Source organism: Puccinia triticina, chromosome 8A, assembly GCF_026914185.1.
Source record: "Puccinia triticina chromosome 8A, complete sequence".
In the NCBI taxonomy this organism is placed as follows: domain Eukaryota; kingdom Fungi; phylum Basidiomycota; class Pucciniomycetes; order Pucciniales; family Pucciniaceae; genus Puccinia; species Puccinia triticina.
In genome coordinates, this window is record NC_070565.1 from 4,602,439 (window position 1) to 4,734,993 (window position 132,555).

At 46.2% G+C, this 132,555-nt stretch overlaps 22 protein-coding genes across 22 annotated transcripts; 13 read left to right on the forward strand and 9 right to left on the reverse strand.

Moving 5' to 3' along the window:
- Positions 1–17,051: 17,051 nt before the first annotated feature.
- Positions 17,052–19,565, reverse strand: PtA15_8A469 (uncharacterized protein; the record flags this gene model as incomplete). The annotated part of the gene is made up of 4 exons (XM_053171902.1): positions 17,052–17,401; positions 17,876–18,944; positions 19,140–19,277; positions 19,380–19,565. 4 exons carry the CDS (start codon positions 19,563–19,565, stop codon positions 17,052–17,054), a joined length of 1,743 nt encoding a protein of 580 aa, XP_053023120.1.
- Positions 19,566–21,442: 1,877 nt separating this feature from the next.
- On the forward strand, positions 21,443–22,805 carry PtA15_8A470 (uncharacterized protein; the record flags this gene model as incomplete). Its single annotated transcript, XM_053171904.1, has 7 exons — positions 21,443–21,466; positions 21,548–21,702; positions 21,806–22,077; positions 22,165–22,225; positions 22,300–22,412; positions 22,481–22,504; positions 22,615–22,805. 7 exons carry the CDS (start codon positions 21,443–21,445, stop codon positions 22,803–22,805), a joined length of 840 nt encoding a protein of 279 aa, XP_053023121.1.
- Positions 22,806–23,954: 1,149 nt separating this feature from the next.
- Positions 23,955–25,528, reverse strand: PtA15_8A471 (uncharacterized protein; the record flags this gene model as incomplete). Its single annotated transcript, XM_053171905.1, has 4 exons — positions 23,955–24,407; positions 24,507–25,138; positions 25,226–25,312; positions 25,495–25,528. 4 exons carry the CDS (start codon positions 25,526–25,528, stop codon positions 23,955–23,957), a joined length of 1,206 nt encoding a protein of 401 aa, XP_053023122.1.
- Positions 25,529–33,953: 8,425 nt separating this feature from the next.
- Positions 33,954–34,478, forward strand: PtA15_8A472 (uncharacterized protein; the record flags this gene model as incomplete). The annotated part of the gene is made up of 1 exon (XM_053171906.1): positions 33,954–34,478. The coding sequence occupies one exon, from the start codon at positions 33,954–33,956 to the stop codon at positions 34,476–34,478; it is 525 nt and encodes a 174-aa protein (XP_053023123.1).
- Positions 34,479–35,267: 789 nt separating this feature from the next.
- PtA15_8A473 (uncharacterized protein) lies at positions 35,268–35,585 on the forward strand (the record flags this gene model as incomplete). Its single annotated transcript, XM_053171907.1, has 1 exon — positions 35,268–35,585. The coding sequence occupies one exon, from the start codon at positions 35,268–35,270 to the stop codon at positions 35,583–35,585; it is 318 nt and encodes a 105-aa protein (XP_053023124.1).
- Positions 35,586–36,726: 1,141 nt separating this feature from the next.
- Positions 36,727–40,279, reverse strand: PtA15_8A474 (uncharacterized protein; the record flags this gene model as incomplete). The annotated part of the gene is made up of 9 exons (XM_053171908.1): positions 36,727–37,642; positions 37,761–38,189; positions 38,292–38,726; positions 38,829–39,172; positions 39,251–39,356; positions 39,458–39,511; positions 39,586–39,690; positions 39,795–40,015; positions 40,115–40,279. The coding sequence occupies 9 exons, from the start codon at positions 40,277–40,279 to the stop codon at positions 36,727–36,729; spliced, it is 2,775 nt and encodes a 924-aa protein (XP_053023125.1).
- A 376-nt stretch (positions 40,280–40,655) lies between these two features.
- PtA15_8A475 (uncharacterized protein) lies at positions 40,656–41,113 on the forward strand (the record flags this gene model as incomplete). Its single annotated transcript, XM_053171909.1, has 3 exons — positions 40,656–40,744; positions 40,817–40,883; positions 41,006–41,113. The coding sequence occupies 3 exons, from the start codon at positions 40,656–40,658 to the stop codon at positions 41,111–41,113; spliced, it is 264 nt and encodes an 87-aa protein (XP_053023126.1).
- Positions 41,114–42,701: 1,588 nt separating this feature from the next.
- On the reverse strand, positions 42,702–44,839 carry PtA15_8A476 (uncharacterized protein; the record flags this gene model as incomplete). Its single annotated transcript, XM_053171910.1, has 11 exons — positions 42,702–43,006; positions 43,083–43,156; positions 43,221–43,256; positions 43,320–43,447; positions 43,523–43,814; positions 43,887–43,897; positions 43,998–44,057; positions 44,127–44,275; positions 44,351–44,476; positions 44,557–44,702; positions 44,769–44,839. 11 exons carry the CDS (start codon positions 44,837–44,839, stop codon positions 42,702–42,704), a joined length of 1,398 nt encoding a protein of 465 aa, XP_053023127.1.
- A 17,967-nt stretch (positions 44,840–62,806) lies between these two features.
- Positions 62,807–63,655, reverse strand: PtA15_8A477 (uncharacterized protein; the record flags this gene model as incomplete). Its single annotated transcript, XM_053171911.1, has 4 exons — positions 62,807–62,943; positions 63,015–63,179; positions 63,244–63,395; positions 63,537–63,655. The coding sequence occupies 4 exons, from the start codon at positions 63,653–63,655 to the stop codon at positions 62,807–62,809; spliced, it is 573 nt and encodes a 190-aa protein (XP_053023128.1).
- Positions 63,656–64,711: 1,056 nt separating this feature from the next.
- Positions 64,712–65,427, reverse strand: PtA15_8A478 (uncharacterized protein; the record flags this gene model as incomplete). Its single annotated transcript, XM_053171912.1, has 2 exons — positions 64,712–65,079; positions 65,145–65,427. The coding sequence occupies 2 exons, from the start codon at positions 65,425–65,427 to the stop codon at positions 64,712–64,714; spliced, it is 651 nt and encodes a 216-aa protein (XP_053023129.1).
- Positions 65,428–66,747: 1,320 nt separating this feature from the next.
- On the reverse strand, positions 66,748–67,897 carry PtA15_8A479 (uncharacterized protein; the record flags this gene model as incomplete). The annotated part of the gene is made up of 5 exons (XM_053171913.1): positions 66,748–67,042; positions 67,129–67,307; positions 67,386–67,445; positions 67,535–67,784; positions 67,863–67,897. The coding sequence occupies 5 exons, from the start codon at positions 67,895–67,897 to the stop codon at positions 66,748–66,750; spliced, it is 819 nt and encodes a 272-aa protein (XP_053023130.1).
- A 92-nt stretch (positions 67,898–67,989) lies between these two features.
- PtA15_8A480 (uncharacterized protein) lies at positions 67,990–68,513 on the forward strand (the record flags this gene model as incomplete). The annotated part of the gene is made up of 2 exons (XM_053171915.1): positions 67,990–67,992; positions 68,082–68,513. The coding sequence occupies 2 exons, from the start codon at positions 67,990–67,992 to the stop codon at positions 68,511–68,513; spliced, it is 435 nt and encodes a 144-aa protein (XP_053023131.1).
- Positions 68,514–69,178: 665 nt separating this feature from the next.
- PtA15_8A481 (uncharacterized protein) lies at positions 69,179–74,401 on the forward strand (the record flags this gene model as incomplete). The annotated part of the gene is made up of 16 exons (XM_053171916.1): positions 69,179–69,222; positions 69,330–69,508; positions 69,628–69,803; positions 69,867–69,978; positions 70,053–70,135; positions 70,254–70,341; positions 70,456–71,561; positions 71,646–71,777; positions 71,880–71,995; positions 72,114–72,218; positions 72,291–72,653; positions 72,720–72,798; positions 72,878–72,972; positions 73,056–73,346; positions 73,414–73,710; positions 73,789–74,401. The coding sequence occupies 16 exons, from the start codon at positions 69,179–69,181 to the stop codon at positions 74,399–74,401; spliced, it is 3,879 nt and encodes a 1,292-aa protein (XP_053023132.1).
- A 1,512-nt stretch (positions 74,402–75,913) lies between these two features.
- Positions 75,914–77,393, forward strand: PtA15_8A482 (uncharacterized protein; the record flags this gene model as incomplete). Its single annotated transcript, XM_053171917.1, has 8 exons — positions 75,914–75,948; positions 76,029–76,114; positions 76,191–76,329; positions 76,429–76,686; positions 76,780–76,912; positions 76,994–77,089; positions 77,167–77,244; positions 77,307–77,393. 8 exons carry the CDS (start codon positions 75,914–75,916, stop codon positions 77,391–77,393), a joined length of 912 nt encoding a protein of 303 aa, XP_053023133.1.
- Positions 77,394–80,057: 2,664 nt separating this feature from the next.
- PtA15_8A483 (uncharacterized protein) lies at positions 80,058–82,799 on the forward strand (the record flags this gene model as incomplete). Its single annotated transcript, XM_053171918.1, has 1 exon — positions 80,058–82,799. One exon carries the CDS (start codon positions 80,058–80,060, stop codon positions 82,797–82,799), a length of 2,742 nt encoding a protein of 913 aa, XP_053023134.1.
- A 16,855-nt stretch (positions 82,800–99,654) lies between these two features.
- Positions 99,655–100,406, reverse strand: PtA15_8A484 (uncharacterized protein; the record flags this gene model as incomplete). The annotated part of the gene is made up of 4 exons (XM_053171919.1): positions 99,655–99,893; positions 99,996–100,143; positions 100,223–100,321; positions 100,395–100,406. The coding sequence occupies 4 exons, from the start codon at positions 100,404–100,406 to the stop codon at positions 99,655–99,657; spliced, it is 498 nt and encodes a 165-aa protein (XP_053023135.1).
- Positions 100,407–100,752: 346 nt separating this feature from the next.
- Positions 100,753–102,459, forward strand: PtA15_8A485 (uncharacterized protein; the record flags this gene model as incomplete). Its single annotated transcript, XM_053171920.1, has 8 exons — positions 100,753–100,835; positions 100,922–100,947; positions 101,131–101,168; positions 101,252–101,333; positions 101,401–101,528; positions 101,584–101,751; positions 101,974–102,090; positions 102,154–102,459. The coding sequence occupies 8 exons, from the start codon at positions 100,753–100,755 to the stop codon at positions 102,457–102,459; spliced, it is 948 nt and encodes a 315-aa protein (XP_053023136.1).
- A 2,913-nt stretch (positions 102,460–105,372) lies between these two features.
- Positions 105,373–106,014, forward strand: PtA15_8A486 (uncharacterized protein; the record flags this gene model as incomplete). The annotated part of the gene is made up of 1 exon (XM_053171921.1): positions 105,373–106,014. The coding sequence occupies one exon, from the start codon at positions 105,373–105,375 to the stop codon at positions 106,012–106,014; it is 642 nt and encodes a 213-aa protein (XP_053023137.1).
- Positions 106,015–109,519: 3,505 nt separating this feature from the next.
- PtA15_8A487 (uncharacterized protein) lies at positions 109,520–109,817 on the forward strand (the record flags this gene model as incomplete). The annotated part of the gene is made up of 2 exons (XM_053171922.1): positions 109,520–109,661; positions 109,741–109,817. The coding sequence occupies 2 exons, from the start codon at positions 109,520–109,522 to the stop codon at positions 109,815–109,817; spliced, it is 219 nt and encodes a 72-aa protein (XP_053023138.1).
- A 32-nt stretch (positions 109,818–109,849) lies between these two features.
- On the forward strand, positions 109,850–112,015 carry PtA15_8A488 (uncharacterized protein; the record flags this gene model as incomplete). Its single annotated transcript, XM_053171923.1, has 1 exon — positions 109,850–112,015. The coding sequence occupies one exon, from the start codon at positions 109,850–109,852 to the stop codon at positions 112,013–112,015; it is 2,166 nt and encodes a 721-aa protein (XP_053023139.1).
- A 6,988-nt stretch (positions 112,016–119,003) lies between these two features.
- PtA15_8A489 (uncharacterized protein) lies at positions 119,004–119,648 on the forward strand (the record flags this gene model as incomplete). The annotated part of the gene is made up of 2 exons (XM_053171924.1): positions 119,004–119,298; positions 119,374–119,648. The coding sequence occupies 2 exons, from the start codon at positions 119,004–119,006 to the stop codon at positions 119,646–119,648; spliced, it is 570 nt and encodes a 189-aa protein (XP_053023140.1).
- A 6,765-nt stretch (positions 119,649–126,413) lies between these two features.
- PtA15_8A490 (uncharacterized protein) lies at positions 126,414–128,337 on the reverse strand (the record flags this gene model as incomplete). Its single annotated transcript, XM_053171926.1, has 5 exons — positions 126,414–127,049; positions 127,168–127,275; positions 127,347–128,007; positions 128,102–128,159; positions 128,265–128,337. 5 exons carry the CDS (start codon positions 128,335–128,337, stop codon positions 126,414–126,416), a joined length of 1,536 nt encoding a protein of 511 aa, XP_053023141.1.
- Between the last annotated feature and the right edge of the window lie 4,218 nt (positions 128,338–132,555).

Consider the following 132,555-nt stretch of genomic DNA (forward strand, 5'->3'; position numbering starts at 1 on the left):
AGCTCAAAAATATCTGAAACACCACTTGAGAGTAGGTGTATTGGACCAGTAATTGGAGGACTTTCCTTCAATTTACACGCATTTGTAAACCATATCTGACACTTTTAAGGCCAGATGTTCACAATCCAGTTTTATAGGAATTTTTTAGCTTCTAGATCAAACTCTGATCAAACATACCCTCCATACCCCCCACCACCAATAGCATTCCTTCAACCCAAAAAATCAATCTCTTGAAGAATGCCCACCCCAATCACTCCACACTCCACCTCTCAACCATCTAGCACTCCTAATGTGGTCTCCCAAGCTTACAGCACTCAAAGTCCTCTATCAGAACCTTGTCCAAATTGTTCTGGCCGTGCCAAAGGCTCCCAAGGATGCAGTGCCAAAGTCACCACCAGACTTTTAAATCTGTAATTGCCCTGGGGGCAAAAAATTGGGCTTCCATCTTGGAAAAATACCACAAATATGCCCCAGCAAATGGCTGAGCTACATGTGAAATCAAACCACTTAAAATCAAGTTCCAAGTTTTGGTCAATTATACTAAACCAACTGGTTCTGTGCAATTTCCAACTCATTTCCATGAGTCTAAAGCTGTCAAACAGCTCATCAATAGCCATGCTTTGTTAATTGGCTTGGAAGACAAGAGTGAATCCAAGGAGTAAGTGGTTTTCTTTTCAATATATTTGATATTAGAGGCTAAGATTGACAGCTTTCCTTTTATCAATATATGGATGGTGTCAAAATAAAAGCATGACACCTGATAAGATAAGGCACTCCACCTCTTTTCTAGATACATTTTGGGTTTGAATGGTTACTGGCACTGGGCTTCTGCAACATACATATTCTCTTCAGCGCTCCGCAATGAGCCTTATATGATCCGCCTGGTCTATGTAAGGTCCAAACACTCTGCATCCACACAAGCAAGCAAGATTTTGGGTGGCAAAAACTTTCTGCAATGCAGCAATACACAAAAGTCAAGTAAGTATAGCAGTAAATGGAATATTCCTCAAAAGTGTGTAGTACGTAGAATGGTAGAATAATAATTGTAAGATGAGTGAGAGAAGAGCCACCCTAAAGTCCCTTGTCCTCCACTCCCTCCGCCCACATAACTCTGTTGCCATACAATGTCACCCGTGTCCTTCCTTGCCTGCACTTGCAATAACTCCGCATGCATTGCCTCCCAGCCTAGTACCTCTCCAATGCCTGTTCTCCCACACCCTCTGACTAGCCTCCAACCCAAGTCTCTACCTGGTGCTTCCGCCCCATTTTTTTCCGCTTCCACTGCCCCAGTTCACCTGGTGCCAATCTGCACTAGTCAGTCGGCCCAGAAGTCCCGGCCAAGTCCTACTACAACCAATCCTCCAAGTCCGCGCGTCCATAACATGGCTTGAACCCCAGTTCCCTTGCCCCCATTTCAAGTCCCTGGTCCTGCAGCTTGCCCTGTTTGCCGACTTTCCACATGCTTTTGTAAGTGATACATTCAAGCTTCCCTCATTCTACATATGGAACGCATAAGCACACCTGCTTATTGTTTTGTTTGGATATGTAGACTGAGCATTTGCTCAGCCACCCCACTGCATTTCCACCTGTGCTGCTGTGAGCGGACATTGTGCACCACTCACCTATATAAACCACCACAACAGTGTTGGTACACCAATTCCTCCCTTGCCAGTCATTCACAAGACAGAGAACAGCTTGTTGTCACCAAGAGATGCTCATGGTGACAACTGTAGGAATGTAGACCCAGATCACCTGCAGCAAGCCTTGAGGAAGCTAGCATGGTTATATCAAAACCAGACCCCAGCCACAATAAAAGATTTGCCCCTTTTCTGGTTTAGAGAAGAGCCCCTAACCCAGACAGCAGCTGACAAGTTATTCTGCAACGCTTGCAGATTCCAGAACCTTAATGGTCAGGGAAATAGAAAGGGAGTGAAAAAACAAAGAGACCTTGCACGTACAAGAGGTATGGCAAAGATCAAAGCTGACACGGCTAATAAATTTAACCAGCACCCTTGCAGAACAACTCAGATTCCCTTCTGGAAAGGATCTTGGAAAGCTTACGCAGTCATAAGTCATTCCTGATCAAAAGAAAAGAAACTAAAACAGATCAAAATGCTTGTTACAGGCATAGATCCCATAGAACCATACAGACAGGACAAAGCAAAGCTCATACGCTGAGGATCTAATCTCTATTGGCAAGCTACAGAGAAGAGCAAGAAAGAAGCAGAGGAGAGAAGGAGACTAACAAGAAGAAATGATGATTGGTAGCTTCACTCTTGATCACTTTTCTTACACACACTCTCTCTCAGTCATCATAACTGTTATGGTCTGTTCTGGGGAGAGGAAGATGGAGTCTGGAGTCTGGGGTTCTGGGGGTTCTGGACCCAACACTGTGAAAAAAACTTGAGAAATTGGTGTCAGTTGACATGCCAGATCCAGGCTGATACATTGCTGCATCCCTGAGTTTGTCCAGCTTTATTCCAGGTTTAGTCCATGTATTTTTATGGATTAGCTCAGGCTAAGCAAGTATGTTGATACTCTGCTTAGCCACACTAACTTTTTGTGCAGTTATGTACTTGTGAGATGCTCAGCTGGCACAGCAGTAGCACCTTATAAGTACATACCAGCACCCTTGTCAAGTGGCTGGCATCCCTCCAGCCGACAGACAAGGCCGCATAGACCCAACCACACGGACTAGGAGAAATCCCTCCCAGTCAACAACATGTGTAACACACCGGTCAACCAAAAGTCGTCCAGGAGGGAGGCCTCCCAGACGACGGCCCCATACAACAGTTGCCCGGGAGGGATCCTCCCGGATGACCGCTTCATACACCAGTTGTCCGGGAGGAATCCCTCCCAGACAACAGATAAATACAACAGTTGCCGCCTACATAACAGTTGTCCGGGAGGCAATTCCTCCCGGACAACTCCTTCATACACCAGTCGCCCGGGAGGGATCCCTCCCGGACGACTAGGATCCCTCCCGGACAACTACTTCATATATCAGTCGCCCGGGAGGGATACCTCCTGGACGACTGCTTCATACACCGGTTGTCCAAGAGGAATCCCTCCTGGACAAGGGCCCTACATACATTGAAAGTTGCCGGAATCGAGTGGAATTAGACCCATTCAATGACCGGTGTGTTCAGGTCATTGAATGGGTCTTATCCCTCTCGATGACCAGCAAACACCGGTGTGAGAACTCCTTTGGGATGGGTTGGCAGTCCTTTGAGGGGGAAATAACAATATGATATTCCAGCTAAGTAATACTACTGTTACGGGTGGTTTGAAAGACCTGCCCCTCTATTATGCTACACAGAATTCTGACAACAGATTTATTTATTGTTGTGGCATGACTTTATGATGGAGAAAACTTGTATGTAGTAGTCTCTATCAGACCTAGATCAGTTTTAACAAGTACAAGGTGCGTATACAACCTCTATATGGCAAGATGGGCAAAGAATATAATCAAGTGAGAATATGTTTTGTTGGGTTTTTAATGGTTTCAGCAGAGGGAAATGATGATGGAGTGTGGTATGGGATTTCTATGTTAATGTATGATGACTGTGTCTTCCGTGATGATGGCAAAATGATGACTGGTGACCACTGAGCTGGGGTGCCTGGGTGATGATGGAAAAATGGTGGGAGGAGGGCCTCCTTATATATTCTTTTCTGAGTTATTTTTTCTGGTGAGGGCTGCACTTTCCACCTAGGTTGGTTGCACTGCCAAAGTGGAGGCTTTCTGACCGCATGCATTGATGTAAGGTCCGTGCAAATCTGTTGAGTTGTTGAGTGGAGGCCTAGTCGATGCAGTTTCCAACGCGCAGGTTGCGTGAGGTGATCTGTAGCTAATAGTGGAGGCCTGCCTAACTAGTAAATCTAACTATACTCTTCTATATATGCATGCCTTTTATGATTTATATGAATTTCCACCTGGGTATGGCCTGTACTAAACCTATAATTGTAACTAACTTCTAAACTAAAAGAGCTAGCTGGGTAGTTGAAGTGAGTGACTAGGGTTAAGTTTTTATTTAGAATCTATTTCTCTAATAATATTCTATCATATGCTAGTATTGTAGGCCGTGAGTTGAGGTTTTGGCAGTTTTGTTGCGCGCAACAGATCTGGATCACCACACCGGTCATCAAGTGGGTCTGATCCCACTCAATGACCGGCACACGCCAGTCATCGGGAGGGTCTTATCCCCCTCAATGACCGGCAAACGCGAGTCATTGAGCGGGTACACATACCCGCTCAATGAACGGCACATGCCAGTCATTGAGCGGCACATACTCGCTTGATAACTGGCACACGCAAGTCATTGAGAGGGTCTTATCCCTCTCAATGACCGGCAAACATGTCTGCCGGTCATGGAGTGTACCATCTTGAAGAACGGTTGGTGTGTGCCGGTCATCGAGTGGGATCAGACCCACTCAATGACCGGTGTTTGCTGGTCATCGAGTGGGATTAGACCCACTCAATGACCGGCACACACCTGCTCGATGACTGGCGTGTGCCGGTCATTGAGCGGGTATGTGTATCCGCTCAATGATTGGCATGTGCCGGCCATGGAGTGGGTATGTTTACCCGCTTGGTGACCGGACTGTGCCGGTCATCGAGCGGGTTGTGTACCGGCTCAATGACTGGCGTGTGCTAGTCATTGAGTGAGTATGTGTACCCGCTTGATGACCGGACTGTGCCGGTCATCGAGCAGGGTGTGTACCCTTTCATCATGTTGACTGAGAGTGATCCCTCCCAGTCTACATAAAAGCTCTGTGGGCTTGTTGACCAGGAAGGTTTCTTCCTGGTATGTAATAAAGCTGAGCATTCAGCTCAGAGTAGGTTGTGTTATATATATATATATACATAGCTCAGACTCAGCTTGGTGTGCCTCAGTATTGTGCACTGCACCAGAGTTCAGTTGAGCAATGTGCAGGAATTCCAGGGTTTACCACCCTGGGATTCATTGGTATGAGCCTTGTATAACTGGGCATTTGAATCGAGTATGCTGCATGTCAACTGTGAGCCTGAGTCTCTATAGTGACAGCAGGACACAAAAAATGGGGGGGGGCAATAGTTGGATTTCTTTGGATAAAGAAAATTCAACTATAAGAGAAAGAGAGAAAGAGAGAGAAACAGATCAGGATCAGGATAAAGAGAAGTACTAGGTTAATCTAGTGGGAATGCACGTCCACTGGCAATGCTACTCTTCAGAAGAGTGCTGCTAATCTGTGCTAGAAAAAAGCTACAGCTTCCTCTCAGGAGGGTATCTGGATTAGATAAGTTTAATCCAGCCACAATTTTTTAGCTTCCTTCTGGATAGTCTAGGTTCACAAAGGGAAACCTGAGGGACAGCCCTGTAACCTGGATTTGAGGCAAAGGCCAACTGATAAGAAGGGACAGCCCTGTGATCAAGATTGAGGCAAAGGCCAGTAGATTTGGAGGGACAGCCCTGTGATCAAGAAGAAGATAAAAACCAACAGAAAAGAGCAGATCAAGCAAGACACAGAGTTGTACCTCTGAGATAAACAAGGTTCAGAGAAAGAGGTTACTTACTGTCAATATCCTAGGCGCCTGTGACGGTAGGTATACTGGGAGTGTTGTAAACTCTTTGGTGGTGATCCTGAGGTTATCTGGGTGGTGGTTCTGGTGTGCTGAAGTCTGTAGATCCGCCTCAGGCAAGGGGGATCCTGACTAAGAAAATTCTCACAGTTTGCTTATGTAATTTACATATGTACATGTGGTTTGGCGCGCCTAGTAGCGCTGACATGTCACAACTGCGCATGCGCGCCACAACTCAATAACTCAGGGAAGGAGCATAGTTACAAGGAATTGGTGAGTTGTAACTAGGGTTAAAATTGCATGATGAAACAGAATATGAAGTCTAATTAAGGTTATCTCTTAAGATGAAAAATATATGAATGAATTCATATGTAAAAGGTAGAAAAAGGCAGCTTTTAGGTCAGCTGAGTGGACTCTAAGGCTGACATTCCCTACCACCAAAAGGATTGGATTTCTGTAAGAAATTAAACCACAGGGGTAGAGCTTTTCTCACTCCTGAATTTCCTGAGAAGGATAGCAGAGTCTGGAATGTCTTTCTCAAGGAGCCATTCATCATGATCAGCACTCATGCCTTTGTATCTAGCTAAGTACATCATAACATCTCTGTTCTCCACTCTTAATCTTTTCTCCCTGAGAATCTTTTGTATTACTTTACTCTGAGGGGTCTGTTCCATGGGGGGAATGACAACTTTAACCTTCTGTCTTAGTGGGAACTTATCTGGATTGGGGTCTTTCCATGGTTTCACTAGGCTGACTGGGAATGTAGGATGTTTCCTGCTGAACTCTTCAGTCAGTACTACTTCTACAGCATTTTTTCCCATGTAAAGCTTTCACCAGGAATGGTCCAGCAAAGGAATCTCTCATCTTCTTGGGGCCAGATAAGTTATTGAAGTTTGCTGTTGATATCAGGACTTTGTCACCTACTTTGAAGGATGGTTCTTTATGGGTCTTGTCCCATCTCTCTTTGTTATAAGAGGTAGCTTCTGTTATGCATTGCTCAGCATGTTTCCTTGCTTTCTCAAAGATCTTTCCATAGGCAAGGGCAGTAGGATGAATGTCTACAGAGTCTTGCTTCAAGAAATTTCTAGGAAAGTTTGGGATCCAGCCTTTCTCCAGGATTGCAGGAGGTTTTCCAGTGGTTGAGTGTATACTGGTGCAGTAAGCTAGCTCAAGTATTGGTAGAAGTGACACCCAATCATGAGTGTATCCATCATTGTCTTTGAATTCTAGTCCATAGGCACAAAATCTCCTGATCATATCCTCAAGTGTTTGTATCATCCTTTCAGCTAGACCATCAGTCTGGGGGTGGTAAGCAGTAGAAAAGGAGAGTTTTGTTCCTAGCATACTATGCAAGCCAGTCCAGAATTCAGATGTGAATTTGGGATCTCTGTCAGATATGATGATTCTTGGGATGCCAGTTCTAGGCATCACTCTGTTCCAAAACAGTATGGCAGTGTCCATTGCAGAGTCATCCTTGAAGCAGGGCACAAATATTGGAGTCTTGGAGTATCTGTCTACTATTACCAGACAAGCATTGAAACTAGCAGCTCCTCCAGGGGATAAGGAAGTTACCCAATCCATGTTGATCACATCCCATGGTTTAGAAGGTTCTTCAATCTTCATGAGCAGTCCAAATCTCTTGCCTGTGGCTTTGTTTGCTTTCTGGAATCTATCACAAGAAGAGAAGTATTCACCAGTGTCTTGTCTCCAATTAGCCCACCAGGCAGTATCAGCTACTTTCTCCAAAGTCCTGTCTTCAGAAAAATGGCCAGAGTATACACTGTCATGGCATTCATGCAAGATGGTGTTAATGCTGTCTTTGTCAGCTAGAACTAGCACAGAATTGTGTTTTTCTCTGAAGTAGATGAGGCCATCAAATAGTGAGAATCTTCCTTCATCATATAACTTTCTCCAAGGTTCCTGTAGAGAGTTTTTCAGTTGGGAATCCTTGGAATCTTTCAGCAAAAGCTCAGACAAGATAGTAGTGTTTTTATCTTGCTGGTAACCTTTTCTTACTGAGTCAAAGAATTCATTCTTGAAGGTAGATACATGTATACCCATGATGGGGAATCTATCATCATCTTTGTCTTCTGGGTCATAAGCAGGGTTACTTGGATCATTTGGCAAAGCCCATCTACTGAGTCCATCAGCATTCTTGTGAATATTCCCATCTCTGTGGATTATGGTCATATTGCCTCTGTATTCCTGAATAGCTATCTGCCACCTGAGCATGTGTCTGTTGGGAGTCTTCATGTTCAGTAGTGATCTCAAAGCTGTGCAATCTGTTACAACATGAAATACACTGCCATCCAAGTAATAATGGAGTTTTTCTAGGGCCCAAACCAAGCATAAGCATTCAAGTTGGCTGGCACCATATCTTGTTTCACTGTCCTTCAGTTGTCTGGATATGAAAACAATAGGTCTCTCTTTTCTTACTCCATCAATGACTTGGACTTGATGTAAAGCAGCACCTAGACCAGTCATACTAGCATCTACATATAGTGTAAAAGGATGGGCCCATTCAGGAAACAGTAGCAATGGAGCTGTGGTCAGTTTCTCTTTTAACAAGTTGTAGGCTACTATCCTATGGTGAGTCATCTCATATATGACATCAATACTTGTAAGCTCAGTTAGAGGTTTTGCTATCTCTGCAAACTTCTCAATGTGCTGTCTGTAGTAACCAGCAAAACCAAGAAAGGATTGCATTTCTTTCCTACTACTAGGCACAGGCTTTTGGAGGACAGCAGCTACTTTGTTCTGGTCTATTCCTATGGCAATTCCAGAGACAAGATGGCCTAGAGCTTTGATCTGATCAAATCCAAAGTTACACTTCTTCAGGGAGATCTTCATGTTCATATTGATGACAACTTTCAGTATCCTGTCTATCCTATTAAGGTGTTCATCCCAATTGTTGGACATAATGATGATATCATCAATGTAGATAATGACCCACTTCTCATCAATTTCTTTTCTGAACTCAATGTCCATCATTCTCTGGAAATGAGAGGGGGCATTCTTGATCCCAAAGGGCATTCTCAGGTATTCATAGATTCCCTTGTGCATAATAATCCTGAGTAGGTGTCTGGAATCTTCTGCAATGACATTCTGGTGAAAACCTTTAAGTACATCCATACTAGTCAGATACTTAGCTCTTGCCAGGTTGTTCAGAGTCTCACTAATCTTGGGAATGGGATATCTGTCTGAAGCAGTATAGGAGTTCAAAGCTCTGAAGTCTCCTACCATTCTGGACTTTCCATTATGCCAGGCAATGATTACAGGAGTAGTGATCTCAACTACTTCATTATGGCCAACTTTCCTCAGAACATTCAGGTTTACTAGCTCTTCAATATGTTGCTCAAGAGCTTCTCTGCTTTTGGGGCTGGCAGGGTAAGGAGGTCTTCTGAGGAGAGGAGGATATGGTCTCTCAGTTGTCAGCTTGAGATGAACTTCATGACCCTGAATGGCACCAAGGGGCTGGTTGGTGTTAGAGAAAGCAAGGTTGTTTTTGTAGAGGACTTCAAACAACTTTTCCTTTTGCTCAATGGTTAGCTTATCACTGAACTTAGCTTCACACAGTTCTTCTGCAATAAATTGTTGCAGTTGGGGATTAGATTTCTTTACAGCAGAGATTTCATTTGAAGGACTCATCTTTTCCAGATGATGGGATTTGAAACTGAATTTCTTCCTCTTATTCTCATTCCCAATAGTGAAGAATCTCTCTTTACTGTTTGTGATATCAAAACCATACAGAGACATGTAATCATTTCCAAGTATGAGGTAGTTGATTCTGGCATTTTTCATCACCACAAATTCTGCTAGAATTCTTACTGAAACTTTAGTGTGAGGAAAAATCAAAGCCATTTCTATTATGCCCATTGGCTGTAATTGATCACTACAGCTGTGGAATTTAGCATGGTTAATCGGCATAAGTTTGTTTTCCCATTCTGGTATTATAGAATCTAGCAATCTGTTGCTGATGATTGAGCAAGAAGCTCCACTATCAAGAAGACATGAGTGTTCTCTGGATTCAATGAGGACAGTAGTGAGATTTGCTTTTCCAGTAAGATGAGCTTTTCCCCTATCAGGTTTACATTTCATCAGTCTAGCATCCTCTATATGTGAAGACTGGCAGGATTTGTCCCAGGTCTGAGGTTGATGAGTTTCAGCTTGAATTTCAGCTAAGGAGAAGTCTTGGCTTATTTCACACTCTACAGCATGTTCTCCAAAATCAAAGTCAACTAAAGGATCATAATTGGCACCATTTCCATTGTCCATGGCAAGGATCATGTGATTGGTTCTATGATTCTCTTCCTCTTCATCTAGTTCTGATTCAGATTTATGTGGTTCACCTTGATCTTCTCCCTTGTCACTCTTGGGATCATCATCATCATCCATTCCTACATTATTTATTCTGTTCTTCTTCTTAGGGCATTCCCTGGAGAAGTGGCCAGTTTTTTTGCAGAAATGGCATATAAGTTTTTCCTTTTCAGGGGCAGAGACAGGATTCCTTTTTGTAGAGGAGTCAGTTGGCTTATCAGTTTTCTCAGGGGCAGGATTGTTTCTCCACTGGGATCTGTTTGGAGTATTATAATTGTTTGTCACAGGCTTGTTCCTCTTCATGACTCTGTCTATGACTTCTTCAGCAATTATAACCATATCCTCAAAGCTCATCTCTGTAGCATCTCTTTTGTATCTGCTTTTAATAGCATGCTCAAGGTTTGGAGGGCATTGCTTTAAGATTTTCTCACAAATAAGATACTCACTGAGTTCAGGTTGATAAGCTTTCAGTCTTTCTCTCTGATTACCAAACCATTTATGGATTTTCCTCCCATCTATGGTCTTCAAAGTTGAATTTCATGCATGTATAAATGCATAAATCATAAATTCATAAAACTTTGTTTGCAGGGGATCTCACCAATCTGCTTAAGTAATCTTTGGCTTTCCCAGCCAAAGAATTTTTATGAATTTATGATTTACGCATTTATGCATGCATGAATTCCAACTTTGACAACCATAATCATAGGTAAAGTGATCATTCTCAAACTCCTGTTGCATTTTCCATTTCCAGTTCTCAGCGCCAAACTTATTTCTGATGGCATTCTTCCACCAGGCCCAAGATTTGTTTCCATACTGATCTCTGATGCCTAGGTACCAATTCCTTGCTGTGTCAGTCAACAGGATTGTTAATCTACTGATTATCATATTATATAGCATCAAGTAGTCTCTGACAAGGATATCAGTGTTTTTAATCCAAAGTTCATGATTGTAAGGCAATTCTCCAGAGAATTTCTCCCAGTCTCCATTCTTAGGGATACCTTTCCACAATTCCTTCCTCATTTCAAAGTCTACTGTTCCATGATCAATGTAGGGGAACTCTTCTTGAGCATTTGCATCAGGAGTATTGCTTGCAGGCTTGGGGGAGTTATCTCTTGATGGTCTCTGGGGTTCAGGAGTAGGAACAGGAGGAGGGGCTCTGTGTTCCTGTCGTTGCTCATGGTGGACATTCTGAAAGGGATTATTGTACAAGAGATGAGGGGGTTGGTCTCTGTCATCTGGTATTATCAAGGAATCCAGCTTTGAGCTCACAGAGTTTACTACAGAAGATATGTCACTGAATCTCCTCTTAGATTGTTCAAATCTGTTGTGCTCATTGGCATGAAGGTCATTGATCTGATTACCAATGGATGAAAGATTGTTGCTCACTTTCTCTTCAAAATCTTTCAGATTTTGACCAATTGTATCCATGTTAGAATGGCATTGGGATTCATTTACCAGAATTAAATCTTGAACTGTCTCAAACTTCTCATCTATGTGTTTCTTCAGTTGTTCTAACACATTGTTATTCACTGTGGACTTCTCTCTGGCACTTTCACCTATGTTGTTCAGGATTTGATCAAGCAAAAAGGGAATGAATTCATTTTTAAACAGATCAAGAATGGAATGATTCAGGACATCTTTAAAATTGCTGACACAAGATTCAAGAAGAGTACCAGGAATGGTTTCAACAGTACCAGATAATTCAGAGAGAAATTTAGAGAACAGGACTTGTAATTTTTCTTCTAGAAACAAAGGGCCATTTCTAGACATTTCAGTGTTAAGATTATTGAGGAAAAATTATCTATTTGAAGGATCAGAGAGATTGTCAATATCTAAACTAAGGCCTAGTGGGGAATCACTACTTAAAGAACTTTTAGGCAAAGATTCATCTAATAAGGGCCTCTCCCCCTGGCTCTCCCGCGTCCATAGCCTCTCCTCACTCCTTGTGTTGCTCTCATTAGGTATTCTCCTATTTCTAGAACTCTCTGAGTGTCGTCCTGGGGGCGTCTCCAGTTGTTTTGAGGATGGGGGGGTTGTGGCCTGCAAATTCTTGCGGCATTGGAGGATAAAGGTGTGGATTGTAGCCGCCAGTCTGATGATGCGGGCTGGGGCGGAATAACTGAACCACCTCTCGCGGTATAGAAGCTGGTGGTGGCCTCACTTGGAGTGTCTGCGGCGGTGGCGGCGGCGCCATTGGAGGTCCTTGGTAATGCTGGCTCTCTGGGCGCGGCTGAGATTGCGGCAGTGGTTGAAACTGGGGTTGATTGAGGGGGATAGTACCCTGGAACTCTTGCGCTATGGCCTGTAGTTGAGAACCCGTGGGTTCTGGCGTTGGCGTCGCTAGAATAGGTTGCTGACTGGTGTGTGGCACCATGGCTAGCTGTGAATGAGGCCGGGTTATTTGCGCTGTCGAGTTCTGCGGTCCTGGGCCGTTGTTCTGATTCATTAAGGACACTTCCAGGTTGTGTAGCTCGTCTCTGGGTATCCATTCTTGACAGAGACGGATACCATCTGTCCTCCCAACTAGTTCTATTATCATCTCCTGCGTCAGAGAAGCTTGGGAGAGGAGGCGCTTCATGGTTAACGTGTTCTGCGCCTCCCTGGCGCGGACAAAGAGGTCAAACTGCTCGTTGAACATGCTGATGAGGCTGGATAGTTCCTCCTCTTCCAGGATAAGATCCATAGGTCCGGAGGACGCCTCCCGTCAAGGGCTCTGAGTGTACGGAAGGAGGGCTAGATTGGACGGCGCCGTGGGTCTCAAGCCCTCTGGGTTGATAGGCTAGGAGGGCGGTTGACTCGTCTGAGGAGGGTTCACCGTTAAATCTATTTTTTCCCTGTCGATAGGCCGCGGGACCGGCGTGGATCTGCTTGACGCTAGAGCTATAGATGTCTCTCTTGGCTGGTATAGAGCCGGAGGGATCCCGGTGTCTGGGGGGAGCGGCTCCTCTTCCGGGAGCTTGAGGAAGTCCTCCTGTAGTTCTGGCAAGGCTGCTTCTAGCCCTTCAAAGCCGTTCTTTGGCGGCTGGGCTGGTCTCTGCCATTTCTGAGGTGGGGAGGCATTGCAATTACGCGTAAGAAATTGTGAGAAAAAGTAGGAGAAAAAGATTTAAAGATTGTTTAAAGTAAAATACCTGAGGATTTAGTTTTAGCGGAAATCCTCTTGCTTTTCCTAGTAGTAGAAGACGTTTTTTTCTTATTTTCCTTTGCGCTTGGCTTCGCTGAGGAGTTAGAAGTCCACTCGGCTATATTAACAGGAGCTACGGTCCTTTTTTGACGAGTTTTCGGCGCTTTTGCTGTAGCAATAGGAGTCCACGCGGTGCTACTGATCAAATTGCCGTTACACGGATTTGCTATTATTTTGTCGTCGTAATTTTCTTCGTCTGCGCTAGTCTACGCCGTCAAGAATTTTTTACAGTAAGCTGCGGTCATTGTAGATAAGAAGCAGCAGAATCTTTTGAGCTTACTCCGTTCTTCGCTATCTCTTCTTGATCCGAAGATATAGAGGGTTCTGGGGAGGATAAGTCCAACGAAGGGATAAATAGCGGCGCGGAGGAGTTGCAATTCTGCACTTTCACGAGTACACAGGACGTAAAAAAAAATTTCAAGGGTTCAGTTAGGAAATTTATCAATATAAAAGCAATTTCAGATAATTTTGGAAGAATTTTAGTGTTAGTAGGATATGTAGAAAAAATTTTAAAGTTATTTTTTTCGAATTTTAAGAGTTTTTTGTTAGATTTAGTCAGGATGATCAGTCCTTTGGCTTTATAGCAGTCTAGAATTATGGATAGGTGAGTAATTTTCCCAATGAGGCCCCCAATTGTGAGCCTGAGTCTCTATAGTGACAGCAGGGCACAAGAAATGGGGGGGGGCAATAGTTGGATTTCTTTGGATAAAGAAAATTCAACTATAAGAGAAAGAGAGAAAGAGAGAGAAACAGAGCAGGATCAGGATAAAGAGAAGTACTAGTTTAATCTAGTGGGAATGCACGTCCACTGGCAATGCTACTCTTCAGAAGAGTGCTGCTAATCTGTGCTAGAAAAAAGCTACAGCTTCCTCTCAGGAGGGTATCTGGATTAGATAAGTTTAATCCAGCCACAATTTTTTAGCTTCCTTCTGGATAGTCTAGGTTCACAAAGGGAAACCTGAGGGACAGCTCTGTAACCTAGATTTGAGGCAAAGGCCAACTGATAAGAAGGGACAGCCCTGTGATCAAGATTGAGGCAAAGGCCAGTAGATTTGGAGGGACAGCCCTGTGATCAAGAAGAAGATAAAAACCAACAGAAAAGAGCAGATCAAGCAAGACACAGAGTTGTACCTCTGAGATAAACAAGGTTCAGATAAAGAGGTTACTTACTGTCAATATCCTAGGCGCCTGTGACGGTAGGTATACTGGGAGTGTTGTAAACTCTTTGGTGGTGATCCTGAGGTTATCTGGGTGGTGGTTCTGGTGTGCTGAAGTCTGTAGATCCGCCTCAGGCAAGGGGGATCCTGACTAAGAAAATTTTCACAGTTTGCTTATGTAATTTACATATGTACATGTGGTTTGGCGCGCCTAGTAGCGCTGACACGTCACAACTGCGCATGCGCGCCACAACTCAATAACTCAGGGAAGGAGCATAGTTACAAGGAATTGGTAAGTTGTAACTAGGGTTAAAATTGCATGATGAAACAGAATATGAAGTCTAATTAAGGTTATCTCTTAAGATGAAAAAGATATGAAGTAATTCACCAGGGGAGATTTTGACGCACTCTCCAGAGAGTGCCATACTGTACCCTTTTTCCACAACTGTGCTGGATGCCTTTGATGAAAGTAGTGCAAGAATTAATGAAAAATTCTGGAACTAATCCACAAATGATTTGAAACTGATCCTGTATTCAGGCATAAACAATCCAAAAGTCATGAAGAAGTCAAATGGAAAAAAACTGGAATACGGTTGAAACCACTAAGACACAATGGCCACAATCAAAGCATAATTCCATTTGAAGTGTTTGGTAATTAAGATGAATGATTGGTTTTCAATTCATATTATTTATATGTGCATGAAGGTGGTAATTGTTTTCACTTTTCTAATCTAACTGTAATGTGCGTGTGTGCAAGTTTGTTACAAATTGCAGGTTGGGCCTCCCGCAGATCAACAACATGTACATCCCTGTGAGAATGATGTGAAAGGCCCATCTGAATTGGCATATTTTGCTAAAGAAGGCTGGTATCATCTGGAATTCAGCCAAAAAATGATGAAAGTAGGGTTAAAATATGAGTCAAGTCAAGCTTGGAGGTGTGTGGTCACAGATTTCAGATAGACATCCTGCCTTCTTAACATATATAAGCTTGTGAGTTGTTTTTGTATTTGTTTGTTTTCCAATGTCTCCATGCACATGCATGTGAGTTTTTTTCCACTTTGCCAATGTCACCTTCGTGTACGCGCGTACATTAGGGTGACAGATCACTGGAGGCGCCTTTCACAGCTCCATTACAAGTAAAAACTGGTCAGAAAGCCATTAAAGCCCCCGCAGGTAACATTTACGTTGTTTGGAACCCCTTTGACATAGAGAAATTGATTAGCAGAAATTCACCATAAATGAGTAATAGTTGGGCATTGATTAACTATGATTTCATGACAGATTGTAATTAAGTTATACTTAGAAAATCAAGTGGTTCTATACAACATTGAATAAGGTCCTGTGATAATTTGGCATCACTTCCAACACACTTCCCATTGACTTCTGAAGAATTTATCAATCATTTCCTAATCCACATCAGACTCACATCAGACCCAGAACAACATAAAATTATACTCTGGCACTCTCTGGAGAGTGTGTCAAATTCTCCCCTGGTGATTCATATGTAAAAGGTAGAAAAAGGCAGCTTTTAGGTCAGCTGAGTTGACTCTAAGGCTGACATCAACTGGCAGCAGTTTCTCAAGTTTTTTTCATAGTGCAAGATGGTAGATTGCAGGATGAGGAAGAGGCTTGGATCTCCAGCCTCTCGAACCTTGAGTATGGTCCGTGACATGTACATGTAGTCTATGTACATGTGAGTCTGTGCTGCAGAGCCCGCGCTACAGCTCATAACAATAACCCAGCTTCAGCTCTCAGACCAACACATGCTGTGAGAGTTGAGAGTGAGCTCAGCGGTTATTTACAAATATGAGGGCTGTGATGAGAGATGGTGGTAAGGGTAAGTCTGGGGTGGTATGTAAATAGCTAGGGAGTACTGAACTGAGGGAAAGACAACTGGGGGGAGAGAGATCCTTATATAGACAAATGTGAGGAAGTATATCCCCCTGAGGGCCCCATTATACATCATAAATCATCAGATTCACAATGTCTGAGGGCTGCACTGCCAGGGGCTCTAGAAATCTGGTGGAGGAGGGGGCAAATTCGGGTTTGCACATTATAAACCTGATAATGGAGGCCTTCCCAACAACCCGGGACCTCAGATTTTTCAAGATTTCACAGGGAAGTCTGGGCTTGGTTGTCCCAGCCCCTAGATCCATCTAGATTTCCCTACAAAATCTGAGAAAGTCTGTGCTTCCAGAAGTTTCCCAATTCATCACGTTTAACACGGCGTCCAAACGGGCGCCCTTGTCCACATAGACGGCTCCCAGTCCCGTCCAGCCGCCAACCGTGGCCAAAGCGCGCCGCTCGACAGCAGAAAAGGCCCCCTCTCCATAGACCATCAAGCCCCACTCCCCCCCTTTCTTTTCCCCTTTAAAAAAATGCGAATATCTGTGGGTCATGATGAGCAATACTAGTATTATATTAGGTGGCGGCAAGAGAATAAACACACGGCAAGGAGATAAGTTATACGGGGGTGGAAGAGGGCGCAGCATAAAGAAGAAAGAAAAGAGATCGATATATACACGTAACATCACACCCACATACAATTATATATTGACTATTACTTAAACAATACGTAGTAGATATATATATATATATATATATGTTGGTAGTAGGGCAATTGGGTGGTGAAGGAAGGCTGAGACAAAAGAGGAAGGAAAGGAGGAAGCAGGGCGGGCCGGGACAGAACAGAAGCAAGAGACGGCGATCGATTAATGGAAAGAAGCGCTAATGAGGGGGATCGGGCGAGTGAGGAGGCGGGGGGCAGATGACGAAGGAGCGGGATAGGCAAGAGACGCGAGCCAAGAAAGACGATCGGGGGGAGGGAGGAGGATCAGGGGTGGTGGGGATGGTCGGAAGAAGCGACGCGGATGAGGGACTCGAAGAGCGGGTTCCTGAACCTGGTGTTAGATTCGTGGTCCGTGAGCACCTGCTCGACCTCGTCGATCAGCGAGTTCCTCCAGATCTTGATGGAGAGGGCCTGTTTGGCCTTCAGCGCGGGCTGGTTGAGGCGCTGGGGCTGGTCGGCGTTCCCGGGCTGACTGGCGAGTGTAGAGGGACGAGGGTTGGCGGACTCGGAGGACTCGGAGGAGGAGGCGCGGTGGGGAAGGGAGGAGGGCGGGAGCGGGTCGTCGGAGGGCAGAAGGTTGAACGGGATGAACGGCAACGGCCCGGTCTGTCCCCCTAGCGAGCGGATAAGATACGAGGGCGGGGGCAGCGGAGCGGAAGTGGACGAGGAGGAGGGCGGGCGGGCGGGCGAGCAGGGCGGGTCGGGGGGGTCGAAGAGGGTGGGCGAGATGGGCCGATCGCGCTCCATGAGCAGCTTCTTCTGGATCCGGCTCAGCTGGTCCCCCGGTTTCTGTCTGCGCGACGAGGGCTGGGTTGAGGAGGAGGAGGGCGAGTCGGGGGAGCGGACGGTGGCGGGGGGCTCCGCCCCGCTGGGACTCGGCTGCGTGCTGGCCGATGCGCCGGCCGGCGGCCCCCCCGTCGTAGGAGGCGTCGGCCGGGGGCCCAGGAACTTGGAGACCACCGGCTGCGGGCCACAGGTGGTGATGAGGCCGGGCACGGCCGGCTTCGGAAGCGTCGGCCGGGGAAGGCCGAGCAGCTTCTGGGACTGGGCAAACGGGTATCGGACCCCGTTAAGGCTGATGCCCGAGCGGGCTTCCCGCTTGGCCGTCGTCCTGGGCCGAGCTGGCTCCGGCTCGCCGGACGAGCGCCGGAGGGGCCGGTCCAGGCCGGGCTCGGGCTTGTTGGAAGAAGGGCCTGCGGGCTCGTCAGGGTCGAGCAGGGTGCTCATGCCGACGAGGCTGCGGAAGCTGTCGAAGTACCCGGGTCCCTGCTGGCCGGTGCTCGTCTCGCCGGATCGCCGAGACTTTGCGAAGGTGAGGCCCGGGCTGAGGAGCGAGCTGAGGAGTCCGACGGAGGCGTCGTTGGCGGCCTTCATGTTGATCAGCTGGCTGGGCCGGTTGACGTGCGAGTACTTCTTGAGTCTCCGGGCACATTCCGACTGGTCGAGACGAGCGGGACTGGGTGAGCAGGAGGGAGCTCGATGGCCGGGCTGTTGGAGGGATGGAGCGTGCGGGGAATCGGGGAGGGTGGTGGAGAAGGGGGCCTTGGAGGAGGTGGGGACGGGGGAAGAGAGGGCGGTGTTCGGGGTGGAGAGAGTCTCGGCGGGGAAGTCGGAGATGGACATGAGGGTGGGGTTGAAGGTGGCCTTGCCGTTGAGCGAGATGACCGCCTCGGTGGTGTCGATCTTGGGGGGGAGGACGACGGAGGCGGAGCTGTCGACCCGCTTGAGGCCGGTCCGACTGGTGCTGCTCCTCAGCAAGCAGTCGTTGTGGAAGATGACCAGCGAGCTCAGCGAGCGGACCGAGTTGATCGACGAGCGTTTGGCGGAGACGGCCTGCTTTTGGGACGAGCCTGGCGAGGCCTTGCCCTTGCCCTTTGATCGCAGGCTATCACGCCTGGTCGGAGATTGTTGGTCGGGTGGCTCGGGTAGGGTTTGGAGGGGGGCCTGGTGGGCGCCGGAGTGCTGGGAGACTTCGGAGCGTGTGCTCCTGTCCTCATGGGGGCGATGGCGGCTCTTGGAGCGACCTCTTGACTCCGGTTCGGGTCTTTCGAGCGGCGTGTCTCTCTGGGGAGATGGCTCGGGCTGTGGCTCGGGCTGTGAGGTGGATGGCTCAGGCTGTGAGGTGGATGGCTCGGGCTGTGAGGTGGATGGCTCAGGCTGTGAGGTGGATGGCTGGGGCTGTGGGGTGGTTGGGGTGGGCTGAGAAGTGGATGGGCGTGGGTGGTGGTGGGGTGAGTCGGGCAGGAGGCTTGAGGGGGAGAGTGGGTTGGGTAGTTGCAGTTGGAGGTGGTCGGTGTTGGGCAGTGGTTGCTGGAGTGTGGGTGTTGTGCATCTCGTGCTTGGTTCGCTGACCCAGCTGGCTTCGTCCTGGCTGGGGGTGTGGGTGTGGCTTTGTGGCTGGTGGTGGTTGTTGCTGTCTTGGTCGTCGTCTGGGTCCGGGTCGAGTGCGCCCTTGAATGCGCCCTTGCGGGCTGTCCGTCCTGGTTTCTTCTGCTGGCTGAGTGGTGCTGGCTTGGCGAGGCTGAGGCTGGTGCTGTTTCTGGAGAGTCCGTTGGGGCGTTTCTTGTGGAGGTTGGCTTTCGATCTGCTGACGACCAGGGTGGCTTGGCTGGCTGATTTCCTCTGCTGGGCCTGGATGGTGTTCGTTGTCGCTGTCGCTGGGTTCTTGCTCGTCTTGGCGGGCATCCTGTGCTGGCCCAGCTCGTGGTTCGTGGTCAACTGCTCCTGCCGATGGCCGCCGCCGATGGCCAGCCCCTGACCAATCGGAGCCCGCACCATCCCACCCCACGGGGGACCCCCGCCCACCCACAACCCTAACCCACCCACAACTCCACCCCCACCCGCCCAGCCTTCTTTAATCCGAAAAACCAACCCAAGAATCACCCACACACACACACACACACCCAAAGGTTAGTCCCATCTCATCCCCCCACTCTTCATCACCCATCCAAAGGAGGAAAACTTTACCGCATAATACTCGCGAGCCCTCACATCGGCAAAGAGCGTTATTACCTTAATTATTCATAGTTACTCTGATCACCACCCACTCCCCTCCCAAACACCTCCATACCAAACAAACATGGCAGCTGCTAACCTATCCATGCCCTTGCACCTCCCACCACCCGCAGAACTCCGGACAGCACCATTCGGCCACCCAGACGCAAGCACTCCCCTCCCTATCCATCCTTCGTTTTTCCACTTTCATTGTAAATATGTCTCAAACTGCATGAAATCGGGTCGCCGACTGAGGTTCCAGCAACTCGGCCACCGCGGGTGTATATCTGCGGAGCAATTTATGTACCAAAAAAATAGCATCACGTGAGCTTCCGAGCTGCTGCGGCATGCACCGCACGGAAGCTATTCTGAGCGCAAAAAGCTGCCTTTCACCTCCCCTGATCATGGTCTCTTGATCATCGCGTCAAGAAGGGGAGACAAACAGTAGCCTCTCGGGTGTGTTTTCCCCTCAAAGGCCGGTCCATGCCGGCCATCGATAGGAGCGGGCACTCCTCTCGATGACTGGTCTATGCCGGTCATCGAGACGATTGTGTATTCCCATCGATGGCCGGGCTATGCCGTTAGGAGTGCAAGACGTAGTGTCACGGGAGCTTAGCTCTCCAGCTCTGGCATCAGCTGAGCTCCCGAGGCTCATAGCGCATAGCCACCGGGACGGCCCTGAATTTTGTTGTTTGAGGAGCTAAATGTGGGGTGGCAGGGCAGGATACATAGCTCCCGCGGCGGAGTTTGCCTGAGAAACTTGTTGATCTCATTGCTGCCGGAGGTGGGGCCTACTCTAAACATAAAACGAAAAAGTTCAGGAGTGGTGTTAGCGCAGAGGCACGGACAGTTCCAGCAGGGCATGACTGGGGATATTGCCCATCACAACAACTGATCAGCACGGGCATTCCTTGGTGACGGCACTCAAATGAAAACGAAAACATTTGCTGCTAAGTTCAACCATCGGCCTTAATTGAGGAGGGCAATGCATGATGAATAAACCGACAACTTCGTCGTTAACCGGAGCGCTGTTGAAGCCTCCAGACAGCAAGGCGAGTAGGATAGTTTGAGTTGGTAGAGGAGAGAACGCGCCTACGCAAATAGACAACGCAACGGGAACCGACGTGGCGCTTGGGGAGGGGGAGAAGACGAGGACTGACGAGTGGGGACCAAGGACTACGCACATTGGACCAGCAGAGGACGGCAACCAAGTGGCATTTGGCCTGATGTGACGATATCATTGGGGAGCTAAGAAGAATAACGAACTTGACTAAGCGTAGGCTCCTAGAGCGAGATGGGCGCGGCGGCTTGTTGGCAGCGACGAACCTGTTCAGATAGCTGCGAGTCAGAGGAATCTGCAAAAAACTGACTGATCAACGCTTCATGTGACCATTCGAAAAAAAAGGGGGGATTTGCTTGCCACTCTTAATTTATTAGACATTCCAGCCCGATTGTCTACACCTCACAATTGGGCCACGACTGGGTTGTCTTTCTTCGAGAACTTCCAAGCTATTGTTTAGTTTAGTTGGCCCGGCGTCAGCTCTCGCTTTTCAAGTTGTATAAGGGCTTTAACAAAGCAGTCCCAAGAGAGTCGATTCACAACCTCTACGATTTTTGCAGCGTTTCCCTCGGCTCCTGAAGACATCCGCCCAAAGAGTGAGATGCTCACCCTGATGAAATCCGCTGTGAGTAGAGCTCTTCCTCCTCTTCTTACTTCTCTCCCGCACACAACTTTACCTGATCCAAACGCTAAATCAAACCGAAAGAGCCTCGAAGGATTCGCTTCTATGGTTACCGTGTGGTTCTTTGGTGTTCTCTTAACTTCGTTATCCTCAATGTCAAATACGGACAGCTCCTTTTACGAGAGTGTATATCTTTCCATCGCAGTCGCCATATTTGTCACATTATTGATTCGAATCATGTCAGTCATAGTACGGTTGACTCTCGAGCTCTAACAGACAAAAATGGAACTGGAACTGACTTAATCTATCCAATCGTGCAACCAACTTGGCATCTTATTCCAGGGGTCCCCTGACTGGAGGACACGTCAGCCCGATCGTCACTATATCTTTTTGCGTGGCTGGAATTACACCACCCATCCAGGCGCTTTATTATCTATTTGCCCAAATGATTGGAGCTACTTTTGCTGGTATACTACTAGCGCTCAGTTTAGGTTCCAGGGCGAGTGAGATAGAGAATTACGGATGTTACTTCAATCCTACACCACAGTTCAATGCGCTCCATGTCTTCATATTTGAATTCATGGGGGCTATTTGCGTCATCGCAATGATGTATGGTCAGTGAGTTTCAACATGCTCAAATCTGTGAGTTTCTTGTCCTGATGCCTCCCCGAATCGTGAAGGCTTTAATACTTCCACAACAGGCCCCCCGGATCAATATTCTTCTCAGCAGATCACCCCAATCTTGAATAGCCTGACTCTAGCGTTGGTACCACTTCAAACCGCTCTCATCTCTGCAAATAAGCTGATTTGTCTTTTCTGGAAACAAATCTTCACAGATTGTTTATCTTTGCAACATCTGATTTCGCCCCAGTCAAAGCATACGGAGGTACGAATGGCTTTCCTACAAGATGTTGGGCGAGCTCGGTCGCAATATTCAAATTTGAATCTAGTAAGGACCAATCAGAAATTTCTTAAAGTTAGAATAAGACACTGATATTTAAAAAAAAACAACTACAGCTGATTGGATATTTTGGCTACCAGGTCAGTAGATGCGAGACCGTTTGTACTGTTATCTTTATATACTTTCCTGATTTGCTCGGCGATACTGATTGTCTGGAAAGTCTTCATTTCCGTAACTTGGATTTATTTAGCCATGTCAGCTGCAGCCCTTAACGGTCTGGCTTATCGATTCTTGAAGCCGTGCGTAGAAGAAACTGCGACTGCCGACCTTCCGAATTTGGCGAACGATTTCATTTCTTCGAACTCGGTAGGCGTTGCAAAATCCAATGTGATCATTCAGATGGATGAAGCGGAGTGCCCCAAAGGCAGAGAAAAGTCCTGAGCCAATTTATCATCTCTCCACAGTAAATTATTCTATAATCCGTCTTTTATCACTTTTCATCTCTTCCCGTTTCAAATGAGCCCTCATCCCCTCTTTCATAAGCCTTCGGCCACTCAATTGTAGCTGTGCATAAAGAACGTGGATTTTTATTCCTAGTGTCACCAAAATAGATTGGATTGTAATTTTACTCGTATTTTCACAAACATAGATTTGATTTTGAGTGTAACTTTATTCGATATGTCAAAAACAGATATTGGAGGACTTCCCGTCGAGTCTGGGAGCCTCCCAGATCTCAATTTACAAACCCAAATTCTTAATTTTTGACCAAAAGGAAAATGTTTTCCTAACCCTAGAGTTCATTAACTTCATGTGCACTGGTTGAGTTTTTGATAGCTGTCTTAATTTAGGATTTAGAGGGGCATCTAGAGCTCTCTAAACAACGACGGGAAGTCATCCATTTAATGAGGGTGACTTCATTGCTAGCATCCCGGAAATGAGGGCAAGTGTAGTGTGCCATACTTTCCGGGGATTTTCGAACCTGGCAAAGGTTGCCGCGTCACTAAACATGATGTTCTCGCAAGAATATCTTAACCCTAGCAGAAAAATAAGCCTTAGCAAATTTTATGAATCCGCTTTCCAAGATCAACCCTAGGAATTTCGAGGTGCGTTTGAGCGTCTGTGGTACGCAGGATTTGGGACCGGACCCTCAAATTATGATAAATCCTGTGTTTTCATCCACTATGCATGGCACAAACATCTACAAGTTTGTTCCTATTAGAAAAAGTGGACAAATGGCATCGCCAAAGCTCACATGTGCACGAGATCAGAAAGGCAAAGAGATGAGGTCTCTGGTGGGCCTGCAGAACAGCCACGTTTCCTTCTGAGAAAACAATATATGAGCGAAGACGGAAGCAATATGAAACCCATAATCAAAACTTAAGAAAATTTTAAAATATATGAATTGAGCAACAAATTATAACCTCATCTGTCTGAGTTGGGAGGACCAAAATATCCAATGTCATCCTGATAAAGCAACTTCTTATGACTCACAACGATCATATGTTGAGATGGGAGAGGCCACATAAATCTGTGAACCAGCTCAAAGACAACAATCTCGAATCTTTCAAGTCTAGAGGTTATGCTGAGAAATTAGTCGTCGAAAAGAAGTTTTTCGAGCTCTGCTGACCAATTTGGGAGGGCATCGGTTCGAGAAGGTCCAGAATCCCAATGGCTCGAACTTGATGTCGTATCCATGACATACGAGTCAAAATCTTGTTCTGCTTCCCAAGCAAAATAATTTAGCAGGCTTTCAAGCGAGGATCCATGCTGTTGGCTGGGTGAGGATTCATGCTGTTGGCTGGGCGAGGATCCATGCTGTTGGCTTGGCGGGGATCCATGCTGTTGGCTGGGTGAGGATCCATGCTGTTGGCTGGGCGGGGATCCATGCTGTTGGCTGGGTGAGGATCCATGCGGTTGGCTGGGTGAGGATCCATGCGGTTGGCTGGGTAAGGATACATGCTGTTGGCTGGAATTTTCCCCTTCATCAGGTACATGCTGTTTGCTGGAATTTTCCTCTTCATCAGGCGCTTTGCCTCTGGAAGCCTGATGCACCAAGCGAGGTAAGCCTTCCTGATCAGTTCAGTGCTCTGGGGTTCTTGATTTGTGAGTTTTGTTTTTAGAAACCAGAAAATAATGCCTCACCTCTCGTTCGTTTCCATCAGCGCTGATATCCTGAAAAGCATTAATGCGAGACTCCAGTTCTGGAAGAAACCTGCGCTTGCGCGGAACTTCGGTACCTTCATTTTTCAGTGGATAATGACGAGTAAGACTTGGAGTCCATTCAATAGGCCCATATTGTATTGAGGGATTGGGATGCTTCTCCCAAAGAATTGACATGATCTGAGCAATTTCACCAAAATTAAGTTGTTTTGCATCTCTTGAGCTTCTTTGGAGGCCGAACCAGACCATGTCTGACAAGCTTAGCCTGAATAATTGGTAATCCATGAGGTTGAGGGACATTTCTGCGGATAGAAAAATGGAGTGAGATTGAGTTTCGTCGGCCCATTGTCTGATCTCCCTTTCTATAATGCTTGAAGCTTCTTCAAAGACCATCTCAAGTCCCAGTATAATTCTTAAAAGTCGTTCACGGGCGTTAAATGTGTATACCGCAGTGAAAGGGTGTTTGTAGTTAGTCAAGACATTTCGACGGCCCGAAGCATAATCGGCGTCTACCTCTGCAGGATGGAGAATCAAAAAGTGGCGCTTGAAAGTGGGGGAGATCAATTCCTTTTCGACTTTGACTATCCATGCTTTAATTCTTTTCGTTTCCTCCACTACATAAGTAAAACATAATAATCATCATTATTGTGGGAACACTCCATAGACTGTAATTGGAAACTTGAGAACATCTATTTTCCTACCTGATAGATTGCAGCCACTGTGTTCGCCAATGTCGTTGGAGTGTAGGGCGTCAGACGCATGAGTTATGTCGAATATTCGAGTGCGCTCTATAAAAAGCTCCAAAATGAAGTGAGTGTTAAGAGAGTTTGAAGGTCACTTGAAATGAGCATGCAATGGCCGTCAAGAAAGACTGGCGCATAGTTGCACAAAGACTGATGTGCAACTGTCTCAATCTTTATCACCGATTACTGTATCTAAACCCAAAGCAAGGCGAAAAAATGCGACATACCTCTACGGGCATTCTCATTTAATGCCAATGCCATTGCATGCTGTGATCCATGAACTTGACTCAGGCTGGTGTCCAGAGGTGGATATAGGAATCGATGCCTGGAGGTCATCATCGAAGTGACTCCCAGAGAGAATAATAGTGACAATAGCTTTGCCCACATGATTTTTGAGCCTTTGTGAGCCGTGGTTGGAGCAGGTATCCGTAATGAACGATTCAAGCTGAAAGGATCAAACACCAGGACAGTGAATCAATTACCGGAAATAATGCTTTTGAGGATTAAGCCTGCAATCATATAACATCTAGGTAGTGGGTGCAGTGAATTGTGCTTGTGATAACTTCCATTCTGTTCTCGATGGAATTTACTACGTCATATACGAATTGACAAAGTATCAAACAGACGCAGAAGTCAGCGGCTTGCTTGCTAGCCCTTGCTTCGGGCTACCAGCGGAAGCGGGGAAGTCAGTTATTCTGAGCACGGGATTCGATTTGAAAGAAGTATCATTCATGGGCGATCATACATCTGGGATTTATTCATAAAAAATGCTACATCGGAAATATCCATGCACCTGTGCAACCCTCACTTAGCATAGAAAGTCCCTTGTATCAGAGGGCACAGCCTAGGCTGGTGCGAAGACCGCAAGCCTACCAGCCTCTGAAGAACGGACCTGCAAGCAATTGCGACTTGTGGGGGTGAGCACTGGTGAGCATCTAAAGAGTGTTTGGTGTGAATTTGTGCACTTCAAATTTTGGCCATATTCTCCTGCAAGGGCCTCGCGCATGCACCTTGTAAATATGTACCTTGGATTTGCCTCAAGACTTACATCTTCTGCTGCTGCAATGATTTGTTAGATCTAATCTGATCCCACCACTCTCATTCCATGGCTCTTCAAAATTTTGGTTGCCAAGATTCCTTGGGCTGTACAACATGCATGTACAATTTTTCTAGTGTGTCACATCTTCTTGTAGCTTGCATGGAAAGATGTTTTCCTTGATAAAACATTTGTATATCTTATCCAAAACTGGGTCACCTCAAAGTTTGCATGCACTTGCAGGATGCTCCCAACAAGCTTCCATTGTAACCCCACCCATTTACAACAGTCACTGTGCATTGAAGCTTGTTTGAGTAAACCCTTTGAGGAAGGTTGGAGAAACACCACAAAATTCCCTCAAGTTCCTGCATATCAACTGCTTACAGCTGGTTAAAAAAACCATGGGAGTGGCAAGAATCTTTATGTGATGTAAGGAATCCAACAGGTAGTTGAGCTTGAAAGAGGTAATACACAAAGACATAATGACCAAATTGGAGTCGAGGAGAATACATTAGAAAAGTAAGTTAGTTCTTGCTGACCTCTAAACTTCCCCAGCTTGGAAATTATACTAATAGGTTTAGTCAGGGTTTAGAGACTCCCATAGATCTGATCTATTATTCTGCATAATGCATCTTTGGCCCCAAATGAATGTTGACAGATGTAATTGAATTGCTTTTATTGCAAAGCAATTTAATGTGTGTCCACTCTAATTGTTTGTATCAAGCACAGTATTGCCTTTGAGATCTGTGCCCCAAAAATTCATTTGGAGCCTCAGAAGCTATAGTTAACTGCAAAAAGCTACAAATTGTGGGTATGAATCAAATTCTGAGAGCAAATCCACTGCGGGTACTATCCTGCGGTGGTACCTGACATTTAGCTCCCACAAGAATAAAATGCAGGGTCACCATCTGGGGTGTTATGAGCCTTCAGAGCTCAGGAGCTCAAGTGGGGCCAAACATAGCAACACCTGAGTTCCCCGGTAGCTGACACAACACCTCTATTTTTGGTGACATCTCACCACTCCAAATTTGCACACCCACAAACATCCACTAACTTGATTAGGGGTACTTGGGGCTTGGTGAAAGCCAACTTAAATGTGATTTTCCACCAATCATTTTAAATCAAGGGGCTTGATTGTAATACCAACTCCTAAAAGTAGAGGAAGTAGAGAGGACTAGATTACAATTTCCTCCTCTCAGTTCCTTTGGGATTTGGAAGTCAAATTCAAATTGAAATTAAAAAAAAAGAATGAGAGCTCCAATCCCGCAAAAAATTGCAAAGAAAAACATAAATCTTTACTGGGGGCCCCAAAGTAAAACAAGATTTGAAATTAGTCAGAAACCCCTATTAAGAGCACATTTTCATATTCATGGCATCATTACAGCTGCCAGGGATGGCATATGCCATGGCACCCTGGTAACTGTTGCGTGTGCGGGTACCCCCCCAAATTTCCACTAACTCTGCACAAGCACACCCCTTTTCTGGGCTCGGATAATGCCATGAATTAGATCAAGATGAGTGCTACAGAGGGATTTCTGCCTGCTGTTAAATTTTGGCATACTTTGGTTGCCCCAGTCAACAGTTATGCTTTTGTCTTTTTTGCAAAATTAGATGCTTTTTTTTTGGAATGCAAATTCTGACCAAAAAATCCCCAGGGCAGTTTTTGGTCCTGGAGACTGGATTTGGAAATCAAAATCCAGTCCCATTGACTCCTGTTAATTTTGGGAGTTGGAATTTTAATTTCTGGGAGTCAATTAATCAAGCCCCTAGATCAATAGGCGAGTTCATGTTGCCCCAAAAACAACAATGGTTAGTTATGATATGGTACAATAACCACTTTTATCTGTGTAGCATAACACTTGCCGTTACTACATTCAGGTGTTATCTGTATTAGTTGCAAACATTTTCAAGCCCGGGACTGTATTGCAAGAGGGCACTTTTTTCAAGTGTGAATTGTGTTACATTACTAGTAACACGTTAACCGCTGAGTAACACAATAAAGAGGGGTGAATGTCCCCCTCTGGCCAATATATTTTCCAATCTCTGCACCACCAGATATTGTAACTAATGTAAAAAATGAAAATACCCAAGGCACAATTTTGTAACGCACTTCCATTACTGTTGAGGGTAACAGTAGCAAGTAAATAATTGTTACCATATTGGTACATTACCAATAAACATACTGTACCTACCCACTGTTGCCAAAACCCAAGGTTTTCACAGATGGTTTGACTCCTTATTAGGGCTGGGCCCCGACCGCGGCCCATTCGGGTATACCCGACTATCCGACTCGGTCGGGCGGGGCACGGGAGGGTATTTTGCCAAGAAATACCCGACACCTTTGGTCAGGTAATTAAATTGACCCGTCGGGTATACCTGACGGAGCAACTTTCAAGCCAGGATGACCAGGCTCATCTCAATAGCCGGTTCAACCGGTCATTGAGAGAGAGTGTACCCCTCAGGATGACCGGTTGAACCGGTCATTGAGAGGGTGTATGCTCCTCTCAATGACAGGTTGGACCAACCATCGAGAGGGTGCGGTTGAACAGTTCAAAGAGAGGGGAAACAAGGATTTTTTTGTGCTCAATTTCTTATACAAGCCTGCATGTATGTATAAAATTGTAGGAAGCAGATAATATATTAGAGGATATAGTCACTTTAAGCTAATCGTATTCAATTTCATCTTATGCAAAGAACTGTCCATTGAGAAGCTCTTCAACCCTTGCAGCAAGTGTTCCAATGTTGCTGGCATTGTCGGCGGTGATGCTCGTTAACGAATTTGCGAGATTGTATCCCTCAAGAACCTCAATAAACACATTTGCAAAGTTTACACCGGTATGAGCTCCTAAGTCATTCAAAATTAACTGAATCATCAGTTTCTCTGTCTTTTCTTTGTATAACATACCACAAACAACTGACCATGAACCTGAGGCATGGCAATAATAATATCTATCAAGTCCCAATTATCGGTAATTGCATGGCCAGTTGTTCCCATGAAAGCAAGAGTGTTCGGCGAAGTCCATGCGTCAAGCGTGAATCCAACGTGTTTGATATGTTTAAAAATTGTTCTTATATGGTTGGAGTGAGACTGGTGCAAGTAGTGTACTTCCATTGCAATTGATTTTTGTGAGAATAGCAAGTTTCCCGGTCGAACTGAAGGATTTAATAGACACATAAGTTTGCAAAAAGACTGTTGCTCAACAAAGGCAAAAGGTAGATTGGCATCGGCAAGGATATATGCACTCGCTTTCTTGAGTGAATTGGATGAGAGCAGTTCTTCAGAGTTCTGGGGAGGAAAAGGTTGAAACAGATAAGTTTTGACCCAAAACCTGATTTTGATCTCATTCTCACCTGGTTAATTTTATTTAGGCCACTGTCAACCTTGCTTGGATTGAGCAGATGATGTTTGCGAAAGAGATGTTCACTCATTGATTTCGTACTGCCACTTTGGTTGCGGGTTAGGAGGGCATTGCAAGGTTGACTTGTATTTTCCAAGACAACTGTACACTGGACCTTGTTTTCGCCCACTTTGTCAACAAAGTACTTCCAGACCCACAACTTCCGCAGGGTTTGCGAGTTGTCCGTCTGCGATGCACTTGGTGAGGTCGGAAATGGCTGAGTATTAGGCCAAACATGTTCCAAATCGTCCGCCGGCCGTTTTTTCATTTTTCGGAGGGTCTCTTGTGAGCGTTAGGGAGGTTGAGGTTGACAAGGAGGAATAGAATGCCAGCAAGGAGAAGTTATCTCGTGAAACTGTCAGTCTCCGACGGGTATGCCCAATACCCGACGGATACTTGGTGTTTGAATACCCGAGATCGGGCTACCCGGAGGAGCGTTCCGGGTATACCCTCCCGAGCAGTCGGATATCACCCAAGGCCCAGCCCTACTCCTTATGCATGTTGTGTGCATAAAATATAAAAATCATGCATAATGTTGATGCTGTAAGAAATAACACCAGAACTATAGAAGATAATGTAAGTACAATGATTCAAAAAAGAATGGTAAGAAGAAAAATGAATGAGACATGGAGCAAACCCTATAGAAATACTGGAAGCAGTGGTGGGCAGATACGTTACTTTACGTTACAGCAGTGAAATTGGATAACATAACATCGTTTTAGTTATCCAAATTGGCCATTTTGGTAACGTACAAAATTCTTGCAGTAAAGTATAGTAAAGTAACTTTTTTTTCAACCTGATTTTTTATGTTTTTGGTAACGTAACTTTTTTGATATAGAGCTTTTTGTAAAGGGGGTTGAGATTATTGAAAAAAGAGCAAGTTGGTATCATGTCTTTAGCTTACACCACCTGCAAATGGGTGTGGTTTTCTCCGCAGCCACAGCCAGTGGTTTTCCCTCGGAACTCGCGCGGCCCCCGGAAAACTCGTGCGGCCCCCGGAAACCATCATTCGGGGTGATGATACACATAACTCACCTGGGCCGTTCATCTGGCTGGTCAAATGACGACCAGCCAAGTTGTGCAACTTGATGATCGGCAAGCCGCGGGTCATCAGGACACACCGATGACCGGACAGCCGCGGGTCATCAGGACACACCAATGACCGGACAGCCGCGGGTCATCAGGACACACCGATGACCGGACAGCCGCGGGTCATCAGGACACACCGATGACCGGACAGCTGGCCAGTCATTGAGCTATACATGCCTCAATGACTGGTCAGACGGCTGGTCATCAAGGCAGACAGCTCGATGACTGGAGCCGGCCGGTCATCAAGAAGGCAGACACTGATCAATGACCGGTCATCAAGGATACACCTCGATCACCTCAGACCAGCCAGCTGGCTGGTCATTGAAGTGTCCTTGATGACCGGCTGGCTCCGGTCATCGAGTTACATGTATACCTCGATGACCGGAGCAGGCCGGTTGTCAAGGCATACACCTTGATCATCCCTGTCATCAAGGCTGGATCATTGAAGACCGGAGCCGGCCGGTCATCAAGGCCTTGATCATTGATGACCGGAGCCGGCCGGTCATCAAGGCCTTGATCATTGATGACCGGAGCCAACCGGCCATTAAGGCATACACCTTGATGACCGGCCAGCTTGGGTCGGTTCATCAAGGTACATTCATACCTCGAAGACCAGCCGGCTGGCTGGTCATCGAGGTACATATGTTGATGGCCAGCCAGTTGGCCGGTCATTGAGGTGTATACCTCGATGACTGCTCAGATGGCTGGTCATCAAGGTACATGTACCTTGACATCAAGGACACCTCGATGACCAGCCAGCTGGCCGGTGATCGAGTTGTATCTGTGCCTTAATGACCGATTAGATGGCCGGTCATCGAGTGTCTACCGTCTTGATGACCGGCCGGCTCCAGTCATCGAGCTGTCTGCCTTGACAACCAGCCGTCTGACCAGTCATCGAGGCATGTATACCTTGATGACCTCCCAGCTATCCGGTCATCGGTGCGTCCTGATGATCAAGCTGTACAACTTGGCTGGTCGTCATGTGACCAGCCAGATGACCGGCCCGGGCGAGTTATGTTTACCCCGAATGATGGTTCCCGGGGGCCGCGCGAGTTCAGTTGGAAAACCACTGGGTGTGGCTGCGGAGAAAACCACACCCATTTGCAGGTGGTGTTATTGGTTAAGGCTTGCCTCTCAGGTTAGTGACATTTGAAGTTGTGGGTTCAACCCTCACTCTGAACAACTTTTAATGTGGCTTCCTGGCAGCATACTGAGTTTATGTGGTTGTTTAGTGTCAACTTGAGCGAACATCTCGCTTATATTGATAAAAACAACCACAGATCAGGGCCTTTACCAGAAAGTTACACCAAAGTTACCCAAATCTGGGAAAAAATGTAACGTAACTGGTTTTGTTCAAAATAACCAGGGAACGTAACTAGATGGATTGGAGGCCATTTTCTGCAGGAGATATCATAACTCCAAATTAGATATCTGTAACTAGCAGATAACGTAACTGTAAAGGTTACGTTACCGGCAGAGTTATCCATTTGGAGAACGTATCTGCCCACCGCTGCTGGAAGTATGAATGATGGACAACTGGAAGCAAGGACACTACAAGCTATAGATAAGATTCTGAACAAGGATTGGTTGGGTTAGTTGAATTATGAAGGTAGGGATAGAAAGAGAGATGAGAAAAAAACCCTATGAAATAGGAAATCAAATAAAGGAATATAAAAATAAGATTGACAATGATCTAAGACAAAGAGAGCTAAAGCAGAAGAAGGATTATTGTTGAGGTTCACCAAGGAGAAGTGAGAGAAATTTTAAATGCATGTGCATTTCTCACCAAGTTGAGAAGCTACAAAGACGGGTCAAGTTAAAGCTTTGTTGAGTTTTGATGTGAGCGCGGAGTGTTAAGAGTTATCTTGATCAGTGTTGAGGAATAACTGAGTATTGGATTTGAGGGACAAAAGGATTGAGAACGTTGAGGAGAGAGGCAATGTTCTGGGTGCGGTTCATAACAGAGCAGTTTAGGGTTAGGGTGAGTTGAGTGATATGCAGCACTTAGTTGAGTGCGGCATGCAGAACTGATGATCAAGACACACTGACTGGGTCAAATTCAACACATAAGCTGTCCCTTTGGCAACACAGAGGCTTTGCTGAGAATTTTGTGAGTTCTCATGTGCAAATATGTCATGTCTAGGCCTGGAAAACTTGAACTACCCTGCTGATTTGCCATCCTGATGCAAAGCCAGCTGCCATATTTTTCTTGCATTGAGCTGGATGAGCAGTCATTGTTTTTTTTAGCAAGGTTTGACAACAGATTTTGAAATCTGCCTCACCCTGAAAAAATTGATGTGAATAGGTGTCAGGTTACATCCAGCGTGGGATGTGCCTGACATGTGGTTCTCCATGGTGGCATTCATATTTGTGTGCTTTGGATTCCCATGTCTCTGAGGTTGTTCACTGGCGGATGGCTTGGAGCCTGTTTGAAGCTTGTTAATAGAGCTCAAGGGGTGCTGGAGACTGGAGTCCAAGCGTAATGCTTGGTAAAGCTTGAGTTTAGGCAGTAGGGGTGTTCAAAGTTGAAATCAAAATTTTTTCAAATCATAAAATCATAAAATCATAACACTTTTGACTGATCATTTTTTATGTGCCATTTTAGAATTGTTGCTCTTTTTTGAGTGATTGGGTGTTACACATTTTTTTCAGATTGAAACTTTATGAATTTATGGTGTTATGATTTTATGCAGTTAACTTTGAACACCCCTAGTGGAGGACTTCCCGTCAATCTGGAAAGTCAGATCTGAGCCGCCAGATTTCAGATTTCGCAGGGAAATCTCGGTCCCCGAAGCTCCCCGAAGGGATCCAGAGTTCCAGATTCCAGATTCCAGTGGAGGACTTCCCGTCAACTTTGAATAAATCTGGAATTCCAGATTTCGCAGGGGAATCTGGAATCTGGAACTCTGGATCCCTTCGGGGAGCTTCGGGGACCGAGATTTCCCTGCGAAATCTGAAATCTGGCGGCTCAGATCTGGATTTCCAGATCGACGGGAAGTCCTCCAGTGTTTTCAGGCAAATAGGGTGACTTTCCCGTCGAGATCTGAGGGCCTCCGAGTAGTGATCTGAAGCCCCCAAAACTAGATTTGCTTGTGAAAATCTGGACTTTTTGGGTCTATATTCACACCTCCTAGGGTCCCAGATGTGACGCCATCCACATGATATGACTTGGAAAGTTGGAGTGCAAGCAGAGGATCCTTTGGGCGGAGAAAAACACGAAACTTGTCCGGACGAGATGGAAGCACTACTACGAGGACCATCGAGCCCACCACCCCCAACCAGGAAAGCGCACCCAAACAACTCAGAGGAGAACTCGATCGACGACGAAAAGGAACAACAACAGCAGAAACAGGCGCAGAAACAACCAACTCTGGCGAACGAAGACACCATTGATAACCATCCTAGCACCACCAATCGGCTCCCTTCAGCTGGATTGAAGGAACTCCCAGCTCGCTTCGAACGATGTGAGATCGACGACCTGATCGAGTTAATCGGTATGTCCTCCTTTTCTTGCCTGTTTTCCAAGCTGTTAGAATCACCCCACTTTCACATTCTGGGCCGAAGAGATCTTCCCGGCAAAGCGTCAAAGATTGAAGAATATCTAGTGATCGGGGATCAGGACGCGTTAAATGACTTGCTTCTTTCTATCGATAAGAGAAACAAAGCAATCGAATCCATAACTGACTAGAGGCAAATAAACCCCACCAATGTTTCTCCTATTCATCTTCAAAAATCCGCAACACAATGTGACACATACGAACCATTACGCCTCGCGAAAAAACTAAAAAAAAAACAGGATCGATGTTGACAAGACTGATTAACCATAACGACCAAATCCCCTTCACCTCGACCTCTCTAACAAGATTTCATTCTCGATCACCACCGACGATCAGTATCAACGATTACTTGAGAAGGATCTATAAATACACAAATCCAGAACCGATCTGCCTGATCTTAATCCTCAATTACATCGATCGGATCTGTAAAAACCTGATCAACTTCACAATCTGCTCGTTAACCGTCCATCGCTTCTGTATCACATCGGTGACCATCGGCTCAAAATTTATCTGCGATAGCTTTTACTCTAACTCGAGATATGCTAAAGTGGGTGGGATCTCTTTGACTGAAATCAATCTGCTTGAGAGGGAGTTTTTATTGGCTATTGATTATCGTTTATCGGTTGGTCCCCTCCTCTCAAAAACTCATCTGCTTCCACTTCTTTGCTTTTTATTTTAGTCTTCTCTCTCTCTCTCTCCTCTCAGGCTCCTAATTTGTTCACACCAAACGGAAAGAGAGAGAGAGACAATTGGCTCTCATTCATCTGGGAAAATATTCTTACCTTTCTTTGATGCTGCATTTGATTTATTGAATCTAGACAACAAACGAAGAGTTGAATAAATATTATCTATCGTTAGTAGAATCGCATCCCTCCTATAAGATCGATCGATCAACAACGACGACGAACCACCCCCAACCAATGATTACCACTCAAAGCCAGCGATTATCAGGACTAGAAGAAGCACCGCAGGAGGGGGGTGGGGCAGATCAAGGGCAGCGGGAAAAAGCGGACGAACGAGAGTCGAAGAGAATCAAAGCCGAAGACCTCGTTGACGAGCAGATGGCCTCGGATCCAAACGAGACTATCAAGCGAGAAGAACTGTCTCGGTCCCGAGACTCCATCCCCAATCCTCACCCCCACCCGCTCGGCCTCGTCCATCATCCTTCTCAACATCACCTACAATCCGTCTCGGCCACCACCTCAACCATCTTACCCGACTCTATTGTAGAAGAATGAACCCCCACTACCAGCCCCCCCCTTTTGGTCAGCAGACACAGATTGGATCTTATGAAACACTTCAACGTCGCATCATCGACCATACATCCTTCTTGGTATCCCATAGAAGAGACTCAACAACTTGTACATGTGTTTGGTGGGCTGAGGAAGTGGGATGTAAATGAGAGAAATCCTTAATAATCTTATGATAAATGAATCAAGCCTTGCCCATTCCTATCTCTCGTTATATAACTTATTTAAATTTTATTTATTCATTGATTTATTTATATGTTGAAGGTTTTGTTCTTAAACAGAGCAATCGAAAAAACCCAGGAGGAAAAAAGTGCCTGGTGTTGGAAATGAATGCATAAACTAAGCATATTCCCCAGAACTTGACCAGTGTCTGATATATACATAGACAAGACTAAGTGGATGATGACTTGTCCTTTGGGACATGTGCGTGCCCTCAGGCCGAGCAGAAGCAATCTTTCCCAACACGGACTGGACAACAATTCACTGCAAAAAAAACTGTGTCAACTGTGAGCAGTTGACATGCGGCAACTCTGAGGAAGCTTGTGGTGTTACACCAGCCTTACTCAAGGTTTGACTCAACCTAAGCTTCAATGCACAGTCACTGTGCACCTTGCACAGTGACTGTGCCAACAAAGGCACTTCTGCATTCATGTGGAGTTACAATGGCAGCTTGGCTTGAGTATCCTGCATGTCAACTGCAAGCAGTTGACCAAGTTATTTTTGCAGTGATTGAGCATATTTTGCGTGGAAGGTATGTTCTGCAATGCAAAGTTTTGCTTTCTTGGGACAACGTTCTCGGGAAATTCAGTTAACAAAACTGTACACAATCACGCTTTCCCAACAAGCCCAAAGGAATTTTTCACGGGTAGGTATGTATATCAAAGATGGGTCTACATACTACTGCGAATTTTGCTGATTTCATTTTTGGGGGGCAGGTATTTACAAAGATGCGGAAAGATAAATCTCAGATGGTTCACAGTTCGCGAACAAAGTATAAGCAGAAAAAGGAAGAACCAGTACGATTATGGTCAAGAGTACTCTAAACAGCAAGCCAAAAAAACAGATGATCATGCGAGCAGTATCTGATTTGAGTATTAGTCGATTGGATGTCCAAGTCGATGAGTCGATTCTAGGCGGTTTCTAGCTTTATTTCTACTTCGCTGTCTTCTCCTATCTCTTGATCAGGAATTGTAACCTCTGTATTGATTGCTTGTGTTTCAGGATGTTCCGCTTTTACTGTCGTCACTTCCGGTTCGAGTTTGACTGCGTGTGGATCGACTTGAACGGCTTCCGGCTCGAGCTTTACTTCTTGTGGCTCGATTTCAACGCCTTCCGGTTCGAGTTTGACTTCCTCGAGTTGGGTTGTTTTAATCTCCTCTTGGTTTTCGGGTTGAGGACCCGAATCAGGATCCTTATCCTGATTCTTAGCGAGACGCGAAGCCCGAGTTTCCGAGTTGGGATCGAGAGTGATATCTTCGCCCCATAACCGAAGACTGAGCACTTTACGTTCTTTCTTATCGACCATCAAGTTGATAGACAGTTTAGAAATCCATAATCCGACCATCAGGTCTAAAGGAACATGGTGAGAGGCATCGTCTTGAGTGTCGTCGTAGATCTCGGCGATACAGCTACCAATGTCAAGCTGTTGAACCTGATTTCTGAAAGTTTCATCTTCTAGATCTGTGATTAAAGGGTACTGTTGATCGTGCCTCATCAATTGCTTGAGGACATTGATGTGACATTGGATGACCCTCTTAGAACCCATAAACGGCCTGAAGAAATCGACTCCATCGCTGACAATCCTCCATTTGCAAAACTTTTCGGGGTCGGCTGCCTTCATATCTTTGACCGTTGACGCGGACGGGTCTTGCCGACAGAAGATCTTGACACCACAGCAGATCAATCGTAGTCGGATATGCGAGTTGTTCTCAATCACCTCGCGCACCACAGACGACGTCAGATAGATCGTCCGAGTCGGCAGTCCCTCTGCATTTCTCACAAGTAAATTGTCTTTTGGAAAAGACGGGTTTATATCATAGTATTCCCTGTGTTCTCAAGATTTACATCAATTGAAGTGAAATCAGTCCCTGTTTGACCCTGCATCTGGTATGAGAATCGGACACCTCCAAAAATATGGGGGAAATCGAGAAAGAAAGTACACACATGCATTTTTTTATTTCCTCATTATCAGACTTCAAGAAAACATGTGGTTCTTCTTTGAATGGGTTGTCAAGCGGCATAGTGTCTGCATGATTTTGTGAATCAGTGCGGTTTTCGGCAGTCCCAACTTTGGAAGCTTCCAGGTTTGGTATGGTTGCTTCGAGGGGCAGCTCGACTTTCACTCTCTTAGCTTCGGGTTGGCCGGTCGCAATGTCGGATTCTTCAGCAGGAATCACCCTTTTTGTTTGTTTACTTTCTACTGGCTCAGTTGACGTGCACGAAGGGTCTGTTTGCTCAATGGAATCAACGGTGGGAGGTGGTTGACTTGTTGTCTGTGCGACCGCGTCTCCGTTTGAAACCCGAGTATTATTCTCCGATGCTTCCTCGGCTTTGACGGGACTAGCTTGCGTTGTTGGTAAATTTTCTAGAGGGCTATAAACCCGGAAGCGAAGTCAAATAATTGAGAAGATGGTCAAATGCGTTTCTTGCCGAAGAAAAAGGAACATGAGGGATTTTTAACGTGTGACTGCTTACTTTGCACACGTAGCATTTCCGTTACTAGCTGTCGCCGATTTCTCGAGGACAGCAACAAAAAAGCCACCGGTATCCTGCAAGTGGGGATATATCCTCAAGCAACGTTCAAGGCCATGCTTGCTCTCGTTTCCGCTGGGCCACAGAGTAGCGGGATACCTCCTATTCTGTGGCATGTCGGGTAAGTCGTTGGGCGAGGCAACAGGCTGGATGTTATTCGGCTCGCGGGTAGTAACCGTCCAGGAGGTCAGCCCTGGTCGACGAATTAGGGTGGGAAGGCTACTCGAAACATCCTTGAGGCTCATTGATGGGAACTGCGATAACGCAGCTGAAACCACGGCCTCGTTTTCAAGCGGGTTTAATGAACAAGTCGAATAGACTATCCGGCCTCCAGGCTTCAATAAGGAAATTGCTCGGGACAGAATCCTCAACTGCAATCTGAATGCAAGAAGAGGGAAAGTAAAAAAATGTTAACAAATATTTCAGAAACAGAGTAATCATGTCATTTATGAGGTTGTTTCCCAAGAGACAAGATCTCACCCATGTAAGCCTATGCCATTCGCAGGGGTCCAGTCTCTCCAAATCCCGCCGTTCTTTCTGAGAGTACCGTCACCGCTGCAAGGCACATCGCACAGGATTTTATCGAACAATAACTTCTTGCCGTTCATAGACAAGGTAGGGAATCGCGAGGCGTCATGATTGGTGATCATCGTCGAGGGAGATGGTAGTCTGCGAAGGGACTGATGAACTAGTAAGTGAGAGCGTTTATAATCCGAATCATTCGCAATTATCAGTCCCTCCGGTATCAAGCCAGGGTTGGTGCGATGGAGGGATTCCACCAGTTGTGCTGTTTTTGAGCCTGGTGCGGCACATGCATCCAGAACCTGTTTCATGAAACGAAGAAACCAATCCAATTAGTCCGCTTCAATTTGGGCGCATTAGGGATGATTGAGTCTACTGACGAAATGATGGGATTGAACATCTAACAACAAGGGCGGAACCATTGAGACCGCTTCTTGTCTGGATAGGTTCCCCGCTTCTGATTCGTAAACCAGAAAGTTTTGAAATCTGCTTTGGTGCATAAAAATGAAAGAGAGAAAAAAGAATAAGGATTTGCTTCATGTACGAAAGTATATGGATGAGTGACTTTCTTCTTCAATTCCGCCGACTTTCGAATCAATTGCTTGGGGGCTCGGAATTCCCAAGCAAATCCATTCGGATACCTGCAACAAGAGTAAGACCGGCTTTCAATAAAAGGAATTGAAACTCAACATTATTGAAGGCACTAGAGGCTTACCAGGATATTTTCTGGGGCGGGGGGACCAATTCATTATTTATCCGGAGGTTCGACAAGAAGGGAACATAAGTATCCTCGATGATTTTATTCAGTTGAATCGCATTTCTTCCATTTCCGAGTTCAACCAGGCATAAATAAATGTTTTCAGTCCAAGAACGCAGCAAGTTCGCGATTAGATGTAAACAATGATTGATAGTAATGGGCCCAACTTTTTTCCGCCAGTGACCCTGAAAGTAGTCGGGAGATCGGTCCTGAAGGCAGTAAATATCTTGTTCCATTCTTCCTCGGTTTCAGCAATTTTTTGTTGGTTTTTGTAATACTCGACGAAGGCTTCGTTGGTTTCCGGTAATGCATCCCAGCGTTGGTTAGACTTTTTGACTCTGATATCCCCGCCATTGTTGTTGTTATTGGATTTAGATTTGTGTCGTGGCTGATGGGGTAGAAATACGCAACGAAGTGTGAGAAACAAGTGCTGGCTGAGAGTTCGTGGGCCAGCAGAGATAGTGGAGAGACAGGCGGATTGACTGACCTTTCCCATGTTGTTGATGTTTTTTAGATGTGTTTTGACTCCGGGCCTGTCCAAACCGGGGGTGCAAATTTTGCTGATTTTTTTGGTCAGGTTGAAGCCTTGAAGGAAGCCAACCGATCGCAGAATGGAGGTGGAGTGGCCGTGATTTGCCGGCGGCGAGGCCATGTTGAAGAATTTCCGAGACGCGAGCTCCGGGGCGCTGCGCAGAGGGGGTCGGAGCCCCGCCTTGCGCAGGAGGGCTACGCGGACGCAGGAGAGGGCCCAACTAAATCCAACCCCTCGATGACATCAGGCCAACCAAGGATGGCTTCGTTCCCTCCACCAAACATGTCCACTCGGAATACGCGGCCCTCGAATCGAAGTTGACAACCGACGACCCCCCTGGCAGTTCAGACACTGTCCTCGAGTCAAATATCGCAACTGGAAAACTCAACCTGAACAACTCGCTCGTGCAACCATCAACTTTCTCCTCTCCTCCGACTTCCTTCCGAACCAAATTTGATTTGTTCGCAATCTCAACACAGCAGGATATCTCTCAGCCATGGTTGTCGGTCGTATTACACACTATGCATTCGACCTCGCGTTGATATCGACCATTCTTGCTGGGATCAAGCGTAATACTGGATACAGGTGAGAATTCACATACACCTCAGTCCTATTATTCTTATTTACATTCAAGCTCATCAAGTCACTTGGTTTTAGCGTGAAACTCCACGAGTTACCTGAAGGTGCTCCTCGGACGGTTGCTTCTTCCTATCTTCAAGCTGGGGTTCGTTCGATTTTTACTTTGAAGACTGATTTTTCGCAAAAATATATAAAAGTCTTCTTGCACATTAAACCACACTGTTAAACTGATTTCATGTTTGTTTTGATGAAAATCCCATCGAAAAGGAAAAAATATTTGATTACGTCTCAGCCTACTCTCACACATCCTCATACTTCCACCGGGGCGCTATCGATGGCCCTGGTAAGTCCTCGTGGGGCTGGGGGTCAAAATAGGACCGCCGACCTGCTGGTTCGAAGGGCCATTATTGAAACCCCAGTGGCCACGACCTCACGACCTCACCAGGTATACTTGGATCGCTCCACTTGCATTTTCAATTGCCGAATATGTGGCTTTTCCTTTTCGGTTTTCAGGATTTGTACCATATTCGCACTGGCTTAGATCGTTTTCCCCATTGAATATGCTACAGCTTCTTATTCTCTATTTCTTCATCATGATCATTAAGCCCAAGGGCTTTTGGTCAGACTTTTTCTTATACCCCTTCAATTGAGTGCTTGTACCCTCTCCCTCAGATATCATTGCACATTTCACATAGAATGCTATACAACCAATATCAAACCAATTGTTGCCAATGTCAGGAAGGGGAATATTGCTATTAGCCAAACATGAGAAATGATTTGAAAAACCAATCTTTGTGACAGATTAAAAGGCTTATCAGGATTCAGTGGTATGTACTAAAACATATCAGTTGTTTATTAGGGGGTTTCAAAGTTGAGTGCAAGCATCTTGTACACATTTTAGCAAGTTGCTCCAAACAGAAAAACCCAACTAGCTAATTCCCTCCTTGGGCGAGCAAAGCAACCTCCAAAGGAGGGACTGTGTGCTATAATATGTTGACCCCGTGGCCTGGGAGCATTTCCACTTTTGGTGTGCAGTTTTTCATAATCAACCTCACACACTTGTCTCTGGATGCTTTTCCTTCTAGTTTTCATTTCTGGTAGCACCTAAGTTGTCCTCATCTATATAATATCCTCCCAACCCTTCTCCTTGCTCTGCAATATCATTTGTATGTAGTATCATTAGTTTTGGATTATGTACAGTCCAAGATGTGAAATACAGGATGAAGCACACCGCACACCTAATGGTGTCATAACAAAGGAATTTGAGTGCCTGTCAAGGGCCCAAGAAGATTAAAAAATATGCAGCAAGATTCTCCATGATTGTGTGTATCTTTTGTCTCCCAATTACATAATCACCCAATGAGAAATGGTGCTGCTACAACAAGTTGAAAATTGCCATTTTCAATTTTGAAATTCTCTCAGGCCGCGGGGTTGACCTAGCACATCGTTGCTCTCATTGGAGGGTCCCTGTGGGACAGCTTCCCCCCTCCACATAGAGAGGGAACCAGTTAAGTTAGCAAAAAACCATGCATGTGGAGCTACCAAAATGCAAGTAGGTAGCCTGTGTTAGGCACATGCATGATGAATCCTTGCCATGAATTACTGTTCAAGGTTGTTTTATGCATGCATAAATCATAAATTCATAAAACCTCTTTGGTGGGATTACTTAATCATCCTTGCAAGTTCCCCCACAAAAAAGAGTTTATGATTATATGATTTATGCATGCATAAATCAACTTTGAACACTGATGGTAACTCAGCTTGGATAGATGTGTGTGCGGAGCAACTTGCCAAAATGCATGCAAGCCACTTGCCCTCAACATTGAGATGTGACTTTCTAGGCTGCAAATTTTTTTGAAACAAACAGAAATGTTTTTTCAGGGAGTTTGAATAGCAATGTTCTACTCTACAGACTCATAGACTTTCAAGGGATGGTTTGATTTTACAACAAAGAAATATTACATCAGAACTCTATGACACCAGACCAATAGTTAAAATTGTATACTTCAGGTTCAGAAGTAATTTCACAACCATTCAAACAGCCCAGGAGAGTTTTCTCCTGATTGTAAACCTTAACTTTTTGATTTCTACCAACTTGGAAAGGAATTGAGATTAGGAGAATAACATCCTTTGAGTTGCACGTCTCATATTCTTCCAGATCGGCAAAGTGAGATCTATCTCCCGTTTCTATTTTGATGTATTGAAGTTTCTTGCCGGAGGAAACCAATAGCACGATGTACATTCTATCTTCTGTCGCATTGGCCCCAGCTCAATAAAGGAAATGGGTAAGATGTCAGGATTTCCTGTGCTGAAATGTGTCAAGCAACATTACTATTTAACTCACCGGGAGACGGCAGTGAATCTGTCTTGGAATGCGCACTCCTTGGATGAGGTCGGTACCAGACATAAGCCCTTGATCTGAGGTTAAAAACAATTTTTCAGTCACGGGGCCAAAATATGAACAGGTGCGATGATAGATTACCTCTGGATGAGCGGACGACACCCTGACTTGTACCACCTAAGTGCGTAAGAACACAAATTTATTATCTCTGGAAAGCAAATATGGCTCGAACCAACTGACACGTTGAAATATGATATCAAATCCAAGAGTGGCTCATGAGGCATATGATTGACATATTTTTTCGATGAAGTACTATCCACTGGTAGATTGGCTGCTGGCCTGGGATCTCGAAGGTAGTGCGACTCTCCCTGTGAGGAAATTGGAAAGCGATCAACATTGGACTCGAGCGTTCCAAGATGCGACTGCGAATGATGTTGACAGACATAATCATTCCAGCTTAGAATTTCGATAAAGTCCGGTTTCAGGGATAATAAATGGATGAACTTTTCCACCAGAAACCACGAATCCGTTGGATAGAGATAGTTGCCATAATTACTGTCTGAAAGGTGTTTGTAGAACATTGCGCTGAGTGGAGAAGCATATTGTTTGCCGACAGCAGCCAAGTTATCCCTGTACCTGTGATCTTGAGACGAAGAGACGGGACACCAGGCATCCCATGACAGCATGCCATCAATCGAAGACACCGTCTTGGGGTCAACACCTGTCCAGCATGGCCTGGGTGAAATCAAAACTTCACTTCTCAACAGACAGCGTAGAACTGAGAAACACCGAGAAATAGTAACTCACAAAAAGTAAATCTTCGGATTGAATTTTGAAAATCAGTGGAGTCAGCTCCCAGTTTTCCAAGCCATACCTATCATTGCCTCAATCAACATCAAGCCAGAGATATGAGCCTACAGGGAAAGTTAGCTTTTCTTTCAAGGAGTTCCAAGCCGAATCGTAGTCTGGGTTGTTATCCTACATAAATGAAAGTTGAATACCTTAGAAGTTGGTGTATGGATTCCGTTTAGATCGTTTTCAACTCACCAAAAAGGTTCCTGGTACTTCTCCCGAAAAGGTTGAGACCAAAGGCTTGTCTTCGTAGATGAATTGAGCCTTTCTGGTGGCGTAGGTTTCGATGAGTCGAATGATATCATTTGAAGAACCAGATTGGCCATAATAGACCATATCAAAAGCTGACAAGATGAGCAGTCTCCTCGTAAGTTATCCGACATACGAGCAGTGATTCCGAGAATGGCAATCATGCTGACATAGGAAAACCTGAAACGAGTTCTGTTCCGCAATCTCGAAAATCAAAGGCAATTGTTTTGCGTTGGTTATGTCTTGGCCGATATTAATCGCAAAGGCGTCTATGCCCATTTGTTGCGCCAATCTCACTGTCAAAATGATGGAGAGATAACAAAACGTTGAGGGTAACGCAATCGATCACCCTCCGGGGTAGAATGCATAACTCAACTGTCTGAGGACCAATCTTCGGCTTCATAGAATTGAAAATTTCCCTGGACAACGTGGGCGAACACATATCTCGGACTCTGGCTGGTAGGCTTGTGACGGTTTTTGGGAATTGCGAGATGTGAACCTTCAAGCGGGTCTGGAATTACTCTGCAAACAGAAATCTCGGTGATCGAACGAAGAATGAATTTTGCTGCAGATTTCATGAAATCGTACCTTATGGTTAGGTGCTCTACATTTGAAACTTGAAATCCCGTATGAAGGACTCTTGAGGAGCTAGTTGCCATGATTGGAGAGGTACTGCGAAGGCAGGTCTAGCCGTATAATCACATATGGCAAAGACGACTGAATAACCTGGTGCTGAGACTTTTTGTAGCTGCAGGATATGAAAAAAGGCCTTCCATCTACTCGTATCCACCGAGTTATCAATCTTCCAGGTCGATACAATAACGTAGAAGGTGTTGATGGACATCTTGTGTTGAGCGGGGGGAAATCTGATCACTGACAATGAGGATACTTGGAAAGCATCATCGGCCTTTAATTTCATGAGCCGACTGCGCAAAAGAATTGTCCCAACAGTGGCTTGAACACTGGACCTTCAGATGGCGAACGACGAGGCAGATTGCACTGTGTCACTTCAGTCTGACGCTCTCCCAACTGAGCTATTGAGACCGGGGATGTTCGAGGGGTGGCAATCAGGATCCCTATTGGTAAATACAAAACTTTTCACGCCTCTTCTCAGCACTAGAGGGGATATTAAGCCTTCTGGATGCCCTCATGGCAAAATGGTCCAGACCAGAGAGAATGACATGAAGCATCTAATTGCATATTCAACAATATCTCAAATATGATATCAGAGGAGTCAAGTTGATAGCTGGTTTGGTTGGTAATTTTTGAGGTACAACAAAGGAGGAATCTTTGTAGGCAGTTGTTGGTATGTTTTTTTGGAGATTATATGACTAGAATCAGAGCTGGATTGAAAAATCTTCTTGATCATAGCCCCCATCTTGGATCACATGAGATGCTATGGCCCTCCATCCTCCAAGTTTGTGCTTGTTATGAGCTGTAGCGTGGTCTCCGCAGCGCAGACTCACATGTACATAGACTACACGTACATGTCAAGGACCATACTCAAGGTTTGAGAGGCTGGAGATCCAAGCCTCTTCCTCATCCTGCAATCTACCATCTTGGATCCAGAACCCCCAGAACCCCAGACCCCAGGCTCCATCTTCCTCTCCCTAGACTAGACCATAACAGTGCTGAATTTGGACTCCATATACCTAAATACACAATCAAACCAGAAACAAAGAAAAGAAGAGAAAAAATAGGAAAAAATAACTTCCAAAACCAAGTAGAGAAAAAGACCAATTCCGGCAAATCAACTAACAAACCCACATACACCACCCCAAAAAGTATGGCAATGAGTGCACATTGTCATTCTCTAACATTCCTCTAACACAAATCTTACATGTATCTTACTTCCCTCAAAGACACCCTTTACTTTCCTCAAGCAACCCTCTTACACCAGGAAAAAACAATGATCACTTGTCTGCAAGTGACATCAAAAAGTACAAAGGCCCCTTTTTACTTTGCTATGTCACTTGTTGGCAAGTGATCATTCTTTTTTCCTGGTGTTACTTTCCTCAAACACCCGGCACCACCCCAAAGAAGAAGGCAATGTGTGCTTCTTGTCATGCTCTAAAGCTTCTCTTACTTGTATCATTCCAGTGTAGAGCCAGGGTACTCAATAGTGATTTTGGACACTTGTCCAAAATCACTTCCAGGATGTGTGTGCAATATGAGTATGGAGGGATGGGATCAGTTAAACAAGTAAAAACAAGTTTAAATATCAGTTACATGATTGTATCACAAGGTTATGCTTGGTGGTAAGACCAGGTAAGACCTATGTAATAGCAATGTATTGATCATGGCAATGTGTGAAAATTGTCATCCTCTTTGGGGTGGTGGTAGCCATGTCTTAGGACCAAGAATGAGAAAAAGAGAAAAAAACCAAATAAAAAAAAAGGGAAGAGAATTAAGAACAGAAATTCTTGAGAGACTTGAGGAAAATGAATCTTGATGAATGCTGAGCATGAATACACTACGGCTCCAGTTGTTGAGCGGTGCCGACGTCGTTTTTGCCCCGGCGTTGGATTATGGTCAGGCCGACCGGGCGCGACGTCGGACACGCCAAAGGGTCAGCCTGACCAGTCTAACCGGGGTAAATTGACGCCAAAGTACCTTTGCCGACGGGAAGGTCAGTCTGACCATGCCGATGCGCTGGTCATCAGGGTTGGCCCGGCGCATGGATCGAGCCAACAGTCCCGACGGGTGGGGCACAAGCGTTGGCTCGCCCGAAAGGTTGTCAGCCAGTCGGCGGTCTGAGTAAACAAGCCAACCTGTCTGACAAGGCCTTCAGACAGCTCAATCTGACTGGTTCCTGCTCAGTCGGACCGACCTGTCCATCGGCAAGGTCAAGAAATCACCTGAAAAAAGTGACCCTTGACCTATACCACAATGATCTGCAAGAGTATTGGCAGATTATACACAGAAAGAAAAAATAAAAATAAAAAATAAACCAGCTGGTTTAACTTTACCACAAATTTCAGGAAGGTTTTGCTCGGTAAGGGGTTAGAGTGCGATTGTATACCATTGTACAGGCTTACACTCTAAAGTGTAATTGGTACAGTGGTATCTGTGCGGCATATGTGATGTGACCATCCCATGCTTCAGGTAGTGAGCTCGACTCCTGCGGGTGGTGGTCCTTTTTGCTTGATGAGGATGGGATTGGCTGCCATCGCTGCCGTCGGGGCCAGTAAAACCCACCCGCCAGAAAGGTCGGGTACACATCCCACTTGTCGTCGGCATCAAACCGACTGCTCAGTTCGACGCTGGGAGCCATCCGACTACCCCTTCAGACGCCGGGATCATGCTGACGCGTCCGACGAATTTCACCCCAACGTCGATCCCACGTTGGCTTAGTGCGGGGTCAGCAGGGTGTTCACCAACGCAAGCGCCGACGTCGGCTAGACGTCAGAGTGCACCTGTAGTGTATTTGTTGGAATTTCACACCTCTGTCTCTTTTCTTTCCCTTTCACTCATTGTTCACTCAATCCATTCCCTTCAGATAATATTCATTTCCACCTTCTGTCCCACATCTTGTCCCCCAGTTTTAATAGCTTAAGTATCCCAACAGACTAGAAATGGAAAATCATAAGTTTTCTGTGCCTTTTCCCTGAGCCCAGTGATTCTCTTGTAGTGAGGAGTCTTTTTACTCCTCACAAGCTAGCAGCTTAGCCCCCTTTGTGGGATTCTTTGCTTTGTTCTTGGCCTCAAGCTTTTTTCCTCAGGCCTGTTTTTCTCTCCTCCCTCCAACTTGGAGCCATCATTTCAACAATATTGATAATGAATCTTATGAATGGCAGAGCTAGAGCTTAATCTTATGACAGGACATCATTCTGGAAATATGCTGTATACTGCAGACGTTTCTGATTGAGAAGCGTACAGAGGATGCCAGAGCATCCAGCGGAAGTGAGGTGTGCTTAGAATTACTTGGATGCTTCTGCAAGCATCCAAGTGATGCCCTCAAAACTATACATTGCAGGACATCAACAAATGCCATGCATTGGACACTCCCAATTGAGAGTGTCTGATGGACATCTTGACAGTCCAAAACGTTCAGCATCCATTGGACCCTCCAGCCCGAGTGTCCAATGGGCATCAAACAAAGCTTTCCAATAGGCAATCTTGGTTGAGAGTGTCCAAAAGAAATATGGGCACAATTTTACAGTGTGTATCCCCCTAGTAACACTGCCATTTCCTATCTGGTAAGTGCACTGTCCCCCCTCCCCCCCCCCCCCCCCCCCCCCCCCCCCCCCCACAATGCATAATAAAGGTTTTGTGTTCAACTTGCAAGCTTTACAACCTCTGCTTTCCTCCAAAACATTCTGACACCTTCCCCCCATCCCCCCCCGCTTCACTGTCCTTCCCATGTCCACCAGAGCCCATTGCACATTGGGGTCCCCCTGCTGCATCAGCTGTGCCTGCAGGACTGACATTTTGGCAAGCTGAGGGTGGTTGACTATGTCTGATGAAATCCTGTTTACAGCCATTCTTGAAAAGCTTGTGGGTTCAAGGCTGAAAAAAGATTTTTTTTATTTCAGCCACAGGCCTGTACAACTTCACTGTACAGGCAACAAAGGGTAGTTACGTTACGTTGCGTTATCCACACAATTTTGGTAACGTAACTACCCCCGTTATTTGGGGCCCTCCGTTACTTTACTAGTAACGGGGTTATTTCGGGCCCCGCGCCTAACGTAACGGGCCTCATTTTTGAGGCCCGTTATCGCGTTATCCCCCGGATAACGCGATAACAGATCATTTAAGGCTTTTTTAGCCTCATTTTTTGCGCGTTCTCAAGGGCTCTGGGCGCCCAGATAACGCAACAAGCATAAAAAAAAAGGCTTAATGTGGTGCGATAACTTAATCGCGTCGCCGTTACGCGTAATGCGTAGATAAGGGCAAAAATTCTGTTACGTTACCCTTATCTACGCGTTACACGTAGCGTAACTACCCTTTGTTGGTACTACAGGCATTCAAAATCCCTTCGGGCTAAAGAATGTCAAAGTAGACCCTGGTACCATTTGGCACCAGGGTACCCCCTGAGTTTTCAGCCAAAGTTGGTACCTAGTACCGCACCTGGCACCGCCTGGCGGGTACCAGCGGTACCGGTGGTGGGTACCACGGGTACCGCCAGGCCCATTTCTTGAATTTTGTATATAAGTTTCAGTGTCACTTTTTTCAGGTGAGAACCATCTAATTGTACTGTTGAGCATTTTTGAGATCACATTCTTGAACAGCCTGGCCAGTCTTTCATCCTTGAAGTTTCTGTTAAACTTTGAGATCAAGATCTCCAGGCTTGTCGCGTTGAATGTCCGGCAGAGTGGACTAGGGCGGTGATTGAAAGAATTCAGAAGACTAAAAATTTATTGCTTCTAATTAGAACTCTATTCTAAATACATTATTCTCTAATAATGAAGTCTTGTTTGGGAGTATTTACCTAAAAGCAGGCGAAGTGACCGCTGCTTGTTTAAAGAAGAACTTTGGGGGAAGGGAAAGGTTTAGAGAAAGTTATCTCTTTCTCCACGGCTAAGTTGCTCGAGCTGCGGCAATTGATTGCTATATCAGCTTCTCGTGCTCCCTTTTCTCAGAGGACATTTGTCCTTACTAGATTCGCCCTGTTGGGTTCTTTGTCCAGTTTGCTAAGCTTCCGCGAAATGACGTTTGAGCGCTCCTACTTCGTCTGGTTCATGTAACGGGGGAGTTTTGCTCTTTTTAGTCTTTTGTTTCAATCTTTTGGCTTTTCTTTGTGACAGGGTCACTTACCGATTTGCTCTCCTGCTCTCTGAGCGGAATCGGCTTTTTCTGTCTTTTCCTGTGCAACGGTGTCTAAGGAAAATATCGGGATGCAGCATTAGCTCGACATCTTGATCAGCTTGTCAGAAGTTTATTCAGCCGCTTACCTTTGGCGCTAGCTTCGGATATTCTTTCTGCAAGTGACTTGCTCTTGGGATTCTCCGCAAGTTTGATTTTTCGGCTCGCTGGAGTCGGACCTGCATAAACCATATATTGGAGTTTCAGTTTTACGACTCTGCGCTGCTGTTTTGGACTGCGGAAATGGTTCGCTTTGCTTACCAGATTCCGCAGCTGTTGTAGCTCCCGGCCGCTCTCTCATTTTATGAGCGCTGCGCCGTTTGCCTGAGCTGATATTCTCACAGTGATTGGGCATGGGGATGATGGCAAAGTCAGAGAGTGAGGACTGCGTGGCAATCGTCTGTGTGTACATAGGGCAGATTTGATGGTCCCAGGCCAGAGGGACACCTCCCTCACTCACAAAATGGTTGGTTTCCGGCTTTCCAGGTGCGCCAGAGGCACTAGATAAGACGGTGATCAATACAAGCAAGAAGACGTGCCAGCTCATTGGATTAGATTTAGAAAACACAACAGATTGTGGACCAGTTGCTATTGTCGTCTTCTGTGTTGCTTTGATGGCATGTAATCCCGGCCAAAGCTAAAAGCTTGCTCAACATGAACAACATCTTCATGCATGTCTGAAAGTATGTAATCCCGGCCACAGCTAAAAGCTCGCTCAACATCAACATCTTCATGCATGTCTGAAAGTTTCACAGGATACCTGGCTGTGGGACCATGGTGATGGGCGGTACTTGTGGGCGGTACCTGGGTACCACACCGCTTTATGGCCAAAAGCACATACCTAGTACCGCACCCGGCACCGCCTCACGGGTGCAGGGCGGGTGTGGGTGGTACCCGCCACGGGTACCAATTGACATTCTTTACTTCAGGCGGCTGTTTGGCTCAACAAGGGTGCCGCGCTGGCCACAGGGCAGGGGAGGGGCATGTGGCAAAGTGTCCGATCAGTGTAAAATTGCTCCAGGATTCCAATGGTGCAACCCTCAAGGCCCCAAAGTTGAAAACAAAGAAAGTAGTGATTTTCTTACAATCACATTACTTTATGCAGCCTGTAATACAGGGGCTATACAGGCTTTGAGGCTGAAAATAGCAGTCCAAAATTTGGGCCTACGCAGCCGCAAGCTTTTCAGGAATGGCTGTACTATCCTGCAGATACTTCAGGATTCAAGGATTGATTATACAAATGTACATGTGTGGTAAATCCAGGAAGTCTGTATACACCACACCAAATTACATGCATACTTATCAAACTACAGGACAATGTTGTACCAGAGCTGTATCTAGCACACTGCTGTTTTCAATTCTCCTGGAAGAGTACAGGGATGTTTATGGAAATAGTTCCTGCACACAAGTAAAAAGACCTAACTTAACTAAGTCCCTCTCTATGTGAAGGGGGGACGCCTTCCCGCAGGGACCCTCTGAAGGAGGGACTTATGCGCTATGTCGCCCCTCTTGCCTGAGAGCAGCAGGAAAATGGAGCTTTTTTTCAATCTGCTGTACGGCTGCCATCTCTTATTGGGTGACTACAAAGTCACCCAAAAGAATGAGGGGCTTATCCAGGAGAATCTCTGTGTCTCCTTCTTGAACTTGTGAGGGCCTTCAATGTTTGGTTAATTGTGTGTTTTCCAATTTTGTTCCTCCAAAGAGACTGAAACAACAAATCCTGTCTCAACTGCCACATCTCATGGAACAAAGATTCTGCATGAAATACAGCAGTTGAAATGATTAATCAAGAAGCGTAAAGAACCATTGCTACTTGAATGTCTACATGCACTCATGGGCTACAGTCATTGAAACAGTATAGTATGTTTCAGCACTGAATACAGTTTGAATGTGTGGAAGTGCCTGGAATTCAAGTGTGATGCCCAAGAGGAAATAAAAAATCTACACATCAGGATAGTGAAGGCAGCTGATGGGATGGAGACAAAAAGAAATAGTAGGTACATGGGGACCGCTTGCGTGGTCCCAGAAATGAAAACTAGAAGGAAAAGCGTTCAGAGACGAGTGTGTGAGATTGATTATGAAAAACTGCCCACCAAAAGCTGAAATGCTCTCAGGCAACAGAGTCGGCTTAGCACGTAAGTCCCTCCTTCAGAGGTCACTGCACTCCCCCGAGGAGGGAAATTAGCTAAGTTAGTAAAAAGACCCACATCCGTTGAAGAGAGCTCATTGGTGTTTTTGCATGGGTGTCGGCCAGGAGCCCCATGGGGGATTTATTGGGGGATGCACAGATGAATGCCTGCAGAACACTTCAAGGATAATTAAATTTCCCAAAAAAAAAAAAAACTCAAAGTTTGAGGTTGGGAAAATCATTGAAAAAAAATCACTCTGTACTGAAAAAAAATGCAAACTGAGCGTGCTCAGCCAAAAAAATAAAAATGCGTCAGACTGAGTAAAAAACAATGGGGCACATTTTGTTGGATGGAGAGCTCAAGGAATCGATAGATTTCACATCATAGAGAGGAAAGAGAAACTATATAGTGTATCTACAAGTCTGTGACATGTGGCGCAGTCGAGTACTATGACTATGTCACAACATCCCCCCCCTCGACAAGACACCAGTAAACAGAAAACATAGAAAGTAAGAGATAAAAGGTCAAAGGAAAGGAAAAAGAAACAAAAGAAGATAACAAAAGAAATTAGATAAAACCTTGAATAGCCGCTCCACATTTTTCGTGCAGTGTTTTACCTAGAGCCTTATAAGTGAGAATGTCCGCAACTTGTTCCTTGCCGGGGATCCATTCGAGAGATGTCTTCCGTTCAAAAAGTGCTTGGTTGGTTACATAGAAATCACGTTCCACATGATGCGTCCTTTTGTTCGACGCGTTTTCACAGCCAATCTTTACGGCAGATTGATTATCACATAGAATCCAAACTTGAAAATTCCCGCCAATGATGTTGAATAACAAATTCCGGATCCACAACGCGCGCCTGGTTGCGTGTCCCAAAGCCATATATTCTGCCTGACACATTGAGCTGGCCACGGTGACTAATCTGCGTGAGACCCACATCACTGGCGCGCCGTACAAGCGGATGATTACGCCATACGTGGATCTAGAGCTTGGTCCACCCCAATTAGCGTTGACAAAACACTCTACCGGAGGAGTATTGCCCTTCGGGTGGATTTGCAGGGAAACTTCTTTCGTGCTCGCCAAATATCCTAGAAGATGTCGAAGCCCCTTCCAGTGCAGTGTTGATGGACGGGACGAGAAACGGGCCAGATAGTTCACGCTGAATGCTATATCTGGTCTCGTCCCAACAGCAACGTAGCTTAAACCTCCTATAGTCGAGAGGTAGTCCTTGCTATTGATGCCGGCACACGATTCATCACTGTTCGCAGTGTAGCCTTCAGGAAGAGGTGTGTTGTGCGAAGTCACACTGTCCCAACATTCTCGCAGAATTTTCTCAATCAAATTTGGCTGGGTCAGCTCGAAACCGTCTGCTGTTTGTCTGATCTTGACTCCCACCATGCTCGTCAGTCCCTCAGACCATTTGATTTCAAGACTCCCTTTCAATTGATTTTCCAGGCGTTTCAGTGCTTCGTCGGAAGATCCAGTGACGATGCCGTCGTCTACATGGACCCAAATGATCGATTTGTCCTGCGCGTTGCTGAGCGTATACACACTGGAGTCGTAATAGCTCGAGACATAACCCAATTCGGCAAGTGTCTTGCTCAGGTGCTTCCACCAGCAGCGTGCTGCTTGCTTGGTTCCATACAGGGCGCGTTGAAGCAGGCATGCTTCTCCAAATTGCACGTCTAGGCCTTCTGGTGGTTCCACCCAGACCTCTTCATCGATGGGCGCGTTGAGATAAGCTGCCACGAAATCGAAGTTGTATATGGGCCAATTGTTCCGCGCTGCAATAGTCAGGAGGATTCTCATGGACGTAAAAGTCGCCGTGGGAGCAAAAGTATGCGCATAGTCAGTGCCTTCTTTCTGGTTAAACCCTTTCGCTACATATCTGGCCTTGAATTTGATGGTCCCATCATTATTGGTCTTCTTTGCAAAGACCCATCGTGCCCCCAGTTTGCGTCTCTGCGGGGGCAGACGCCGTACTTTCCAGACTGCTTTCCTGCGTAGGTTTTCGAGTTCGGTGTCTATTGCTGCCTTCCAATGTTCTGCATCTTTGGATCTCATCGCCGCCTTGAAAGTTGTTGGGATAGCATCTGAGTCGTCTGTGCAATTCGCCAAGCACGAGTCAACACATTTCTCCTGTTCTTCAACTTTCTGTTCCTCGGTGAAGTCATTCAATTTCAGCAAGTTTGTTACTGGCTCGGGAGTCTGGGTCGGGACCACTGCAGCGGAAGGCAGAGCATTCCGTCCGAAATCTGCCCACGCTGACGACACAAGCTTCTTTGACCATGGAAGCCAGAAAGTCCACCCTTTTGATTCTTCAAGGTGACCAACAACAATCCCTTCGACTGCCCGGTTGTCTAGCTTTTTTCTCTTTTTGGGTGCCACGAGAACGTACGCGTGTGATCCAAAAACCCGTGTTCGGTCCAGCTGTGGTTTCACCCCGTAGAAACATTCGTAAGGTGTTTTCTCTTTTGTAACCCTGTTTGGTATCCGATTGAGAGTCCAGGCTGACCACATGAACGTGTATCCCCAAAATTTGCGACCCAGTTCGCCGTCATACAGAATGCTACGGCCCATGTCTGAAACAGTCCTATTGTATCGCTCAGCAGCCCCATTCTGGAAATGATGGTATGGCAGAGATCGCTCTGCCACAATACCTTTCTCGCTCAGAAAAGCGGCAAAAACTTTGGAATCAAATTCACCTCCGTTATCCGACCGTAGTATCTTCAGTTTGGACCCTGTTTGATTCTCCCACCGCTTGATGGTTTGCATCAGCATGTTCGCAGCATCAGCCTTCGTCTTGAGGATCTTCACTTCGCTGTATGATGTATGTGCGTCTTGAATGGTCAACGCATATTTGCCGCCAGTCATGGTTGGTGTATCAAACGGACCCATCAAATCAACACATACCACTGATAGTCGCTCTAGGGATCTTCTTGAGGGGCCTAACCGCGAGGTCCGGGTTGCCTTGCAAATGGAGCACACCGGGCATTTAATCGAGCCCATAGGCATTGTCTGAGGAAGACCGTATCCTAGCTGAAGCTTCACCAGGCGCCTAATTTTGCGGAGACTTGCATGGCCAAAAAGTCTATGCCAAAAAAGAAGAGTCTTCTCATCTGGCGTCAAATCCTCAGGTGTCCAGGTGAACTGGCTGTGTTCAATGTGATCAGGAGACTTGAAAATATTATTGGCATGGATATTGTAATTCAAAGCTGTATTACAAGATTGATCAGAACTAGAGAATGAGGAGGCCCGTATTGGTTTTTTTAATGGCCAGGTGTTCTTGATGGGATCAAACTTGCTCCGCAATAGTACCTTGCCGTCGCTAGTCATCAAATCAATTGAGTCAAAATTCCCATTGACACAAAACTGAGCGTTAGACTGTTTGAATGCAGCTATTGATAGTAGAGTTGATCGGGCTTGCTCACAGTAGTAAACCCTTTTAACAGCGACTAGCGTTTATGGGCGGCTACGCCGCCCCGTGCCCGCTGCTTTAAATTCCTTTACAATTAATTTAAGAGACGTACCAAAACGGTACCTTATGAGGTGGCAGGCTCCTCCAACCGGAATACGGCTAAGGCCCGCAATCGTGATGAAATCATGAAGACACAGAATAAATTACATCCGGGAAAACTTGATGCAACATGGGGACCAGTACTTAACATAGCTTAACAAAAGAGTCTAAACCAATACATGTTTTCCAACTACATTAAATAGGTCCCTAGTAGACCCAATTTGAAAAACAGCTAAATTTTCAGGACATGTCACTCGCGACAGAGCCACATACAGTTGACCATGAACAAAGACCTGAGACTTTAGAAGAAGAACTACATTTTGCAAAGTTTGACCTTGACTTTTATTAATGGTCATAGAGAAACATGCAACTACTGGGAATTGCTTCCGATAGAACGAAATTTTAGCCTGCGCTTCGCCCTCGTACCGCAGAGTTATTTTTGTCAATTTTTTACCTTTATGTGAGCCCGTCAATATTGTCGCGCCCATTGTCCACTTTGTTAAGCGCGTCACCATCAACCGAGTCCCATTGCACAAGCCCTGGGGAATGTTCAAGTTACGCAACAACATTACTGGCATACCAACTGCCAAAGACAACTTATGCTCGGGGAAGCCGGGGAAGTTGAGCTTATTCAGACTTTCTTCAGGCAAAGAATCCAAAGCCTCATCGTCGGGCTTATTGATTGACGTCGAGCATGATACCTCTACGTTCATCCTTTGAAGTACGGCGTGATTGAGTGCCCAAGAATCGCTATTCAGCGGCGCGAGAATGCATCGTGAACTGAGATATTCCATGTAATCCTCCCGCAAATTCCGACATTGCTTTTTTATGTCTTTATATAAATATTCAACCGAATTGCGAATTAAGTCCTCTGGAGAAGTAGCCAAAGTGACATTGATTGTACTCAGTTGGACTTTTTCGTTTGAGCCGGCTTGTAACTTTCCTTCCCCAAGATCGAGGAGTTCTTGCCCAAACCAAGCAGTATCGCCACCAGGATCCTTGCCCCGCCTGAGTCGCATATTCATAGTTAAGGCGTGCTTTTTGACTTGAGACCATAAGTAGGAAGACTTCAATGTGGAGTGGGAAGACGGAGGACACTCTTCCATTCCAACGACAGGAAGAGTTTGTCAAAAGTCCCCTGAGAAAACTACACATTTCCCCCCAAATGGATCCGCACATTTGAGTAGTGGGATAGATGTGCTGACTGTTGGGACCATTGGGGCGAGAGGAGTGGGAAATAAATGGTGCGGGAGAGGCAATCAAAAAATATTTTGGGTTGGAGTTTTTATAGGGTAACAATGTATGGATGTCAACCAAGTACTCTCGGAGGGGTGCCGGAAAAGGTGTTAAGATGTGGAAAAAGTTTGGGTCATTGAAAGGAAATTGGGGAAGCATCCATTCCCGGCAGCGCAATAAAGTCGCGATTTCTGTAAAGAAACTCAGTTTCCCTTTTTTGTGGGATCAATTGCGTCCGGGAAGACTCAGAGGCACACCGGAAAAGGGCTAGGGAGATGGCTTGGAGTGATTTTAGGAGTTCTGAAAAGAATATCAGGTAACCATTTTCGGGTGATCGATTGCATTTGGAAAAGGTGGCAATGGACGAAAAAAGGGGACGGGGATGTGGGCAAAGGTGGGAGGGCAAAAGGAAATTAAGTAACAGAGTCCGGGTTGAGTTGAAGTAGAGGGGAAAATTATAAAAGGAGGCAGCGATTCAATGGTTGCTGGACATCGCTTGGCTCTTGCTCGGCGCCAATTGCTTAAAGAGCCAAGCGATCCAGGTGTATTGGGACCTGTAATTTGTTTTTGGGTGCAGGAAGGGAGAAATGCTGCCATTTTTTTTGTTGGTGGGCGCTGCGGTCTGCTTAATGTTAAACTGTTAATGGTCGTTTTGTTCATCCCTGCAAATCTCAAAGTACCCGTACCTGTGATGAAATCGCAGGCGGTGTCAGTCGCTACTTTGACAGCGATTGGTTGAGCTAGCGGAGTGAAGTCAAACAACGCATACCTATCCCCGGTGACGTTGTCCGAAGCCCCAGAGTCCCAGATGACTTCTTGGCCGTCGCAATTGACAGTCATCTCGCAAAGATTGAATCAATGGCCTGAGGGTTCCGCGGATAGGTTCTCGTTCTCAAAAACAAACTCCGCCTCTTCTTCTTCTTTGGCGAACAGCTCAGGATTAATTTGTCTGGTCTCAACCGCTTTCTTGGTGGCGTTGGGATCAGCTGGCTTTGAATGAGGCGTGTTGTGCTGGCGAAAGGTTGTAGGCTTGGAGGTAGTTGTTCTGGAGTCCGGCTGAATTGGTTTGATGTAGGGAACCCGATCAAAATTGTATGTGATTGAGCAGGGAGGGAAGTTTTGTTGACCCGTGGGCCTGTGAGGCATGGTCCGAAGAGGTTGATTGTTTTTTTGACTGGTCGGGCAGTTCGGAGCAAAATGGCCTGTTTGCTTGCAGATGTAGCAGTGTTGGGGTTTGTCCAGAGCCATCACGGAGACGCTTGATTCTTCCTGAGGTCCTGAAACGACACCTGAAAGGCTAGATTCGTTTTGGCTAGCTAGATCGACTGCTAGAGCGGATGATTCTGATCGTCCCGATTCTTTGGCCAAACGGTGTTCAGTGCGCGCGGCTTCCCAGAAGCGAAGTATGTCTCCGGCCAACGGTAGCTCAAAATTGTGAGTCTCCATGAAAAGGTTGACTTTCCGATCAACTACTGTTCCGAGGTGGTCCTGTAGATTGCCCTGGAAGACAAAGCTGACGATGGTGTCCCACGTGAGTGTGACACCCTGCTCCCTGAAAGTTCTCGTGCACTGGTCGATCGCTGCGATTGCTTTGGCCAAACTGTTATAGTTCGATAGTGAGATTTTTTTTTAAATTTCCCATGTGTGGAGCTGTTTCGCGCGGTTGATGATGCAAAACTTGGACAGTAAATGTTCGTAGACTGCAGCCGAGTTTTCAAAATCGACGAGGTTGTAGGATAGATCACTATGTACTGAAGAGTGGATAATCCCACAAGCGATTGTCTCAAAATAGGGGTCAACAATCAAATCCTCGCTCGGTGTGAAAAAATGCTGATTATTGAATTGTTTGAAGGCCGTGAGGCAAAGAGCATCCTCCCAGCGCCTGACATTTGATCCGTCCGGTTTGAGTATGTCATCCGGGTCCAACTTATTGATTGCCGTGTTGATGATGGCTGATGTTTTGGCTGATTCATCAAGCTCACGGCGTCTTTGGGTGCGTACCTCCTCAGCTTCCCGGCGGGCTCGATCCTCTTCTCGCCGAGCTTGGTCTTTGTTCAAACGAGCCTGATCCAGCTCGCGTTGAAAGCGCATCTCGGCGATGAGACTGTTGAGATCGACTTGTCCCGTCTGTTGCGATTGAGGTTGCAGCGCAGGATTAACGTGGGGAGGCGGTTCTGTGCGTCGCCAGTTGTTGGACAAGGATCCAATGGCTCGGCCAGTCAAGCAAGGTTGGAAGGTGGTCTCCTCGGGTAAGTCGTCCAACGCTTCACGTCCTTTGCCTTTGCCGTTGTTGAGGAGAAAGGATTCGTCGCTGTCATGCCTGTTATTGTTGGATAGAGAGGGACCTTCTCCATGGGAATCAGAGGAGGGGATGCGTCCGAGTCGACGTCGGAAGAGGTCATTCGTCGAAAGCTGTGGGCCAAGGACGCTTTTGATTGTTGGGTTCTTTGGGGTTGTGCGGTCTACAGTCCGTAGTCCTGGGATTGTGCCGAGTTTGGGTTTTGGGTATAGGCGGCCAGGCGGTAGTTTGGTATCCGACATGATGCTTGAGGTGACAAGAAGTGATCTTGTGAGTCTGGGGTTGAGAGAGTAGGATAGAATCAAGAGAAAAAGAAAAAAAATGGAAGTTGTCCACGGTCGGCGTAGGTGGTCCAAGGTTGAATAGAACCACAACCTGACTTGCTGGGCTACACGCAAAGTTTAAACCAAGAATGCTGCTCTTTCAGCGGCACCGTGGCTATGGGTGATCAGTCCAACGTAAATATCTGCAGGATATTCACCACGGGCTTGCTTAAAGAGTAGCAAACTAAGAATCTACCCGCAAGCGTTACCACACAAGACTAGGGATTACAAGAGAACTAATCTTCCGAGGTTGAGTTCAGTCGGATAATCGGTTGAAGAGAAGAGAAAAAAAATATTTTGTTATTGGTTTATTATTATTTTATTTTTATTTATTTTGTTTGTATCTGATGTGGAGGATGTATAGGAGTTGGATAAAGAAAAAGAAGAAAGAGAGAAGACTCGCCGGCGGACTACGATTGCTCGTCTGGAATGACTACGGTACTTGTTTTCTATGAAACTACTAGAATAGGACTCGTCCTGATGCCGGCTACGGGTGTGAATGATGGGTAAAGTTGTTTTGAAAGATTTTTGAGCTACTCCGGCGAGAAGCTCATAACCTGTTGGATGGAGAGCTCAAGGAATCAATAGATTTCACATCATAGAGAGGAAAGAGAAACTATATAGTGTATCTACAAGTCTGTGACATGTGGCGCAGTCAAGTACTATGACTATGTCACAACACATTTTTGGGGTGATTTGTTGGACAGGCCTGCACAAGGCCCGCATGGGCCCCTAACAGGCCCGTTGGGCCCATTGAAAAAGTAGTATTTGTTTGGAATTCCCATGCTCTGCTAAAATGTGAAATGGGTCAAACTGAATAAAAAACATGGGGGTACATTTTTGGGGAGATTTTTTGGACGGGCCTGAATGAGGCCCACATGGCCCCCACAAAGCCCACTGGGCCCATTGAAAGAGTAGCCTTGGTTAAGAAAGCATATGCTCAGCTAAGAAATAAAATGTGTCAGACTGAGTAAAAACCCTAGGGGCACATTGTTGGGGAGGCTTTTTGGATGGGCCTGCATCAGGCCCGTACGCGCCAAAAGGGTTCCAAGGAAAAAGGAAAGGGCCTGGACATACATTCCACAAATGTCATACAGATGTCAGAAGCCCTTCAATATCTTCTGTTGATTAGTGGTCAATTGGTGCTGTTCTGAAACATCATATGGGCATTCTTAACCAAGACTACTTCTGGGTTGGCCAAACCAACTTTGGGTGGGCCCTGACGGGCCTGATGCAGGTCTGTCAATAAGCCCTCCCCAAAAGTGTGGCCCCATGTTTTTTACTCAGGTTGACACATTTTTGTTTCTTAGCAGAGCATAGGCATTCTTCACCAAGGCTACTCTTTCAATGGGCCCAGCGGGCTTTGTGGGGGCCATGTGGGCCTCATTCAGGCCCGTCCAAAAAATCTCCCCAAAAATGTACCCCCATGTTTTTTATTCAGTTTGACCCATTTCACATTTTAGCAGAGCATGGGAATTCCAAACAAATACTACTTTTTCAATGGGTCCAACAAGCCTGTTAGGGGCCCATGCGGGCTTTGTGCAGGCCCGTCCAACAAATCACCCCAAAAATGTGCCCCATTGTTTTTTACTCAGTCTGACACAATTTTTTTTTTTGGCTGAGCACACTCAGTTTGCATTTTTTTTCAGCACGGAGTGAGTTTTTTTCAATGATTTTCCCAACCTCAAACTTTGAGTAATTTTTTTTGGGAAATTTAATTATCCTTGAAGTGGAAGAAGCTAGGCTCCAAGGCCATGTCACTCATGACCCAATCCAAGCAGCTGGTAATGTGCATTATAATAAGGGATCTAGTAAAAAATGGGGATTTGCCAAGCCTTAGGTGCGTCAGGATTCACACCAAAGCTCAACACGTGGGGGCAAGCCTCTCTGTGAGACAGAGACCCTGCGGGGCTCTCCTCCAGAGAGGGCTTTTTTGAGCTTGGGAGAATCCTGGGCACCAATTGTTACTGGACAGGATATCAGACAGCACTACAGGTGAGTAAAATATCTCTAATCCAGTAATCAATCAGTTCTGCCCACCAAGGGGAATGTGGTTTTGAGGATTTGTACAGTGCCCAGAAGAAAGTTTTCATGAATTTTCTTTTGACTAGAACACATACAAACCATGCTTGTTAAGTTCAGATATATTGGGAGGATGGACAGAAAGGTTTAAAAGAATGAATATAAGTAATGTTTTTGGAAAAAATAAGTGCATACTAGCTGAAAATATTTTTTTCATTAAATGACAATTGTGGAAAATCTTTAATACTATTCCAAAAAAACCATGAATAATCAGAATCAATAGACGGACATGTGACGTGAATGATAATGAATGAAAAAATGAATCCCTAAATCCATCCTAAATTTTAGTTGGCAGTGAAAACACCCCAGACACTGTTTTTTTGTTACCTGCAGTGCAAATTTGAAATTTTGGATGTCCTTTCCCTGCCCACAAAAATTTAGGATGGATTTTGGGATTCATTTTTTTTTTCATTTATTATCATTCCCGTCACATGTCAGTCTATTGATTCTGATTATTCATGGTTTTTTTGGAATAGTAATAAAGATTTTCCAAAATTATCATTTAATGAAAAAATATTTTCAGCTAGTATGCACTTATTTTTTCCAAAATCATTACTTATATTCATTCTTTTGCAGCCTTTCTGTCCATCCTCCCAATAAATCAGAACTCAACAGGCATGGTTTGCATGTTTTCTAGTCAAAAGAAATTTCATGAAAACTTTCTTCTGGGCACTGTACAATGAAAGAAAGGGCTGTGGGATTATTAAGCCCGAAGTCTATCTGGAAACTAACATACAGTCAAACCCTTGAAACCACATACCCCTTGGTGGACTGAATTTCCTATGTGGTTTGGCAGGTTATGTGGTTAAAAGGGTTAGCTACAGGCCAAAATGAGAATTTGGTGGACCCAAATGAGTATGTGGTTTGGGAGGTTATGCCCTTATACAAGTATGTGGTTTCACAGGTTTGACTGTAAAAACAAAACAGAATAGAACAAAAAAAGAAAAGGTCCCAGCTTCTTGGAAAACACATTTGATAGGTTCTGCCTTTGCTCGATTTGATTGAGCGACTCAGAGGAAGCTATCTCCCATGCATCCGTTGACAAATTGTTGTGAATGACAGTTTGGGGATCGACATGTAGATCGATCATCGGTCAGACGGAAGCTCTTGCTTGCTTAAGTGAGCTTGAAAACGGTACTGAACCGCTACTGCTAGGAGTATATCGAGATCGCATTGCATGGTAGACATAGACATCATGATGGAAGTGAAGTTGGGGATCTGGGGATTTTTATGTATTACGAAGCTGCGATCGCCTTGGGGGCTCGGACTCCACGGCGCTTGGCAACCACTACATCTTCAGCCTTTTCAACTTCCTCAGTCACAGGGGTCAAGATGATCTCAACGTGACAAGGGTGTCCTTGGTAAGGGTTAACTGAGAAGGGAATTCGGATATGAGTAAGCACAGTCGGGTCACTGGAAATCTTCATGAAAGAGAAGACTAACTTCGACCGTGAGCACGGTATGTGCGTCGACGGGTTTTGGGGGCCTGGTTGACGTTGACACTGGTGATGATCAGGTCCTCGGGCTCGAGCTCGTTGGCAACGGCGTTGGCCTGGGCGTTCTTGAGGAGTTGAATCATGTATTTGGCCGACTTAAGAGGCCATCGACCTGTTCAAAGAGATACCATTCAGGAGGCAGGTCACATGGCGATCGGTGTAGCAATTCGACCAACCTTGAGTGGCCTTGTGAGCCTTAGCCTGGGCAGTTCGTCCGACTCCACCAGAAAATCTTCGGAAAGGAACACATTGTTTGTGTTCTGTGACGTCGTTCAAGAAAGAGAGGGCTTTGGCGAGTTTGAGGCCAGTGATGGCAGCAGCTGTCTCCCTGCCGGTAGGAAGAGCAAATCAAGATCAAACGAGGTCAACAAATGAGAGAATAGTATATCCAGTTCGCAATGATGCGAAGCCGACGGCCTGGGAGGTCTCGTGTCTGATAACGACCAGGTGAGAGAAACATCGATTTTACCTCGTGTTCTTGAAATGGACGCGGAGGTAGTTACTTCGAGACCGAGCGATGGCCTTGCGGTCTTCTTTTCCGTCCTCCTTCTTTGGAATGAGGTGTGCGGCGGCGTACTTGGGGGCCATCTTCTCGAGTCGTCGTCGTCTTCGTGGGTTTCGGCTGGGGCTATAGTCTTGAGGGCTTGGCCGGGGTGTGCGGGCGGTAGTATGACCGGTTGTTGGTGGAGCGGCCGGTTAGGTTTCAGCAGATCGTCTCATAGGGTTAGGTTTTAGATTACATCCAACTCGCGCCCTCCCTCACCCCCGACCCAGAGAGCCCGAATCTGAGGCAGGTCCCCGGAATCGGACAGTTTGACCGCATCAAGGATAGAAGCTCTCCGGCCGAAACCTGCCGAAACACTATGCCGGTCTGCGGCTTAACTCGACAAGTACCCCTGGTGGGAGGTTCGCTGTGGCTGGCGGCGGAGCTCTCCCTCCCGCGCTGCGTGGTCCGAGTGGCTTTGCTAGCTCGGGTTTGCAGGGGGAAGGGCGGTTCTACTCGACCTCGAGTCGCAAGCCTTTCTGCTTTCTGCACAGTCCTATCAGGTCCTATCCAATGGTAATCATCTGGGTTGAGTCAATGAGCACCACCAAGCTTTTGTGCGACTAGCTTTCGTAGGAAGCACACTGCTCGCCTGCCCCTTCAGCTATGTATTTACGTGGTTAGCGAAAGCTTGCCCCAAGAGGGGAAAAACTTTTCAAGGCTTCTCTCTTCTCTTACGAAATTAAAGAAACCTCGTTCTCATTGTAAATAATCTGTGTCTTGATGTAATTAGCCCGTAACCTGTTTCAAACACACCGCGACCAACAGTCACAGATACCATCTCTCACAATTCTGTCTTTTCGAAGGCGTGGATATTAGGCAAGGAAAGTTACTGAATACTAACAATTTTCTCCACACATTTTAACTTCTATGCATAAATTCAAGCTGGATTTTGCTCTCATACCACGATCTTGCATTACAATCAGCGGGGGTTAAGAAATTGTTATTGTGTCAAAACTAGCTCTGTATTCAAGAATGGGGGAGAGGATAGAGCTGAATGAGGGCAGCGGGGACGCTGATTCAACCCTGCTGATTTATATTTATTTAATGTTCGCGAAACTAGCAGAAAGATTATCCTTGATGCGATGCATGCATATTCCCTAGGTGAACGACTTTCTGGGCGATTTTCCATCCTGACTCTTGCAAGCGTAGGTTGACTGTTGGTCGTGGGGTTGGCTCCTACCGATGAGACTCCACGCTAAAATACTGCCGACGCCAAGAAGGCCTCCCACACCGGCGATCGTCGCGGTACCGACAAACGTAAGACCCGCCGCTCCGATGCTCTGCAAAACCGCGCATAGGCTGCTCGCTGCAACCGACCCCTTGTAGCTCGCCATAAAGTAAGCACCAGGTGTTCCGGCAATGATACCTGGTTTGCTAAAACCCAGCATCGCAACGAAACCGAGGAGAAGGCTCGGAGCGGATATGGCTCCTAAAGCAGCGCTGCCTATAATGTAATTGAAAATACCTGATGTTGAAAATTCGAGTGAGTTTGCTTTAGTAGCGGCCGTCAAATCCTCATCTCATGCTTACCGGTGTTAGTCTTATGTTTAGTCGTGAACATAAATTTTCTGTCCTTATCGAACTCCGGGATGGCTTTCATCGACAACATCCATCCTCGGTACCCGGCATCGATTTGGCGGCCGCCAACGTATATTGCCAATAGAGTGATGTTTTGCTTTGCGCACAACACGATTAATCCATCACGGAGTTGACCGACTGTTATGTTCTTCGATTCGGGAGCAAGCTCAAAGCAGTGGCAGAACTCGACGTCCTTCAGTCCCATTTCTAATTTTTTGAAGATGGGCAGCGGCATGTGAGTTTTCCGTTCGTTTGGTTGAAGTTTCGGCTGCTATTCGCTATTTCAGACCAGAAATCAAGGCGTCGATTCCAGAGCTCTTGGAGTTGAATGAGAAGAGCAGTGCAAAAATGGAAGAGTCATAGGAAGGGGCGGAAGAGAGAAATCGAGAGCAAGATATCTAATACGAAAAACGGGATAACATATCTTACCTGAGGCTGGGATTAGAAAAGTCAATAGAAAAAAAAACCTCTTGAGTCCTTCGAGTTGAACAAGGAGCGTGAGGAAAGAGGTGGCGGCTCCGGGTGAAGTGGATTTAATAATGGTGAGTATGGATGTATAAAGCCCTTTGATTGCTGAGTTTGCAAACCGCCCGCGGGCAGCGTGTGTCAACAGAGATATCTTCGTGTTGTTTGGTTCTTTGGGAGAAAGGGCTACACATATTATTGTAGAAGCTCTCAACAGTTCTTAACTTCCAGCTTTGGAGGTTGTTATGAAGCAATTGTGGACATACTGTTTAAACAAAGGGTGTGTGTGGATACCTATGTATATTTAGTTGGGAATCGGATGGGCCAAGGACCCTTTAAACATGTATGTTGTGGTTGTAGATCATTGGGCGGCAGTGCTTGCGTTAAAGTTTACCTGAGCAGGACGTTGTTTGCTGAAGTATTCCCCGTGGGCATCCATTTGTTCCGCTTTCAATTTTTCCACTGCTGTTTGCTTCCTTCCCTGCTGTTCTATTCCTATAGTTTTTGGGTGGGATTTCCGTTTCATTTCATGCCTTTTTTTTAAAAAAAAAACGTAAACATAAAACCAACAGATTTTATCTTGTAAACACACAATGTGGCAACAAATTACGTGGATGAGTAAAGCGGTTTAAGCCAAGGTCTACTGAACAGAGTCCTACCCTCCTATCCATGGGGTAGTATTGCGCCGGCCGGCTGTCCCGCAGGGGCCCTCCTTCGGAATCCAAAGGTCCCCGCGGGACAGCGCTGCCCTCTCCACCCAACGGGGCAGCATACTCCTCGATATTCCCTCCTTGAACTATGAAGCATACATATTCTCCCGTACGCGCGGGTGACATCATTCATGGGTTTGTTACAGCCAAATATCGACATGCTAAACATTCTGTCTGGTTCGTGCACAATTTACAGAACAGACTTTGAACTGCACAAAATTCTTTAGTGTTAATTATGTGGTCTCGAAATTTGAGAAAGCGGAATCAGTGCCAGCTTTCTCAAAACAAATTGTACAACATTTCGAATTATGTGGGGCAGGTTTTACTAGGGCAATTTATCATGCATTGAGAATTTCGGGTGGATATGCGACCAGCGATCATCACCAAACGATATTCTCGCCTTTATAATCGAAGAATTGACCACCATCGCCTATTCCCAATTTCGAGATGACGTTGAGGAGTGAACTGGCGGCGGTTTCGGTGTCGTGGATGCCCTGCTTGGAACCGGAGAGATCTTTGGGGACGAACCTCTGCGAGAGCTCGGTGCCGGCGACGGTGCCTGGATGTAAGGCGACAGTGACAGTGGGCGAGATCGAGCTCCGGGCGGCCAGCTCGTTCTGTAAGGTGACGATGATCTGGTTGAGGGCGGTCTTGGAGGAGCGGTAGGAGTACCATCTGGATCGATCATCTCTCTGTCAGCCCATGTCGCTATCTCTTCCCTCGCCTGCATACTCGATCGAAGTCTGTGAATCTGCTCTCACCCTCCTAGGGAGTTGTCTCCAATACTGCCCACCCTCGCACTGAGACTTGCGAGCACGTTGACCTCCGGCTTGACTAGGCCCATAGACGGATCCTCCGCATCAGTTGGTTTTGGGTCTACCTTGAGCGGTAGGAGTGGCACGAAATGCTTGTAAGTCAATAGATGCCCAAACGTATTAACCTGAAACGTTCCACGACGCGTTGCGCTCAGTTAGCTATCGGAGAATGATACTTGTAGCTGCTTCAGTTGGAGCCTTACCTCGAAAGTCTTTTGCATCTCTCCTTTTTGGATTTTGAGGATGGACTTTTCAGGTAGCAACTGCCACACGGAAAGATGCGATGGAATGGCAAGTGTTTTTCTAATCATTAATCCCCCGATGAATGGAACATCTCAGAGCGAGGACTTACGACACCGGATACATTGATAAGCAGCCTGAGGTTTTGTCCGAAGTTTTCCTTGACGTACCCGGCAGCCAGGGCGATTGACTGTTCGTCTTGGACATCCAGCTCGAGATTATGTAGTCTTTTGCTGAGCTTGGTCGAGTTCTCGAGTTTTTCTAAGATTTGTGCTCTACCCTCTTGAGGAGTTCGTGAAGTGGCTACGACTTGCAGCTTGGTATGTTTCAAAAGATGTCGGGTTAGAGCTAAGCCGATCCCCCTGAATTCGAACACATCAACTTCCTTCCTCTCTCTTGGAGCCCGGGTGTTGTATTTAAATATCTGATGTGTGACTTACCTGGATGAGCCTTGGATTACGGCCACGTTCGCCATTGCGAATGATTGAGTTTGCTGATAAATACATACGTCACTGGCCAGTCGCGCATACATATACACCGTCTTACATAATCAGCCCACCCACCTCGATGGCTGCCAACCCCTTTCATGACCGACCGAACCATCCACCATCGCCATTCACCATCAACCACTGGCCATGGACCGGGCAGCAATCCACCAGCAACAGCAGCAGTCCTCGACGAACTCAAACTCGTTCTCCAGTCTCAACAACCTCAACAACAGCACTGCCACCAACATCCAGCCATCCGCCTCGCAACTCATACTCGACTCCCCAGAACCACCGATCACACCATCAAAGGACCACCTCAAAGAACAGCTAGCAGCCCTTCGGGTAAAGCTCGAAAGAGCCGAAGCCATCCAACGCGGCGCTGAAAACTTGCTACATCAGGTCGGGGCTGGCCAAGGCCTGAAACGCAAGGACAACGATCTATCCTCTCAACCCAACAGCTCGATCGGAGGCTCCTCGACGACCACCACCGCGAGCACTCTTCATGCATCCGTTGAGGCCGAGTTGGATCTGGCCAACCGAAACGTGAAGGCCCTGGTCAAAGAAATCGAAGCACTCGAAGCACTCTCAGGTTCATCTATTTGACCTCAATCCCCACCTCGAGGCTGATTAAATGTTTACATAAACCTCAATCTCCATCCTGTTCTCCTTTTCTACGACCATAGCCACATCCCCCAGGAAAGGAAGAAGAAGACTCAAAACAAACGATAGTGGTCAGTCAAACTGTGACCTGATCTATACGCCCTCGCTCCTGACATGGCCGCCAGTTTACCTCCAGCTCAATCTAATCCACCAACCCAAATCTTTCCAGGTAAATTTCCTGCTTTCAAAATTTGCATCAATCAATGTCCGCGAGAACCGCATTTATCTGACTGTATCAAAACTTTCCAAAATACAATCGTATCACTTATTCCAGACGATAATGTACGAATTCAATCAGAAATAGAGGAGTTGATCAAGCAGTTTGTCAATGAGGAATCATTGTCAGAACCTCAACTCAGAAAGCTGTCCGATCTAGTCAAAGGTCAACGCGGTCACTCTAAATTAAATCGGCGGAAATTGATAGAAATGTTGAGTAAAAAATCACGTCCATATTTAAACACTGCTTTTGTGTAAAAAGGACGTGGAATATTGACAGAGAACCTGTTGTCTTATTCAGTGGTCTGCTAGGATTAACTGATTCTTGTACAACTGAAGTTAGGGCGGAATCTTATCGGCTGCTACGTCATGCAGCACATACTCTAGTAGATATGAACGTCCTCCGTTTATCGCGCGTCGAATTCTTTATCATCAAGTTAGTGCTTTCTCACTATAAGTTGATTAGGATGACTATGATCCTCCCAGCTCCAACCAGTTGGGTACCGTTCTCACTCTCAACGACTTACCTTTTGGCGCCTCTAGAACCTTGGCACGAGACCACAAGCATGATTATGAGAAACTACAAGCACTCATCCTTGTCCGATCAGTTGCCTGTCACCCCCGCTTTTTGACCTTGTGCATCGCTCGTGCTATCGTTGCTATTGCAGAAACAGCCGAAGAAAAATTGAGACAGTTGGCAATCGAAACTTTGGGAGAATTGAGTTGAGTATTGCCATTTTTTGTATCGCTAGTTCAGAATATTTTTTATAATTCCCCAAGAAAGAAACTACCATGTATCACAACATTCTCATATCTGATTTTTTTTTCTCGTTGGTCTTAGTGGTTAGGGATTTTGAATTACTGTCCCAAGCAGATGGAATAAAAGTGGTCATGCAAAGCCTGACCGATCCCTCCGGGGGCCTGAAAGAATTGGCCCCATATATGGCCAGTCTGGTGATGGCTATGGTTGATCGTCCCGTTTGCCGACAGTATCTTAAACCGGGTGTAGATTTTGAAGTGAGTGGCGACACTGTTTAAACGGAAGGTTAGATCACACAACAAACTTATTTTTTGATCCAGTCAGCGCTTGCTGCGATCACCGAAGTTAATGAACCCAGTTCATCACAAGCCCAGGATGAACGAGTCCGAACCAGCGTCAAACTTGTGGTACTCCTTTTGAAATCATGGACGGGTAAGCTTTGCTATCTTCTGTTGTATCTTGTCTCCTTTTCGAATAGGTGTGCTGAAGTCGGTTTTGGTCAATAGGATTGATGTTTCTGTGTTTGAACAAAAAGAGATCACTAAGGATGTATGTCCAATCAATGAAAGTGCCATCCGACAGCATACGGGTAGGCGCTCGTCGTGACATCGTGACATCTTTTTTTCTGGCCGTAGTCACACCATCCAGTCCAATTTGTGAATACGGAACCATTGACGCACTTTCAATATTTCCCTATTCTTTTACAGCTGATATTAATCGACGCGCTATTCGAAATATTCCAAATCAAAACGCCGCAATGGTTTAGCACTTTCATGTCTGGCAAAAGGTTGACTTGTCAGTTAGATATCCTATTGCGCTTTGTCTTCCATGTAACATGGTTTAATTTCAGTATGAAGTCCCTGCAGTCTTGCTGACGGAAGTACGTGTTCTCTCTAATTTGTGCCTTAGATTACCAAAAACCGGGAACACAACCCGTCCAATCATCACAACCACCTATCAACAAAGATCTACCTGAAAAAACATCCGAACGGGCCACTTTGGCTGACCATTACCTTGCAATCCTTCTGCTTGTATTTTTTGATGTGAAATTGTTAGAAACTTTGATCGAAATCACTGAGTCCAAGGGGACGCGAGATGAACCTGTTCCAGGATCAACGACCACCAAGCAAGCCAATCTGAACATTGCTTTGGCATCAAAATCCAGCGTGGTACGGAAGAAAGCTTCGCTTCTGATCGCCGAAATTCTAGATCTTTCCAACCGCATCTTGCCCTTACGATACGGCACGCGGATCCAATCTTTACCCCGTCTCTTCGAGCTGGCTGCATCATTCCAACAAGGGGATCATCGGTCGACTGGGACGGCGGCGCTGAGGGAGGTGGATAGTTTACATCGCACGAAGAACCGACTGGCGTCGCCATTCCTGACCAGCCGGGGCGATCCGGGATCAAATTCGAGTCATTGGGACGATGTATCGCTATTCCGCTCGTTCGGAATCGGCTCGATGGGTCTCACGTCTGTAGGTGGAGTTAGTGGAAGTGCCACGGCGACTTCGGTGAACGGCTTGCTCAGTGCGGTGTCGAATAGCGAAAGCGCGAGCAAGGTGGGCGGGTCTGGCGTGATGGGATCGAGTGCGTCAGTGAACGGATTGGCCAGCGGGCTAAGCTTGATTACTGGCGTCTCATCGACTACGACGGGCAGCGGAAATGGTACAAGTGGATTGGGCAGTGTTGGCGGCGTGGCCGGCAACGTCAGCGCAGGCTCTGATCCACCTCAGAACGCCAAACTTCTGCCGCACTCCGACCCTCGCTTTCGGCTCCATTTCATGAATATTGATGATGTCAGCTTCCGCAACTTGGTCATCGAAACCCAGGTCTTGGTCACTAAAGACCACACTCGTTGGAACCTCGTCAAGTTACTCGAGTTGATCGAGGGCACGCTTTATATGAACCCTAAACGATTGGAGGAGCTTACTAGAAGCACTAAAGTCATGAAACGTCTCTTAGGCTTTCTTCATCCTTTCGAGGGCAGATATCCTTACATCAAGCGCACTAAGGTATGCACGTTTTTTTTTTTCCTTTGAAGAAAGGTTCAATGAAACTGACTATCTGACTGTCTGTTATGAATTTACTTTTACAAGCACACTAGTCGTTATACCAAACTTGCTTGCTCAACTCTTCAAACTTTACTCAGTGATCCTGTCGGAGTGAAGTTTTTGTCAGAGGATAAATTAGTTGAACAGATTGGCTTAGGTTTGCGACAGTTAGACCAGGTTGGCAATCCGTTTTCCTCGCGAGCATCCCATATTCAATTAAAAAATAAAATAAAGACTTATATTTTGCTTTTCACTTCGGTGAACAAACCTTTATTGTAGCATACTGGTGCTCAGTCAAACGAAGTCTTGTTTTCTCAAAGTCGAGTTGAAGATACTTTGACTCATGGTTATTTTGAAATGCTTGGCGTTTTGAGTAAATATCCCGAAGGAATCAAGTTTGTGCCACCTTTTTTGAAGAGCTCGAACGGCGCCACTTCTCTGATATTTCGTCACCTGCGCTTTTTCATCCGCTGACTTGGTTTCCTATGCTCCGTGGTCTTTGTAAATTTTTAGGTTGATGGAAAAATTCAAAATATTCACCTCTTTCTACGCGCTTTGTGAAATGAGAACGCGAGATGATTTGGTGAAACAAGTGATCGAAAATGTTGATTATTCGATGTGAGTGATTGCATTTCTTGAGATCTGGCTCGCTGTCGTGTCTGATCCGCGTTGTTTCACTCATTTATTTAGAAATGGACATTGCCGCTTAGTGCTCTCAAAGGCATTGACTTCCTCCTACAAGCATGTTCGGTTGTTTGCGACCCATCACCTAGAAAAACTAATCTCCCGGGCCGATTTCTCACTCTCTGGATCACCTTACCCACCTGTCAATAGCGTCCCAGCCAACAGCCCAACGGCGATCAACGATGCCAAAACCTGGTCGATCCGGCTACTCTTGACACAGTTGTACGACCCATCCCCTGAGGTGTGTGGTTTGGCGGTCGAGATCCTCGAAGAGGCTTGTGCTGGCTCTATCGAAGTCCTCGAAACAGTAGTCAAGATGAGACCTTCAGTCGAAAATCTCGGTGATGTTGGGGCCCCATTATTGTTGAGGTATAAAAAATTCACAACTGAAATATTTATTCGAAGTTGCACTGATCCGCTCTCGCTTTCCCTTAGGTTCCTTTCTACTTCTGTCGGTGCGCGTTATCTTAATGAAATCGAATGGACCGAGAGGGAAATGGATGATTGGTTCCAGGTATGTTGGATTCCTCTTTGTAAGTAGAAGTCCATTTGGCTTTGGTCTAATACTCATTATTGCTATTGGATATTCTCAGGAACGCAACCGAGATTATGTGATTCAATTAGAGGTTTATCTCTCCAAGTTACTGAATGCAGATGGCACTAGAGATGAAGAAGATGACGAGCTTATGTAAGTTTCAGACAAAATAGTTTTATTGCAAAAGACAACCAAAAATTGCTCGCGCTGAAAAAAGGGATGACTTTTCGATCTAGTGCTAGCGTGGATGGCTCGCCGCCCCCGCATTTCTACGGAGAATTGGTCAAGACTGCCGAAGGACGTGAGCTGTTGACCGCCAAAGGGCATTTCGATGAATTCGTGAAAACGATCCGCCAGCATGGACGAGAGGAGTGTGACCTTGAAGTTATCAATCAAGTGAAGACCGCCCTATGGGCCATTGGCAATATCGGCGCATCCGTCGGCGGCCTTACCTTTTTAGAGGCGGAGTGTGTGGTCGATGATGTGGTCTCGATCGCTGAAAGTAGCAACGTCTTTTCAGTAAGAGGGTAAGAGACCAGATATTCGATTAGTATCCGACAAACCAGTCCCGCTAATTTATCGTGCCTCGGTTAGTACATGTTACTTTGTGTTGGGCCTGATTTCATTAACATCAGAAGGATCAGAACTCTTGGAAGACGCCGGATGGGCGACCGTCCAAACCCCCTTAGGAATGATCACTGGGATTTGTGTGCCCACCCGTCTGAATGAATTCATCGTCAATCCAACCTGGAAACCCAAGAAAAAGAAGCTACCGGACTTGTCGACTCGTTATACTCCCTTCAAATCACCCATCCACCGAAAAATCTTGATCGCTATCGCCAATCTAAGTAACCATCTTCTCGCTAACAATTCCTCTAAAACCTTAGCTAGGTTTGTCAATCCATTCAATACTTTAGTTGGGCCTACTGTGATAATTGAAATCGTGATTTTTGTTTGTATGCGATGCAGATTGAAAGCGAAACATCGAGAAGCGTTTCAAGATTTGGGATTATTTCACCGAGCACTCAAAATCCTAGGAAATTATCATTACAGGTTAATGACACGAAGGTTTGTAATGGAACTTTTTGGTGACATCAAGTTAGACTCGACGTCGGCACGGAAGATCCACGAGGCGGGAGAATCGATGAAGAGCTCAAGAGCAGATACCAGCAGGACGATCACCCACGATATTTCTCCTGTAAATGTAGGCAGCGAGCAGGCTACAACACTGCCCGAAAAAAATGACGGCAATGTGGATGAGGAAGAGGAGGAATCAGAAGAAGAATCAGAAGAATCGGAAACATACGAGAGTGTAAGGATGGAAGACTTGCCCGTCAGGAGCGGCAGTTGTTTACTCGAAGCCTACGATAAAACAGATTATTGTAGCGATGATGATGAAGAGGATGGTGAGGATGAGGAGATTGAAGCAAACGGAACGGAAAACGGGACGTCTCTTGTCCCCACAGACCACTCGCCCGCCTCTCGCCCTGCTGCTCTCGTTCCTCCTCGCTCTTCAGTCGGTGATGCCAAACTTCGTGACCGTCTCCCCATGGTTACTGTTAGAGGATTCATGGTCTCTTAATCTTCATCACTTCCTTCTTTTGCAATGCCTTCCTAACTATTCCACAAGTCATTCATTCCCTCATCGAAGAATGACGGAATCCCTGGTTTCCTTGTAGACATATATTCTTATTGTTCCTTCAGCTTTTTCGTTTTGTTATTGTTGTTGTGATATCAACATTGTTACATATATAAATCTTCATTTATAATCACTTGGCCATATAACCAAAAATTAAGTCTGTTTTGGAAGGCTGACATCCAAAAAATGGCAAGGGCTTGTTGTGATCTTATCAGCGGGAATGAAAGAAAAACTGAATGGATTTGATAAGCCCAGTATGTGATCAGCTACAAACATCTATTAGAGTGTATGCCAAGGCTGGATTTGAAATTAATTGGGGTTTGGGATTTAATTTTGTAGCTCTTCACGCAGGAATTTCGACAGGCATAGCCAGGCATAGCCTCCACTGGCGGTGGACAGCTCCGCTGCTTGCTCCCGCTCCCTGCCTGTGCAGGCCTATTAGTTAAGCTCCAGGCCGCGGGTCTGTTTGGTTGGGCCGACTCACTACAAATTTCCCCCAGCAGCCAACCCAAACCCGGCCTGAATCCGGCCCAGTTGTGGCATTGGCAGGGCCACCCAATTGCCATCCCTATAGGAGTGTGCCAATGTTGTAAGAATTGGGATCCAGAAATATCCACGGACATCGAGATATCCGTCTATATCCGCAGGTCTGGGAACCTCGGATCGTAGATATCTGGCATAATCCTTGGTCCTTTACAGATATCCCAGATTGTCTACCGGCATTGGCTAAGGGTTGAAGTGTCGGTATTGCTTGAGTGGGAGCAGGTGGGAGCGGCGGATCCTAGTGACCTGCACATCGAGGATGTATGGTTGCCTGCAAGTCCGAGTATGTAGGTAAAGCACTGATCAGTTTGTTTGATGGCCAGGTCGAATAAATGTCGGATTATGCAGGCCTATCGAGCAGGATGATCTGCTTTTCGATTCTCTACTTTTAGACTGCTCAAGGCTCAAGCCTTAAGGACGGAAATGATCAGCACAAGGAGTTTTGCACAAGAAAACTCAAAAGCAACATGCGGGTTGAGAAGCCGGGCAGACTAGTCTATTTGCTTTCCTTCTTTGTTTTAACTTTTCTTGTCCGGCTGATCGCGCTAATGCTCCCGAGGAAGACAGACCTCAGTCCCATCCAAAAGATCCATTTGGCAAAAGAACACGCAGCTTCTGCTTTCCAGTTCTTCGGCTGCACTGTCCTTTCTTTCTATATTTCCCGCTTGCATTCTATTCCTGAGGTAACCAGCCTTATTTTAGTCAATCAACCACCAGCACAACCCGCCTAATTCTTATAAACTATCCTTACCTCTCCTCAGTCTTACCCCCTCAGTCCATTTTTACTTCTACGGTCTGTTCTCTCTCAGCACAGATACAAGATATACCAAAAACTTGAAGCTCGATTGCGCACGTCGTTTCCAAGGAAGAATCTAATCTTTTCGTCCGAGCCTTTGAGCATAAACCAACAACATGAGATGGCTTGGATTCGTCTGTTTTCTTCTTATGTCAGCACAAGTTTTTGTAACACTATATATGGTACTTGCTTCGAGCTGACGTGTGAAATGATTGAATCTTGTTCTCAAAGGTGCTCGTCTGTGCTTCCGAAACCGATTGACATAACGGAATCTACGGAGTATACTAGCATTGTAGTTTTTGGAGCTTCCTATTGCGGTAAGCCCCACTGTTCTTACGCGGACGTGAACTAATTTCTAATAGCAGGTTCATAACTGATTGTTGACAAAAGCAGATAACGGACATCCCCGAGACAGCAAGTTCTCATCGAGCCTGCGGGAACCACCCTATTTTCATGGCCGTTGGTCTAACGGCCCGGTTTGGGTTGAGCATATCGCTGAAGTCATGGGTATTCCGTTGTACAACTATGCCTAGTTAGTCATTTTGAATTTTAGTCTGCAAAGCTCCATTCCCTCAATGTTCAATACTCGGCATCTACTGATAGCCGAAACATCGATACATGTACCCAACAGCGGCGGCGCGACAGCCAACAACGAGCTTACCAACGGCGGTGTCCCAGACACCCGGTCTCAGATCCAGTACTACAAAAATGATATTCAATCCGGCAAGCTCCACAGAGGCCATGGCAGGGTGCTTCACCTGACGTGGGTGGGCATAAACTCCATACATCACATTTGGCATTCGGAAGAAGGGGTGGAAAAAGCAAACCAGGAAGCGGAGGAGGTCAAGAGGCAGTTCTCCTATCTCCTCAAAGATAAAATCATCAATCGGTATGCTTCTTCCTTCCTTGCTGCCTTTCACGAACATTCCCCCGGTGAATAAGCTGAGAGTTTGATTTCACATCCGTTCCGGTTCAATTGCAGCCAACAGTCCGAATTCCATGTGCTTACCTTGCCACCCCTTCAAATTGTTCCAAATGATGCGTTTGCTGGAGCTGGCTCGGGTTGGGGATATGGGCAAGTAGGTATAAAAATGCTTACTGAAGCTTACAATAACGTCAGTCTCGTCGTTAAACCTATGTTCCATTATCACCAAACCAGTTGCTAAAGCCCTGCCATGTTTCCGTCCGTTTTGCAGCATTTGATTAGCGCCATTCACAGTCTCAACTCTCCCTCAGCGTACGTCCATGACATTGGAAGTTTTTGGTTTCGTGTTCACAACGCTCCTGATAGCGTAAGTTACTATTCATGCTTCCTCAAAGAAATGAAGATTAGTCAGCGGCTCAAATTTCTAATATTCTATTCCTCAAGTTCGGATTCACCCACGTTAATGCGCCCTGCCTTTCATATTCCCAACCATGCAAAGCCCCCGGAGAATATATGTACTTTGTTAGTTTTTTTTTGTTATCTTCAATTCCTTTTAGTTAGCTTATGTTCCCCTCAAAATTCAGGATTCACTGCATCCAACAACAAGGATGCATGCTCTAATAGGCGACTGGGTCATGAGCACACTTGAAGGTGTCTCTTACAGACACTAGGACACAAAGTGGATCCGAGTCACTTTATCTCGTTTTTTCACCCTTTTGATACCTGATTGCATCACCATTTATTTCTTCAAGCAGTCAAAACGTAGATAAATCTGTATAACACTTATCCTTTGGAAATTTTATGTATCTAAACCTCTGAATATGTACATCTAGATCCACCTTCTTTTGACTTTGGGTTGTTTTTTGTACACGCAGTAACTTGTACATCCATTACTTGGTCGGAAGCTTTCACAAGAGCCTCTTATTGTTTTGTTTAATTTTTGTTGCTTCGGTAATTATTGAACTTCCATTCGAAATTATTTTGTTTTTTGTCCCAATTGTCAAACATGGTGAAAACAGTAAAATCTGAATTATTCAACTGGAAACCTAGAGAGGAAAGGAATCTCATTGATTTATAGAGGAGGTTGAATGTGCATAATAGTGGGTGGCTTCAGGATTTTTGGTGCCGCCCATTTACAGGGGGTTTCCAGCGTCCTGGAAAATCACAAACCACTGACCTTGGCATACATTTTGATAGATGTTTATAGCTGATCACATACTAGGCTTTTAATTTTCAAATCCATAGCAGTGCTTCTACATAATTGTTGGATGATTTCTCAATTTTTCTGGTTTTGATGGTCACATAATCTTGAAAATTGAGTTGAGGTGCGCAAAGCAGCATGCACACCACTCCAGTGAGGTCCACAGTGCAGGGAGGATTGGGAGGATTCACACATTTGAGCTCCATCCACCAGATCTACAATTATGACTTTGCCACACCAAGTGATGCTGTAGGCCAGACTAACTGGTGAGCCTGCCATTTCTCTGATTTTCCTCCCCTTTGGTCCCATTTCCCTGTCCCCCCTCCCAACTCATTCTTGATTTTTGATTGACCCAATAATTATCCATGCTAAAAATGCCTTATAATTACAACCCAGATTAACCGTTACATGCCACCAAACTGTTATGCTGGATCCAACCCTCAGCGTTTCCCCTCCCTAGCTAGACTGCACCCCTTTGATCCAGAGCTTAACATGAATTGTTTCCCGCAAGCCTTTCTTGGTCAGATGCTTCAATGCTGTCAACAAGACCAAGAAACTATCGTGGTCAATGGTATGGGGTGGTTGATGACAATGTGCTTACCCAACGGGTGTCAGATCCAAGGCCAACTTGACTTCCTTGACTTTGCAACGCAAGCTTATGACACATATCCCAGTAGGGTTGGGATCTGGGTGATCATGCCAGAGCTGTTGAATGTATGTAAGCCACATCGTGAACACCCCAGGAATGTCATGTGCTAACCCATTTGTTTTTCATCTAAACACACTGGATAGCCACAAACAGCCGGGACTTCAACTATGTAGCAACCCTAACTTAACTAAGTCCTTCTATTGGAGACGGGACGCCGTCCTGCAGGGAACCTCCAAAGGTGGGAATTGGCTAAGTAATTAGGTACCGACCCGGCTTGCCCACACGTGCGTCGGCGCGCCTGACCCATTGGCCAGGTCCCCCGTTTCATCACACTTGGATTCCTGAGTGACAAACGAGCTCAAAGTGTCATTGGAACATTAAATATCCCGGACAAACTTGCGCGTAGGATGTGAGTTGATGGAGTCTGGTGCTGATTTGCAGTCTAACTTGACTAATAAAAGTCTCTCTATTGGAGCGGGGGGGGGGGGAGGGGGGGGCGTCGTGCACCTCCTTCGGAGGCTATGTGAGTTAGATTTTGCAGTGGGACATCGAGTCCTCCTGGATTCGGTGTCACCCTGTCAGGCTGGAGCGCCTGATCTGCCCGGGGCCCATCTTGACCCTCAAACCAGGAAAACTACCGATGCAACATCATCTTGGCTGAAAGGTTTGCGTACAAATCCGAACATCCCGGTGCCAATTGGTTCCCTGGTGTTTAGATTTGCCGTGATGCTTCAACTATGTCCTGGGGCTCCATACATAAATAGATGCCAGCTATGATCAAGCTATGAGGCTATGTTTTAACAGCGTATTCTGTTTGGTGGGTTGATGGTGTAAGTTCTCCCCGGCCAGTTTACGCTGGCGGTAGACTGAAGCTGACGGGTCGTAGATGGCTATATCAGCGGGTCTATAGAGAGCTTTCTTTGGTTTAGGGGTCTGCATGTATCTCAGTCCGGGTCTTTCTTGAGGTGCTCTACCTCAGTAACCTCAGCCCACGCCGCCTGTGCAACTCGCTGATGAAGTTTGGGTGAGTTGCGTTAGCCGGTTATGGAAAGCTTGGCCAGCGGGATATCGGCATGCGGACAAAAGGGCATGCAAGGCCGGGAGGTCGGGTGCTCCTCTGCGTTGCCATTTTATTGTTCCGAAAAACAAACAATAAGAGTGGTACAACTGCAGAAGGGTAGATGGAACCCCTGAACTATCCATCTCTTGCTAATTCCAGCACTATGGAATACTCGCTGATTCTCTCGAAGCACCCAACAAAGCATATTTGAGTTTAAATACTTCCGTCGCTGCTTTTCTACTCAAGAGTGACTGAGGGCAGACTCAGTGCAGGCATCACCCTCGAGTAACTCAGTCGAGCTGGCTGAGGTTGAGCCGCACTAAATATTTAAAGAGTGCATTTCTCATTCATCACCCGCAACTTCTTCAGGACACACTCCACTCCCCTTATACTACACCTCCCCCCTTAGATTTATTTAAGCCGCCATGTTTCCCAGCACCGGCAACTCACTCTCCCGTCCGAATGTGCCTTTCCCCACGGCTAGCACAAGCCAAGACTCCATGGCCGGCAGCAGTCGTCCCATTGCTAGCCCCCGGCAAGGAAGGCCGGCTCGCTGCTCCTCGTCGGCCCGGATCCCCTCCCGGCTTGCCCAATCCATCGTGTTTGACCGCGACGGCCACGCGCAAGACGGCCCGATGAGCGATGCCCACCGCTCCGCTGCACCTCCGACCGCAACTCGCTACGGGATCCCGATGTTGGGCGCGCACGGCAGGAACGCGGACTCCTCGGACCGAGGCATCCAAGTCTACGCCGAGACGGCTTCACCCCTCGCCCAGCCACCTTCCCCTCCCCATTCTCCCGAGCTCCCCTCGCAGCCCCCCTCAACCCCCACCACCCCCTCCTTCTATCTCTACTCCCGCCCCTTCCACCCCAACCCCCCTGGACCTCACATACGTCCTCCCCCCGAGCTCTGCCTCTCTCCCCCCTCTTCCCCCTCTACCCCGCCCTCCTCTCCGGCCTCATCCGACTCCGACTCCGAGGAGTCACCCGAAGAATCTCCCTCCACCCCGTCCGACATCCCGCCTTCCGCTCCCCGGTCTGCGGCAGCGCCTGTCGCCGGTCCCAGCCGCCTCTCTGCGGCACTGCCTCTAGCCAGATACAGCCATCGGTCCTACCCCCGGCTAGCACCCGACGAGGCCGATGTGCCGGCAATCTCCGACACCAATCTTCGGTCGAGGGAAGGGTCCGTCGATTCCACTTCCGCCCCCTCAACGCTGTTCCTTTCCCCGGCCTCATCACCCGGGACATCGACATTCGACCCCCGATCCATCTTCCGGCGGGCTCAACCTGCCGCCAAACCCCGAGTCGCCCCGCGTGGGCTTCCATCTGTCCGGGCATTCGCGCCAGCCAACCGGACTCTCTCGGCACCGGCCGTCTCATCCGCGGGGCCGTTCTCAGCCCGGATAGCCGCTGCTGCTAACCGTCGAGTCCCTTCCCGTGGGCTTCCATCTGAGCGGGACTTCGTGCCAGCCAACCCTCCTGCGCCCTCGGCCTCCTCACGGCCATCTCAACCGGCCGACCCATCCGCGGGGCCAGTCTCATCCCAGGCGGAGCTTCCCGAATCCCGACAGCCAGTGGAAGCTTCCGCTCTTTCGACTGGGGCTCAACCGGGGTCGGCAGGAGCAAGTTCGCCTTACGACTTCCTCTTGCAGCCTCTGGCCAACAGACCGGCTGCAACCTTCACCACCTCTGTGAGGGCTCCATCGGCCTTGCCAGGACGGCGATCCCGGCCTGCTCGGTTGAGTGTCCGTTTCGACTTGCCTCCTGGCTCGGGTCGATCACCGGCTGGCTCGAGCCGATTGCAGGCTACCTGGAATCGAATTCAGGCTAGCTCTCGTTCCCTACAAGCTCGCTCACGGCGATCATTCCCTCCGTCTCTTGGCCTGTCAGCGGTACCGACGACCTCAGCCGCGGCACCACCTCCTCGCCGCCACATCTCCATCCCTGAGTCGGCATCGACATCCCTCGCCGAGGTGCCGCAGCGTGCCCCCGACCTCCCCCCTCCGATATCTCCCATGGTATCCCCCAATGCACCTCCTCGTTACTCGCTAGTGTCTCGCCAAGGGAGAACGTCACCGCGGGTGTTTCTGGCCTTGAGTCAGTCGGCAGCAAGGTCTTCGTCTTTGGTCCGTGCCGCTTCCCCCTCCCCCTCCCCACTTTCCTCACGTCAGTCGACATCACGGTCTCTGCCTCCGGCTCGTGCGCCTTCCCCTTCCCCTTCTCCACCGCCCTCACCATTGGCGCATCGCTCTTCTTCAATCTCACCGCCACCCACCATCGCGCATTCTCCGTCACTCTCGCCGCCAATCTCTGTGGCTCCCTCTCTACCCGCTTCCCCGGCACGCACCGCGGTGCCTTCCCCACCAGTTTCCCCGGCACGCCCCCTTGCGCGCTCTCCAAGTGTTTCCCCGGCACGCACCGTCGGACCCTCTCCTCGGAATTCTCCGGTACGCCCTGTTGTGCCTTCTCCTCGGGTTTCCCCGGCACGCACTGTCGTACCCGCTCAGTCGCCGGCTGCAAATGTTGAGGAGACGTCATCTCGGGAAAATGCGGTCGAACCCGGCACCTCGGATGCCCCGAGCCGTTCGGGCTATCAAACCCGATCGAAGCGAAGAAGAGACGCCGAAGCTGCACCGGCCCCTGCAGCCAAGCGTCTTGAGGCTGACCGCCCAGCACCGAAGGGGAAAGGAAAAGCCCCTATGAAACGACAGCCGAACAAGCGAGCCGCTGTAGATGAAGAGGCCCCCGAAGCGAGCACAAGTCGGCCCCGGAAGACCGCGAAGGCCAGCCCAAAGGCCAAGAAGGAGAAGGAAGCCGACCGCCCGCAATCGAAGGTGAAGGGAAAGGCTCCGGCGAAACGGCCGACGAAGAAGAGCGCAGCCGTCGATGGGCCTGCACCGCAAGCCAGCACAAGTCGGCCTGGGAAGCCCGCGGAAGCCAGCAGAAAGGTCAAGCGCGAAGAAGACGATCCGGCCCGGCCAGTGTTGGTTCGTCGGAAGGTGGGCCGTCCGGCGGGCAAAGGCAAGCGCAAAGCCGCCACCAAGGAGGTTGAGGCCGAACCAAGCAGGCCGAGTGTCAGTCGATCGGCGGACAGGACGGGAAGCGGGGAGGGGACCTCAACTACTTTGGGCTACTTCACCCGATCTAAAAGAAAACGGGCCCTGTGAACGTATAATAATATTTAAATTCAATCTAATGACAACAATTTTGTACCTTAAGGCGCACAACTAATGTAAAATAAATAAAACTGATTGTTGTGATGAGTGAGACCGATTGATCTTTATCAATCTCAATTATGATTCTTGATTGGTTTTTGCACTTTCAACGACTTATCTGAATAAAAAATAAGCATCTTTGTTAGTACTAGAGGCAGCACATTTATCTGCCGATATGTTAATCTTTTCTTCTGCTTTCGTTCCTCTCCTTTTCAAGCTTCCTCTTGTAAAATTACTATTGCTAATTTTTTCAATAGACTCAATAATTTGTTTGACAATGGTTATGTGTTGAACTTCATCATGTCAACATTTTCTAACACTTCACTGACTGAATTTGAGTCTCCTTCTTGAATCCTTGAATCAATTTTTTTTCATGAACCATCAAAGCCCAATTCAACTTGAATATATGGTGAAAATGAAATAGAGAATAAACAAAGAGCAGCTGCAAAATAACATCCATCCAAATCCTTGGTCTTGCTTGCTTTCAAAAGAGGCTGCAAGCCAGCAGTGCTTGTGAAATGAGCAGTGTACTGTTGGATCAACGTTTTGAGATGAATTTGGTAGAGAACCTCAAGTTTATCAATGGTCAAATCAAGTTTGACGAGCCCAAAGTAGTCTGTGATGAAAGCAAGTAGGAAGACAAAAGAAATTGATGAAAAAACATTCTAATTGAGGGACAAAATTGTTTGACTCATGACTTGTCAATTTTTAAACTTCAAGACACACAGACTGAGATGGGCTTGTCAAAGAGGAGGCTCAAGGAAGGTAAAGGACCTATGAAGTTATTGCTTAAAATAAGACCAGACTAAAGACAAAAAAATCAATAATAGAAAAGAAAAAAGAAGACAAATACTAGAAATAACCAACTCAAGATAGAAGATAAGAATGTAGAAACAACTGATGGAAAATGGGTCAAGACAAGGGACTAGAAGACAATCTGTGTTGTTGAGGTTAGTTTGGAGTCAAGAGAGAGAGACAGAAAGAGAAGGAGAGAGAACAAACCCTAACAACAGGACAAGATAGGTAAGAGATAGATGGAGAAAAAGTAAGTAGAACAATCTGCACCAGAAGACTGAGGGAGAATCACAAATTAGCAATGAAGAACAAAGGGATGTGAGAGATGAGAAAAAACTTTAACAAAATGATTGGAGTAGCATTTCTCACCAAGTTACAAGAGTTCAAAGACCGTCTGAGTGAAAGCTTGGGTGGTGAATCAAGAGTTGCAAGAGTGGTACTGAGATTGAGATTGATTGGGCAGAGCTTTGAGCAAAGCAAAATCCAGGTTGAGTTTTTGGATGGTGATTCATCAATACCCAGATGAGTTTGAGCGTTACCTCTTCCAATTAGGTTTGATATGATGATGATTTATCATTTCACTCAAGTTTCACACACAAGCCAAGACAAAGCGGTGATGCTGTGGTGCTCTCTTGAGGTCAAGTTCCAACAGAAGGGGCAGTGAGGATGAGAAGCTCAGGGTGGTGTGGAGAAAAATGAGGAAAGAACCAATGATGTTATTGAAAGAAAACAAAGATCTAAGATTGATTTCTTGTTAGACTATTTAAACTTATTATTTATATACAACTTGTTTTGTCTAGAGAAACGTGAATAAGAGAGGGTTTTACCTAAGAGAAGGAGATAGGCCGCTCTTTACTAGAAAAACTTGAGAGGAAATAAGGACAGAGATGGAACTCTGAAAAATGTGAAACCCTTTTGCTGAATGGAGAAGGGGGATGATGGAGGTGCAAACTCTGCCCTTCTATGCTATCAGTCAACAAGACCCACCAAGATATGCTTGGCAAGTTTTAATCAAGTGATAGGTCTGGTCTAGTTCCAGATGAAGTTGTTCAATGACAGGTATGTGAGATTTGAGAGTGAGTTCAGTAGTTATTTGCAAATATAAGGGTTGTAGTGATGTGTGGTTGTGATGCTAAGTGTGAAGGGTGGTATGTAAATAACTGGTGAGTACTGAGCTGAGGAGCTGACAACTGGGGAGGAGAGAGCTCCTTATATAGACAAAAGTGGAGCCCCAGAGGGGCTTGTGGGTTAGGGTTTCAACTAATCTAGACAAAAGTGTGAGGGATTTTAGCTGGTGGGAGTAGATACAAATGATGTCATAATATGTCAAGGGTACATAAATGATTTCAGAAGAATGCAGTAGGGCCACATGAAGGCTGCGTAAAGTGACAGTAGACTGCATGAGTTGACAAGTGGATGCAGGGGGTGCATAAATGAAGTCTGACACTGCAGAGTCAGTGTGTGATGACATCATAATATGGAAATAGAAGAGTACTTGATAATATGTAATGACTGTAGTCTGATGGGGAGATGTATGTTTGTATCCTGTGATGTGTATAAGCATAATGCTGTGATCCTTGACTTGAGGCTTGTGACAGGCTGGTGACTGGGTATGTTGAACGTTTGATGGGTGTCCAGTGTCCAAAGAAGTGTAGGTTCCAATCCAGTGGGGTTCAGTTGATGCTTCCAGTGGTGACTAGGGGTAAAATTGGCCGTAGAATCCATTTCTGAGGTCTGTTTGATGGTATCTTGAGGCTTATTACGAGTAAATATATGTACAAGAAAAAACTTTTGATTTTTCACTTTTCCGTCTACCACACCGCCAGTTTGAGAAGAGACTTTTGGATGACAAGTCAACCGGATGGCTGAGTTTTACGAGGTTTTGATGTAAAGAAACTTGATGAGTCCCACCGCAATAAGTTCCCTGAAAAGTGCAGTCAGATGCACATGTGTTTTGTCCTGAAACTGTTTTGCAAAGTTTCACTCTTTGCCAGATCAATTTCTCCTTGATTGTTGATAAACACCTTGATGTTCTTGAGGTTAGAAAAGATGATAGTTTGTCTGCTAGATTTGCAATCCACACTAGATCCTGTCCCAGATCTGAAAATTATTTCTATTCTGCTTCAGTGGTTGACAGTGAGACAGTAGTTTGCTTTGACAATTTCCAGTTGATGAGATGTGTTCCTGTTTGGACAACAAATCATCTGCACGTGTTGGGACAGTTCCCCCAGTCAGAGTCAGCAAACGCTTGCACTTCAGAGTTGTTTTGTTGGACTTATGTTAGACCAATTTCACGTGTGCCCTTGATATATCTGAATAATTGAACTGCCGCTTGATAGTGTTTTATTCCAGACTTTTTAGTATACTGACCGCTGTGGTGGACAGACTGGTACACGCATGGGATCAAGTTTTGTTGCGCGTGGTGCGCGCCAGCGGCCGTCATTAGGTCCTGTGACTCAATGAATTATGATTAGGTAATCTGATTGGGTCCCGCGACTCAATCAATTATGATTGGGTCCCGCAACTCAATGAGAGTTATGGCACAGTCCTCAACCCTCAAGACTTTCTCAGGTCCAACAGCATGGTGTGGCCCGCATCCTCAAGGCGTTTCAGGATTTCTTCCTCTTTCTATTCTCTTCTATGGTTTGGTTTTGTTTTCTTTTTGTCTTGTTTTGTTTCAGTTGTCTAGTTGTTGTAGCGCGCGCTTGCGCGCTAGGTTGTGATGAGATGTCTGCTAGATGTCACTAACTCCAAGGTTGGAGTTCAATTTGAAATCAGGCTTTGGAACGGCATGGACCTACTCTGAACTGTATTTTTCAGTCTTCCATCAAATCCAAAGTTTATTGTTCCTGGCGTCTTCCGCCCGTATTCTCCAAATCCCACATCTTCTAAGTTTGTTTACCCCGCAACGCAGATCTCAACCACTCTCTGGTTTTTATCACACTGCCGCCGGCAGTATCCCCGGCTCCCCTCTCAACACAAACACCGCTGACAGGCAACTCTAGCCGTCAGAAAATCACCCCCCCCCCCCCTCAATGCTTACACAAATTCTCTGCGCTCATTCACGGCCAATCACCCCGGAGGGCATACGCAGCTCAGTTTCTCATTCCTCATTCCCCTCCACCAACTGCCTACCACCTGGCACGGTAGGAGTTCCTCACCGCAAAAGCAATATACATTCTTGTCAAAATGCTGAGATAATTCAGAGATCTGATGAGCGCACAATAGTTCATCCCAGTGTCTTCAAAAAGTTTGATCTCTATAGGTGCTGCCTTCTTGAGGTGTTCTCAAGGATTTAAAGGACACCAGGCAGGGTGTAGTTCTTCAAATCCAAATTCACAAAGCTTCTGATCAATATCACCAGGGAAGCTTTGGGGGCACTGCACAGGGAGTGCCACAGCTGAATTTGGGGTTAGTTTTTGTCTGAACTGGGGCAGAAGCCCTTAAAATGTGATGGTTAATTGTTCAATAACTGTGCAAGAACTATAGACCAATCTAATTTGGAGTGATATGTAACCATTGGACGTGAACTATCATTCAACTCTGTTGAATTCATCTTGAGGTCAAGTTCATGTCAATCCTAACTTAAGTTCTACATTTCAAAATCAGGTAGCTCTTGCTTATCCAATTTTTTCTACATTGGGGTGAACTGCCTTCATCAAATATGTATCACACCTGAAACGCAACTGCCTAGATTTGGATAAAGAAAATATCAGAAGTGCCAAATGTTGTAATATTTGCACAAGTGCAGTAGAACTTTATTTTGGCTGGGTACACAGGGGTGACACAGTTCATAGATCAATCAGCTGCAAATGCCCCTCAAAATGTGTGATTGGTGTGTGATTTGTCACCCTATTGTAGATTTGTCACCCTATTGTACGCGCTTACAATAGGGTGACAAATCAGACACTTTCCATACCAGAGGGGAATTTTGGCCGAGTAAATGAGGGTAAATTTTAAGAAATATTTAGCTGTAACTGCCCTGATGGACTATGATTTATCACCCTATTGTCCAAGCATACAATAGGGTGACAAATCACAAACCAATCACATTCTGTTGAGGCCACAGCAATGGGTACAGATGATGAAATGGTTCCAACACTATTCAGATTGACTCCACCCTTGGGTACAAACAATGTGTGAGTGGTGCTTTGCACTTTAGTTAAACTTTGGTTACAGACAATTTGTGTTCTGTGGTCCAGTTTAGTTACTACTGAGTTACAGAAGAGTTCCAGCCGAGTTATGGATACTTCATATATATGTACTTGTATATCATTTCATGTATTTTGTGTTTGATTACACATATGATGTAGTAGACATTGCGCTGAGTTATGAAAAAAAATCAAGGTAAGGCACTCCCTGGGGAGTGCCCCCCAAGCATTGCTGGTGTATATTGTGTTTGATTAATATGTTGGGTGCTAGAAAGAGGATGTGGAAGGTCAAGCATTTTAGAGGAGAAAAGCCTGGGAACGGAGCATGTGTAATTTGGGCAGAGATTAAAAACTAGTGTGTGATAGTGCTGTTCAAGCAGAGTTAATTCTGAAAAGTGTGGAGGGGAGGAAGGGGGATGGGAAGATGGTTTTATTGGTTCTATCTTTCTCATCATCTTACTTACTACGCATGATTTGTAATTAAAATTGGGGTACTTAGAGGATTAGGAGAGTTTTTATGTTACTATCTTTATCTTACTAGCTATAAGCTAGTTAGCAAGAGGTAGTGCTGCCTTGCATCTTGCCGCTACCAGCTCGCCGGGTCCACTGCCACGATGATCCCAATATTCACAAGACTAGTGCACTTGAAATACCCAAGGGAGGTTAGCATGCAATTACTTGCCCCAGATTTTAGTATGTTTGTCTGCCCCTTTACTGAATTTGCGCTTGAGAGATATTTGAATGAGGGGCAAATGTTAGCTGCTGATGAGTCATTGACAACTTTGGTTACTGTATGATAGGTTGCGCCGCCAGCCCTTTTCTCCTTCTGCTTTTCAAGATGTTGCTGGTAGATCACCAGATGTAACATCCAGCAAGCACTTTTGGTATGATTTGACACTGGGTTGTGTTTATTCCGATGTCAAGTGATTGGATTATACAGTTTTTTTCTTCTTTTCTGGAACTTCTGCTGCCAATGCAGTAGTGGGATTACCCCTTGAGGTGATTTCTGGAGCTTCTATTTTGAAGCGTTGTAGTAGATACTTTTGTTCCGGATGAAAAATTAAAAAAATTCTAGTTTACATATGTAGTGTTACATTCCACCCTCTTTTGATAAACACACTCCCTCCAATTTACATACACAGTTGTACACAACTGAATGTATATAGTTTACATACCACCCTTTACATATGTCTGTGTGTATGTAGGTGGCTGCGTAGCAACCAGCCATCCTCATATGCAGCTGTGTAGCAACCACAAGCCACTTATTACAGTATCCTAGCAACCAAAAGCCACATTAATAAAGCTGCATAGTAACCATGGGGCTGTGCAAGTCACTCAAGCAGACTAAACAGCTATACAGAAAGCTGTGTAGGTCACTTGAGAAGAATCCATAGCAATCAGAGGGCTGTGTAAGCCACACTTGTAACTAGATTACCAGCTAAATTTCCTCATGTCTACACTGCCACACTGTACATAGCTGTATTCTGCACAGCAGACCAGCCAAAATATCTCATTTGTAAAAGGCACACCAGCCAAAACCCCTTATGTACATAGACCACCAGCACAAATACCTCACATTTTGCTATATAAGGAGGGGCTCTCTCCTGTTTCCCCATGGAATGAAATCCACTCCAGGAGATCATTCCCCCCATGAGATTCAAATAAATTGTCACCCTCACACTCTCTGCCAATAGAGATGGCCCCTGTGAACCCGGGTACCCGCCAGCTTTTTTGCTAAATTTTGACACCTGCACCCGCACCCGCACCGCCTGGGGCAGTCAGAGCGGGTACCGGTGTGGAACTACTCAAAGGGGGGAATAGAGCTTGGAAGGGAAATGGATAGCAACACTAGTACTAATGTAAGCTATGCCAGGGTGCTGATGAGGCTGCCTTCCTGACTAATGCTGAGGGGATGAGAGTAGCACTAAGAAAAAGAAGAAAAGGTGTGGCTGATTTCTACTTGATCTTAGGAGCTAGTACTATGAGCTGGCTACTGCCTACTTAAGGTGAGAGGGTTGGAGCAATGGTTGAAGGGGGAAAGCAATTGGAAATGATTCAATGGCAATGGGTTGATGAGAATGGGCACTATAATTTCTGTATCTAAAATTCTCTATAAATTCTGCATAAGGTACAAGTGAGGGGGGAAGGACAGTTCTTATATGATGGAAGGATGAGCACAGACAATGAGGAGTTCTGGCTATGGGAATGAAGTTTTGTACAAATGGGGAAAGGTTCTGGCTATGGGAATAAAAGATTGTACAAATGGGGAAAGTGATGTGAACATAGTAACAACTTGTAATGATGAGCACTACTAGAGATGGCAAACAGGTACCCGCGCGGCGGTACCCGGCACCCGCCGGCGGGTACTCATCAGGGTCGCGGGTACCGCTGCTGCGGGTGCCAAGTACGGGTACGGGTGTTGGTTTTTGTGTGATTTTTAGGCGGGTACCCGGGTACCACCGCTTGATACCCGCCAATACTGCTACCTCTTTTCCGCTGTGTATGTCCCCGACCCCCTTCTGGACTTGTCTCCTGCAAGTCCTGTGTGATATCCCCGGCTGCAGCGCCACCAGCTTGCCGAGAGGGATTAGAGATTCCTCTTGGCGAGCAGGTATACGCCCACCAGCCCGCCAAGAGGGATTCCTCTTGGCGAGCAGGTATGCACACACCAGCTCGCCGAGAGGTCGGAGAGCAGGTATGCACACACCAGCTCGCCAAGAGGTCGGAGAGCAGGTTTACACACACCAGCTCGCCGAGAGTTCGGAGAGCTGGTGCACACACACCAGCTCGCCGAGAGTTCGGAGAGCTGGTGCACACACACCAGCTCGCCAAGAGGGATTACTCTCGGCGAGCAGGTATACACCCACCAGCTCGCCAACAGGAATGCCTCTCGGCGAGCTGGTGTGTGTATACCAGTGCTCGCCGAGAGAAATCTCTCTCGGCGAGCAGGTATAAATCATCTCTTGGCGGCAGGTATACTGATACCAGCTTGCAGAAGCCCGAGAGGGATCCCTGAGAGGGATCCCTCTTGGCGAGCAGGCACATATCTACAAAAAACAACTTGGCGGGTACCGCCGGTACCCGCCAGAAAGACCCGGGTACCGCCGCCGGGGGTGCCAAGTACGGGTACGGGTATCTGTTTTGGGCCAAAAAGACAGGAGGTACCCGGACACGCGGCGGGTACCCGGGTACGGATTGCCATCTCTAAGCACTACTGAAAGGAATAAGCACAGATCCAATGATGTAATGTGTACAGTAGCCATAGTACATAATGAGTAATGTATGTAAAGGGTTTAGTATGTGAGAAAATATCTGTGAAAAGAATGTGATGTAATGATTCAACTAAGTTACTAATGAAATGAGTATTGTAACTATTGAAGACTGTAAGGTTTCTGTAAGTCTTGTATCCTCTATAACTACTGAACCATTGGAGATAAGGGGGTACTATGTATGAGTGACTATAGGTGAAATTTGGCGTAGAATCTCAATATGCAATAATAATGAGGTATTTGTGAAGGGTTATAAGGAGATGGGCAATGGAATGATGAATATATGTAAAGAAAAGCAATAAAATACTACTTATGGTTTGGAATGGAGCACCACACCGGAGGGTACCTGCCCCTCAAAATTGACCGGAAGGATTCCTTCCATTTGAAGAGGTTACAAAACCTCTTTGACCGGAGGGATTCCTTCTGGTCAAAGGGGTTCTGTAGCCTCTTTGACTGGAAGGAATCCTTCCGGTCAAAGGGGTTACAGAACCTCTTTGACTGGAAGGACTTTCCAGTCAAAGAGGTTACAAAACCTCTTTGACTGGAAGGAATCCTTCCGCTCAAAGAGGTTTTGTAACCTCTTTGACTGGAATGCCTTTGAAGAGGTTACAAAACCTCTTCAACTGGAAGGCCTTCCTTCCAGTCAAGTCGAAGAGGTTCTGTAACCCCTTTGAACAGGAGGATTCCTTCCAGTTGAAGAGGTTACAAAACCTCTTTGACCGGACGGAAGGCCTTCCCAGTCCTTCTGGTTGTTGTGGCAGCCGCCACCTGCCCAAACAAGAGCAGATATGTCACACGGCTCCTGGTACAGGCAGGCGGGTGGGCACTTGGTGAGGAAAAAGAAGTGCTGAAAGACTAACGGCGAGGAGAGTCTGAGCTGGAAGTATCTTCTGACTTTGAAAGAATGCTTTTGATAATCGGACTCTAAGCTAGAACACTAAGAGGGGTGCGGAGTAACAATTACACGAGAAGGCAACCAAGAGTGCTGAGAACTATAATCTTAATTTGATGAGGAGAGAGGAAATCATACAACGAGTGGCCGTACATATAGGGACGCGCACACAGGTGGGTATTGCATAAAGTCATGAGTCATTGGAAAAGCATAATGAAACAATCAAGAGACCAGCGGTGCCTGTCGAGTCTCGAGCGCCAATAGTGACGTAACTGTAAGCTGTCCTTGAGCGAGACGGTAAGTGTTGATTAAGGTCATGCGCCAAGCTGGATGAGACTGGAATCGAGATTCTGATGATAACAGTGAATCGCGCTAGTCGAGAAATGGGTGTGTGACTAGAACGTTCAATGCCTCAGATCGCACTAGTCGAGAATTGGGTAGTTGACTAGATGCGATGACTGAGACTGTTTTTTGGGAAAGCAAACGAGCGAGGTCGCCGATTGGAGCCCTTGGATGAATGGCCGAGAAGATTGGGTTATTGGCCAAGCATCCTTAACAAGATAACTTGATGTTTTTTATCTAAAGGCTTATCTGTTGTATGACAAGATACCCGCTAGATTACCTGGGTACCCGCTTTATTTCTCCCAGAAATCCAGCATCCGCACCCAAACATGCACACGCTGGCGGGTACCCGCCAGCGGATAGCAGGTACCCGCAACGGGTTTGTTGGGGCCATCTCTATCTGCCACTTAATAAAATACTAGCTTTATAGTTTGCAACACACAGTCCATTGTGAGCCACTTGTGAGAAAAGTATTCAACTACACTAGACCACTGTCTTCTTGCTTCCAGCCTAGCTGGGGGTGTTGTCAGTCTTTGTTTTTCAGAGAGGCAGGGGTTTCCCCACACATACTTCTCTAAATTCAGCCATAAGAGGTGCAAACCGCTTTTGGAGTCTCACAGCATCCAAACTTGGGCAGTTGATTAATTAAAAATTGAGGTTTGCCTAGAGAGTTGAGATCTTGAAAGAGGCTTTGCATCAAGTATGGTTGTTTCTTTGTGATTTGACTTATGATGCTGCAGCATATCACGAAGTCAGGAACTATCATTCCGAGAGATTAAAACTTTGCCAAGAATTCTTCAATTCCAACAATGTAGGCGGCCATGTTGTCATTGAATTGAGTATCTTCCCATTTGGCCCAGACTTTGTAGCTTGCTAGAATTGAATCAGAGGCGTAAATGGATTTGAAAATTTGCCAGAGTTGATAAGGATTTTTGGAGTTCTCCTTTTTCACAATGGTGTTGAAGACTGTTGAAATTCCAGTGTCACCGGTCTCTCTTTCCTCATCTTTCCCTTCCCTGTCACACTTTTCCTCTTCCTGTCACTCCTTCACTCCCTCCAGATGCATATACAATGTTCACCTTCTGTCCCACAATCGGGCCCCAATATTGTAATAGCTTGAAGATCCCCAGCTTAGACAAGAAATAAACTCATCTGCTTCTGCGCGCATTTCCCTGAGGTCTCTACAGGATACAACCTCTTGTAGTGTGTGTTCTTTTCCACCACGCAAGCTAAAAGCTTTTTTGCACTCCCAGAGGGCTCCCTTGGCCCCTTTTTGTTGTCTCACTCAGAGCTTCTCTGAGCTTGTTGTTCCTCAGGCCACTCTGCCCTTCCTCTCAGCCTTGACCTCCGGTCATAGCTTCAACAAATACACCGTCTGTCAGATTTGCGCATAGTAAGTTTGCTGCCTTCTGTGTTTTGATCTTAGTTCTTTGAGTCATGTTGGGCAGGGGAGGATTGTGGATTAAATTCTCAAAGTTGAACTCCAAGAGCACCATCCTTATTTTCTTCTCCCAGATTTCAAATTTTTTGCCCAAGAACTTAGGGACCTTCATTGTTGGCTTGCCACCAAAGCTCAAATTGCTTGATTCTCCATTGGTTTTGGCCATTTTCTTCGCCTTCTCCTGGTATATGTACTTGAGGTACCGTTTCTAGCACCAAGACTGTATATCTGAAAGAAAACAAAGACCTGATGCCGGATGGGTTGGTTGAGGAGATGCCCGACTCTCCAACACTTGATGAATCCATGCAAGCATATCTCCAACATATTGGATCAGATTATGGGCTATCAGCTTGATTGGCTGTGTTAGTCCTGCATCCCCTCTTGAGTAAACAGGAGCTTGATTGGGCTGCAGTTAAGGTGGTCATTGCTTCCCTAAAAAGTAAATTTTTAACAATTGCACTGCAAGTTTTGTATCAAAGCACAATACACAAATAGTAGCATGGCTCACTCAAGTGAATCTGGAGGGCACTTCAAGCAACTGATAGTTTGCTTCATTTGGTGTGCAAAGTGTTTTTTGTTGAGGTTTCACTTGAGGACTGAGGGATTGAGAGGCAAGGAGGAGGGGTTGAAAGAGGAGCTTTGCTGAAGGTTGTTGGCTCAGGTGGGGCTAGAGTGGTTTTGGCTCAGACTCAATGATTTTATTTCTTCTCCGAGGAGCGGACACAAACACACAACTAGAGAGCCCCCTGCACAAGATCCAGAGGGGGCCTGGAAGCATGTAACACACATGACAACAGGAACAGGACATGTCTGGAACTGGGACAGGAACAGGAACAGGAACAGGAACAGGGACAGGAACTAGAACAGGGACAGGTACTGGGACAGGAACAGGAACAGGAACAGGAACAGGAACAGGAACAGGAACAGGAACAGGAACAGGAACAGGAACAGGAACAGGAACATGAAAACTTAGAAAGAGAGCAGACTAAAAAGCTCAGATTCTGACATTTTTTGGGGGCAGCTGGTGGCACACACAGAGGGGAGCTTGACCTCAACAGATGTAGAGTCTGCAGAAATGCCCATGTGCAATGATTTTTCCACATGACATCTCATTATTCTTTATTTTAACACTACTACTGCACAAACAAACTAGCATAATTTTGCTCTCAACGACTTTAGCATTGAAGAGGTTTTGGGTCAGAACAGCTGGGAGAGAACTAGAGCTGATCACATCCAGAGAGAATTTGGCAGAACAAACTATTTCCAACTGCCAATGGTATACTCAAAATTATTGTTTTTTATGGCAGGCCAACTAGTTAAAAGTACAAGAATACCAACATATGTAGTGAAAGAAAAAGACTTATCAACCCGAGAAAATTGAGAAAGACAAGAGAACGTTGACACCCTAACCTTAACCCTTGATGTAGACAGTCAGAACCAATGGCTCTGGAGTCCTGGACCTATCAAACTGCCAGAGTCACATCGGGGTTCCGCACAGTGCAAAGTTTGAACCCAACGACATGGCTTTGGGTGAGCTGAATTTAGAAGAGCTCCAGGATATATACATCTGGCCAAGCAAAGAGCTGTCTTTTGGGCATCTGATTATTTCTTCTTGAGCTTGAAAGGGACCAGAGCATGTTGAATGTTTCTGTCAAAATACCAGGACATGATAACACCATACAACCTGCGTGTTGCACCACCGGCTGCCACAGACTTGTGTTGCAAGAGCAAGACGGCATCGATGGGTTGTTGCCGGATCAAATGCTTCAGGATCGGCGGGCATGGGCATGACACGCAGGCTGGACAGTGCAATCATGTCTCGGTATTTTGAGAAAGATTTGAAATGTTCTGGTCCCTGTCGAGCTGAAGAAGAAAGAACCAGATATCCAAACCAGCTCTTTGCTTGGCCAAATACGTATATCCTGGAAGTCTCATGCAGCTCTGGCAGTTCGACAGGTCCGGAGCCTTTGGTTCTGAATCATTTGCGTGAAAAAGACCAAAAAAAAAGTTCCTCGGTCTGATAAAAGATTAGTGGTAACCCCGACAAGAGAAATAAGAGGGGATATACTTCGCGATGTGACGACAAGAAATGTACCTAATCAGGCGCAATATTATCACCACGAAGTCGTCCGCGTGGCCAGCCACATAGTCGACATTGAATCCTACGGGCGAGGGGGCATCAATTTCTAGAGCAAACAGGATATCCAATTTGGTAAAACACCCACGAACAACAAGAGCGAAACCACTTTACCGATTGTGTTCACCGAATAGGACGGTCGATCCTCCAAGACGTAGGACAGTCCATTGATACAGCTGATTATCTGGTTCGTCTGTTGGAGGCCCTCGAGGAGGCCTTGTGGAGCTCTGGCTATCTCCACAGAGACTGAAGCAAACATAAGATCCAAATCGCCCATCGATCAACAGGAGCGAAATCACTTCACCGATTGGGTTCATCGAATTTGACGGTCGATCCTCCAAGACGTAGGGTAATCCAATTATAAAGATGATTCTCTGATTCGTCTGTTAGAGGCCCTCGATGAGGCCTTGTGGAACGCTGGCTATCTTCACAGTGACACTGCCAGAATCTCATGATGAACGAGCAGATAGACGATCCGGATAGAAAATGCTTCCGGATCGACCCAGATGTGGCAGTTGATTTATTCACGGTGTCGAGTTTGCAGTGACATCCGGACGAGCAGCGCAGCCACTGCGAACGCTGCACAGTGACGGCGGACGATGCACAGTGACTGCGGATGTAGCCGGTTTGGCAACACATCAGCCTACACGGCGGTGGTAGCATTCGCATTTGTCGGGTTAAGTTGACGATTTTGGGCAACTTAACCCGAAAGGCAATCGCATCGGTCCGGGCTAACCCCGGGTCAACAAACCTCAGGTTTGATTTCAGGCTGAGGTCAGCTAAATTTAGGGCCTGTACCATAGCTTTCCGCGGATTCACACCTCGGATTCCGAGCCGCCAAAAATACCGGTTCGTCAGGATTATTTTCCCTGCACGGTTTCCCCGAGCTCAAAATCAACAACTCCTCGGTCACCGGTACTGACCGGTCAGCCAGAGCGGTACACACCGGCCATCGGAACGTAGATGGCAGGTCCGTTCGGTCATTGAGGGCTCCCTTCAATGGGCTGTCCTCTTGGTCATCGAGATGAGTATACACTCCTCAAGATGACCGGAACGAACCGGTCATCGAGAGGAGTATGTACTCCTTAAGATGACCGGAACAAACCGGTCATCGGGAGGAGTATGTACTCCTCTAGATGGCCGGAATGAACCGGCCATCGGGAGGAGTGCATACCCTCTCAATGATCGGAACGAACCGGTCATCAATCTACTCCTCAAGATGACCGGTTCGTTCCGGTCGTCTTGAGGAGTACATCTTTCTCTCGATGACCGGTTCGTTCCGGATCTTGGGGAGTACATACTCCTCTCGATGACCGGAACGAACCGGTCATCTCGAGAAGGACATCTTCTTCTCGATGACCGGAACAAACCGGTCATCGAGAATGTGGCGAGTGACTATTGATGGCCGGTACAGACCGGACATCAACGGAGGTGTGGACTCCTATCAATCACCGGTCTCCACCGGCCATTGAGAGTGCAGAACCTACTGACCAGCCATCGGTGGAGGGTGTATGCACTCCGCTCGATGACTGGCTTCGGCCGGCCATCGAGGGTGTAGTGAGCTGCTCTCGATGGCCGGTACTCACTCCATGGGTAGGGGAGGCGATACGAGGATGTGCTGTGTATCTGATGGTGCGGGTGGCTGGGGAAGGCGTACATAATCCGAGGTGAAAAAAATAGGTCCGACCTATTTTTCCAAACTGAGGAAAACAGACCATTTTCCTCGGATTATGAGGACGCCAATTAGGCGCTATGGTACTCCGGATTCTGGGTCGCTCGGATTTCACAGAAAGTTGCGAATCCCGGGTGAGACGAGCTTAACCAAGCCTCTCTGGAGGAGAGCCCCGCAGGGTCTCTGTCTCGCAGAGAGGCTTGCCCCCAAGCGGCGAATTCTGGCGTGAGAGCTGACAGACCGTAGTCCTGGCCAGCACCCAAATTCCACTAAATCAATGCCTACACATTTTTCACGCAACATACGGGTCATGAGTAGCACGGCCTTGTAGCCTGGCTGCTTGCGCAGCCTGCAGCCATCCATCCCCCCAGAGCAGTGCTAGACATCCTTTCAAAAAACACAATGAGCTGTTTTCCAAAAGTCAAACTCTTGATTTTTTTTTTACTCCTGTACACTCCACTATCCAATAAACTTGCTGTATCCTACCTATACTGTGACAAAAACATAGTACAGAAGCCACCATAACTGTACACTTTGGCATGTGTATTTAGCTCTTATGTACTTGCCTCGCATGTACAAAGGTACGGACAATCCATGAATCTTGGTAAGATGATGTTACAAGCTTTGTAACTTCAAGACCGTTTGAGTTAATGACATGTGATCTATGTAGGATTGAAGGCAAGATGCAGGCCTTCAATCTGGCACCAGGGCGGCCTGATTGGCCCGCAGGAGGCTAATTTAGTGTGGTGTTGAAGTTTGACACCAGCCAAATGGTTGGAGGTGGTCCTCAGCGCTCACGCCAAATTTCCCTGCTTACTCCCAAGTCCCTCCTTTGGAGGCTCGCGCTTCGCGCGAGGGGCGCCAGCCTGCCAACTCAGAAGGGAGGACTGACTAAGTTCGCGGGTGAGATCCTTGGAATCCGCGGGCTATGGTACAGGCCCTTAGCAAGCGTTAACCTGAAATCTAGCCTCAGGCTAGGGCAGTCTCCGACTCATTTCAGCTCACTTTAGCCTGAAACTGACCAAACAAATGCGTTTGCCCACTTGAAGGCAACCTCGTCAGTAACCTGCCCACAAACCCGGGCTTATTTAACCCAAAAACCTAGCAAACAAATGCGAATGCTCTAACTTAAGCCTCTCAAGCGGAGGCCCGGAGGGCTCTCTGTGTGTATTCTGAATGGGACAATGGGGGGCACTCTAACTTAACACAAGTCCCCCCTGGTGGCTTTGGCTGGCGACGAAGCTGCCCCTGGGAGGGACTTGTGTATTATCACAAATTTTACGCAGGAGCAGAAAGTCCATTTGGCTGGGAGGTTTTTAATTTTTTATAGCTCCTCCCCCAGCATCTCCATAGGTCTGCCCTGTTGGTACATTATGCTACATTACTGTGCCTACAATTTGGCCTACTCAGATTTTCTCTATCACTATCCGTTGACCTTGAATGATCTTTTGAAGAATTGAAGAATGTGCAGGTTTTGAAAATGAGGGTCCACTGGTTTGGGACTCCAGGAAACAGTTTTCTGGCTACAAGACAGCTGACTGGCTCAAATTCTTCCCAAGGAAAGTCTTTGCAATTCTGTCTATTCAACTTCACTTTTTTTTTCTTTTGGTGTAGCAGATACTTTCTGCTAATACTTGAATTGAGAGATAACACATAAGCCTCTCCGACGGGGAGCACTCCGCGGGTCCACCTCAGTCCGAGTGGCTTTGTTAAGCTAGGGGGGCACGGGCATGTGGAAACGATGAAGCTCACTATTGCTCATGAGTGTTATCAAGCATCAACTGTTGGGTGGGACAGGGATTGCACCAAGTACTACGCCTCTTGAAGTAGTAGCTCAAGACAAATAGACCGATATCTCTACATTCCAGCGTACAGAAGCACAGAGAGGACGGCGAATCATCTGTGCCGGAATGTGAGAGGTAAAGTAGAGATGTGTTGTGACCAACGGCTTGGACACGAGCGCACGAAGAATGGTGGTGACTCAGGTGGAATACACCAGGACTCTTGGGGTAAGCAAGCTTGGCGAGGGAGCGTAAGAATGATTACGTTTTGTCGTTTCAGGGTGACGTTCGAGAAGAAAGGTCAACAAGTATAAAAAGTGTGTAAAATCATTCCTCCGGGATTTCAGTCTCGCCCTCGTTGATGGACTCGATGACGTCGTGGGCGGGTTGACCGTCGACGGTACAACCGACGCTTTGAGCAGTGCCCAAGATTTCTTTCACGGTTCCAGCCAAGTTCTTGGCCAACGATTTGAATCGCATCTTCCGAGCGATCTCGATGATTTCATCAAGGGTGACGTTGCCAGAATGCTTGATGTTCTTCTCTTTCTTCCGGTCACGGACAGGCTCTGGTGAACAAACAGGGGTAAAGGTAATCAGTGAGCGTCCACAGTTTTCACTCTCAATGGAGGAGTGCTGATTTCATGTGGAATGAATGAAGTGATATTCACCTTTGAGAGCCTTGATGACCAACGAAGAGGCCGATGGGACGACGGCAACGGTGGCTTGACGGTTTTGGATGGTCAGCTGGACAGTGACCCGGAGACCTTTCCAGTCTCCAGTGGCCTTGGCGATATCTTCACCGACCTTCTTGGGGGACTGCGGCGACCAGGAAAATGTGATACACAGTCAGAAATTCGGTGAATTGGCTTGGGCAAAGTTGCTGAACGTGACTTACGAGACCAAGGGGACCAATCTTGGGGGCGAGGGCAGATGAGGCACCCACCTCTCCACCGGTGGCTCTCAAGTAAATGATCTTGATTTCATTGGGGTCAATCTAAATAACAGGAACAGCGGCGGGTGAGCACAGAAGCCAAAGGAGATGGGATGAAGTGATCTGGCTATCTTACTTTTGGTGGCATGGTCGGTTACTTTGAGGAGTCTGGGCACAGTGATCGTTTGGGGCCTCCGGTATATTGGTACCTTATTCGACACTGTCCTTGCCGACAAAAATAATGTGCGTGGTGGTGGATGCTGGCTGGGCGCGGCCTGTGGGACGGGACACTGATATATCTGTGACAGGTGGGTCGAGTAAACCTAACTCAGCAAGCCGCATCCGCCTACGCGCCGGTTTGCGAGCCTCACCATATCGGCCCGGCTGGAATAGAAATAGCCACTGCCGGGATGGATGGGGATACCAGCAAACGAACTCGTCGCACACTTCCATAACCTGGGTTTCGATCCTCTCAGCAAACTCGTACAATCAGCATGTCGGAGTCTTTGTTGTTCAAGGGTACCCTCGCCGGCCACACCGGCTGGGTCACCGCCATCGCTACCTCGGCCGAGAACCCGTAAGTCCCTCCTCCTGATGCTAATGTCGACTGCCTCACAAACACTTCACTGACGCGTCGCTGTAATCTTGCCGAAATGTTGTCAGTGATATGATCTTGACCGCCTCTCGGGGTTCGTATACCTCCCAGATTATTTTGTCCCTTCTCCCCACCCTCCCCTAGCGACTCTGAGCTGCTGCCTCTGGCAGGACATCTGCGCTGAACCACTCTTGTGATCAAAGTGCGGAGGAAGAGCTCATGTTGTCCTTACTCCCTTCAATTCCATCTCTGCAAACACACCTTTGGTGATCGATAGATAAGACGATTATCGTCTGGCAACTTAGCCGAGAGGACGTAGGTCTCATAACCCCCCCAATCTGTTCCTTTAGTCTGGCTCGATCGCCCACAACTAACTTTGTTGACTACCTACGAAATAGGGTGCTTACGGTTTCCCCAAGAGAATTTTGCGTGGCCACAACCACTTTGTCTCTGACATCGTTACGTCTTCCGACGGACAGTGTAAATGACTCCTCTATCCCTTCGCCCTGCCCATTATCCTTGCCTACTTACTTGTTTTATCCGGTAGTTGCTCTCTCGTCGTCGTGGGACAAAACCCTCCGACTTTGGGATCTTAACACTGGTCTCACCACCCGTCTTTTTGTCGGACACACCAAAGACGTCCTCTCCGTCTCTTTCAGTGCTGACAACCGACAGGTCAGTTGCAAAGCTGGCCACTTCATCAATCACCTACTAACAAGTTCTTTTGCAGATTGTCTCCGGATCCCGTGACCGAACGATCAAACTTTGGAACACCCTTGGAGAGTGCAAATTCGAAATCAAGGACGAGGGCCACACCGGATGGGTATCCTGCGTCCGATTCTCTCCCAACCCGATGAACCCTGTCATCGTGTCCGCTGGCTGGGACAAGGTTGTGAAGGTGTGTACAAATTACTTTGCTTTTAACCCCGACTTTGAAATGATGTACCATTATACTCGTATATATTTGCTACTTCGGAGGGCTATCTACCCGATGAGAACAACTAAAATTTCCACCGAGATCTCTGATCCCTTTGCTCCAACGATTCCCCCGTTTATCTTCACCGGCGCCCTTGAAGTCTGATACTAACTCAAAAACCGCTGGTCGCTGATCAATTTGTAGGTTTGGGAGCTATCCAAGTGCAAGCTCCGCACCAACCACCATGGCCACACCGGTTACTTGAACACTGTTACTGTTTCCCCTGACGGCTCACTTTGCGGCTCTGGTGGAAAGGACGGCGTAAGTTGAATTTGAAGCTCTCGGAACTCCCACAGGAGCCTGACTGGACTTGTTGTCATGTAGATTACCATGTTGTGGGACTTGAACGAGGGCAAGCACCTGTACTCCCTGGAAGCCGGAGATATCATCAACGCCCTTGTGTTCTCCCCCAACCGATACTGGCTCTGTGCCGCCACTGCATCTTGCATCAAGATCTTCGATCTCGAGAGCAAGAGCATTGTCGATGAGATCAAGCCCGACTTCACCGACATCGAGGGCAGGAACACCAAGGTGCCCGAGTGCACATCGTTGGCCTGGTCTCCTGATGGAGGTACCTTGTTTGCTGGTTACACCGACAACCTCGTTCGGGTTTACGCCGTCATGGGTTAAAAGCAATGAAATATCACGAAAATATATGCACCAACATCTCTTTTTTCCTGAAGAGCTTCCTTGCCCCCAGGTCAGACGCGCCACCTCAAGTCTGTTTGATTGAGTTCGACTGGCTTCTTACTGTTGAAAGGACTAGTATGTGGTGGGACGTGCTATCAACTCCTCAACTTAGTGAGAGAATCAGATGAGCCAGAGAACATTGAAGCATCCCACTTCTTGACGTTACTTGTAATGGCCCCTACAGCTCAATGCATGGCGGCTGGTGTCCATGATGTGAGTGAACTATGCTCGGCCCCTCCGTTCTTCTGCTGGCAGCTGCTGGCCATTTCTGCGGCCGGTGCCATCCTGGCCGTGGCACCGAACTTAACTAAGTCCCTCCTCGCCTGAGGCTTTGCCGGAGGGACTTAGAGCATCCGCATCGGTGCGGGTGTAACTCGAGGAGTAACAGATCTGCTTACTCCCGGATTAGCGCTAATCCCGGCCGGCAGCCGCATCGGTGCGGGATAAAAAGCTGTGTAAGTATGTGGTATGCACCTACAGCTTATGTAAGCTGTGTTTGGTGCATACTTTTGGGTGGGGAGGAGTGTCTGCATGCATGTGAATATGCATGCAGCGCTTACTCCCAGGATTAGCGAGGAGTAACTTTACTCCCGCTTACTCCAAATTGTACTCCCGGGAGGAGTTTAGTCCGATTAAATCGGACCCAATGCGGTTGCCGAGGAGGATTAGTTATGCTAATCCTCCCTTAATCCGCAACCGATGCGGATGCTCTTATGACTTATCAGGAATTCTCGCATGAGAGATCCGGATAATTGACCACGCTCAACGTTATATTCCTCACTACTCCGTCAATTCTCAACCTCTCCTTACCAGACCCATTTTTACTGAATGGTATCCTTCTCAACAAAATTATCATGTATTTTACATCCTATGTATCTAGCTCATCTACTTCAAAAATAAATATTTCAAAAATCAGAATAAAAAACAAAATAATAGTGATGTCAAGCACATCACTCCATTTCATTCCAAATTAATTTAGTAACTGCATAGTGCACGGACCCACCCGCGTTGGGAGATGATCGGAGCTACTAAGCCTGATCAGGCTTACATGATCGATGATATATACAAAACGGAGAAAAAACACAATGAGATTGAAAAAAAGAAACACTTTCATCGACAAGGAATAATAATGTAACCTCGAAGAACATCATCAACTTTGGACAACTACTTCGACCAGCCATGGAACCCACCAACAAGGATGATAGCAATCTTGCCTCTCTCAACCTTTCACAAGAAGAAAACACCACTTCTAAACTGACCTTACGCAAAGAATTTGACCAGATGTCCGATGAGGAGCTTGCCAATCATGTTACTCTCACGGCAGCAAAATTCTACTCCAAACCACTGAAGCCAATCCAGATGGAGACTGTGATCAGCCTGGTTCGTCGCAAACACACCTTCACACTCGCTGGGACCGGTTTTGGCAAGACCAGGATCGGGGAAGTATACTACCGCCTCTTTCCCGCCTACAAGAAACCTATCATTCTGGTGTTGAATCCTTTAGATTTGCTGGGGGATAATCAAGTGAGATAAACAGGCTTTTTTTTGTGATACTTCATACTTACAATTGAACTGCTACACCTTTGACAATCAGGTGCTTGAGAAAAAGCAGGCAAATATCAAAGCGGTTAATCTCACCAAGATGAATTTTACACCGGATGTTGAGAAGCAGGTTCTTAGGGGAGACTATGCGTTTATCTACTTGGTTAGAGCCCTTATTAGCCTTTCATTCAAAAAATTGAACCTAATCTCATGTCTTACTGTGAAATCAGAGCCCAGAGGTTCTGTTGAACAATGCAATGTTCCGGCAAATCTTCTTTGACCGTCAATTCCTATCTAGATTGGTCCTCACGGTTGTGGACGAAGCACACATGATATATGTGTGGGGGTTGGTTGCGAGCGGACTTGGAAAAAAGATCAGCTGTCATTTTAAGCTGCAAGACCGAGGTATTTTTCAGCCTTCTTATGGCAACTTGGGGGCCAGACTTCTCGCAGCGGTTGGAGTACCCATCCTCTTGCTTTCAGCAACCTGCAGGCCCATTGCAATAGAGAAGATACTTGAAAGCTTGAAGATATTACCGGAAAACATGAACATTGTACAAGGCGAACTCACCCGTACAGAAATCCGCCTCATCCGCATGCCAATGAAGCCGTCTCTTGGATCGTGTAATGACCTGAAAAAATTGTTTGTAACCCGCAAAACAATGCCAGATCACAAGATTCCTCCAACATTAATCTTTGCGCCCACACGCAATCTCACCTGGCAAGTCCTGCGTGCAATCCATGAGGCTCGAGAGATTCAAGGCGGCCATTTGGACCTGGAAAGCTCCTTTGCTTGTCGCTATCATTCATGCACTGGAAATTTAGATAAATTAGATATCATTGGTGGATTTGAAGACGAAAATTTCCCGGTTATCTCGTGCACGATGGCTCTTGGATTGGGTCAGAACTGGAAGCGAGTCAGGTGTGTCGTCCACGTCGGTCGAGGCGATCCTTCATCAATCTGCCAGATGATTGGGAGATGTGGTCGTGGGGAAAATAATCCGGGCCTGGGTTTAATGCTTGTTGAATCCAATCGGAGGTCAGGAAAAAATAAAATCAGTGACTTTACTACTCCATTGAAGCAATCCAACGATGATCGTATGGATGCATTTGCCATCACCCCCGTCTGCCTTCGCATTGCCTTGTCGCTTGATAACTTGTGAGTCTAACCGTTTTGATACAGATACATCTGAAAATGGTGGGTTTTAACTGTAAATTATCCTTGTCCACAGATTAGGATACATCCCGTTAGATAATGCCGACCCAAATGTGAAATTAGAAAAGCTGAGGGAGGAGCAGAATAAATTTACCATGTGTTTGTGTTCAAACTGCGACCCCGATAACGCCAAGATTTTGTTTGAGGCTTTCAAATATCTCACAACGGACAACTTTAGCAAGAACATCACCTCTAGAGAGTTGTTGATTGACGTACCAGTGCCACCAAAGGTTCCAAAAGTCTCTACCACTCGATCGGTTATTACAGCTGAGACAGGAATGAAGCCGTTGGTTGGAGAGCTCGAACGATTTGCTGAGTTCTTGGTTCAAGGATTTACTCGATTTCACCATTCGCAAATCGGGGCTGAGCATTCAGAGTTTGAACCTGAGGACCACTTCCGAATGTTTGAGGCCCGAAGAGTTGTCGTTGGGTTTTGTGGGGGATTTTCTGAGGAGCAGTTGGAAGATCTTTCCGGTGGTGAGGCTATCAGTGGTCAAACAGAACATTTGCTCAGACAGATCAACAAATATGCCAAAAAACCATCTTATCTTAATTACTTGGAAGAATTAAAAGTACAAAGTCAGGCTGCAGAAGAGGCGAAGCGTCAAAAGGTGCTAGAAAGGAATGAAGCTACCCTTGAAAGGCGCCAACAAAGAGTAGAAGAAACAAAAAGGAAAAATACAGAACAAGCAGCCGAACGAAAACGCCAAAAACTAGGTGGTCAACCCGGAGAGTAACTGAGATCGACCTTAGCTTCTGATTTCACCATCTTCGTCCTCGTCTTCTTCAAACAAATTTGCTTCCTCAATTGGACCCGCTGGCGTGTGATACAGAAGTATAGTTGACGGTTGCATTCGATTCAGCTTCTTCCTCTTTTGTTGAAAATCTTGATGCAAGACGGTTGACCCAGCTTTGTAAATGTCCACAATTCTCGACTTATACACCGACGAACTTGAAAGTAAATCGTGCTGTTGGGCCATGGCTAGATAGCTGTTTATCGAAGTGATTGTTAATGCGTGCTTGTGTGATTGATAGACTATATTTCTTCCTGAATCCCCCTTAATGCCCTGCAACAGCTCGCGCAGCTGAAAGAAGTGAGATAAATAAGCAAAGAAATAACATGAAATGAGTTCGGTCAAATGTGGAAACCTTACAATGGGTATAATCAGTGAGAAAACATCTTTTAAGCGGCAAATTTTGGTCCCGATCCCACTGTGGTTGTAAAAATATTTGAGCCAGAAGTTGTTGTTTTCCAAGAAGAAATCCTTGGCGACGAAATGGTTAGGCCTCCTGGTGGGGTTGATGAGTAGAGAATGCAGTAAAGTTTTTGCACGGCCCTTCGGAAGCACTTTGGTTAAGAGTATTATCATTCTGGGCAAGTAAATTGCGTAGTTGTTGAGCCCCTTTATCCCGTGAGCCATCACGGTCCAACGTCGCCACATGTTAAGAACTCTTCCAATGTCTCCTGCCCGCATGGCTCAATCACATTCAATGATAGATGCAAAATCTCAGAGGCGCAAGAGGACGTTCTTCAAACCGGTCGACGAATCCGCTGAAGCAGCCTTCAAAGCCAAAGGCGAAAAAAAACGATCATAGCACAGATCCACGAGTTCATTGATCCGTTCCGAAGGCATCTTGACCTTCTCCTCCAGTATCAAGGCTTTAGGGAGCTTCATCACCATCCTGGCACAAAGAAATCAGAAGTCAGTAACAAGAAAATAATAGAAGCTGTTCAATCAGATACCCACAAGAGACAATACACAATTGTTGCTTCATGACATTTGGTCATGTGTGTAAGCATTAAAGTAAAATCCTTTTTTGTTGTTGGTTGCTCAGAGGGTATTCCCAGCGATGATAGTGTATGCCATGCGCCCAAGTCTTGCGAGTCCGATGGGTTACCGAAATGGAGGAGAAAGATCGCTTGAGCAAAATTCCAGAGCACATGTGAGGCTCCAAGAAGTGAGAAGAAACCAGAGAGGTTGTCTTGAACATGAGCACTGGGTTTTCGCTGGGCTCTGAGGCTTTCCAGATTCATGCAAGTTGCTAGATCACCCTTGAGTACTTGGAGTTGAGAGTAAAACTCCTCCGAGGTCAAGTTCGTTTGACGCAGGAATCCTTCCAGGACCTCGCCAACTCCCTCGGTGGAATTGTCCGAGGCAATCATCAGTTTGAACATGGAAATATCCGGTTTCTTGACGGCAATGGGATTGATCAGAGGCGGGACTGTGCGTAATTTTTGCTTCTTATCTGATGGAGTCGCAATACAGCCCAGTAAAACTTTGGTGATCTGACTCTTGAGTACCTCGCGAAAATGTAAGCTGGCATCGTTGTCCGGAAGAAACCAGGCGGGTTGGACTTTCATATCTGCTGAATCCTTGATGGCTGTCTGGTAACGCTTGAGAGAGAAGTCGTCTGGGTCAAACTCGTCAATCAGTTGTTTATCGGGGACGTGGAGGTAGCCCCAGGTGCCATGGAACATCTGTGTTGTCTTTTCAATTGATTTTTCGTGGACTGACTCTTCGAAGTCTAGATTGTCCAGGCATATGATTGGGGCCATCGGTGATTTCTGGCTGGCCATTTGCCTGGCAACCTTCCTTTCCGCAAGTCTGCCGAGAGAACTGATTGCACGGTGAGCCGTTCGGCGAGAAGATGCTAGCCCAATGTAATTCAGGTAAGCACTGACCCTTTCAGTGACGCCACAGGCAAGCAAAACAACTGAATTCTGTATCTGGAGGGCGTTGTCCCTTCTGTTCGCCGCAAAAGAAACCATCGAACAAACAGTCGAGGCGATGACGTGGGGTCGATTAGCGCGGTCAAAGGGTTCCTCGCAGTCTTCAATCTCTTCGAGGGCGGTTTTCTTGGCTAGAGGGGTTTCTCTCTGTGTTTCTGCTGGCGCGGTATCAGTATCAGATTCTAACTCTTTGTCTGATTCTGAGTCGGACTGATTTGTTCGATTTTCTCTTGAATCGCTTCGTGTAGGACCTCTGGTTTCGAGCGCTGGAGATAGTTCTAGTTGGTCCCTTTGCACTTTGTGCAAGATTAGTTTATAGAGGAACAGCATGTCCGCCGTGACAAGTTTTTCTGTTTGGGTGGCCTTTGATTCGTCCGAGAAAAAATCCGGTGTGATTTTTCTAGCATTATGATAATTCCCACCTGGGAATTGTCCGCGTGCTCCACCTTCAGCGGTGAGGATTGCTTGTGCCTGCTCAAACAATAAGATAGAATGCATCAGAACCTTGCCACCCAAAGAAAACGCAGCCAAGACAACAAGATAAGAAGGACGCACCTCGGATAGTATGTATTGATTCCAACGAGCTCTTCCTTCAGCAGTATGGCGAACAAGTTGCTTGATTGCAATCAAAATGGCTGTTGTTGTTGGCCATCCGATTGGTGCTCCCCACAACCGACGATTGGACTTAATTTTCGGATCGTTGTGCGTAAGATAAGCCTGTAAGAACTGCTTCGGGTCGAGCCGATAAGCATGCAAGACCTTATCAAAAAACTGCAGTTTATCCTCTAAGCGCGGGAGACGCGGTAAGTTTTCGAGACACATGATCTTGTAGGGCGGTGATTGGGTTGGATGTATGCGTTGAAGGGATACTAGGATTCTGATCGGTGGAGGGGATTAATGATCAGCGTTAGGAGATATATGATCGAAGCTAAGGAGAGGGAATCAGTGAAAAAAAGAGACGCACGTGCCTTTATAACGTTGTATCAAGTGAAGGGACCTCGAGATGTCTGCGCACGGGCGGTTATTTTCTGATCCGGTGGAACCTGCAAGAATTTGAAGGAAATGGATGTTTTGAAAAAAATATATAAGGGTGAAGATGCAGGCGAGGGAGTCTGAAATTGTATCAGAAGGAGGGGCAGATGCACACGTACCATCCACCCAAAACTTAGAAGGTTGGGGATGGTCAGGGTTGAGATTTGGTGGTTCAAAGGAAAACACCACCAAATCTAAAATATCTCTCATGCGAGAATCCCTGATTAGTCATAAGTCCCTCCGGCATAGCCTCAGGCAAGTGAGGGACTTAGTTAAGTTCGCCGTGGCACGTAGAGGGGGTCTTTGAGCCAAACAGTCCTTTTATCAACGCCTCCGAAGGGAGTCTTCTCAAGTGAATCATCACAGTTACGCGAACCAATTGAGAAAAAGGAGCGGGAGGTCGTCTTCCAATTGCAGTTTTGAGATCTCTAGAAGGTTGAGGCCGTTGTTGCTTTGACTTAGATTGACCAATCTTTTGCATGTGCCCTGCTGCACAACATGTCGGTGTGGAAACCGAGAGCAACGCCCGAGCCAAGTTCCTGTTCCCAGACATTCCTTCGGGCATCCTGGAATCCACCGACCGAGAACCATTCTGGCAGCCGAGCAACAAGGCCCCAAAGCGTACGCACTGGCATTCAGGAGATCGAGCCCTTATGGACCACTTCGTTAGGCTGATACCTATCATTTTTGTTTGACTTAGATTTGGAAACTTATGAGGAATCGCTGCCGTCAGGAGATCAATCCGTGGAATCCATATCTGAGCATCGCATACGCTAGACACTACTCACGACAGAAGAATTGAATACACGATGTCCCAACCAAAACCGAGTGGGCAAAGGATGAATGGCGGAGAGGATGAAATTCAATCGATCATCGATCACCCTTCTCTAGAACCATCGCCACAATCACTTAAAACGCTATTCCACAGGATTTCTTCTCAAAACCCATCGTTCCGAGCCAAGGCCTTCAGTGCATTAGCGATAACCTTACAATACCATCAAACCAAGACTTTGGTATTGTTTAAAGTACCACTCGAGTCTCTCCTACAGTCGACAATCATCCAAGAAGTCTGTGATGGTTTGGCTGGGCTTTCTGCCCTCTTCATGCTCTCGCCCCAAGACGCACTGGGGATGATTCGGTCGGATGGTTTTCTTTCGCGACTTGCAGAATCCGTCGTTGATCTGCTTGCTCTGGGCCCCTCAAAAAATAAATCCAACGCCGATCTGAACCACTCCTTCTCCGAATTTATCGCGCTCAGTCTTAATCATAAACCAGTCAGAGAGATCATCAAGTCAGACTGGCCGGGCTGTCTCGACTGGCTGACGAGGATCTCATTAGCTACGTCGGTCACCGTCTCCATTCCGGCTCGTTGTGCCGCAAGCTTAGCGTTGATCAAATTACGTTTGACGAGCGACTTGCAAGACAAAAACATCGAGCTACCCTCGCTGACCCATCTGACCCGGATCATGCTCAATGCCATATTCGACAAAACCTGTCCGCCAAATGCGCCGATCGAGGGCTTAGCCCTCCTCAGTCAACACGGGACCGTTCGGGTGATTCTGATGAAAGAATCAGAAAAGTTTTTAAAAGCTACCAAAGCCCTCTCGGCCAGCAAGGAAACTTCAGAGACGGATGGAATGCCCAAATCTGATACGTCGATCGCCTACGGAGTCGCGACCATCATAGCCCATCTTTCCGCCTACAAGGTCATCAAGACCGATGAAGATCGAGCAGCAGATCAACTCAAGAAGCTTGCTCAACGAAGTGGACAACCCGTCTCAAACGATAAGCTCTCTGGTATTTCGGATGATGACCAAGATACAGAGATCCCCGATGAGCAAGTTTTTGAATGGATCCAACTGTCACTGAAACGGAACAACGATTTAATGGATACTGTCGGCTGGCTTTCTAAGAGTGAGAGTAAAGAAGTTAAACGGACCACTGGGAAAGTCCTTCTGAACCTAGTCGAGCGTCAAGCCTGCAGAGGACTCGTCTTACAATCTGGGGGTGGAAGGATGTTGATGAAAATCATCGCAACTCTGACGGTCTCGAGTAACAGCATTAAACAACCACTTCCGCCATTTTCCTCCGAGTCTGAGGTATCTGGTTCCGGTCAACCCACGCTCGACCCATCTGATCTTCACATCATTCAAGCTTTGGCAAAGATTCTCATCACGACGAACCCATTATTAATTTTCGGGCCTTCGCCGGACTCTCCGATCTTGCTTTCGACCATCAAACCACTAACGACTCTGTTCGTCCACTCGTCCTCGACACTCCTCCAGACGTTCGAGGCGTTGATGGCCTTGACGAATCTCAGCAGTCTTGGAGGGCGGATTCCGGACGAGGTGGCCGGGTCGACACGAGTGCTGAGCCGCTTAGAAGAATGCATGATCGGGGTTCGGACGGGCGAGAATCACATGGTCCGGCGCGCGGCAACCGAGCTCATCTGCAACCTTTCGACCACTCAACTCGTCCTTAACAGTTTCGCGCCCCAATCGAGCGAGCCAGAGGGCAGCAGAGGATCATCGCATATCTCAAGACTACATATCCTAATCGCCTTGTGTTCGAGTGAAGATCTCCAGACCGCTCTTGCAGCTGGAGGCGCATTGGCCATCCTCACCGAACATTCAAAAGACATCTGCGAAGCCATCCTAACCGAAGAAAAACTAAACACAAGTCTCGTAAGGATCTTTCGGGAAACAATCGAAGAAGAAGAAGAAGGAGAGGAGGAGGAGGGGAAAGTGGACGGGGAAAACCAGGGAGAAGGCAGGATTGGGGTTCAGTTTCGCTTAGTCAGCTTGCTTGGTAACTTGTCGACAAGCCGCGAAGCCAACCCCAAGTTTTTCAACCCTTCCTTGGTCGCCTCTCTCAACTCCTTGATCAACAAGTTATCTGGTCATGGTAAGGATAAAAGTCAATCCGAGGACCTGATCCAATTAACTAAACTCGTACTCCAAGCAATTGAAACTTGAACAGACAATATAAAATAGTCCACTTGTTCACTACACGATTCAGATTCCAAGAAAAGTACTATGCAGTGTTCCTAATTCGTAACAAAAAGTACTAATTCATGAAAGGTTTTATGAGAAAATGCAAAATGTCCACGGACCACGAGGAATCTTCCCTGCAATTGCCCATCAGAACATGAACTCAGTTTTTTTCCTGAAACTTCCTCCCAGACCATCTACACCACGGGTGCTCCTCATCGAAATCATTTCGATCGGCGCCCGAAATGAGTTCGGTCCAACAGCCTGCAAGGGGAAGCCGTCGCCAGACGGTCGGCGATTCCACTGGAAATTTCCTGGGATTTTTCTTGGAGGGCAATCCGAAAATGTTGCGGATTGCCAACCCCCTTCCAATTTGCTGTCGATTTGAACTTAAAAGTCCCGCCTGAACTCCAGTACTTCCTCTACAGACTTAGTTCATCTTGACAACCCTTCAGGCACCTTTGATCCTCCTACAACTGCCAGACATCCGCTCATATGGTGTTCCGCCTGTAGAACCTTACTTGGCTGATTTCCACGGATTTTTGGGAGATGAAAATGTCTTCTTGAGAGCCAAAAAGGATTGATGCTTTTCAATGGGAGCATTGTGGGGCCGGAAGATTTCAACTCAGTTGTACTTGTTAAGGAACTGAATTACAGATCAACCCCAGAAAGCTGGCTAAATACGCGTATCTAGAACATGATGCCAGCAAGGGATTCAGAATTCACGCCTTGAGTATCTTGAGAATTGTTAATCCTCATTCTGAATTGAATCAATCCATATTGTTTTTCTGAAAGATCCATGTGCAGTGGAAGTTGGAATTCAGGGTGATTCAACATGTCCCAATTCACTTGTGCATGGCTTGCCCTTAAATCCCCACCAAAAAAAGAAAATTTGGAAAATTTGCTTCAGGGAGCCAGTTACGGCACACAAAAAGAGTTTGCAACTTTATTCCAAGGTGGCTACACCACCCACTTCCAAGGGTCTAAATGTTATATGTTGCCATTTCAAGAATCAACCAGCAAATGGTAGAGCCACTCCACCTCATACCCAAAGCTCATTTCTGCCAATAAATTAGAAGAGAGATCTCACATCCCTGATCATTTTAAATGGACTGAATTGGGGATTGCCAATACATGCATTCATCATTCTCAAATGGAACTTAACTATGAAATTTTCAAACGGTCTGCTTCAATTTAAACACAGGCTCAGCCACTACCAGCCAGATAAAAAAAAAGACTCTCTTCAAACATCAGCACCATTCAAAGAATCCATTCTGCCCAACAAACTTGAAGTAAAAATTGGAATTTGAAATCAACTTGCATTTCAACTCCCTCTTCTACCCAACATATAAATCAATCACAACCAGATTTTTGATTCTTGTACAAATTCTTTCCTTAAATCTAAGTGAACATAATGACTTGAGGCGTAAATATGATTCTTCTTCTTATAGTTTTCCAGAGGCACATCTTGCTATATGTTGGTTCAACCGTTGGAAATCTCAGAAATGGTGAACTAGATCACTTCTGGGATGTTGCTTTTGACTATGAATCACAGGTTGTTTGTTTCCATGCATTTTTGTGTCACATTTTCAGTCACCGCATTTTCATCCTTGATAGGTGGTGCCTAATTGTATCTAAGCCTTGTGATTTTTTGCTACAATTTTTTTCATGTAACAGCTAACCTTGAAGAATCAGATAACCAACTTGCAACCAAAAAAAATTCATGGGGATACCCTGTTAACCAAGCTGATCTTTTATTCTTCTTGAATTCCTTTGAGGAATAAAGAATGTCTCCTAGTTGAAACCTGATGGTAATATTTCCGCTTGTATCTTATACAATTGTTCTTGCTACCCAGCTCCTGAGAAACCTTGTAATGTTTGCTCTTGTTTTGGGTAGGCTCCTTCACATGTTGAATTTCTCAAGGTTTGGATTTCGGCCAAAGAAAACACCAGCTGAGGCTCTTGGAATTCTAGCAGAGCTGATTGCTTGCGGGCCATTGACACAACATGTCAAGCAGAACCAATATAGCATCTGCAGATGGGACAACTGGCATGGAAAATGATGCACATTCAATTAATAGCAAATATTTCAAAACACTACTCCCCACATCATTCCTGAAACAATCAAAGGGAGCCAATCTAGAATATGATGATTCAATATGAAATTAGCCAAGAGAGCCACAGAAATTTGAGTAAGAATAACATGTTGAGATTGAAATTGATACCCAAGATTGTCCACTCATCATGTCAAGCAGACCCAACCTGGGAAATGCATGTGTACTGGAAAACTGGCACAGAGAGTAATGAAGATTCAATCTAAAAGAACTGTTAGAGAGGAATTCAATTTTAGAGAAAACACACCAAAAATTCACTGTTAAATATTTAATACATCAAAACGTTTTCAAATTTACTACCAAATCTTTGTGTTCAGATTGAAATTCATTTTAAACAATAGATGAATCAGGAATTTTGCCAAAGAGTTTCTATTTTCCATGCTCACATATCAAGTTTATCTACAGCTTTATTTCTTATGAAATGACTCTCTGTAGGCTCCAAGGATTTATCTTGAGCATCTTCTAACACTCAGAAGGGTGAATTTCACTCTTTCACAAGAAGTTGAGGAATATCTCCTGGATATTTTGGAATTCAAGTTGACAAGATCTTCTCATGGAAAAGTTTTTTTTATCCTCACAAGAGCCTTAGAATTCAGTCTCAAGCCAGATTGAACCCATCTCAAACTTGCCTTGAGCTAAATTCAGCATTGATTCAACATTGATTCAGCATGGATTGACCACAAGTTAATTAAGTGGAAATTGAGTGTAACTTGCTGATAGAGTTCCGGAAGTAAGTTTAAAAGGTTGAAAAAATTATTGAATGATTGGAATTGCATGCAAGTGCTGAGCAAGCTCCCCTGGTATAAGGCCATGATTAATCAAAATATATTATATAGTAGTAACATGAGAAACTATTGTTTCTGCCAAGCAGTTGACAATTCCTTGCAGTGTGGTTGTACATATGTTTTTAAAGAGTTAAAGTAATTTATACGGTCAAGTTGCAGTTGGTATCAATATGATATCAGACCCTTTCCAACAAACATTCAGCATAACTTCAGCAAAACTCCAGCACAAAATTACACATCACGTGGAGCCAAGTCCTTAAAGAGATCTTAAAGGGTTCCTAAAGAGAGGGGTGAAGGCACTTGCACGCAAGTGCTGAGCAAACATCTGTGGTGAATTGAGATGAATTATTGGGATTGAACTTCAATTCATGTTATTTATATGAACATGAATTTGGCCATTTTTCTCACTTTGCTAATGTAACTGTCATGTGCCCGTGTGTAATTTTGTTACAAATTGCAGGTTGGGCCTCCTGCAGATCAAAAACATTTACACCCCTGTTAGAATGATGTGAAAGGCCCATCTGAATTGGCATATTTCCCTAAAGAAGGCCAGTATCATCTAGAATTGAGCCAAAAAAGGATGAAAGTAGGGTGAAAATATGATTCAAGTCAAGCTTGGAGGTGTGTGGGCCCAGATTTCAGATAGACATCCTGGCTTCTTAACATATATAAGCTTGTGAGTTGTTTTTGTGTTTGTTTGTTTTCCAATGTCTCCATGCATATGCATGTGAGTTTTTTTGCACTTTTCCAATGTCAACTTTGTGTGCGCGCGTACATTAGGGTGACAGATCACTTGAGGGGCCTTTCACAGCTCCATTACAAGTAAAAACAGTAACTGGTCAGAAATCCATGAAAGCCCCCGCAAGTCACATTGACGGTTTTTGGAACCCCTTTGACATAGAGAAATTGATCAACAGAAATTCACCATAAATGTAATAATTGGGCATTGATTAACTATGATTTCATGACAGATTGTAATTAAGTTATCCTTAGAAAATTAAATGGTTCTATACAACATTGCACAAGGTCCTGTGATAATTCCGCATCACTTCTGACACACTTCCCATTGACTTCTGTGACTCACATCAGACCCAGGACAACATAAAATTAGACTCTGGTACTCTCTGGAGAGTGCGTAAAAGTCTCCCCTTGTTAGCAGACACAATACCACTATCTTATTGATAAAATCCAATGGATAGATTCAAGTCTGAATGTGAGAAATAACAAAACCGCAATTGGTTCTTTGGATCAAGATGATCTGTGATGATGAGATGAGTTCAGCGCAAGTCTTTGCTCTTGCCTCTCTACTATCCAGTCTGCGGTCTCTTACTTGGATGAGGCTTTAGCCTTTTTCTATCCTGCTAGGTTAAGCAACAGCGAAACGGCGGAGAAGTATTGCAATTTTGTCTAGTACAGCAGTTCAACATTGCTTATGCTTTAGCCTTTTGTTTCTATCTTTCTGATCTAAAGTCAAACACTCTTACCGGTATTCCCAACTCTTTGAATGGACTTGGTCTGTTTGGTCTGGTTTTCTTTGACTGTGTCTAGAAATTTTGTATAGCGCATTAGCAACTACTTGATCATCTATTCTTGAGTTTTAATTAAACGGCCTACCTTTGGCGCTGGTTGTAATTCTCTCAGATAGATATCAGGAGCCAGGATTTTGCTGCTCACGTGGATTGGACCTGTTTGCATCAAAATATGATTTCAGTTTTACAATCCTGTGGCACTTGTTTTGACTGCGGAAAATGGTTTGCTTAGCTTACCAGATTCCGCAGCTGATTGAGCTCCCAACATCTTTCTCACTTTGTGAGAAAGATGCTCACCTAGGTGTGAATTCTCACAAAATTTACCAATGAGGCGTAATTCCTGTCCAGAGGGAGGCCTTTGGCCTCCCTCAGGAGGTACTTGGTTAAGTTAGTGCAGGAGTTTGTGGGTAAGCATAGCAAGAAGGGTGTGAAAGGGAGGCCAAAAGTGGGCAGCTGGTGGTTGCAGCCAAACTTGACACACAAGTCCGTCCCGTGCTTGCAGGGTGTGAGCACCCTCCTGTTAGGGAGGGACTTTCACGCAATGTTGAGGTTCCTGCATGAGCAGTACCAGCCAAATAGCTGGAAAGACCATAAAAACCCCCAGATGACCCCCAACCCCTCTAAAATTTGAGAAGCCAAGGGCACCATTGGAATCCTCAGGACTTCCTACATGTTCTGAATTGTTGAAACTTGAAAAAACAAGCTGCCATTGTGTTTGAAACCATTTGTAAAGCTGGCCAGCAGCCAATCATCTGTCACAGGAATTACAGATTGGTTGACAGGGCAGAACACTATCACCCCCCTTTCACACCCCTCAGAGCCCTTAAAATGGCTTTCTTGAAACACATGTAGAAACATCAACAAGGTCACTTTTGACATTGTTTTTTTTGGAAATCATAGGCAAGAAGGTAGGCTCCACCTCCCTCATTTTGATTCTTTGTTGAGATGCTCAGTTGTAGGTGTTACAGGATCTTGAAATCAAAATACAACAAAATAACACCAAAAACCCGGTCTTCCCAGGCCACAACCCCAACTTTACATGTAAGGCGCTGCTTTGGAGATGCTTCGCGCCTCCTCAGAGAGGCTTAGTTAAGCTTGGGTTGCAGCTCACATTGATATCTGTAACACTTCCTGGGGCAATTTCGAAGCCCTCTACTAATATTTGTGTGCACGCTCTATGATGGTGACAGTTGTAGTAACCAGTGAAATCTCTCTCAGTCTCAAGCCCCTGCTATTCATTTTCAATCCAATCACAACTTGATGATTGTACAGAGTCCATACATATATACTTAACCTAAATCCAAGCAATCAAGCTTCCTTGGTTTTCTGCTATTCTGTCTGCGCTATTTCCTGAGACTGCATCTTGTGAGAGAGTCTTACTTCCCCCTCTCAAGTGTTCCCAAAGCTCATTCTCAGATTTGTATTTTTTTCCAAAGTTAAATCTCGAGAAATAATCTAGAACACATGTACAACTACATTACAAATAAACATTGACTGCTTGCTGGTAACAAGGTATTTGCTACATACCCCTGTTTGAGAGCACCCATTCCACCAATCCTGGATGATTGGACAAAATTGACATGGTTTTCTGAGCTGCTCATGGGCGGCGGCCCTTTCTGGATTCAGAATCATTCACTTGTGGACTACCCGGGTCTCAACTCTCAAAACCAACAAAAGCCAGATTAATAAATTCAAGTCGAACAAAATCCACACCTGGATGGCAACATCAATAAAGAATGTTTAGCGGGCGGAGGTGAGCTCGGGAATGAATTGGCGGGCACACAAAACCGCACCCAGTCCATCATGATGGATGATCTTGTGTTGATGGGTTCGGATGGAAAGTTGGCACCCAGCTCTGCCGAGAACGCGTAAGTCGCGACGTTTCCCCGGGAAGGCAAGGCCGGTTCAGGCCAGTTAGAGGGGTGGTTGGCATGGTCTCGCTAGCTTTTAATGAGCACTTATGCTTACGAGGAGGATGAGCTGGTTCGTGAGGATGAAGAGGTTCATTTGGCGACCTTCACGCTGGACTTTTACTTCATCGCACACGGTGCTCCTGTCCGCCTCTCAATCAACAAACATCTTCCCACACCATCGTTATCATCGTCCGGCTGCAACAAATTAAGCATCCAAGAGCACTTGGAGAATGCCTTATAACCGCTTCCTTTCCTTTGAAGGTCTTCATCCCCTGTCCAAAGCTTGATTCCTGTACACATTCAACTTCCTCATTCCTCCTTCGTCTATCTTCTGGTTCCTCCGCTAGCGGTCTGCTCTTATCCATCTCGTATATCGCCGTTTGAAACTTCGAAAGTTAACCTGCTTGTTAGAAACAAGCTTGTATCCCGCGGAACTTTTCAACCACACTGACTTCGACAGTCATTGTTCAAAAATATTTGTACATTCCGCACTCAGCCGCAACAAGACTGAAATTACGCGGACAATTCTTTTGTTAGTCCTTTTTTTTTTTGCTGTTCACCCGTATCCCATTTCATTTCGTGACTTTTTGCTAACCAATGTCCGCTACGATTTCAGATATTTCTATAGCACGATGCTGAAGATGAACGTTAGCTCGATGGTGATAATCAGTTTTGCAATGATGGCCTTTGGAGTTCTCGCTTCACCACTCAGCAAGGATACACACAGCACTACTTCCATAGGCCGTCGAACGAGCGGCAATCGGGTGGACAGACGGATGGTCCCCGGGCCTGGTGTAGGCGTTGGCGCAGGTCTCGTTGGAGCCGCTCTGGGTGGACCCGGACCCGGTCCCGTCGGTATTGGTCCTCCTGGCCCGCTTGTTGGCCCGCCACCGGTTGGTGCAGTCGTGGTTCCGGGTGGCCCTCCGGGTCCGATGGTTGCTGGCAGTATCGGAGGAGGAGCAGATGCCAATGCTGACGCTGCTGCTGCTGCCGCCGCTCGAGGCCCCGGCCAGCCCGGTCCAAGCACAGGCAACTCGGCCGCAACTGCAGACGCTGCTGCTCGCGCTCAGGCAAACGGTCCACGTCCAACAGGTTCGGTGGACGCTCAAGGTTCAGCTGATGCTGCCGCTGGAGGCTCTGGACCCAGCGCTGGCGATTCAGCCGCAAGTTCAGCTGCGGATGCCCGCGCCAAGGCAAATACCCAAGGCGCTGTCGGTGCAAACAGCTCCGCGGCTAGCAAATCTTCCTCCTCTTCCAACTGGGAGCAACGATCATGAAAATTCTCTTCTGTCACCCAATCCTTCTAGTCGTAGCATCTTTTTTTGGTAGAACTTCTATGCCTTCTATCTTTTTCACGTTATCCCTTGTCCTCCCCCAAGTATGTCACAGGAGCTGTATTTATCTGTAAATAAAATCCTCAGAATTAGATGCTTGTCATCCCTATAATTTTTTTGATCCGTGTCCAGCGTATCAAACGTTTCCGTAATCTCAGCGCCAGTGTGTTGACACTGCAAACACCAACCCACAGCTCCCATCATAAAACCAAGATTTTCAAGTTGCAACTTGCCTCCATTTTTTGCTGATACATAGAGCGCACTTGTGTTAGACTTCCCAAAGTCCAAATCCTACCAATGACTGTAAGACAGACTCAATTTGATTTCATACACCACCGTTGCTGGTGTTTTGGCCCAGAGTCACATGTAGCCCCTCAGTGTGTGGAAGACCTTACTCATGTCACAAAGGCACATGATGCACACCCAACATGGCCACATATCCCATGTTAGTTTGGATCTGACACACTTCGAAGAAAAAATATATTGATAGCTGTAAGGGGAATGTGAGCCAGTGAGGGTTGGGAGTGAGCCAAGTACTTTTTAACCAGACGGATCAAATGTTATTGCTGGTTTCTTTCCTCCAAGGAAGCAGTTGTAGTGGTCTCAAGCAAGATGTGATTGATCCTGCGCAACTCAACCCCGGTCACCACACCAAACCAGATGTGCAACCCTGCCACCACAGCCACACACACACAGACACCGACACAATTCTACAATCCACAAAATCCGCAGAAATGCAAGCCAAACAGCATGCATAAGAGCATCTCCACTACGGGCTGTGATGGCATTTTACAGACCCGTGCTCAAAACTTGTCCCCCCATTCGGGGTTAGGGGGGGGGGCAGGGGGGTAAATTGGGCGCTAGTTGAAGGCAGGGCGGTAAAATTCTCATCTGGGGCTCCAGATCTAGCACCATGCTACGGCCCAACAACTACCCATCAAAGCACACCGCACCATAGAATTTCCATTGCCAAGCCTACTCCCCACCCTTGATACCAGCACCAAACTTCATCTTCACCACCTTTCCAACAACAATCCCACCAAAATACAATGCTAAATCCACCCCCACTCTTTCAACTGCATTGAAAAAGAGCGGTTCAAGACAAAGAAACCAAGTATGTGAAAATGTTCTGCCCATCAACTGTCATTCTACATCACACCAGGTGAGTTTTCTTGGCACTTGCATGCAAGTGCCACTGGTCAATACTTTCCAGAAACCTTGCTAGGGGTCTCCTGGAAAATTAACCTCAGTTGATGCTAAATTTATGATGAATTTATGCTGAACTTATGCTCTTTCAAAACCTTATCTATGGTGCTCCAAATGGCCCCAAATTTTTTCTGCTATACAAATACACTCTTTAGAACATATGTTAAGCTTCACGGCATTAGTAATCCTCAGGGAAACCCTGTGTAGCCAGGGGGCAGATTTGGCGGATTTCCTACTAAGGCAAACCCCCGAAACCTTATCTACAGTTCTCCAAACTGAAAGAATTCAGATGACTAAGATTCATTGCTTTTGATCAGACTCTATCATGTATGTATAAGATTCGTGAAAAATAGATCTTAGAATAAGTATTTAAGGCGAATTTACCTAAGAGCAGGCAATAGACCGCTCTTTGTTTTGAGTAAAGAAAAGAGAGAGATCTAGAGTAGCGGTGTTGGTGTTGAGCTCAGGTTTTCCTGTGCGTTCATGAAACGCAACGCCCGGTTAGCTCTCTGTCTTTATCTATCTTCAATAGTAGCTCCAAGCAGTCTTACGCTTGTTGAGTCTTTTTTGTCCCTTTATGGGGTGTTGGATTTGCCCTTGGCAAAACGGCGTAGGAGTGACGCTACGTTATCTAAACACGAGCGTACTGCCTATGAGCCTATAGTTTCTCAGTTGTTTCTAGTGGGCACTTCCACTCACCGTCTGATACCGCTTCTCTTTGAGAGGGATTGGTTCGGTCGTTCTCTATCCCGTTGACTTTGTCTAGAGAAGGATAAGGATGATGTTTTAGCTTTTCATCTTGGTCTAGTCAGAGTTTGAGTTCTCAGTTACTCACCTTTGGTGTTAACTGACATTCTTGCTCTTAATGACTGAGGGCCGGGATTATCCACGTGCCTAACCTTGGTGCTTGTTGGCGTTGGACCTGCATACATCAAAATTTGATGTGTCAGTTTTACAACTCCATGCGGCAGGTTTGGACTGCGGAAGTGGTTTGCTTTTTGCTTACCAAATTCCGCAGCTGTTGGAGCTCCCGGCCGCTTCCCCAATTTATGGGTGCTAAGCCGTTTGCCTTGAGGTGCATTCTCACACAAACGGCCCCAGATTTTTTGTGCTGTAAGAATACACTCTCTAGAAAACATTATAAGCTCCAAGGAGGTATTAAAAATCAGGCACACCTTCTATTGACCATGGTTTAGCGTAGCGCAGCACAAATCCACTATTTTTTAGCGTAGCATTAGCACAATCGCGCGTATCTGCGCTAACGCTACACTAGAATCTAAAATAGCTTTGCACCCTGTGCGCGTAGCTTTAGCACAGATGCGTGCGATTGCGCTAACGCTACGCTAAAAAATAGCGTGTTTGCGCTGCGCTACGCTACACCACAGTCAATAAAAGGTGTGCCTGATGTGTAATACCTGCTTGGAGCTTGTAATGTTTTATAGAGAGTGTATTCTTATAGCAGAAAAATTTGGGGCCGTTTGGAGCACCGTAGATAAGGTTTTGGGGGTTTGCCTTAGTAGGAAATCCGCCAAATCCGCCCCCCGGCTACACAGGGTCTCCCTGAGGAGTAATAATGCCATGAAGCTCACAATATTCTCTAAAGAGTGTATTTGTATAGCAGAAAAAAATTTGGGGCCATTTGGAGCACCATAGATAAGGTTTTGGGGGTTTGCCTTAGTAGGAAATCCACCAAATCCCTCCCCCAGCTACACAGGGTCTCCCTGAGGAGTACTATTGCCGTGAAGCTTAAAATATGTTTTAAAGAGTTTATTCTTATAGCTACTAAATTTTGGGGCCATTTGGAGCACCATAGATAAGGTTCCGGGGGTTTGCCTTAGTAGGAAATCCGCCAAATCCGCCCCCGGCTACACAGGGTCTCCCTGAGGAGTAATAATGGCGTGAAGCTCACCATATTCTCTAAAGAGTGTATTTATATTGCTGTAAATGTTTTAGGGCGTTTGGGTACAACAGTGACAAGATTTTTTTTTTTGTATATTCTGTCATTTTTTGTTAAATTAATGTATTGACTCCCATCCTTGAGAGGGGAATTAAATAATCAACTCCCAAAATGCTTTTCGGGCCGCGCAAGGTCTCGAGGACCCAGGGGGGACGTCCGGAGACGGTCTGCGCGACGTAAACGACTTTTGGGAGTTGATTTATTAATTCCTGGGAGTCGATTTTTCAACTCCCTAACTTTATATGCACTCAAGTATATCAACAAGCAGAGAGTTGTTGCCCAGCAAGCAGTATCAAATATCATCCAAGAGAGGAGATCTGTAACTTGTGCTATGCATTCCAAGACAATGAAAACCTCTGCATGGTCCTTGATCTCATGTTGAGCAGCTATCTCATGTTCCATCTGGATCGGGTTGGGGCCATGAAAGAAGATGTCGTCCGGTTCTCTGTCTGCAAAATGGCGGATCTTGCCCTCAAAAGGGATTGTCCGTTGGTTGTCCCCCCTCGTCCACCCCCGTCTTCCTTTGTCTGAGCTGACTATCCATCTCCCCTGATGTCCGACTCATGAGCTGAAAGAACTCTTGCTAGAGGACAACCCACTGAAAGCAAAGAAGAGGAACCCAAACCTGAACATCAACTCAATGTTGGTCGACTTCCGGCTGATGAAAGAAAGCTTCCTACAGATGTTGCCCCGGTCATGGTTCGTCAAGCCAGGGGCAGAGACCAGGACGAGCGAAGTGACCACAAGTATGTTCACTGCCTCCATCAGCACAGCCGCCCTTTCTCTCTCCGTCTCCCTCCTGCTCTTGGCCACACTCCTGTCTCAGATTGTTGGACCCTGCCTGTTATTTTTTGCTTTTGATTGTCCCAGGATCCAATTTTTTCACATTTTGTTTTTGTCTTGGTCAGTTTGGAAGAAGCTGCAGTTAACGCTTTGGGGCATTTGCAAACCGCCTCGTCCAATCCCTCCCAGCCTAACCTTGTTCAAGCGGCCCTTTTCCTTGATTTGATCAACGTAGAAAAAAGCACATTCTCTGCCGAAACTCCTGCCTCGCACAACACCTCTCTCCCAGCCTCCTCACTCTCTTTTGTTCAAGCACTTACAATCCTCTCTCTCTTTTCCATTGGCTCTTGCCTGTGGGGATGAGGATCTAGAGGGTGCCAATGAGGACATCTCTCTGTATCCCTGCACTCCTCCAAAGCAAATGAGGATCTGGAGTACGCCAACAACATTGTCTCCTGCTCTGTATCCCTGCAAGTCTCCAAAGCAGATGACAATCTAGTATACCAACAAGGTTGTATCCCTGCTTTGCAAACTGGTGGAGATGCAGAGTGGGAGACACCATTGTTTGTGTGTTCCAGCTCCTCATCTGGTTTGAAGATGTGCGGGATACGGAGTGGGAGACAACCTTGTTGGTGTACTCCACATCCTCATCCCCATTCAACCTTGAGGGGGCTGCTGCTTCCATTTGTTCAGTTTTTTTATGATACACAATATATACAACCGTCTGAGCTTGATTTGATACAAAAAAAGATAGAAATAGAGACATATAAGACTGAAATAGAAGTTGGTACATGGACAAGACATTCAGTTAGCTCTTGGGCTCATGGCCTCAATGCTCTGCAGATGGCAGGCTTACACCTGACACTTGGGTGATTGGAAGGCAGAAAGAGGGGATGGTGGCTGGACTCAATCTCAATTGGTTGTCCTCCTGCTTGGATTGGAAGGCAGCAAGAATTGTTTGGGAGGGGGCTCCTTTGGGTGGGACCTAGTATACTTTCAAGAAAATTCCTAATTTCCTGCAAACAAATCTTAATCATAACAGCACAAAGAAAATAAGCCAAAATCAATTATAGGGGCAAAGGAATCAAGGAATATTCAAATACAAGATGATATTTTCTCTGTTTTTGATGTGAGAAACTCTAATCAACTATGTTGCTGGAGATCAAAAAGTAGTACTGTAGAGTCAGTGTCACTGAGAAGATTAACTAAGCTCAACTCCGCCTTGGGACATACTACATTTCCTCTCATTGGTAGAGTACTGATTCCTCTTTCTCTCCGAGCTAGGCAATGTGTGTGAGACTATTGTGTCAGTAACAAAACTCCCCAGCCGGCTCACACATGCTGTGCTGATAAACATAGATATACATCTGTTTGTTCTCATTCAGGCCTGAATGTGTATTTCTTTTGCCCATACACATACCGCAGAGTTCATCCAGAAAGATATACCAATTGTACAAAGTAAACACCAGGAAAATAAAATAGTCAGTTGATGACAAGTGACATCACACCAGCTCCAGCCAGCTACCCACCATCTATCCACTATCTACCCCAATCTCCCAACCATCTTCTCAACTTCAAAAATTTACCAAGGAGGTCCTGTTCAGTTTTTGATGAGCCCAACTGATCCTCAGTTCTTCAGTTCTGTCCTTTGGTACCCAGCTCATGCTCAGCTTTTTTGCCCAGCTCATATTCATCTTTTTTCACACAGCTCATTCTCAGAATTGGAATAGAGCCTTTTGACTAGTCCTTGCCCAGTTGATGCTCAGCTTTGTACTAGTCCTGGCGCAGCTGATGCTCAGCTTTGTAGCAGTCCTTGCTCAGCCTTTACCTAGTCCTGTCCCAGATGATGCTCAGCTTTGACCCGGTACTGGGCCAGCTGGCCAGCTGATGCTCAGCTTGCTGAGTATCAGCTGAGCCAGGCCAGAGAAAAAGATAAGAATCAGCTTGGACAGGACCAGAGCAGAAAATCAGCTAGGCTAGGGCCAAAGCTGAGCATCAGCTGAGCCACGGCCAAGGCTGAGCATCAGCTATGCCAGGGCCAAAGATGATCATCAGGTGGCCGGTGCTAAAGCTGAGCATCAGCTGGGCCAGGTAAAAAACTGAGCATCAGCTGAGCCAGGGTAAATGCTGAACATCTGCTGGGCCAGGGACAAAGCCAAGCATCATTTGGTTTTGTCACATGGAGTGCTTTGATCCTGACACCTGTAATGTGAGCCCTAGATGTGCTGGTGGAGAGGAGCAGCATTGGAGCAGTGTTGGAGCTGAAAACAAAGCTGTGTCATGTCACTTGCCATCAAGTGACTACTTTTTTTTTTCCTGGTGAAAGGGATAACAGCGATCAGCATCTCAATTTCAGAGTTACAGAGGAAATTAGGGCCAAAGGATATCCAATCAACCCAGTGCTTCGGAAGACACATAAATACAGAGAAAAATTGAGGCTCAGTCCTCATTTGATAGCAGTCAAGATTTGTTCTGCCTGGCTGTTGGGGTCCTGCAAGTGAAAATGTCCAAAAAAATGAAAATTCAGGAGGGAAATCAGCTCGTACGAGAAAGTTGTTACACAAGTATACACTGCGCAATATGAAAGTAGTCGAAAGCCGATCATGCAAATGGTGAAACCGTTTTAACATACAAAACAAATTACTTTTCCCGAAATGAAGCTCTTAGGAATTGGACAATTTTGATATCCAAAATACACTACCGGAGCAAAACAGAAGAAAAACTCTGCGGTTACACAAATACGGATGAAATATCGCTCACGTTTAAGAAGGAAGATCTTCTAAAGCCTTAATAATGCGATTGACTTTACGATGCAGGAGTGTTCTGAAGGTTCTTTGATCTTCAAGCGAATCTGATTTATTTCCCAAGGCCTCCGTAACAGCATCGAAGACAGTTTGGACGGCTGATCGTAGTTTGCCTTGTTTGACAAGGTTGAGCCCGTCGTGATCGATTTCGTCCGTGGTTTTTGACTGATTAATCACCAACAACGACTCCAAGATGACACTCAAGACGGAGAGATAACGCGATTCGGCACTTAAAAGCGCACTAGGATCGAGTTTTGAGCCAGCCGAACTGCGCCGTTTACCTGTCGCTGGGATTTCAAGTAGTGGGCGCGGCAAGAGTTGGGTGATCAGGGATGATAATGATAGCAGTTGTGACTTTGAGTTTGAGATTGACGATTGAGAGTCAAATTTCAGAGCCGTCCGGGATGGTGTCCGTCGAAGTCCCGTAGTGCTAGCAGTTCCATTCAAACCTGCTTGTCCTGGTGACAAGCTGGCCGCGGAACTTTGAGAGTTTGACAAGGTAAATCCGACGAGTGGCGTTGGTGTTGATCGTGTAACGGATTCAAGGAAACGCGACAGAAGGCGAGTTCGCAAGAGATGATCTTCTGGTAAGACCTTAAAAAGGGAACAAATTCGCAACCATCAAAAGCCTACTCAAATAAATCCCTTGGAAGATAGGACAGGTATCTCACGACCTATTCGAAAAGATCAAGCAGGAAACGAGAAGACGCACATTAACAAAGGTGCGCAATGCGTTTGTTTCGAGACCGAGCATGCGGATCACAATATCCTCTCTCAACCGGCCCGGTTCGAGCAACTGAATACAATCCAGTCGGTCGAGCTAGTCAACGCGTGGTGGAAGTCTAGAGTCAGCTGCGAAGGGCGCCTAGTGCAGATGATATCGGGACAAACCAAATGGAGGAGACGGATTGACAGCTCTTGAGCACGAGCAAGGGAGTTGGTCGCACACCCCCAAACATAAGTAGGAGAGGCAGAGTTCCGACTAAAAGGCTCGAAGATGATGTCATACACCCGAGTGTCTATTCGAAACCCGCCCGCAGGCGCGTCACCTAATTGTCTGAGAAAATGAGGAAAACAAGTCTTGCGTTCCTGGATAGGTCCTTTCTTGGACAACTGATGTAGGCTTTGGGTCTGGATTTCGGGAACTTCTTGATTCTTGAAATCGATCTCCCAGGCTGTCACAAGGAGATTGAGCAAGTCCCACCCTCCAGGGCTGATAGTTTGTTTAGCTGATTCATCCAAACTCAAGAGAATTTCCCAGATATTTGATGCATCTACAAGCCGCCTGACGATTGGTTCACAGCCTTGGTTTTTGAAACTTTCTTTGGGAATCACGTCCATATCGACCGGCTTGCTGGTATTATAACCGGGCAAACATCTCAAAATGCTGGACGGCCCGCTCGTCTTGACGAAAGAATCCAGATAGCTCCACGCTCTCCATGCTACCTTCTTTCCAGTCAACACCAATGGGTCCGGATGATTCGCTGGTACTTGGGATCTTAAGCAAAACATCGGGTGAACAACGAGCCCCATAAGCTGAAGCACGTGAGCCCTTTGACAAAAAAAGGTAGGAGGCAAAATCAAATATTAGCCCCCTCGTCTTTAAATTGGAACTGTCACGATGGATCGAAGAAAACAGTACAAACGGCACAGGTACCATTTTCCGACCAGTGAACTGCTCGATCAGGGAAAAAAAGCCTTCAACTGGATGATTCAAATTAAGATCAGTATGCAGGAAGGTGAGGTTAGCCTGGTATACCATCAAGGAAGTGTAGATAAATTGAGATAAGCGCGTTGATATTGACTGACAGTCATCGTCCTGGTCGTCGGGTATCAGACAGACCCACTTTTGGGGCATGTTAAGGACCTGAGATTCAGCCATCGAATCTTCTGTGAATGTGTACTTCGTCGTTTTTGCTGGTGCTAGTCAATCGTGATTATCGTTGTGGGGGACACCTGCTGCTGGGACTTGGCGGTGTCGCCCACGACCCCCGACCCCCTTCCGCCGCCTACTGGGGGCTTCTGTGTCAAAAAAAGCTCGACAACAGGTTTCGGACGGGACCGAGGCCACTCCCTCTCAAACTCATCCCGGGGTCCCGACGCACCAGATGGATGGGCCAAACCTCATATGAACTTCTTCTTGCCAAATCTACATGATCGGCGCAAGCCGCCACGGGTCATCAATTGTCAAACTCCGACTCGCCTAGACATTTGACTCGAAAAACTGATTAGCCAAAATTTTGGCAGCAAGACAGAGCCATCCCCGCAACAGGGCCGGGTTCAAAATAACTAAAAGTTGACTCTGGCCGGGCTCGAACCGACGACAACATGCGTTCACGTGGCGCAACATGTTAAGCATGTGCTCTACCAACTGAGCTACAGTGCCAAAGGGGAAACGGATGTGAGGCCTCACCCCGCATTAGGGTCTTATACTGAGAAGCAACTCTTGAACAGGAATTTTTGGTACACATATGTATGGGCCCCTCCTTGTCATAATTTATTATAAGTTAATTGTTCCTTTTGATGCTGGTGATTGCTGCACTGTGCTAAATGGCTGCTACCCCAAACCTTTTTTCCAACCATGCACTGGGTTTTACAGCAAAAGCAAAAAGGCTTGCGGTCCGGCTGGCCCAATTTTGTAATCTCAGCCACTGCCCTTCAAGCCTGTATAGGTCCTGTATGTCAAGCTGCATACAGGAATATCATTGGAAGAAGAATGCTATTTCCTTCATTATTGACATTGGGGTATTGAGGGTTGCACCATTGGAATCCTGGTGCAATTTTACCCCCATCGGCCACTTTGCCAGGACTATCTGCCTCACCCACTAATCGGCCCAACACGCAACTCAAGCTCAACCAGTTGCCCGGAGGTGATGTGACATCCTGTACAGTGGAGCTGTACAGGTGTGTGGCTAAAATGCAGCAGGCAATTTTCAGCCTCCCGTACCCGCAAGCTTTTTCGCTTTTTCTGTACTCTGCTGTGATTTTTCTTGATTGTGCACTCAGTGCTATTCCATCCATTCCTCATCTTCCCCAAGCTCTTCCTCACCAGGAAAAAAAAGTAGTCACTTGATGCCAAGTGACATGATGCAGCTTTGCTTTCAGCTCCAACACTGCTCCAATGCTGTGCCTCTCCACCAGCACATCTAGGGCTCACATCACAGGTTTCAGGAGCAAAGCACTCAATGTGATGAAACCAGATGATGCTCAGCTTTGGCCCTGGCCCAGCTGATGTTCAGCTTTTACCCCGGCTCAGCTGATGATCATCTTTGGCCCTGGCACAGCTGATGCTCAGCCTTGGCCGTGGCTCAGCCTTGGCTGAGGCTCAGCTGATGCTCAGCTTTGGCCCTAGCCTAGCTGATTTTTGTCTCTGGTCCTTTCCAAGCTGATGCCCATCTTTGTAAGCTGAGCATCAGCTGGCAAGCTGGCCCAGGACTGGGTCAAAGCTGAGCATCAGCTGGGCCAGGACTAGGAAAAGGCTGAGCAACAACTGGTAGAAAGCTGAGAATTAGCTGTGCCAGGAATAGTACAAAGCTGAGCATCAGCTGAGCAAGGACTGGTCAAAAGGCTTTATTCCAATGCTGAGAGTGAGCTGCATGAAAAAGCTGAGTATGACACTGCAAAAAAAACTGTGTCAACTGTGAGCAGTTGACATGCGGCAACTCTGAGGAAGCTTGTGGTGTTACACCAGCCTTACTCAAGGTTTGACTCAACCCAAGCTTCAATGCACAGTCACTGTGCACCTTGCACAGTGACTGTGCCAACAAGGGCACTTCTGCATTCATGTGGAGTTACAATGGCAGCTTGGCTTGAGTATCCTGCATGTCAACTGCAAGCAGTTGACCAAGTTATTTTTGCAGTGTGAGCTAGGCAGAAAAGCTGAGTATGAGCTGGGTACCAAAGCTGAGCATCAGCTGGACAGAACTGAGGATCAGTTGGGCTCATCAGAAACCAAACAGGACCTTCTTGGTAAATTTTGGAAGTTTAGGAGATGGTTGGGAGATTGGGTTAGGTAGTGGATAGATATTGGATAGATGGTGGGTAGCTGGCTGGAGCTGCCATGATGTTACTTGTCATCAACTGACTATTTTCTTTTCCTGGTGCCTGATCTGCCAGTTCCCTTTTTGATTACCATCCTCCTACTCCCTTCCTTGGACTTCCTTTTGCCCATTTCTTATCCCACAAACCACTGCCAACAAGCTTCCTTGCTCTGTTTATTATCAAACAAATCCACCCCCAACCACACTATCTAAATCATTCTGAATCAATCTTTTCCGGACTCACTTGAAAGGCAGTGTGCAGTGAACTTTTCCCTTCCCAGCACTGCCTACCACCTGGCATGGTAGAAGTTCCACGCAGGTACCTGGGGCCGCGGGCCAGTCCCAAATGTGGGTGTGGGTGTCTATTTTGAGCAGAGTTTCATGGAGGTACCCACACAGGACCCTGGCAAGCCTCTAGGGGACCAGTGTGGTGAGATCAATCAAGATAAAATGGGTTTAAATAAAATAAAATAAAATATTACAGATATAAAATTCATGTACACACCATCAGAAAGCAACAAGTGTAAGCTTTAAAAGGATGGTACATACAGAAATAAGTGAAACATCTTCATTCCAAAGCACTCAGAATCACAGAACACACTTATATTCACATGTGTATATAATATGTGTTACATAATGTATATTTTATCACAATTATACATAGATCCTACTCATATCTTGTTTCAAAACTGCCTTGGACCATCTTCAAATGCATAGAAAATTCCCCCACAAAGATTTAAATATCAAATGTAGAATCTCTTCTTGGATGTGATCTCATAATAGGGGTTGTTTCACAACACTTGTAAAGCATTCCTAACCAGTAGATCTATTTTAAAAAATTGTAAAAGCACTCTCAGATGTCATTTCTCCCCCATGCTTGCACTAGTGAGTGCTAATTCATATTTTTCAGCAGAAATCACATCAAAAATTGTTCCCATTATCAAATATATTGACTCAAGAATCTTCCTTATTAAATTAAGAAGGACCACTCCCAGATTCCCTTTTACCACACATTCTGCTATGGATCTCCTGCGGTGTCATAATGTAGGCAGTGCAGTGAGGGGAAAGTTCTATGGAGCTGCCCTTGTGATGGTGTGGAACTCCTACAAGATTAGGAAAGAGCTGCGAGGGGAAATAGTCAACTACACTACTAATAATGTAGAAGAGGCTACAGGTGCTGGTGAGGCTGCCCTCTTGACTAATGCTGATGGAGAGAGGGTTACACTAAGAAAAAGAAAAGGGTGTGGCTGATGATTCTCTTTGACTTAGATGGCTTTAACACTAATGAGTTTGAGGTGTATCAATCCTACTGAGTGAGAGAGGAGAAGTGAGAAGGGTAAAAGCAGAAGCTCTTTGGCAGTCACTCTGAGATGTGTAATGAGATATATGCTGGGGGATATATTTCAGAAGGGTGAAATGTTATCTAAGGTGAGGTGTAAAAGGTACTACAGAGAGTATGGGGGGAAGGTGCATACAAAGTGTAGTGGGTGAAAGTGCATGATGGGGAGTAAAACATCTAGAGGGGTGTTTATATATGTGAGAAGTACTACAGGGGGTGATACATGATGAGCACATAGTAACAATATCTGAAGATGAGCAGTAATGATTAAGGTGCAATGACCAAGGAGTGTACATGAAAGATAACTATGTAGAACATGAAATAATGATGAGCAGAAGTAAGAATGTACATAATGAAGATGAGCATTTGATAATAACTACAAGAGCTATGAAGGAATGTACTGCTGATTCATATGAAGGGGAAAATGAGTAATGAAGTTATGTAAGATCTGCAGTCCTATGTAGCTATGATACTAATGAATGATGTATGTAATAATGCTAAGGATAGGTATGAAGAAAATACCTGCCAAAACTATACATGCCAATAACTGCTGATCCATTTGGAAATCCTAGGTGAAATGAGTGGGTGACTAGGGGTAAAATGGGGTGTAGAATCTGAATATGAAGTAATAATGAAGTATTTATGAAGGTTTTAGGTGATATGAGGGTGATAGTATGAACAGGAACAGGGTTACCACACCGTGAGATAGAACGTACGTGGA